Source organism: Silurus aristotelis (genome assembly GCF_946808225.1).
Source record: "Silurus aristotelis genome assembly, chromosome: 13".
In the NCBI taxonomy this organism is placed as follows: Eukaryota; Metazoa; Chordata; class Actinopteri; order Siluriformes; family Siluridae; genus Silurus; species Silurus aristotelis.
The window spans coordinates 18096688-18240310 of record NC_139586.1 but is presented as its reverse complement, the minus strand read 5'-3'; the positions used below and the strand labels follow the sequence as shown (position 1 = coordinate 18240310).

General features: G+C 37.8%; 9 protein-coding genes and 1 pseudogene across 20 annotated transcripts; 7 read left to right on the top strand and 3 right to left on the bottom strand.

The window, feature by feature from the left end:
* The first annotated feature begins 2013 nt into the window (after positions 1–2013).
* Positions 2014–5422, top strand: LOC310735221 (myeloid-associated differentiation marker-like protein 2 pseudogene; annotated as a pseudogene). The gene is made up of 2 exons (XR_014538192.1): positions 2014–2075; positions 2655–5422. The product of XR_014538192.1 is annotated as a myeloid-associated differentiation marker-like protein 2 pseudogene (transcript).
* A 7709-nt stretch (positions 5423–13131) lies between these two features.
* Positions 13132–20861, top strand: pycr1b (pyrroline-5-carboxylate reductase 1b). The gene is made up of 8 exons (XM_083558057.1): positions 13132–13287; positions 14462–14547; positions 14782–14852; positions 15134–15313; positions 17604–17825; positions 18031–18123; positions 19777–19940; positions 20046–20861. Exons 2-8 carry the CDS (start codon positions 14481–14483, stop codon positions 20209–20211), a joined length of 963 nt encoding a protein of 320 aa, XP_083414183.1. The 5' UTR covers positions 13132–13287; positions 14462–14480; the 3' UTR covers positions 20212–20861.
* Positions 20862–27592: 6731 nt separating this feature from the next.
* mafgb (v-maf avian musculoaponeurotic fibrosarcoma oncogene homolog Gb) lies at positions 27593–51461 on the top strand. Of its 2 annotated transcripts, none has more exons than XM_083557904.1 (3): positions 27593–28415; positions 45051–45117; positions 45203–51461. In XM_083557904.1, exons 1-3 carry the CDS (start codon positions 28246–28248, stop codon positions 45674–45676), a joined length of 711 nt encoding a protein of 236 aa, XP_083414030.1. In that variant the 5' UTR covers positions 27593–28245; the 3' UTR covers positions 45677–51461. The 2 variants fall into 2 exon arrangements, with proteins under 2 accessions (XP_083414030.1, XP_083414031.1); XM_083557905.1 differs by lacking the exon at positions 27593–28415 and adding an exon at positions 28602–28882.
* Positions 51462–52793: 1332 nt separating this feature from the next.
* Positions 52794–64809, top strand: cp110 (centriolar coiled-coil protein 110). Its single transcript, XM_083559718.1, has 10 exons — positions 52794–53803; positions 55379–55504; positions 55598–57665; positions 58588–58688; positions 60495–60689; positions 60851–60961; positions 61742–61840; positions 62759–62872; positions 63850–63938; positions 64343–64809. Exons 1-10 carry the CDS (start codon positions 53651–53653, stop codon positions 64458–64460), a joined length of 3174 nt encoding a protein of 1057 aa, XP_083415844.1. The 5' UTR covers positions 52794–53650; the 3' UTR covers positions 64461–64809.
* Positions 64810–66785: 1976 nt separating this feature from the next.
* On the bottom strand, positions 66786–85657 carry trappc10 (trafficking protein particle complex subunit 10). Its single transcript, XM_083559717.1, has 23 exons — positions 85426–85657; positions 83568–83649; positions 80986–81121; positions 79799–79995; positions 78428–78623; positions 78057–78168; positions 77708–77955; positions 77246–77392; positions 76429–76543; positions 74856–74932; positions 74558–74649; positions 72835–72975; positions 72178–72290; positions 71549–72084; positions 70505–70646; positions 69849–70007; positions 69501–69730; positions 69320–69420; positions 69076–69202; positions 68818–68982; positions 68376–68556; positions 67983–68177; positions 66786–67536 (listed from the first exon to the last, which is right to left on the bottom strand). The coding sequence occupies exons 1-23, from the start codon at positions 85484–85486 to the stop codon at positions 67289–67291; spliced, it is 3801 nt and encodes a 1266-aa protein (XP_083415843.1). The 5' UTR covers positions 85487–85657; the 3' UTR covers positions 66786–67288.
* A 2091-nt stretch (positions 85658–87748) lies between these two features.
* mfn1b (mitofusin 1b) lies at positions 87749–98487 on the top strand. Of its 4 annotated transcripts, none has more exons than XM_083558894.1 (20): positions 87756–87943; positions 88400–88448; positions 89192–89226; positions 89310–89432; positions 89530–89665; positions 89773–89935; positions 90268–90392; positions 90549–90657; positions 91597–91704; positions 91790–91943; positions 92553–92620; positions 94008–94129; positions 94384–94510; positions 94601–94705; positions 95375–95477; positions 96476–96702; positions 96838–97026; positions 97152–97348; positions 97534–97668; positions 97893–98487. In XM_083558894.1, the coding sequence occupies exons 4-20, from the start codon at positions 89318–89320 to the stop codon at positions 97960–97962; spliced, it is 2253 nt and encodes a 750-aa protein (XP_083415020.1). In that variant the 5' UTR covers positions 87756–87943; positions 88400–88448; positions 89192–89226; positions 89310–89317; the 3' UTR covers positions 97963–98487. The 4 variants fall into 4 exon arrangements, with proteins under 4 accessions (XP_083415022.1, XP_083415020.1, XP_083415019.1 ...); XM_083558895.1 differs by having other exon boundaries at positions 87806–87943; positions 88400–88454; XM_083558896.1 differs by lacking the exon at positions 88400–88448 and having other exon boundaries at positions 87749–87773.
* Positions 98488–98539: 52 nt separating this feature from the next.
* Positions 98540–106572, bottom strand: LOC310735802 (guanine nucleotide-binding protein subunit beta-4-like). 2 transcript variants are annotated; one of them, XM_083558897.1, is made up of 10 exons: positions 106333–106572; positions 104114–104216; positions 103965–104003; positions 103678–103784; positions 103255–103318; positions 102635–102797; positions 102115–102181; positions 101744–101945; positions 101442–101658; positions 98540–100784 (listed from the first exon to the last, which is right to left on the bottom strand). In XM_083558897.1, the coding sequence occupies exons 2-10, from the start codon at positions 104168–104170 to the stop codon at positions 100678–100680; spliced, it is 1023 nt and encodes a 340-aa protein (XP_083415023.1). In that variant the 5' UTR covers positions 104171–104216; positions 106333–106572; the 3' UTR covers positions 98540–100677. The 2 variants fall into 2 exon arrangements, with proteins under 2 accessions (XP_083415023.1, XP_083415024.1); XM_083558898.1 differs by having other exon boundaries at positions 104114–104855; positions 104949–106537.
* A 2763-nt stretch (positions 106573–109335) lies between these two features.
* Positions 109336–130050, top strand: shroom2b (shroom family member 2b). Of its 5 annotated transcripts, none has more exons than XM_083558876.1 (9): positions 109336–109975; positions 111573–111721; positions 121943–122050; positions 122168–124487; positions 126348–126430; positions 126901–127383; positions 128177–128342; positions 128639–128911; positions 129034–130050. In XM_083558876.1, the coding sequence occupies exons 1-9, from the start codon at positions 109757–109759 to the stop codon at positions 129304–129306; spliced, it is 4074 nt and encodes a 1357-aa protein (XP_083415002.1). In that variant the 5' UTR covers positions 109336–109756; the 3' UTR covers positions 129307–130050. The 5 variants fall into 5 exon arrangements, with proteins under 5 accessions (XP_083415002.1, XP_083415004.1, XP_083415003.1 ...); XM_083558878.1 differs by lacking the exons at positions 109336–109975; positions 111573–111721 and adding exons at positions 116943–117007; positions 121617–121634; XM_083558879.1 differs by lacking the exons at positions 109336–109975; positions 111573–111721 and adding exons at positions 120011–120356; positions 121617–121634.
* A 1212-nt stretch (positions 130051–131262) lies between these two features.
* Positions 131263–133963, top strand: LOC310735799 (claudin-34-like). 2 transcript variants are annotated; one of them, XM_083558891.1, is made up of 2 exons: positions 131263–131469; positions 132313–133963. In XM_083558891.1, the coding sequence occupies exon 2, from the start codon at positions 132430–132432 to the stop codon at positions 133210–133212; it is 783 nt and encodes a 260-aa protein (XP_083415017.1). In that variant the 5' UTR covers positions 131263–131469; positions 132313–132429; the 3' UTR covers positions 133213–133963. The 2 variants fall into 2 exon arrangements, with proteins under 2 accessions (XP_083415017.1, XP_083415016.1); XM_083558890.1 differs by having other exon boundaries at positions 131264–131529.
* A 2574-nt stretch (positions 133964–136537) lies between these two features.
* LOC310735798 (putative claudin-24) lies at positions 136538–138863 on the bottom strand. Its single transcript, XM_083558889.1, has one exon. The coding sequence runs from the start codon at positions 138818–138820 to the stop codon at positions 138002–138004; it is 819 nt and encodes a 272-aa protein (XP_083415015.1). The 5' UTR covers positions 138821–138863; the 3' UTR covers positions 136538–138001.
* Positions 138864–143623: the final 4760 nt, after the last annotated feature.

Genomic DNA, 143623 nt, shown 5'->3' with positions numbered 1-143623 from the left:
TATATAATTCCACATGTGTTAATTCATAGTTTTGATGCCTTCATTGTGAATCTACAATTTTCATTTTTACAATGAAAATAAAGAAAACTCTTTGAATGAGAAGGTGTGTCCAAACTTTTGGTCTGTACTGTGTATATATATATATATATATATATAATGTAAACCATTTAATATATGTACCTTCTGTCAGGATTTTAGTTACATTTCATTAACTTGATAGTAGCTAAAATTGTCACTCATTTGCTGGACTTTTTTCCCTTTGCTCTTTCTTGGAGTTAACAAAACACAAAAGTCATTTGTTCTGAGAATTTTCCTGCTTCCCAAAAATGTATTAACACTAAATTCTGACACTAAAGATATCCTATAAAAATGAAAGTAATACAAATAAATGTCTCAACACAATGCTTCACCTTGTAAATTATGTTTAGGCTGTAAAATTAATAAATTTTTAATGGTTGTAACAGTGCACTCTTGATGCATCGTCAGTGTAGATAATGATCCCCCAGTTTGGAAAAGGACAAGCATAAAGATCAACATGGGGAATTTGGGTAAAGGTTAATCTGAACAGCAGTAGGGAATACCATCTTTTTAAATCGAAAGGGAAGAAGGTTGGCAGGGTTCAGCGAGTGATTGAAATGCCTTCAGACATGAGCATCCTTTCCCAGTGAGTCATTCTGGAGGAAGTAATTAGCTGGGTTCTCTGTTCAGCAATCAGACTCTCAACATCTGCAGGGGGAACACGGCTTCCAGCGAGAAATTCTCAGTAAACTCCTATATAGAAAGACAGGCAGAGAGTGAACTGCTTTTGGGTATAATTTACTTCACTAGTAAAGGTTAGAATTTCCATTGTTGCAAGTGAGACCTTGAGTAGCACCTTAGATAGCTAAAGGAAGCAAGGATTTTCTGAGGCGGGAGTAGGATTGTTGAGTGAGTGTAACGCTCTAGAGGTGCAAGGAGGACAAGGAAGGAGGAAATCCACTGCTCATAAAATCCTGTCATGCATAGGTATGCTCTCATTTGTAGCTGTCTGATAGGAACAGAGGCCTTTTGGATGGCAGCCAGGCGTTCAGCTAGAGCAAGAGAAGAGAGAAGGTGGCCTAAATAAGTAACAGACTGTAAAACTACATGAAGTTTCTTATGCAGGGCTTGTGGTTCACATCAGGATGAGTAAAATAGAGGTGCTCTCCTAACAGAAATGGCCTGTCTTATGAGAACTGGTATTATCATAAAGCACAGGGGAATTCACCTACATAAACCATACCTGAATTGTGACAAGACAATCTGAAGTGGGTTTTTTCCCCAATTGCACTTCATGATACTACATTTACTTGTGAATGTTTACTTGTGTGTTAAATGTGAACCCAGTAAAACAAACTCTGTCTATTTATCCTTAAACATTCTTCTTGATCTGCAGTTTTTTTTTTTAAGAATTTATTTTGGCTCGATAAATAAGCCAGGGAGAGGTATATAAAATCAAAAATCTATGGAGTCCAAATGTGGATGGACTGATAGGTGGATGGCCCAAGCAGCTACATAATTTAGATTAAAATGCATGATCCTAGAATCTGCTACAGAAACCATGTTAACCAAGTTGGTTAATATTTCGAAAACTAGACATTTTTTTTTTTTACCAGATTCCTGGCACAATTCTTGTTGAATATTTAAACTCAATGAATCAAAGTTTTGGGTAATTATAAAATGGATTCCTTTGAAACCTGGATATGCCAGAGAGATTTCTGATTCTTTATGTGAGCCAAATATGCTGTCTGACCACCACCACAAAACTCAAACCTACTTCAAGACGTGAACAGATGACTGATTATGCAACACTGAGAGTGAGTATTCTTTTTAATTCTTTCATTTCTTTTTTGGTGATTATTTACTGTGTCATGGAAAAAAAAACATGATCATATCTGAAAAAGTAAGTTTATGAGAATTGTCTGAACACTGAATTTTTATATTTAAATATTTGGCCACTTTGTATGCTACAGGTGTTAGACGTCGTGATCTGTTGCGTCTATGGCAAAGAATGAGTTTGTCCACGAGATGGCAGCAGACTCCAAAATGTATATTAAGTAAAAATAAATCCTTGAGATGAACTTTTCAGCATCTGCACTCAGAGTAACGAATTAACCTTCACTGACTTGGATATTAGTATTTATAATTAATCTATGAAACTCAGCATTGATTTTCTTTTTTTAGTAGAAACTACTTTTATTAGCATGTTGGTCTATTTTCTCTTTGAGAAATCCTACATAAAAAAATGCCTTCTAATTACATACTGCTAGTGGGATTTAGCCTTTGCCTAATCTCTACTAAAAGAAAGCAATGCAGCAGTAGTTTGAGCTTAAATCTGTATTTGTGCTGATGGTATCATCGCCATCGCCACTCTGTTGCTTTACCTCGAATAAAGCCGATTAATATATATATATATATATATATATATATATATATATATATATATATATATATATATATATATATATATATATATATCGATAAAAAAAGATTTCCTTATGGATGTGTATGAAGAAAATCGCATACATTATGAAATTGTTTATCCATTCAGAAATGTTCACAGAAAAAAAATAATGCAGAATTATATCCAAAAAGATGGAATATCTTACTGTACACTATTTTTGTCTTATCAACAGCCACCTGTCTGGACTCTAGTCTACTCAGACAGTTGCGTCAAAGAATTAGAGTACAACTGCATAACTTCCCATATCTTTACATCCTTCCCTGATCATTAGTGGAGACTACCACTGCTATTTATAGGTGAACTCTGGTCATCCCCCCCGCCAACAATGTCGGGGTCAGGTGCCTGTTGCCCTCATCCTGCTGTCCAGACACACATACCGACCCTCAGGCATCCACACCCTGCCGCACCCCAGCTTAAATAACTTTCTCCTGCCTTCTACGTATCTTCAGTTTCGGTGCTGTCCAGCACATGGCCACTCGGGTACTGAGATAGAAGACCTAGCATGACTCGTTCCGTTTCTTTTGTACTGTTTTCGGACAAAGATACATATCCAGATTTGTAAATTTACATGGGATCATTAATTTCTTTATGGTGATTTGCTGGAGATCACAGAAGAGCAGAGATCACAGGAACCCACTCCCTACAGACCTTGGACTTTTCAGAAGGAATTTGTGTGGTAAATATTCCATATGCTTCCTAATGATTTGAACTGAGACAGTCAAAGTAGTAGATTGTAATGTCGTGAACTCTGAGGTTTGAATCAGCTACGATTAAAGGCACACCGTTCAGGCGTTTGAAGGGTTTTGTTTGTGACAGTTTGTGAGTCACGTACTCCAAAATAGAGACGGAAATACTTTACATGCCCACGAGGAAGAGCTAGCACCCCGAGCATCTAAAGGGTGCAAGTTTTACAGAAACTCCCACTGACAGCAACGGACAACAGAAAGCCAGAGGTCACCATCACTGGAAGTGCCCACCATCACCTGGACAACCTGACATACCTTATATATAACAGTCTACTATAATCAAAGACACAACACAAGTTTGAAATACCCAGAATCCAGGTGGCAGAATAACTCCAGTATGAATCCCCAGGGTGGCCATTATTTAAACAAGACAGCAGTACTGTCCCCTCTGGGTGCTGTCCGTTTGGCCGAGCTTGCTCTTGGGTGTACCGTGATCTCTTTAGTGGTTCACGGTGCAGGATACAGTGCCGTCTATGGGATCTTCTGCATGGCAGCGTGGAGCATTTGCTTCGGTCTCTCGGTAGCCATCTTTGCTCTGGACGTCACACGTCTCCACTCATGTCTTCCTGTGTCTTGGGAGAATCTGACTGTGACCCTGGCAGCACTGTCTGCTCTGCTTTATCTCACAGCTTCCATTGTGTACCCAGTTTACTTTGTGCGCAATGAGTGTCCATATAATAACTGCGAGGTCAGAAATTTCCGGATAGCTGTAACCGTATGTTCCTGGGCAGCGTTCGTGGCGTACATCGCTGAAGTGTCCTTGTCCCGGGCCAAATCAACAAGAGCGGCCGGCTATATGTCCACTCCATCTGGCCTTCTGAAGGTGTTGCAGGCTTACATCGGCTGTGCGATTTTTATCACTCTTGCTAACGGGAGTGAGTTCTGGCGTCACGCAGCAACCGTGTACTGTGTTGCAGTGTTTGTGCTGTGTTTTGCTGTGACAGTGTTGGTGGTGGCAATGAATGTGCTTGGACGCACCACCTTCCTGAATCTGCCGCTCGACCGTTTTGTAGTGCTCTACACGTTTGCAGCAGTGCTGCTGTACATGAGCGCCGCTGTGACCTGGCCCGTGTTATGCTTCGACAGGAAGTATGGCACACCGCTCAGACCTCAGGGCTGTCCTGGGGGAAAGTGCGCATGGGACAGCCAGCTTGTTGTGACCGTGTTCTGCTTTCTCAACCTGGCGTTTTACGTCGCAGATCTCTGCTTCTCCCAGAGAGCACGGTTTGTGACACGGCAGCCACGTGTATAACTCCTACATTGTACTTGTGTTCTCTGCCCACCTATTTATCATTGGATCATTAGACTGTGCCTTAGATCACATGCTTATATATCAGTCTACTGTTCACACTGCAACATGAGCAAACTTACAGTTGAAAGGACCACGGTGGACACTTTAAACAACATTAAACATTAAAGTGAAAAACTCAATTTAATTATGGAGGTCCATATTTAAGCTACATCTCATCTTTTTTTTTTTTTTTTATAGTATTCAAAGTGATCTAAGTAACAGAATTAGAAATAGAAGATGAACTAGAGAACTTGATTGTCACATATTATGTGTTTGTCTAAGATTTTTGCATAACAATACTGCACCAGTTGAAAGTTTATTAGGTTATAATAAGTCAGGAAAAATTTTAATATATTTTCATTTAATTATTTATTGCTACTTATGGTTAATGTAATAGGCTGGTTTACATGCATGATCTATGAAGCATAGCCAGGGAGTCTGTTTTTTTTATTTATTGTGGTGGAAAATCACAGTAGATTAATACTAAAAAAAATTTTATAGGTAATATTTATTTATTATAGTTATGTTTTTAGCTTTTTTGACTTTCACTTGAATTGGGATAAATCCAAACCTCAACAACTCAAAAACAAGTAGACCTCTCAATAATCTCAAGTCTAATAACAATTTTAATAAAAGCGTATTTTCTGTGTGATAAGTGCAGTAATAATAATAATAATGATAAATAAAAAAATACCTGTAACAACAATAAATAGCCAAGAAATTGTACACATACATACATTCAAAAATCTGACATAAAATAGTATATAGTTAGTTCATAATATGAACTATGAACTGTTGGGACAGTGTGCTTTGTGTGTTTTATATTTTTGTTTGGTTTGTTGTTATTTTGCTTGTTTTGTTTTCTTTTTATTTATTGTTTGTTTTAGTTGGTGTTTTCCTGTTCAGTTGGTTTAATACGTTTTACGAAAAAATTTTTCATTACATGCATTTTTTTGTTGTGTTATTGGAAAACTTTTAAAGAATAATTTTTTTAGATTTTTCTTTTCTTGAAATGCTTTTCTAACAATCTAAGAGCAATAAATACTGTGTGTGTGTGTGTGTGTGTGTGTGTGTGTGTGTGTGTGTGTGTGTGTGTGTGTGTGTGTGTGTGTGTGTGTATATATATATATATGTGTGTGTGTGTGTGTGTGTGTGTGTGTGTGTGTGTGTGTGTGTGTGTGTGTGTGTGTGTGTGAATGGATTTAATTTGTTTTTTGGGATTATATTATTATTATTAAAGACTCATCTTATAATTTACAAAAACTATTAGACATGACTCAGTACTGCCATTGTGCTGCTCTCTCCCTTTTATTATGACCCAAAATAAAGTGTTAATTTGATGTAATTACAACATGATCCCCACACACACACACACACTCCATCACACACATACACTTAAGAATCTTAAATCCTGTTTGAAAGCCAACTGTAGCACGACCACTATAACCATTATAATTCTCCTTGTAATTCCTCTTCCTCAGGCAGCTCCTGAGGGTCTTCTCCTCCCTCAGCCAGCTGGTTACGCTCTCTCTCTCTCCTCTCTCTCTCTCTCTCTCTCTCTCTCTCTCTCTCTCTCTCTCTCTCTCTCTCTCTCTCTCTCTCTCTCTTTCTCTCTCTCTCTCTGTCAGCATGTTCTGCTCTCCTGGAGGACACGGTGACCAATCCAGCCAGCTCAGCATCACGTCATTAGGATCGGCAGATTTTTCACTCAACTTTTCATTTTCTCCAGCCAGTGCTTTAGCGTTCTCTATCAATCACGCTCTTTCTTATATCTCATATTGCTGATCTGTTCATCCATGGCTGCTTTTCTTCCCTTTTGTCATCCGGACATGGCTATTTGTTATCCTTTCTCTTCTTTCCCTTTTTCTTCTCTTTTATGTTGCTTTTTTTTCTCTTTCCTTCTTCTTACAGATAGCTGTAGAAGAGAGTCCACAGCGAGCACATGCATTTTCCACAGGCATTTTTTCACCTCATCTCTATCTATTGCATCATATGAGCAATTACCTTGGAGCAAAATTTGAAATAGGAGAGAGGAGAAGAAATTCAAAACTCAGTATTAATGGAAAATTCCTAAACATATAAGATCAATTTCAAAACTTCAAAACGTATCTCCTTAGAATGAGATAGAAATGACAGAAAGCCTTACCATTTTTTTGCCACTTTATTTGTTCATCATTGAATAGCTACAAAATTTTTTCCTATTTTGAAAAAGTAGTACCTTCTCTCTAAGAACAAATTATACTGGATTAATTCACACATATTTCACAAACAATTCATTTAATTCATGGTTAAATTAATTAAACTAAGATTCCTTTCCTAATAAAAAAAAAAAACAATCTTCTAAAAACAAATGTACAAATGTTCTTATAGGTACATTTTATAGTATGATTAACTTAATAATATAATTATATAATTATTGCTGTTTGTATTTTATGTGTTTTTAAACATCACAATCATGTTGGGGTTTTTATATACTAGAAAATGCAAATGTTGAAGTTATGCTGCTGTAAAATAAAATGGCAATAAAGTAACAGCAAACACCCCCCGGAGTGTGTTTTGGGAATGACTGTACGCTTGAGTATGTGTGTGTGTGTGTGTGTGTGTGTGTGTGTGCAGTATGTGTGTGTGTGTGTGTGTGTGTGTGTGTGTGTGTGTACCCGAGCAGCAGCACATCCCCTTCAAAAGGTGCTTACTGATAACACAAGCGGAGGATAAGAGTGCTGACTTGCTGATGTAGATAATCGCTCTCATTTTTTTTTTAGGCTGTCGCTGATGTTTCTGCTTTGCTTTGCTTTCTCTCCTATCTCTGTCTCTCTCTCTCACTTTTTTCTCTCTTTTCTTTATGAAACCCCCCACCACCAGAATTAAGGGGTTCAGGGATACAGCAATAGACAGATGGTAGAGAGCATAGGTTGGAAGTAGAGATGGACCTGTTTGTGTGTGTGTGTGTGTGTGTGTGTGTGGCCCCCTCAGGTGGCAGTCCACACAGATCAGTTCAATCCTTCCTCGCTGAGCCAGCGCATGCCACAATGCCTTGCCGATTTCCCATCACCCCCCAGGGCTGCCCAAGGGCTGTGACAACTCCTAATCATTTGTTCGGTTTAACAACGATATCAGCAGTCTGGCAGGTCTCTCTCATCAGTGTGTATGTGTGTGGCTCAGGCACCAACTGGAGGCTTTTGGGGCTCTTCAGAATCAGTGGAGTGAAGTGCCGGTGGCGTCTCTTTCTCTGAATCTCTGGCCTCTGTTTGTGATCTCAGTATGCTCCATGCCCACATCTCAGCAGCGGGGTAACTGCGCTGTCTGAGCGAGATCATCCCAGACAGCTGTCCATCAGCAGCCAGAGACCTCCGCCGCTCAGGGCTTCTGGGTAGGAGCATGAATAGCCACCGTCTGTCACAGCGCATCACTCATACAATGCCACATGTGCTGGTCATAATGTCTGTGCGCTGAATATAGTGTAACTAAGTCTGCTCTCGTTGGAGCGAGAGATCCAGCTCAGCAGGGCCCTTGCTGTGTTGCTCGCATGTCAATCAAGGTGAATAAATCAACATTAATTAAAAGTAATTAGACGCCTGCCTTTAATAAATCAGCCGCATTGTTTGGTGTCGACTATGCAAATGTGGGTGGACTTTTAATGATGAACCCATGGAGCGATCCTAAGCGCAAACTCATTTGTATGCACCGAAGGCTTCTCGCACCTGACTGAGTGCACCACGGCTGCTGGCGTTATGAGAGATTTACCAGCACTCTTCGACCTGACGGTTTATTACCATGAAGGCTAAAACATCAAAGAGCCCCTCACACTGAGAAATAAACCCACCTGGGGGGAAAGCAAAGGCCGTCTGAAAGGAGACATTTTCACACCTCCTCTGGCCTCATCCGCCTTTTTGTGTGTGTGTTATGGTATTAATCCAGTGGGCAGTGTGGTAATTTCAGAAATATGACCCAAGAATAGAAATTGAGTTCAACACCTTGTTTGAGTCTTTCTCTTTATCTCTCCTGTCTCTTTAACTCACCCTCTGGTCGCTCTCTCTGCTATTTTTTTTTTAATTTTTTTTTTTTGGATCAAAATGAGCCCCTTAAGAAAAACTGTCAGTTTGTGGATTTGGATTTGTGCGTCTCCTTCTACATGCCAACTTCGCCTAATCACAGTGACATAAAATTGTCATCCGTGTTTCGCCTGAATTCCCTTTTAGACTGAGCAGATTCTGTATTTTTTAATAAATCTGAAGGGATTTGAGGGTGGCATCGAATGAGTGTCGGCACGCTCCGCCGGCCACGGAGAGGCATATTGTGCCCACGCGGGGAGGATTTAATTGAGTTTTTCACAAATTCTATAAGGCCTCCCATGGCAAAGTTGGTCTTTCCTAACTTTTGTTAGGGAATAAAAGAAAAACCTCATTTTAACGTGTTCTTACATGAAATAGCAACAACAGGTCTGTGGAAGCTCAGCAGTCAAGGACCTGTGCTCAACATCATTGGATTCAAGTCTCAGCAATGCCAGGGGTGATAGAAGTGATGGGGCTGCAGCTACAGGGATACTAAACCCATAACGGAAAACAGCTGCTGTGTACTTCTGTTGCATAAGAAGAAATGTTGTGAAATATTCATACAATAACCAGAATGATTGCAATCAGCACCTTTATTTTAAAATGAGAATTATATTAATTGGGAGTGACGAGGATAGACAGGTTTAGAAACAAGTTTATTAGAAGGATCGCGCATGTAGGACATTTTGGAGACAAGGTAAGGGAGTTGTGATTGAGATGGTTTGGATATGTGCAGAGGAGGGACATGGGGTATATAAGTAAAAGAATGCTGAGGATGGAGCTGCCAGGAAGGAGGAAAAGAGGAAGACCAAGGAGGAGGTTTGTGGATGTGGTGAGGGAAGACATGCAGGTAGTTGATGTAAAAGAAGCAGATGTAGAGAACAGAGAAGTATGAAGACAGATCAAGACAATCAAGTTTTAGGCCAAAACAACTATTTCTTTGCAATAAATTTTAACAAAAGCTCATAAATCACCTGAACTGTAAGCATCAGTGATCAACGACTATGTTTTACAGAAGGACAGGAGTCTTGTCCTTGTTTCTAAACCTGGTTTGTGGCTTATTTTCATATTAAACAGATTATTTTTGGCATCTGGTTGTTCTAGAGGAGATGCAGTGCTACATTTGTCCCTAATTTTAATGCAATGTGGATTTGTTGTCTGGGAGCTGAGAGCAATTTAACGATGGCAGTTTATTTGCATCTATTTTCGATTTTCTTAATAGAAACCATCCACAATCATTTACAGGAGTGCTTTTTCAATTTAATATAGCATCTTCTTGTAATTTTCCCTCTTTATTTAACACACTAATAAACATTTTAGCAGCTAATCAGGGACTCTTTAATGTGTTAAAATTTTAAATGTGAGAAATGTGAAAAGCCTTTAATGGACAGAAATAAATGCAGAATGTAAAAAAAAAAGTCCATATTGAATTTTAAGACCAGAAATAAGTGCAACTTGGTAGAAACCTTACTGTTGAAAAAAGCTGCATCAAGCCATCAGTTTCTATAGAAAACTAGCAGACAAAGTGCTTAGATCTGCAGTGTGAATCCAGTAATCATTACACTGCACAGGTTTTGTTAAAACCACATGACCTGGATATCATGCATGCGTAAATTTGAATTGCTGCTGGGCCTTGACCGTGGCTCTAATGCTTCCCAGCTGACAGCATGAAACAGCTGCTACGCTCTGAAACCTATCTTTACCTTCTGCTGTATACATAGCGGAAAGGCATGACTGCTATTCCACAGACGGCATACCTCTCCACACTGTTTGTTACATTTGCACAGGGTTTTGGAAACAACCTGGCTGTGTCACGATGATGGCTGTCTAGAATTCCATGCAATTCATTGTCTTATAATTTGCAAACAATGAATCTGTTTTCACTTTATTTGTAATTAAGACTGATTTGGATTTGCTGGTGGTGAATTGCGAGAAACCTTTAGATCTTTGATGTGTAAAAAATGTAAAGCATTGAAATCATGATGCCAGACTAGAGATGGGCATTGTTAGAATTCCTGTCTTAGCCATCTAAAGTTGATGCATGTAGGAAGGGTGCACATGAGTGCTCCCATACTGCTGAGAGTCAGGACAATGTGGCTTGGAGTAGAAAGCTTATTTTTGTCTATACACTCATACACTGAACAGGCATTACATTATGACATTATAACAATATGACCAGTGAAATGACTAACACTGATTATCTCTTCATCCTGGCACTTGTTAGTGGGTGGGATATATTAGCAGCAAGTAAACATTTTGTTTGCATTACATTGCATTACTCTCTACAGTTGATGCATTAGAAGCAGGAAAAATATGCAAGTGTAAGGATTCGAGCGAGTTTGATGAGGGCCAAATTGTTATGGCTAGACGACTGGGTCAGAGCATCTCCAAAATGTTCCCAGTCTGCAGTGATCAGTATCTATCAAAAGTGGTCCAAGGAAGGAACAGTGGTGAACCGGCAACATGGTCATGGGGGGCCAAGGCTTATTGATTTACGTGGGGACCGAAGGATGCCCCATGTGGTCCAATCCAACAGACGAACTACTGTAGCTCAAATTACTGAAGTAGTTAATGGCAGCAAAAGGGGCACCAACACAATATTAAGCAGGTGGTCATAATTTTATGCCTGATCAGTGTATAAAGGGGTTTAAAATATTACTGATAAATAAGAATTAAGTTAAAATATAAACTATACTATATATTGTGTCAAAATCTTACTTAATAAAATAAAGAATGCTTGAAAGTGTGCTTTGTCATTGCCATGTTAAAGGATCGATTGTCACCAGTTTGTGTGCACAGAATCCTATCTGTAATCAGTAAAGGGATCCTGAATACTTTCTGAATCTCCTGTATATGTCAATGTACTGTTGCCTCCTTTTGAAAGACCAATTAGTTATTCACACTGCAAATAAAATATATCATATCAACTAGAAATATACAGCCATGTAAAATGGCTGTATAAGATTATACAAAATGTCTTTATTAAACAGTTTTTATACAAAGAAAAAGAATAGAACCTATTTCTAGATATTGTTACTTGTTTCAAACTTTAAATGAATAGTTTTATTCTAGTGTAATCGCAGACTTCTTGAAAGAAGCAAAGGTATTAAATAACATAAGACATTTTTAAACATCCAGTTAGTTATGTAGTCATCCATTGTTAGAATGTTCAGGAGTTCATAGTCTTATATTTGTTTTGCAAAGAAATCTCATAATAAAGATTTCTTGTATTCAACATAACCTAACTTGCTTCTATATCGTTTTTTGGGGTGTGTTTAATTTAATTTAGAGTACAAAATTACAGAAAGTTTTTGTACTATATGTTAACGCAAATTAGCAAAAGAATGTAAACAGCCTCATATGGGAATTTGATCCAGAAGAATAAGGTGTCATGAGCAGACAGTTGACTATGCACAACATTTCAACTTTGCACAGCAATTATGTTATTTTACCTGCATAACAAATGGTGTTAGTGTCAGCTTTCAAAAGCACTTTACACTATAATAGATGCAGATGTCTGAATGCATCACATTTGTTCAATATGAGAAATGACATTATAAATGTGCAAGCATGCAACACAATTTCACTAGTAAGTATAACAAATAAGAACCGTACAAATGTTTCTTCTTATTTTAATTTAAATATGAGGTTTAATTATGAATCACTTGCTTTAAAACTTTAATCATTTTTATTGTCATAGCCACCTCGTGTGTTCACAAGTTACTAAACAATTTAATAATTTTGCTGTAATTTTACAGTAGATGTAATGAGAGGTATTTTGGAATTTGTATGGGTTTTTGTGCTAAAAATAATTGACAAATGTGCTATAAAACCGCTTATAATTTTAAAGCAACTAGTCATCCTTTTGGGGAATTAAAAAAATAAATCATATTCATGGAAAAATGCAAATATTATTTTACTATTTCAGTGAATGTTTACATTTTAATGTAAGCTTTAAAAGCTCAGTTTAGCATGTTAAATCATCAAAGTCAAATTATTTTTGAGTAATTATTATTAAATATTATTATTATTATTATTATTATTATTATTATTATTATTATTATTATTATTACAACTAATAAATAGATTTTTTCTTTTCTAACATATACCTCCAATGGAAATCTCTAAATGCTTTTTTTGAAAAGCAATCTGCTCTATTAAGTTCATTTTTTCACATTTTCATTTATTATAATCATGTTTTTAAGTAGAAACTGTTATTTGTTTATAATTGTTTGCAGTGTGATATATAATTTGACAAATGCAAAAATAAAAAAAGGACCACTAAAGTCGTAAAATTTTTATGTCAAGCTTATATCATGTTGCCCATTTTTTATATAAATAAAAAAAAAATAAAATAATAAAAGTAGTCAGGATGACTGTAATAGTTTATCCCTGTTGCACAGTTCCGCTTATCCACGTCACATGACTGTGAACTTGACCTGTGTTATTATCCAAGCTCCAAACGTGGTGCAGGAAATGATGCAACTGGATTGTAGTACCCGAAGCTCCGCCCACACCAACACACTTAGCGCTGATTGGTTACAAGATCTAAGACTCACTTTTCTGATTGGTCGCTTCTCTCCGACTCTCTCTTTGGCGCGCTGTGTACAGGAGGAAGCCACGTTGACACAAAAACGGTGATTATATTCCGCGACATTAATAGCGACGCTTTGAAACCAACAGAATTTGCTGTCAACGCTTGAGAGAGGTGTGAAGGTAGGCATTTACCCTGATATACAGTAATTCCATACGAGGAAACGGTTAGTGACCCTTTCATTCACAGGGCTAATGATGCTACTAAGTTAATGTAAGTCTGTGTTCATTAGCAGAGGTCAAGATGTTGGTTATGGATGAATCTGTGACACATGTATAGTGTCATGCTAAAGCCTTGGTTGATACACTTTTTCATGTCTTTATTGTTTGTGGAGTGCTTCATTGTTGTTCTTGTAATAACCTCTATAGATTGCTGGGATTACAGACTGTTAAAGCTTCCTGTTGTAAAAATGTTGAAAGTTTGAACCATCCTATAAAAATAAATTAATCCAAAAACCATTCTCAGTTTTTACTTGGTGAGAATCTGGTCTAAATATTGTAGCATGCACCAGAACTATTCGATATTATGTTTGTTTGTTTTTTCTCTCATTATGATCAAGCACAGCCTTGGAGAATTAAATGACTGCAAATCACTGAAAAACGACCTGTAAAATATTAGAAGTTTTCTGATCCTGGTAATAAAACCTTGAGTATGGGTTGATCTGGCATTCCTACTAAATAAGTCAATTCTCACAAGAGGACCAACTAATTTAAATATGCTACAGAAATCCACATTCGATTTTATCCAATTTCATTTGGATACTTATTTTAAAGCAGATATTGTCATGAAGCAATTAGACAAGAATCTCTGATTAGCAAACCAAAAGCAATCGTAGCTAGAATAATAACCTGTCATAGAGGCGAAGGTGGAAAACCAGTTTTTTCAAACAAAATTATGAAGCTTGTTAGAGTCACACCCAATAGTGCTATTTCAAAGAACTGGTCTTTGGCAAATTGATAGTATAAAGCCAGACACTACTGATTGTAATTAAAGAATGTACAGTGTGAGCGTCATTATACGAGTCTCTGGTATCCAGCTGATATTTGTTTGAACAGGCTTGCTCTTGCTGAGATGAATCCTAGAGATCAGACTACAAAATCTGTTCAAAGGGATCATTTCCATATTACTGGCTTCTTCATTATTAGTAACATGGAATTCAATATTGCAATGATTAGCAAATCATTTATACATTGTGCAACCCTAATCTGAATAATAATTTATTGTGCCATATTCTATAAATCCTGCATAATGCTTTTTAGTCAATGAATAACTGAGTCTGTATTTGTTAATCTTCAGGTCTATCGAGGTAAACAGAATGAGTGTAGGCTTTATTGGAGCGGGTCAGCTGACCCAAGCCTTGGTCAAGGGCTTTACTGCAGCAGGTAAGATCTTCCTGATCCTGGTGACTATCATCTGGATATTTGATTTAGTACCCAGAGAGCTTCATTTGCTTGTTTTATTCTTGATTTTAAACACCAGGAGAGATTTGAGTTCTGTGGTTGTTATAATTAGTGTTTTGGATGCCAGCTCTGCTCTGCTTTCTCACACACCACACATTTACAGGCTCTCTTGTTCTTCTCTTTGTTCCTGTTGTTGCTCCTGGCTTTCTCTCTCAGGTGTAATTGCAGCTCACAGGGTCACAGCCAGTTCTCCGGATACAGATCTGCCGACAGTGGCCGGGCTCAGGGTCAGTGTGTTCTGGATTCAGAGGCCTGTGTGTGTGTGTGTGTGTGTGTGTGTGTGTGTGTGTGTGTGTGTGTGTGTGTGTGTGTGTGTGTGTGTGTGTTCTGGATTTAGAGGCCTGTGTGTGTGTTCTGGATTCAGGTGTGTGTGTGTGTGTGTGTGTGTGTGTGTGAGTGTGAGAGAGAGTTTGCGTAGTTGAAGACAATATGTAGTGGCTTTCATACAGACAGTGATTGTGCTGTTTCTATGTGAGGTGTAACATCACATTTCTTTAAAACACTTAAGAAAATGGGCGTAAACTTCACAACCAGCAACAAGGAAACGGCGCACAAGAGTGATGTCCTCTTTTTGGCCGTCAAGCCTCATATCATTCCTTTCGTTCTGGATGAAATCGGACCTGATATTGAAGACCGGCATCTCATCGTGTCCTGTGCTGCAGGAGTCACCATTAGCTCTATTGAGAAGGTGTGTGATAAGAGAAATGCATAAACACTATTCACATGATTTCATATAATACCCTTTCCATCCATGCAGCCACATAAGGAAATCATGTCACAGCAGGGTTTTCAAATGATGGTGGTGCTGATTTTCATCGACATTTTAGGCTATTTAATGTTTAATATTTATTTCATGTTATTTATTTACATTGTTAATTGAAATCAAAAGCACCCTCACCCACATAAAATTATTTTTGATTTTATACATTTGAACCTTTGCTCTGGCACATGGCCTGCAGTTGGAACATGACCAGATCACACACTAATGCATGCAGTTCTACCTCCCCTCTTTGTGGGGGGGAAATGTGTGTGTGTGTGTGTGGGGGGGAAATGTGTGTGTGTGTGTGTGTGTGTGTATATGTGTATATGTATATATGTGTGTGTATATGTGTGTGTATATGTGTGTGTATATGTGTGTGTATATGTGTGTGTATATGTGTGTATATGTATGTATGTATGTATGTATGTATATATGTATATATGTATATATATATATATATATATATATATATATATATATATATATATATATATATATATATATATATATACACACACACACACAAACACACACACCGTAATTTCCGGACTATTATGCGCACCCAAATATAAGCTGCACCACTGAGATTTTTATTTTGAACATAAATAAGTTGCACCTGTCTATAAGCTGCAGGTTCATATATTGAAACTAATGAACTTTACACAGGCTTTAATGAAAGACAGTGTCTGTTACACGGCTTGTATCTAAACAGTAGCCTACCAAGAAAGTCATTGTTCACTGTCTTCCTCCTTCCTTCCACAACTATTTCTCTCGAGTTTTTCTTTTTGCATCGTCATGCATTTAAAAATCACCATCGGTGAAGCTTTTCTCCCGATGCCGTGCAGCTCAGAACACAGGTGAAGTGCGTTTTTTTATGCCCAGTTGTTTTCAGCGTGACGAATGATTTGCATTTCTTGTTGCCAGTCCGAGTGAGCGGCAGGTTAAACGTCCGAGGAACCGCATCCATATTTATGATGTGGTGCGGCCTGATTCAGTGGGAGTGCATTTAATATAAAGAGTTTCATTGGTTCACCTGAACCCGTTCGTCAATTTCATTGGTTTAATGTTATGGGGCTCAGTTTTTTGGCTTGAAGCTTGTGAAACCGGGAAAAACCCAGGAAAAATCCATAAATTAGCCGCTTCACTGTTTAAGCCGCGGGGGATCCAAGCGTGGTGACAAAGTATCGGCTTATAGTTCGGAAAATACGGTACAGTTCTTTTTTCCTACCATCCTTCCTGTTTTCACTATGTGCACACGTTACATTTCTGTTTCTGAAATTTAAGCTTGATTTTCAAAAAAGACCGGGCTCAACTCAAAATCTACTCAGAGATTGACTTAGGGCTTGATTTGGAACATGGCTCAGTGTTTAACAGGGGGCTGGACTCTAACCAAACTGGAGCTCTACTGAAAGCTTGACTTGGAGCCTGATTTGGAGCTCAACACCGGGCTTTAGTCAGGGTTCAACTAAAAGCTCTGCTGGGAATTCTACTCATGACTCGACTCTGATCTTTACTGGGATCTTGCCTAGGGGCTTGACTCAGTGCCTCATGTAGGACTTGACTCAGTGTTCTACTCTATACTTGGCTTGTTTGTGTTTGTAGTCTTTTATCGTGATCAGTCTTTTTATTTTTATTTATTTATTGATTTTAAAAAAAAAAAAGCTTTTTGCAGGTGAACAGTTTGAGGCACATTTTCCTTCAGACTGATTCTGAATACTTTTATATTATTATGTACCGTGTTGCAATAAAAGTTTAAAACCTTTGATCAAGGTGATTGTATCTGCGCTATGTATTTATACTTCACGCACGCGACTCTCTGCAGGCATGAACTGCTATCATTTATGTACATTACTTTTAACAATTGATTTTTTTTTTCCATTAGATGTATAATTCATAATGGGTATGTAGATGCAGAAATCAGACTGAGTACTGTTTTCTGTGTATGAAATCTACTCAGATTTTTTTATTGTCCTGCAATGGTTTAAACAGTAATACGTATCTTAATAACCCTAAAACCCCTCTCTCTCTCTCTCTCTCTCTCTCTCTCTCTCTCTCTCTCTCTCTCTCTCTCTCTCTCTCTCTCTCTCTCTCTCTCTCTCTCTCTCTCTCTCTCTCTCTCTCTCTCTCTCTCTCTCTCTCTCTCTCTCTCTCTCTCTCTCTCTCTCTCTCTCTCTCTCTCTCTCTCTCTCTCTCTCTCTCTGTGTGTGTGTGTGTACAGAAACTGCTTCAGTATCGTCCTGACCCTAAGGTGATTCGCTGCATGACTAACACCCCAGTGGTTGTGCGTGAGGGGGCTACGGTATACGCCACCGGCACGCACGCTGAGGTGGAGGACGGGAAGCTTCTGGAGCAGCTAATGGCCAGTGTGGGCTTCTGCACGGAGGTGGAGGAGGATCTGATTGACGCTGTTACAGGACTCAGCGGCAGTGGGCCAGCTTATGTGAGTGGTTTTTGGGTTCATGAAAATGTTGAGGCTTGCTGTTTGGGTGCTGATTAAGCATATTCTTTATATTCAGAAGGCGTGCTATTTGCTGAATTATTTAGTCCAGTTAACCTGTGATGAGGAGATTTTAATGTTGCACGGTTTCGAAATGAAGAGTCAGCAATTGCCAAGGTGTTCATTGCTTATGTTTGTGCGTGTTCAGGCTTTCACAGCTCTCGATGCTCTGGCTGATGGTGGTGTGAAGATGGGACTGCCCAGGAGGCTGGCTGTGAGACTGGGAGCACAGGCGCTGCTTGTATGTAGTGCTTTTATACACATTATCACATCAGACATCAATATGATCTTGTGCCATTGTTTTCCTGTTAACATAATTGTATGTAATAAATTGACACAGTATGCTGTTTATTTTTATGCCTTCTGTAAAAGGTTCTTATTTTGCTCATTTAGCTGAATAGTAGATGTAGTTAAGCCGAGATTAAGGCTATTTTGCAAGGAAGCGCCCCTGATTGTAGTTCATAACCTTCTGTTCATTCGCTTAAAGCCTCAGCCACTAAACCACCACTTAAACCCAATACAGTGCTCCCACTACTGCCACTTCTGGAATGTGTCCTGGAAGTCTTCTTTTTAAGCGTGTCAAGCACCTTCTGCGATTCGCGCTGGATTTCTGCAATAGTGTAAAAATGACAGCTTTGAGCTGGATCTCCATCTTCGGGAAGTCCGCAGGAGCCAAATCTGGCAAGCAGGGTGGGTGTGGAAGTGAGATTATGTTGATCATGTCTTCGCGTATGAGTAAAGCTCGGTGACAGGGTGCGCACGTGGTCTGAATAGCAGACCTGGTAATGTGTCCACAGCACGATGTCTTTCGGCACACTGACTTATGAAGGTCGGTGCTCCCTGTGACTGCGGGATGCCATCTGTTGGTCTGTTACTAAACTACTCTTGAAACTTTTTGATATCACTATCTTTGATTTTTCCTCTAGTTCTGTCTCTAATCCTTTTTAAAGGCCAATCATTAGATAACTTTTTATGACAATGCAATAGAGTGACACAGATCATGAAAATGTATATGTCTCACGGGGAGATATAAAGACTTGCTCAATCTGCACTCTGGCTCTAATGACTCTCCTCTTAACTATTCAGGAGGCTGCAGTTGAGATCATTAGCTTAAATCATTACTTACTGTGATGCTCAGCATTAATCATGAGAACTTGCTAATGTTAACTATCCACAAAATTACATTTTTATATTCTCTTACCAACCATTTTTTTGAAAAATTGTGCCCCTGTTAATTCATGCAAATGTTTACATCAGAGTAGGGGGGATGCAGTGTCAGTGACCCACTTGGTTGGCTAGTTTAAGTTTTTCAGTACAGGTAGTCGTTGATTTACGACCACAATTTGGACCGAAAAATTCGGTCATAACACGATTTGGTCGTAAGTAGAGTAGGCTATATGTGCAGTACTGCGAAATGATGCCGGAAGCTGGTACGCACAGCTGGCTAGCGACTGTGGTCATAAGGTTGATGACTACCTGTATTTTTAAATGGAGAAGTTTGTACAGGTTAGTGCTAAAAAAATGCACTGTTAAGAGGTCAGAGTAAAATTGTGAGACCAGTTTGAGCTGACTGGAAAGGTTACTACAACCACTTTTGATAACAGTGACGAACTGAAAAGCAACCTTGAAGCAGATTACATCTGTTCCCACTCTTACCAGCCAAGAACAAGAATCTGAGTTTACAGTAGGACAAGTTTTAAACGGATTAGACAAATATCACCTAGTTACATTCCTATATGCAGGAAAATTAAGTAATTATTTTAAATAAGTAAATTAGTTAAGCAAAATATTGTTGATAGTTGTAAATGTTTCACAAACAGTATACCAGTAATGATTAGCGTAAGAGCTGTAATATATATCTGACCAGCATGCCCTGTATTCTTTCTAATTTCAGGGCGCTGCTAAAATGCTCCTTGATTCAGAGCAGCACCCAGGCCAGTTAAAGGACAATGTGTGCTCACCAGGGGGCGCTACCATCCACGCCCTGCACTTCCTTGAAAGCGGCGGCTTCCGGAGCCTTCTCATCAATGCTGTGGAGGCTTCTTGTATCAGAACCAAGTAATTTTTCTCCTGCTTTTTTTTGTCTTCTGCATGATTCTGTCCTGTTTTTGGAGAGATATATCAGAGCTTTTGTTAAATTGTGGACTTTTTTCTTCTTTCAAGGGAACTGCAGTTTCTCGCTGATCAGGAGGAAATCTCTCCTGCCGCTATTAAGAAGACAACGCTGGACAAGGTGTTGCAGCAGCCTGGAATCTCTGCTAATACAATGGCAACCAGAAACCGAGTCAATTTATTCAACAAGAGTGGATTTAAGAAAACTGGTCTCTAAACTGAAATGAACAGAAGTGCATTTCCAGCATGCTGTCTATCGCCTCGTGCCTCCCTGCAGCAGCAGACAGTTTGTTCGCTCTCTTGGGAGTAGCATCAGGAGTTACAGGCAGCAGATGCTACGTGATTTTTATTTTTTTCCAAAAGTACCTCCAGTCCTTTAAAAAGAAGTCAACAGCAATATAAAATTTTGTTTTGTCATCTAATTTTTGTCATTCACTGTTAATATTTGGGCCCAAAATAATTATTATTTTAACTTAAACACATAATTATAAATATACATATTTATTTGCACTGCCCAGTGAATTCCTGTAGTGAGTCCCCACACCTACCCTTTACATTGTAAAGACCTTTTGAAGTTTCTTCATCTGTAGAAGAAAGTGAAGGTGCAAAAAGTCAACATGTGGTCATTTTTGTTCTTGTCTGCTCTCTTGTCTATGTTAAAGCCCTTTATAAAGATATGAATAAAAACAAAAAAGAAGCAAATTTAGAACTTGGAGACTTTGTCACTGAACGTTTGTTGTTTTGAAAGAAAAGAAGAAACCTGGTCATGTTTTAAATCACCAGGAGTTCCAGTATGTTGTAATGAACAAAACTGTTTCTACTTCCTACAGGCTTGAATAAAAAATAGAGCTGATTGTAATAAAGAAACTCTTTATTATTTATTTATTTATTTTTTGCTGACCAAAGAGAAAAAAAATCATTTTGACTTGAGAGGACATCACAGACCAAATGAGTTTCAGATAAGGAAGAATTTCCATTTATTTGTTCCCTGTGTGTAATTATAGCAAGAGGATAGTATGCATAATTAATGGTTTAGTAATTGAATTAACTGGAAACCTTTTCCCCGAAGTCCATTAGTCAACCTTACAGGACCCTTTTAATAACCTGTGTGCTCTATCATTTATTTGCAGAGCAAAGCACAAATCTTATTGCCTGTAAGATCTAAAACTATTCAAACTACAGTTTGCTGTTTTTGACTCTGTACTACAATCACCATGCGTTTCCACCTCTGGAGCTCGCTAGTTCAGATTCTATCGGTTCACCTGTTTCCCTGTTAAGAAACAATACCACAGTGTGGATATTTAGATAACCTAAAAACATTAGGTTGTTAACAGATGTTTTGAACTTGAGACTTTTTTAAAATATGCCCCATAAGCTTAATTTAATAAATGAATCAATGGTGAGTTTAAATGGCAAATTGCAACGCAACTTTCTTCAGGTGTAACAGATGAAATATTCGCTAAAAATTGCAAGTACATTTTCCTAGTGCTCATCCTCATTTCTGCTATGGGCTTTTACTTACTTCGCCAGTCTAAAAATCCGTTTTTGTAAATGTAAGCACTTTTATAAAATTTTCCAGTAGTGTCTATTCAGTTCTTCAAAAGCTCCTACAGGTGGAAGTGTTATAAGAAGTTCCTAGACAAGGCTGCTTTTTTTTTTTTTTTTACTCCCAAAAGCATTATACAAGTGAATTATAAAGCTGAGTTAAGGGTTTTGTTTAGGGGTCTGGGATTTAAAATAACTTTCCTGTAGCTAGTTCAAAAGCCTTAATCACAGAGTTACCTTATCAATAGAAATTTCCCCACTGTGGGACGAATAAAGGTATATCTTATCTAACAACAAACTGTAACTATCATTTTTCATTGTCTTTCACATGACTTTGTGTTTGAGGCTCAATGACCCAGTTATATTTGTTTATACTGCATACTGTAATGCACAATTATATTTTGTAATGCAAAAAAAAAAAAAAAGATTTTGATCTGCGCTGTGCACTATTATGTAACAATTCATTCATTTTGAGTAACGGCTTTATACTGATCCAGGTTGTGCAGATCAGAGTGTATCCTAGGAACACCAGATGTGAGGCCAGGAATACACTCTGGATGGGACACTTATTCACACTCACTCATTTCTATCATATCCAAAATTGGAAGGAAACTGGAGGGCACTCGTATGCTTGTTACGAAGCTGTAACACTTTCTATTTCACTCCCAATATTATACCTAGATGTGCTTAATGTAGACACATTGATGTTTTAGTGAAAAGTTATAATATTTCATCACAATCAGTCATTTTACATTAGTCATTTTACTGTTAGAATTGGGTCAGTCGCAGAACTTGATCCCTTTAATTTCATTTCTAACTTTGGGACATTTAGACCATGATATGGGGTAATTTTCTGCGGGGCATACCATCAATCAACCTTGTTAAATCTGCATTGTATGCAAGGATCAGATCTTTTTTTGGAATCAATAATTCAGCACACCCAGACCTTTCATATGGTCTGTTCCATGTTCCAACATTCACAAGAGTCATAACTGCCTATTTCACACCGTATACAGAGATGAGATCGTAAACCCCTGATAGCCATCTGGTGCCCCCATGCGCTAGACAGCACCCTTGCCAACCATAATGAAGGAATGTGTGTTGCAATACAGTTTATAATGTTTTTTGTTCTAAATGAAATTCTATGTTTAAATTTCCTGTTTGGGTTAGCAAATGTCTGAACATATTTAGCTACACTATTAAAACAGTTCTTCAGGGGTTCTTTTAATATTTAAGTGTTCTGAGCTTCCTAAAAGTGTTCTGTGTAAAGTCCTTACAACAGTCTATTGTAAGATTCTAGAAAAGCAGAGAAATATCGTCTGTTACTAACACATCATTGCATTGAGCAAGGAAGTAAGTAGCACAGACCCAAACCTTTAAAAAGATGGTATGAATGCTTGTAAAACAGGTATTGTAGGAAAAAAGTTGTGTGCATATGAAAAAAAGAAAGTTGTGCAACAAAGCCACAAGCCTCGTTTTTCCTTCCTTGTTGCATTTTACAGTAAATTACCAACCTAGAGGATTGCTTAATAGTTAATTTGATACTTGCATCAAATTTGCTTTATTTTTGTGTTTACTTTGTTTACTTTCACAGACACTGGTCTTTAAACTATATATATATATATATATATATATATATATATTTTTTTTTTTTTTTTTTTTTTAATAAATAAATAAATAAATAAATAAATTTATTTTTATATATATATATATATATATATATATATATATATATATATATATATATATATATATATATATGTATTTATTTTTTATTTTTTAGTACAAATAATGTGTGACTTTACACATACAGTATAACTTATCAGATAATGTTTAGAAAGTGGTGGACAAAAAGTGTATGTACAAAAACAATGGAATAAACACTTTGGTGTTTTTTTATTATAGTAATTTTATTACTATTTTATTTATTTATTTACTTATTACACATGCAATTTATCTAAAAACCAGAAAATTACCAAAATGTTTCTCCCTGTATTATCTTCAGAAACAAGTCTTGTGTTTCCTTCCATGTTGCATTTCTCTGTCAGACAAAACCACACTGGATTGCATAATAGAACCATATTGCATCGACTTTCATACATTTCCTCTTAAACATCAGAGATATTAGTCATTTATCAAAATTGAATTTATTTTGCACTTTATTTTGTACAGATATATCACCTCACTGAGTGCCTGTATTCTGTGTGTGTGTATGTTGCTAGAGTATGAAATTTCTTCTGTGGTAAAGGTGTGCTGCCAACTCCGCTGGTACTGGTAGTACCCGAGACAGGCAGAAGTCTCGACTATTTATAGAACAGAATTTTGTATAGATTTTTTTCCTGGCCGTCTGACATGGGGAGAAGGCACGATTCGCTGCCTGGAGAGACAAGCTGCCTGTTTTAGAACTCCACTGTCAGCGTCATTTGCAACGGGACACCTTGGGGATGACCCACATGTCAGACTGCACACTTAAGAAGCCATGAACCTACAGCACAAATTCGGAAAGAAGCGGCACTCTGATACATCAGTAGAAGTGAACAACGACACCACTGAAGTATGTCAGTCCTCACAGGCACAGTATCACAGTTCTCTAGTATACAATCATTTTAAGTTTCTTTTCTCCACAAGCCAGACAAGGTCACTGGAATTCTTCCTGGAACTCTATTAGGCCAATTTATGTTTTTGCACCTGTGATAAATCCAGTTTATTTCCAAACAATTCCACATGCAGTTTGCTGGTAAATGTGCAGAACCGATTAACCCTCCTCACTATAGAAAAGTGAGATAATGAGAAACATGGAAAGTGCCTGTCTCTTCTTGAGGGAGATGTTTTCATATCCCTCAAGTATGCTGAATGACAAGCGGCAGCAGGATTAGTTCCAGTGTCACCGTGGCGATTAGAAATGCTGGCCTTGTGTAGAGTTTTTTTTTCTTCATCCGAAGGCCACTGTTTATTTGCGTGCATGATGGGAAGTCAAGTATGCACTAAAGTGTGTAGCTAATCCCTCTTTTATTCCTGAGGTTACACCGCGTCTGCCTCATCAGTCTAAAACACTGATAACTCCTCACTCAAATAACTTCTATTAAGATACTATTTCCTTAAAACATGGGCGCCCTTTTCCATTCTGGCTTATTACAAAAAAAAGGAGCTGTAACTGCCGTCATTGGCTTTAATCATTCTTCACAGCCATCTTGCTCAAGAAACAGTACCATTTGTTAAAGAACGCTTTCTCCTTTCTAGGTACCTTTATCACCCTGCCCACCCTTCGTGTCTCTGCAAAAACCACATCAGCATCAATGTACACAGAAAGAAGGTACCAGGAAGGTGGGAGGTGAAAAAAGAGAAATGGGTCTCTGAAGTAAAATTTTATCATTGCTGTACAGCTGGTGGCTAGGAGAGGAAAAAAGGAAACGAAGGGCAGGTCTGACACTGGGTAAGACTGCTTGCTTGCAGCCACAGTGAATCATCACTTTGGCTTCCTTTCCTGGAGCTGGCTGCTCTAGCCGAGCTGAGCACTGAGCTCACACACAGAGAGCAAACAGAGCTCTGCTCAGATATAATTAGGCAGGAAGATGTCAGTGCTTTGAGTAAATCCAGCATTCATTCTATATCACTCACAAAAGACCTCTTGAACAAACCCTGCCATGGATATGTGTCCACACACAGAGGCTGAAACCTTGCAATTCCACAAACTCTTAAAAAGGTGTGTTTGCTAAACAGAGACTGCCTTTTGTGTATTGTAAGCTTCTGTCCTTTATTTTGCTAAAGAACTAACCAGCACAATCTTAAACAACCAATTAGTATGACGCTAAGCAATGAACTGTATAAAGAGAATAATATTATTTGTTTTTCCGCCTAATTGTTGTTTCCCTTTTTTTTCTCAGCTCCAAACATTGCTCTGGATTCCGTTCTTCTATTCCTCAATCTTTTTACTTAAAAACCCCTAATTCAATTAATCCGATCCATTATATCCATACAGCAAAGTAGTTACCAAACAGTCCTACAAAACTGGAATTCGGAAAGTATTTTGAAATTCTCAATGGCTTGGGAACTGGAGATACTGGAAAGGGGGATTGTCTAAAGCAGTGGAAAGCAAAGCCAGGGTATCTGTGATATTTATCCTGCATTCCTGTCAGACTACAATTAGCATAAGATCACCTAAAGTAGACAACTGGAGATGGGGAAAACATCACCTGGTCTTTTTCCCAATCAGCTGTCCAGTTTTTGTAAACCTGTGCCCAATGTAGCCTCTAATTCCTATTTTTGTCCTTGGTCAGATGTGGTCTTCTGCAACCTATCTGCCAAGTTCTGACATGTTTGTTCTGTGATGCTTTTCTGCTCACCATTGGTGTGTTTGAGTTACTGTAGGTTTCCTGGCAGAAAACCTGTCTGAGCCTTCTTCTCTGACCTCTCTCAACAACAAGACTTCTGGCAGGCACAGGACTTTTTATTTTATTTTATTTTTTATGTATAATTCTGTGTGAACTCCTGAGAGAGTTGTGCATGAAATTGCAGAAGATCAGCAGTTTCTTTAATACTAAAACCAGCCTGTCTGGCACCAACAACCATGCCACAGTTTACATCACTGAGATTACATTTTCAAACCTTCGGATGTTTGAACATTACTTGTTCTTGGTGGAAAGTAAAAAGATTACAAATAATGTATGTCTGTAACCTCAATGTTTAAAAAAAATGCCAAAATATGATTTTAAATAATAAAATAATGAGTCTAATATTTATATATAATCAAATGAAGCAGTGGTCTGAGCACCCAAGGACAAGGTTGGGTGTGAGGCAATCACTACTATTGTGTACTAAGAGAAATAGTGCATGAATCTTACCTTATTTATGAACTATTGTATTCTTGAGCAGTAGTTCTGGGAATATGGTTGTTTGCACAATAGGTTTGATGACCTCACTGACTCCCTAAATAGCTGCTGTTCTTTCAATATTCTGCAAAGCCAGGAAATGACATAACACAAATTTATGAAAGTTATACTAAAGTGCAAGCAGTAACAAAAGAAGCTGACACGAACGTAAAATATATTTCTTTTTGGGCTTTGCAAACCAGGTAATGTATAAAGATGCACCTACTGTAGAAAGTAATATTTGCACAGAGTAGATGTGTAACTATTCATTTTGAAGAAATACAAATAAAAATAAGGAGCATATATTAATTATTTATTAACTGGTCAATATATCAGTGAAGAATAAAACTTTTATTTGGATATGCATCAGTACCCGTGACAAATCATATGTTTCATATGTCACATATGTCACAGTAACACACTATTGATATAAGCTGCAGTGCATTACTTCTATCTCCATTTATTGGTATTAATGTCTAAGGTATTAAGTTTAGTTTCATACGCCTAGTTTCAAACTTGAACTGTTGTACTTTTTTGTTTTATTAATCTGAGCATTGTTGGATTAAAATGGACAATATGTGTCCATTTCAACATTCTGATAGAATTATCAGAGACATATCATTAACATAAACATACTGTACACTGTTGTTTTTGCTGCTGTTTAAAGTAAAACACAAACACTTTTCTTTGGATTGATTGCAATAAAAGTGTACTTTTCACATTGACATAAGAGTGCCAACAAAGTCAACAAAAATATATCCTTATAAAAAAGAAGTGGATATGCATCTTAATAATAAAAAAAAAAAAAAAAAAAAAAAAAAATAATAATAATAATAATAATAAGAAGAAGAAGAAGAAGAAGAAGAAGAAAAAAGAAAGAAGAAAAAGAAGAGTTAATTTTCCTCTCTATAGCCTGCTCTGGTTAGCTTTTTGATTACATGACAATTAAACAAAAATGTTAAAAGACTATTTAATTAAAATAGTTTAATTTAAATTTACATTTCATTTAAAATTATTTTTTTATTTAAACATTATTTAACATAACATTTTGGTATTTGGGGATGCCAATTTAATCCGACCAGTGTAACCTAATAGAAATGATTACCAAATTGTAACTAAATTCTTGCATCTTTATATAAGGGGGTGGGGTGTAATCAGCATTAAACAAGAATTTGAGCCCAAAAATCTTAGGGTAGGAAAAATTACATACTTTGTTTTATTATTTTATTATTATTATTATTTTTTTTTTACAGTTGTAATAAACTTGTAATAACTAATGTGTTACAATTGTTCATGACTCATAAACAAAAGATGTACTATTGAACCATAAAAGGATAAAGTAAATTATAATTATGTATCCATTGCTTTATATGCTTTTTTTGCGATATTTATGATATGTAATCTTGATATAAAAATGTGACATTTCGTGTGTTCATACAAGTATAATATGTTGATGATGAAGAAAAGTTGTTATCGAAACAAACATAGGCATTTGTATGCCTTTATTTGTCACATAAACAATAAACATAAATTCTTCACACATCTCAGCAGCTCTCGGAACAGGGCCTTGCTCAAGGGCAGAGTGGTGGTGCTGGGGCTTGAACCACTGACCTTCTGATCAGTAACCGAGAGTCTGGATTACCACGACTCAGTTATATATATAGCAGAGACTTTTTGGACATGATGGAAATGAAAAAGAAAAGAAAGCACCTGAATGCACTTCACATTGTACCTAAGCAAACAGGTGGCGTTTTCATTTCAGTGCACCTGTTCCTTTAAGACTTCCTCTCCAAGTTGCGTAGATCCTTCATGAATGAAACCACGTGACCAAACATCATATGACGTCTGGCCTCCTCGGCACAAGAGAAAGCGGATCAACAAGGAGAAGGTGGGAGTGTTACAACAATTTCCGAAGCGGCGTCGGCAAAAAAAAACTTCACCTTCGCCGACTCGAACTTGTACTTCTGAACCGGTGCCAGAGACTGAGACGCGTCCCGGGTCCCATTCGGTGAGTGAAGGCGCCGTTTGTTTCGTTCGGCTTTCAATTTCGGAGCGAGGTGAAAGGACCTGAGTTAGCTGACACTCACACACAGGCGCGCGCGTCGTGTCAGACTCGCTGGCTTGCGGATCTGTTTTGCTGAGTGCGCACGCTTTGGCGTTTCGTCTCTCTCTCCCTTCTCTCTCCCTCTCTCTCTCTCTCCCTCTCTCTCTCTCTCTCTCTCTCTCTCTCTCTCTCGCGCTCTCTCTCCCTCTCCCTCTGTTATTGTGTGTGTCAGTGTGTGTCAGTGTCAGTGTGTTACGAAAGCGACAGGCGAATGGCTTCGATTATTTAAAGGCGCTCTAAGCCGTGCTGATTCATCACGATCTTCATCACGGGGTCAAACCGAGCCGCGCCGTGCTTGTCTCGGCTGGACAGCCAGTCCTCCAACCGCTACACAAAGGGGATTTCACAGGGGACAGGGGACATTTACTGGAGTAAGTCGGAGCTTGTTTTCCGGAACAATTAGTCCAGGTGTTTGCAGATGTGATTGTTTGGATGTCTGTAGGGAAGAATGTAATACGATCGTTTTTGAGGCCACACACCTACACACACACAAACAATATATATATATATATGTGTGTGTGCATGTGTACGTATGATTGCATACGTAGCAAGAACGTGACAAATACAGAAGTGTGTGTGTGTGTGTGTGTGTATATTTATTTATTTATTTATTTATTTATCATATATCATATATTCATTAATGCATTTACACAGATACATCCATACATTGATCTATCTGTTCATGTAATATTAAACGTTGATTCTATTCCATGGTTAAAATCTGGTTTAAAAATAAACAAAACAAAAAAGAATCTCTCTCATCTTATCTCATCTCATCTCATCTCATCTCATCTCATCTCATCTCATCTTATCTCATCTTATCTCATCTCATCTTATCTCATCTCATCTCGCATCCTCAACTCACTTGAGTCCCATTGCTCCGAGACCGGAGGAAACATTAAGACAGGAGATATCATGGAGCAGGTTTCAGAGTTAGCTAGCTTGTTATTTCCCACCAGGAACTGAAAATGACAGGCAGGATCCCACCCTGTTTGCCAACGTAGTAGTAACTAGGTAGCTAATAATAGCACGATGATGTGAAGCGTACTATTTCTAGAAGGTTGTAGCCCGTGGTCATGATGTCTGTTGTTTTTGTGTGAGGTCGCTTGTTATAGCAGCAGCAGGGATATAAATTCACACTTCACCCATGAGGTTTTTTTATTTTTAAATTTTTTTTTCCATTTGCCTGTGTAGCAGCTATTTTGTGCAAAATGCCAAACAGACTGAAGGCATGTGATCAAAAAACATTACTCTCCTGATTTCTTGATTGTTGTTTATGGATTTATTTTCGTCTCTCATTTAGATTTGATGGGTCTGTAGTCGTTATGGCATCGGGGGGTTAAGACGCTGATTTATCAGTCACCGAGTCTGAGGTTTGGGACTGAAGTGTGGGTATGAGGAGTCTCTGTGTGTTGAGGACACGTAGGCACTCGGGTGCCTCTGTGTTCATTTCTTTAACTTTTGGAGAAGGATGTTGTAAATGCCTAAGAATTTTTAATTTACCAGCTTAAGTTCTGTATGTATATGTGACATGACTGGAAACAATAAAACACAAATCCATTGTTAGCATTGTTTTGGATTGTTGTATTTTCTAGAAAGTCTATCTCATTGTTATAAAATCTCAATAAAGGATAAACGAGTGTCAGTGTCTGTCATGATTCACAGACAGCCACACTCCTAATGATAGAAAGACGAAAGGCCCAGAGACTTGCAACTAATTGCCACAATGTTTAGTTTTTTTTGTTTTGTGTGTTGTTTTTTTTTTCTTTTCTTTCTACAAATCAATTAGTGGATTGATTTACAGTAGTAACATGTAAAGAGAGTTTGCAAGAGAGACATCCTCCCTTTTAAGAGCCACATCCAGCATATTATCCCCAAATCGTCTGATAAAATTTGAATTGTAATTTGTGGCGGTGCTGCAATTAGCAGCACAAATGGTCCGGTTGAGAGGCAGAGGAACAAGTGTAATTTGATCAGCCGAGTACTTAGGCTGCACTTTAGGCAGCGCAATTTTTGCTCCACATTCACTTTCTCTGGCTTAATTGAGCACTGACCGATGCTGATGGGCAGAATGTGCTGATGGCTGAACAGAAAAGCCAACAGTGAGAGAGAGAGAGAGAGAGAGAGAGAGAGATAAGATTAAGAATGTGCGATGGGGCCGGCTTGAGACGAAGGAGAACAAGAACGGTTTTGTCTTCAAGGCATTCTCTCTCTCGTTCTCTCTCTCTCTCTCTCTCTCTCTCTCTCTCTCTCTCTCTCTCTCTCTCTCTCTCTCTCTCACTCTCTCACTCACTCGATCCCTCTCTTTTTCACTCCCTCAAGAAAAAAAATTGCTGAAGCAACCAAAATGCTTCCTCACTTGACAGATGGCATTTTCACTTGTTACTTAGCTAGCTATTTTATGAGTTTGATTAGACTGAAGTGTTAAACGTATGCAGCAGGATTTTGGAGCATGTGTGTAAGAGTGTTTCAAAGTGTTGATATATGCTCCAAACCATGCATGCACGTTTTAGTTCCTTCTCTCTTTTCATTCAGAAAAATTCTTTTTTGACTTTTGTGTTCACTCTGTTTTGTGTAGAACTCGTTCGAGGTCGAGTTCTTCTCGAAAAGATTTCCAGGCCGAAAAGCTACAAGTATTTAATGCAAAAAAATAAATAAAATAAACCTGGTTCCTCTGTGATACTGCAGCATTTCATCCAGATGTTCGAATGTGTGTTCACTTAGTGTTTTTTTATTTTTTTATTTATTGCTTACTTCCCAGTGCTGAATGCTGTACATGCAACTTTCGGAGGAAAAAATGCGACTCTTGCATCATCGTTGCACAAAAAAAAAAAAAAAAAAAAAAAGAAATATGATGGTTTGCATTTACAGTACGAGTTTTGCAACAGATGGCAGTTTTTATGCTTCCTCTTTCTGCTAACAGGTAGTTTAACCTCTTTTTTTTTTTTTTTTTTTTTAACACTACTCCTCTTCTGCTTTTTCACTTCCAGAGCAAAGATGATGACAATGACTAAAATGACCGTCACTGCTGATTTATGTTAAGTTACATTCTCTAGAGCTCCTGGGTCATAGTCATGTCGGCTTGTGTTATTGTAACAGAAAGAAGCAATGAAGCATTGTTCCTTAATTTCTCTTCACACCAGGTGTAGTAAGAGGGAGGCAGGCAGATTTGGAAATTGGCGAGGCACTGAAAAATGTGTCATCTGTCTTTTTTTGGAAGAGCAACCTTAATTTATTAATGAGGTTCAGCGGCACATTTTCTTTTTTGCCGTAAAGTTCTCGGGAGTGAGTGATGCGCCAACCTCCTTTCTTTTCTCCTCCCGTCTCGGCGCTGCTTTCTGTCTGTCCTCGTCCCGTTTAATAAATATATGCTTAGTGGCTGCAGTTATGAGGACGAATGAATGGCGCACGTCGTTAGGAACCTCAGATTTATCACCATTTGTGAAGGAATTGCCAGAGCTCTCTGCCTCATCACGCCTTGTTTACACACACACACACACACACACACACACATGCACGCACACACATGCACGCACACACATGCACGCACATAGTTGCACCCCAACACACTTCTGTGTCAGAAGTTGTTTTATGCTTATGTGTGTAGCACCCGTCATGTAACCTAGACTTTCACACCCACACACTATCAGGAAGTTTAATGAGCTACATCTTTATAGGCTTTCTTCTGCTATTTGTCAGGGTGGCATAGAGTAAATACGTGCTCAAGGTGATCATTAACTTATGTGTGTTTAACCTGTGCACGTTTTCCCGCCATGGCAACAGTGTCCAACGTGAGCATTCTTTCCTGCACCCGGCCCATTCTAATTAACTGTGACTGGTTTTTGAATCGACCAATAACAATATTTACACATCCAACCCATCGCTGTTGAGTTTTCTATCGCCGAGAGTGTGGAGCTCCATGGCCGACTGTGTGTAGGCACGCGCCAGGGATCCGGAGGGACAAGTTTGAAAGCTTCCACAAGATAAAGGGACCGAAGGTCTCGAGAGAGGGAACGACAGACAAAGGAGGGAGGGAGGGAAGAGGACTTTGGGGTGGCAGTGAGGAAGGAGGTGGGGGGGATCAGGAGAGTCTATTTTTTCCACTCTGTCTCTCTCACTCTTGCTCTGGCACGCTCTCAGTAATGATGAAATAGGTTGTAAGAAGATGAAATAGGTTGTAAGACGCGTAATCTCTCCTCTGCAGTAGAATATCTATCGCATTTCTCTCTCCTGTTTCATAAAGGAAAGAGAAGAGAGAGCTGTGCGCGATTTAACGGTGATTTCAGTGGGGAATCTTGCATATTTCACAACACTCATTTGTCACAAACTGCTGTTTGAGGAATTTCTTGCTGTGGTGTGTTTGAGTTGCACAATAAAGGTCATTTGGAGGAAAACAAATCAGGGGTTTAATAATAGTTTGTGTTAAAAGCTCTGCTTAAAGCTATTCTCCTTAATTAATCTCGGAAATATACTTTAATTGTGTGTTTAAAGGTCCTCTTTCCCACCTGTAAAAAAGGATAAAATCAGATTTAGAATTTCTTTTCAGAGAGAAAGGCATGAATGAATCACTCTTGGAAAGCTTTGCATCACTATCTTTTACTCGGCACATATTAATAGCTGTTCACAAGCAGAAAAGTTTTAAAGAATACTAGCTACTTTCTGCTCATTGTATATTGCAGAGAGAATTTTAGTCACGACATCTTATTTGACCCAGTTGGGTTGCACAGTGAAATGTGGATATTCATAAGGTCTTGTTTTTTTCGTGGCATTGAAGGCTTTCTTGGACTGCCGGGCTGGGCTGAATGTCTCCGAGTTGCATCATCTCACCAGCAATATGCCGCAGTTTTTACCCGCAGTGGCACGCTGCTCCTGCCATGCTCCAGCTGCGAAACACTGCGAAAAAGAGAAAACAGGGCGGCCGAAACTCTTTCGAAAACACACAGATGGAGAACGAGGGAGAGAGAAGGGCCATGTTTGTTTGTGGTTATAAGTCCTGTCAAGGACAAGCAGGTGTCTGAAAGTTTTAAATGGACACGCATCTGAATAGAAGAGGTTATAATTATAAAAAAAACAAAAAACTTTGTGCTCAGATGAGGTAAGTTCTATGATGCCTTTAAAGAAGTTTCTGGGAAAGAATGGAGGAAGAAAGGGAGCTTGAATATGAACGGAGAAATTAAGATCATCGTAAAGAAGCGTAAGGAAAAGATGGAGTTGTGAAAAGATGGATAGAAGAGAGCAGAGTGGGTGATGGTAGTAATGGTGGGATGCAGGTTCATGGTGCTATTTAAATGCTGGAAATAGTCAATGCTAGTCATGTTATGAGAAGGACTTTGAGCAACACTGTCTATCATGATCACATTCGCTCCCAGACTGAACATTCATCTGTGGGCGCAATCAAATAGACTCCACAGGCTATCCTGTAAAACTGTTACGTATCGCTGTCCGTAACTGAGCTCCTGCTGACTCATGCTGACTTTTAGTGTCATGGTCTGGATACTAGGTTGAAATGTGAAAACAGTGAAGTTCACGGAAATGAGGATTTCTAGGCAGCTTGTTTGTAGGTGTGTAAAACTTCGCCTGAGTGATAATACAAGATTCAGTGTCTTCATTTTAATGTCTGTGCACTTTTATTTCCATGTCAAACAAATGAATTCAGAGAAAAAAAACTCTGGTATCTGTGGTGCTCTGGGTTTTAAATCAGAAGAACAAGAAATAACACAAACTACCATCATCCAATCAATCAGGAAAAAAAGGGGTTTATATTTTACCCCCTGCATTGGCATTCAGGCTTCCTAACCTAGGCAGAGTGTGGATGTTTTGTGGGCGTGGCTTTGATGGGAAATGTTGGATTGTGTTTATAAATTTAGGTTTGATAATTTAATAGTCAATTTAACAACCAAAACCATTAACTATAGATTAAAGTTGATGATAACAAAAAACAATAAAAACCACAAAAAAAATACAAATAAGAAAAGACATTTATTCCTTTGTTTTACAGTTTTACAAAGTGTACAATTCACTCTTTAAACTGTTTTATGAGCAACTTCTGGAGTCTTGCAGTTGTAATGTAACTCTCTGACAAGCCTGTCAAGACTTTGGATCAGGTCTGGAGACGTACAGGGCTAAGGCAAAACTTTGTTTCAGACTTGTTTGCCTTGTGTTTTAGAATGTTGTCATGTTGTAGGGCATTCCCTATAGTGTGTTTTTATAGCCTTGCAATTTGTAAAATAATAAAAAAATAAAAAAAAAATCTTTTTTTTTTCTTTTTGAAGAAACCACAGGGAGTATAAATAAATACCTCTGCACTTCACTGTACTCAGATCCCCAGTAGTAGATGATGTTGGGAAATCGGAAATCATAAATAAATCATATAAATCATTTAAAATGCAGAATGGTAGCAATTTTAAGGTATCTGAACACTGAAATCCTGCACCACTACTGTAAATCTCACTGTTTTAAAGAGTTCGAGATGGTTCTACCACAACGATGTTGAATTCAGAAATCCGAGTGGTCAGAACCTGTGGGTTAGGACAGGGACATATGGTGGATGCTCTGCAAAATGTAATAATATATATATATATATATATATAGAGAGAGAGAGAGGTAACATTCTTTGCAAACAGAGACTTTGGAAAAAGACTTTTTGAAGGATTCCCAAGTGTCAGTGCTTTTTACATTTTCCACCATGAAGAACGTGTTGTTTGTTAGTAAATTACAAAACTGTAACCGTTGGGCAAATAATTCTGGATAAGGCTTTTATTAAAAAACAATCCTCATCAGGCTGGTAACAGTAACTGGCCGAGCATCTAAGCTGCATTATAAGTCAAGTTTATTTCTATAGCCCTTTCACAACAGACATTGTCTCAAAGCAGCTTTACAGAAATCAACAGTTAAGGTGAATGGTGTTCATTTATCCCTGATAAGCAGCCGTGGTGACTGTGGCAAGGAAAAACTCCCTTAGATGTAATGAGGAAGGAACCTTGAGAGGAACCAGACTCAAAAGGGGAACCCATCCTCATTTGGGTGACATCAAGAGTTTGATCATAAATCTTTCAACAATACAGAACACTGGAGAGTGAGAACTAACGAGTATTGGAGTATAAGATTATAAGTAATGTTCTTTCTACAGTCTTCTACAGTCTTTATGGTTATAAAACTAGTTGCTACTGAGCTCAACATTATACCACTCTGTCTTTGATTATTTTCCTATAGCAGCATACTCCCAAGTGTTTTATTCCTTGCTTATCTTTCTGTACTTATCAGCCCAGCTCCTGTGTTTGGTGTGAAGATTAACACAGTACTTCTCAGACAAATCTAAGAAACTGCACGGAGCTTAACTTGCGCTTTCTCTCTCTCTCTCTCTTTTTCTCTCTCTCTCTCTCTCCCTCTCTCTCTCTCACACTCACACTCACACACACACACACACACAATCCATCTTCAGGCTTGTTTATTTCTTTCATCCGTTGCTGCTTTTTGTGCTGACCTGGAGGATCAGAGGAAAAAATAAGATTTAGTTAACTTTATCTCAGTGTGCCTATAAAGAGGTGGGTGGGGGAGCAAATTAACCTACGAGCTTCACTACTGGAAAAAACCCTTACTAAATAAAAAAAATGCACACAGCCGCTTCCTGACATTGCACTTTTTTGTGCTTGTGTTAGGAAATTTTTGCCATCACACACTTATACCTGAGATGAGAAAGTGTGTAGATAGAAAGGCTTTCCTTCTCCATCCAACCTTAAACCCTACCCACTTTTTTTTTTTTTTTTTTTTTTTTTTTTTTTTTTTTTTTTTTTTTTACATTTTTTAATATAACTTGTTTTGTCTTGGTGTCGTTTTCTTGGTTTTTTTTTTCTACTTGCCTTTATATTTCCGTGTCCTGCATTATCCAGGTGGTCTTCTATTCTCTTTTTCTGTTTTTCTGTTTCGCTCGTTCTTCAATTATTCACTTCACACTTGAGCAGAGAGGCTGTCTCTAATCGATATATCCAGACTGCATTCAGAAATGTGGGTGAGAGGGAAGACCACTAAAAAGTAGCTTCTGTCACTCAGCACTCTTCTAAGAAATGGCGGCTCACAGATGTGCTTTTGTCTGAAGATCAGGAGTTGAGCTGCATTCAGGGGATACACAAGCACCTGAGTTTTATGATGTTTATTACACCCTGTCAGGCCTTACAGTTCAGTCCTATGATTCATTTGTTATAATAGGAACGATACGGCTGCGGCTCTCCAGCGAACCAAATCCCTTTTCTCTCTGTGTGTGTGTGTGTGTGTGTGTGTGTGTGTGTGTGTGTGTGTGTGCGTGCTGAACTGGTGCATTATAGAGCTATGCTTACCAGGAACTTGCCAATGACATGTGCACTTCATAGGAGAGCATCAGACAGGATTAATAAGGCTAAACATGGCCCATATAAGGAACCAAACACACCCACACAGCCAGAATTAGAGTATTTCTTGTGCTTTTGCCTGAATTATAGGGATGTGTTGTGGCACTGGTAACAATCATTAAACATTAATACAAGTATTATTAAAATGAATGCTGTATCTGTGTACATTATGTGACATAAGATTTTTTTGTATACATTTTTGTTAAATCTTTTCTTAAATTAGTTCTCATTTCCAGTCTAGCAGGGTGAAGGATTACGCATACTTCTTCCAAGATACCTGAAGCCTCATATTCTCATAACTGCTCCTCATACAACAGTAGGTGCCCCGGATAGAGTTGCAGTCTCGCCTCTCTACAGGCTTCCCGGTTCAATCTTGAGCTTGCGTTATTGACTGTGTGGAGTTTCATGTTTTTTCATTGGGTCTATGTGGGTTTGCTTTAGGCTCCCTGGTTTCCTCCCATTTACCAAAAAAGCATGCAAATCGTAGATTGTTCTAGATAGCCTTCTAAATTACCCAATAATGTGACTTTCAGTGTCATAAATTCTGTATGAAGAAGACTGCTATATCCTGCTTAAATGATCTAACAGGTAAACAGCTAGTGCTATTCCTGTTAAATGGATATATAGGTAAGCTTTTTTTCCCCCACCCAGGTTTAAAGGCCAAGTATACTTTTTAGAATTCCAGCCACACATAGTGGTCACATCATAAAGAATTTTTACTCCTGATCCTCCTGATGATTTTTGCTACACCGAGTGGGCAAGACTGAGAGGCACCAACTAGCCCCAGTCCATCAATACACTCAGTACTTAATTTAAAACCAGAAATCTATCAGTGAACTCAGAATACAACATTTGCATAGAGCTCCATCTCTCTTTTATTTTCTATTCCTAATCCATATTTCAGCAATACCTCCTGTGCTGGAATTGGTTAGTTATGTTGCAACCAGTCCAGCTGATTGGACAATCTCGGCTTGTATAAATTGAAAAGCAGCTCTTCAGGAGGATGCAAATTAGGGAGAAAAGCAACACTTCTCATATGCTTCTCAAGCAGCAATAATTCTCGTATGTCCACATGTAAGACTTTGGTGTACCTAAACACAGCTTGTTAAATAGAAACACGAACGAAGCGTTTTCGGATAGTAGATGCATTTTCAAGTTTATGCAGATTATGTAGCTTTACAGGGGGAGTGTAATACACTCGGTGGAAAGCACTATCCTGTCCAGTTCTGCAAACACCACCTCAAAAAATGCCACAATTGGCTAATGAGACTGTGACTGACCGGGAGAGAAAGTATGCCATCCCTCCGAACCAGACTGTATGGGCAGTGTTTGCTCTCTTGCTCTCCTGTCTATGGATAGCTGTCCCATTCCCAGACATAAGACAATGACAATTTCTATTGCCCCACTTGCTGAAACTGCTGGTGGCTTAAATTAAAACGTTTATTTTTTACTTTAAACAACATTATTATGCCACTTCCATCTTCTGTTCGTGTACCCACTCTGTCTGGCTTTGTCAGTTACATAGTCAGCGTTGATTCCACAGCTTAGAAGAAGAATTTGTGCTCACTGACCCAAATGTAGTGGAGTCACTCGGGACATCCTAGGATGCAGCGTGTTTAACACACCTTTTTAAATGGAGACGCACCCTCTGTGAGGCAGATCATGGTGAAGTGCATGAACAGGGACTGGTAGTGGAAACCACTACTTTAGACATCCTACTCCAGAGGCCAAACTTCTGTTTAATTAATTACACACTTGTACTCCAAACAAACGCAGACTATCACACGCCTCCATTATTCCCCATCTCCGGTGAACTCTCCTCCTCCGTCTGTTCCACCATCCCTCTTTTGTTGAATCCCCCCACCTGGCCCTTACTGGCCTCGTTTGGTTGTCTCAGCAATAGCCGAGTGGCGTGTTGACAGCTTTGCAGTTTTGTAACGGAGGATCAGCGCAGGAACTTTTTCTAATTGGCGGTTTTAGTTGCGTTGGTTGCTGAGTTCAGGGCTTTTCTCCCCTCGGCGCGACCCCAATCCTCCTCCCCGGCCTCTAAGCTCCCACAAATGTGTTGATGATGCAGTTTTGGTCAGGCTCTTTTCCTCCAACCCCCTTCCAACACACACACACACGGGTTCTTGTGTGCTCTATCTCTCACTCTCTCTCTATAGCTCCTGGCTTTAACTTTTCTTTTGTCTTCCTCCTTTTGTCTCTTTCGGTCTTTTCGTGGGCTTCTATAGACCTGTTTTTTGTTCCGTGAGTGAGAGACTTCCCTCTAGAGATGTCTGCAGTGTGAGGGGTGATGGAGAAGAATTTAGCATATGCCTGCAAAAGACCACTATGACCACCTCAGCACACTCTTCCTCATCTTCATCTTTCTCAGAAATGTTTGATTTCTTCTAAGATACACGCACGTGCGCACACACACACACAAACACACACACACACACACACACACACACACACACACACACACACACACACACACACACACACCCCCACACCCCACTACGGCTGGATAACTATATATGTATATATGTAAATACTATTTATTTATGTTAATTAATAGATTCCAAAAACAAATAAACATTAAATCCAATGCTGTTCATTTAAACAGAAATTGCTTAACTCTGTGAGTCTTTGTATTTATTCATATTTTCTTGTTTGTTTTTTTTAGTTCATACTGCATGTGTGCTTTTTCAGTTATTTTAAACAGCAACATGAAAATAAAAGCTGCTTTTTTTTCTATTGCAATTGATCAGGCAAAATCGTGACTTCAGTGTTCATTCCAGTCGTTATCATGAACTAATGGAAAGAATAATTCCATTACAGCACGTGTGCTGCTGAAACACACACCCTCACAGGAGTGTAAGTCCTTTATCAGAGGTAATGAGGTGTGTTGGTGCAGTGGGAAGATGTCTGTTTCTTGTCTGTGACCTCTCCTCACAGAGGAATATTAAACAGAATCGCCATAAGTGGTGTGTGGGGGGGGGTGTGTTTTGTGTTTGTGGGTGAGTGGGTGGGTAAATGTGTGTGTGTGTGTGTGTGTGTGTGTGTGTGTGTGTGTGTGTGTGTGTGTGTGTGTGTGTGTGTGTGTAGGTGGTTGGATTAAAGCAAGGAGTTACAATGTTGCCCTTCTGTCCTTCTTGTGTGATCTCTCATACATTTTCAAAGTCAATTCCCACTATATATTTTTTGAGTGTGTGTGTGTGTGTGTGTGTGTGTGTGTGTGTGTGTTACTCTACAGTTCTCTCTGCTACTGTCTCTTTATTATCTCCTCTTTGAGCCTCTTGCTGAAGACACCAGTCTGATCTGGCACAGAACAGCTGCTCAAACGTAGCGACCAATCGCTGCATGCTGCACTATTTAGTCCACGTGGGTTGAAATTGAAATTTAGGCTAGACGCTGCCCGCTGCGTGCACCATATGGACGTGTCCCTTTTTTTTATTTTTTCCCTCGTTCGTCTACACATGTTGTCCTAAATCATCCTAACCTTTTTGGTGTTCTCAATGGACTCGCTGGTGGAGTAAGGAGCGTGTGTGTGTGTGTGTGTGTGTGGCAGGCTGGTGCATGGTACAGGGGGGTGGGTCGTTGGCTGGCGGCACTAACAGAGCAGTGGCTGATGGGGGATGGGAGTCGGGCACTAGGGAAATAAAACGAGGCCCGATAAAGATGAAGCCCCTCCCCCCCAGGTTGGTGCGTGTTAATCCGGTCTATTGTGTAGCGATGCTTTTGCTCAAAAACAGTGGAGTGAAAGAATGCAGGAGGGGAACTGTCTTTATGTTTGTTTGCTAGTTGCTCTGGTATTGCAATCTGATTAGATTTGGGTTATTTTTACTCCGTGCCACTTCGCATAAATCTGTTGCACAGACTATGAAATCTGCCATTTTTTCCACTTTTCTGGCTGCTTTACAAGCCGGTTGACCAAACAAAAAATATTACATAATTCCTTACAGTTATTTTGTTTCGTTTGTTATGCACATTAATCTGATGACACGAACAGTTGTCATGCATACACCAGTTTATTAGATAAACACCTGTGCACCTGCGCAATCATGCAATTATTTAGCCACTGAACGTGGACTGTTGAAGATGCAAAAAATGTCAGCTAGTCTTTATCCAGTTCTCAGCTATCTACATTCTGCTTGCTACAGCTATATAGGTTGTTTAAGTTATTTTCACCTTGCTTTGAGCTATGAACAAATCTGGCCATTCTCCTCTGACCTCTCTCACCAACAAAGCATTTCTACTCACATTACTGCCCCTAACTGAATGTTTTTGGTTTTTGTGCCTATACTTTGTGCTGTTGTGTGTGAAAATCCCAGGATATCAGCATGTTTCTGAAATACTCAGACCAGCTTGTTTAGCACCAACAATCATGCCACGGTTAAAGTCACCGAGACCACATTTATTTATCCACATTATCCTGATGTTTGATTTGGACATAAACTAAAGCTGCTGACCAGCATCTGCATGATTGAATGCATTGTGCTGCTGCCACGTGATTGACTGATTATATTAATGCACAAATTTGCACGACAGGGATACAGTTATATTGAAATTTCCGATAAGCTGCTTTGTGGAAAAAATACAGAATAGCGCTAACACTGAATAGATTGGATTTGGATGAGTGAGCCAGGTGAAAAGGTTGTTCCTATTAAATTGGCCAGAAAGTGTATACCGTATTTTTCGGACTATAAGTCGCTACTTTTTCCCCATGTTTTGAACCCCGCGGCTTAAACAACAAAGCGGCTAATTTATGGATTTTTCCTGGGTTCACAAACTTTAAGCCAAAAAACTGAACCCTATAACATTAGACCAATGAAATTTCCGAACAGAAACGAAAAAACGCACCTCAACTGTGTTCTGAGCTGCATGGCATCGGGAGAAAAAAATATATTTTTTAAACGCACGATGATGCCAAAAAAATAAACGAGAGAGAAATAGTTGTGAAAGAAAGGAGGAAGATCGTGAACAATGACTTACTTGGTCGGCTACTGTTTAGATACAAGCCGTTGTAACACGTTGAGTCTGGGTCATGGGAGAGCTCCCTAACTCCAGTTGCAACAGAAATCATATAAGCACAGACAGGTTTCCAAAACTCGTGCTTTTTTATTTTACTTGGCAACAGCGTTATGGGTAAGTCAAAGAAACTTAGAAATGAGCATTAGAAAATAATAAGAACATATTTCTCGGTCTTGCACACATGCAGTAATAGCAGAAAAATACGGCGCCAGGCTATTCCCAAAATGCCGCTCTGCTCTTAAATGAGCCACAACATATTTCACCCGTTACACCGTGTAATAGACACTGTCTTTCTTTAACGCCTGTGTAAAGTTCATTAGTTTCAGTGTAGACAATTATAGCGGCTTATAGACAGGTGCGGCTTATTTATGTCCAAAATAAAAATCTTTGTCAAATTCAGTGGGTGTGGCTTATATATGGGTGCGCTTTATAGTCCGGAAATTACGGTAATTGTGATACTCGTTTTTCTTTTCTTTTTTTTTTTTTTAAGAATGGGCAATGAATAACCAAACAAAAGGGCTATTTTATTTATTTTTTCTGCAAAACTGTTAAACGTAACAAAATGGATCCATTCTTGCCATGCTGTGTCACTGTTTGTTGCGTTTGCAGGCTGAGATGATGACGGACAGGTTAATCAGCCTAATTCTGAGCCTGTGGCCCAGTGCACTGCTTCATACGGAGGGATTTCAGCTGGCCTGTGCAGGATAAAACACACACTTGTCTATCTCTCTTGCTCACACTCTTGTATAGGACCTTCTGGGATTAGTAGGTTCTCATTACTCGGAGCTGTAGGTGTCCCCCTGTGATCCGGTGCTGGAAATGGGTGTAGTTGGTGGCAGGACTTATGCAGACGCATCTTGAGAGCTTCTGCCAGGAAATGACTCCTTCCAACACACACACACAGACACACACACACACACAGGCCCTTAATCTCTTAATATGCACTGGGTGTGTTTACTACTGAGACGAAGGTCAACGGCGTCTGACTTCGCTCGTGTCCTCCCAATGAATGACGGCTTTAAATAAATGAAAAGCCCTCTTTGAAAAGCCCTTTCTGTGTGAAATGCAAATTCCAGGCTTTTAAAATCTGATGTTGAGAAACCAGTACTGTGGAGTGATGGGGAAAAGTAGCCTCGCTTATTTAATAATGGAGTACAGTGGTCTTTAATCATATGCTGTACAATACTAGATGGTTTTTGGAAATGTACTGTAAGTATGTACACACACTGTCCACTTTAATAAGAACACCTGCATGCTGTATGTATTGCTCCAGTCGGCTAAACACCCAACAGCAGTGCAGTGCAGATACAATTCAGAAGCTTCAGTTAATGTTCACATCAAACACCAGAATGAGGGGGAATGATCATGGTGACACCGACTGTGGTTGTTCAGAAATTGATGAGCTCCTTGGATTTTCACACATATAATCTGTAGTTTTCTCTCCTCCCGGATTAAAACTATTTGGCTAGCATCTTTATTTTCTCTTGAAATGTTTACCTTGGCGCCTTTTTTAGCTCCGTTTCTACATACCTGTGTTTCTGATTATGAAAAAATCTTGTCTGTCATCTGTGCATGATAATTATTTCACACAGTAAAAATAGTTTCACCATCAACCACAGTTCAGCACCTCAGCTGAACTGTGTGGAATGTGGGATTCGGAAGAGTATGACGTAGATACTGTATGAAACATGCTTACCAAATGAAACGTTTGCTTTAAGAGAATTTCTGTTCAATGGTTGTTGAATCTGCTTGCCTGCCTGACTCGTTTATTATTCACTTATTACAGTGAAACTAGTAGGAAAGAATGTTACAAGGATGAGGAAGCCAAGTCTGCAATCAATCTGCCTTTGAGTTTAATGGGGTTGTAATAAGTATGGATTGTTCTACTAATTAGTACACAGTGCATACCTAAAGGTATTATGGCATGGTCTGTAAGTTGAGCGCCAGCTCATGTTTTGGGGTCAAAGCAGCTTCTTCTTTATTCCTTCTGTTTGCTCTGGGGTTTGTGTGATTTGTGGCTGTTAGAAGTGTTGCACGCTGCTGTTTGAGGCGTGGTGCAGGCTAAGGGATGTGAAGGAATGTGCAGAATCATCCTCGCTCGATCCCATGATGGCAGCTGGAACAATGGCTGCTCTTCATGGGAGCACCCCGGTGCTGTAGGGGTGTCATCCCTGAACCCACTTCAATGAAGCCCATTGTAGTGTGTGCACGCTCGCGTGAGCATTTACCTCGTTTACATTTTACATGTTGCTTTCCGTTTCTTTGTTTCATGTAATAGGTGTCTGCTTCCTCTAATTCAATTTAAAAAGAAGAACTAAGAGACCGGCTTTAGGTTTTTCTAGCTGTCACTTTAATGAAAACGGCTGAGCAGTTTGAAGTGTTCAGTCAGCTGTCACAGCTCAGCTGGATTATATTGAGCAGTAGTCTTGTGTACGTGTTTGGCAAATGGAAAAAGGCTGTTCTGAAGTATATATTTTGTAACAGATACAACTATTTATTATTAGTTTATTTATTTATTTAAATTAGAACTTTGTTTCTGTCTAAAACTGTAAGCTCAAAAAGAAAAAAGTAAATTTTGAATGTTGCTAAATTTTGGGTTATGCCTTAACAATGGTTGAAATATTAAAATGAAAAGCCCCTCCTGCTCCCCTTTACAAATGAGTGAGCTGAGTCTAATTAGCTTATTACTGTCTGGTAATCCCCTGGCCTGCTGCCTGTGCCACCACTTCCTTCTATACTGTTCGGCTCCTCCCCTGCTTGGCTCTTCATCAGCCTATCAGCGTGGAGCAGAACTCTCATCAAAAAAGGTGTTCTCAAACTTGAGTAAAGGTTTCCAACCACTAGAACCACACAGGAAGTTGGAGACAGGAAGCTGGTGGTTTCATGCTGCCACTTTCACTATTCCAGGTTTCTTTTTTAGAGAAAGGTAACTAGTCCATGGTACACGTGGCTGGAGAATACTTTAGTGTGCAGTTTATTTTAAAATCATATCAGTTGCAGCTAAATATAAAAATGATTTAATCTAAGACTCATCTATTGGGGGTGGGGGGTCGCAATGAGTTTGTAAAACCAGTACTGATTTATAGAACTGGTGGATTAAAAACTGTTTGAAACGTATCTGTTTCCTGTCTCGCAGATCTGTGTGGTTTACAAGCGGCTCTCGTGGCATGACGACCACTAACAAGGGAAACAAAGCCTTGAAGGTGTGTCCCTTTTCCTTCTGAACTGTTTTAAAAGATTTTCTACGATTTTCTCCATCATCACTCACTTTCTGCCCTTGGGTTGTAGGTGAAGCGGGAGCCAGGCGAGAATGGCACTAGCCTCACAGACGACGAGCTGGTGTCGATGTCGGTGCGCGAACTCAACCAACACCTGCGCGGCCTCTCCAAGGAGGAGATTGTACAGTTGAAGCAGCGGCGGCGCACGCTCAAAAACCGTGGCTATGCTGCCAGCTGCCGAGTCAAGCGTGTCACGCAGAAGGAGGAGCTCGAGCGTCAAAAAGCCGAGCTCCAGCAGGAGGTGGAGAAGCTTGCTTCAGAGAACGCCAGCATGAAGGTGGAGCTCGATGCCCTGCGCTCCAAATATGAGGCGCTGCAGAGCTTCGCTAGGACTGTCGCTCGCGCACCTGCGGTGCCTATCAGCAACGCTCCCGTTTCCGCCCGAGGGTCCCTGGCCTCCGTCATTGGGCCACTCGTACCGGGGAAGGTGGGCGCCACCAGCGTCATCACGATAGTCAAGTCCAAAACAGATGCTAGGTCTTAGTACAGGCCAGTAGGGAGAGAGAGAGAGAGAGAGAGAGAGGAGGAGGGGAGAGGGAGAAAGAGAGAGAGAAATGGGCTTGGTCAGTGCATCACGATTTAGGCACGGGACAGAATCAATAAGAGGTCAAATTGGTGCAAATTGTTCCAGATTTCTGTGAGATGGAGCCTGACGTGGAGGACAGGTACCTAAGAAGGCCATGTCCTTAACATATGCTGATACTTCCTCTTGAATTGGTCAATACAGAATATTTCTGTACACACGCTTCCGAAACCATCAAAACCACCATCATGGACAATTAGGACGACTGGGCTTCCAGAAAAATCTCCACATTTGAATGAAATTACAAGTATTTAAAAAAAAAAGAAACAGCAAAACTGTTTTGTCCCACATGACTGCAATGATTGCTGGATTTATAGTCTTTATACTTAGTTTTTTGTATGATATTGTTGGACTTTAGGGCCCAAGTGTATTATTTTTGTCAGGTTTTTATGCAATATTTGAACTTCATTGTTTTGCTGTGTTTTGTACTTCCATCTTTTTCCTGTGTCAGAGAACTCGGTCACAAAACAGACATACACTCTGTACACTTTTAATCTCCACCTTATGTTTATAAACACAAGGACGTGGAATAAAGACGTTTTTTTTGTTGTTGTTTTTTTACAACGAATCCTATAAAGCCGGGTTAGTTAGCCGGGAAAGAGAGCTTGTCCAGGACACACACGTCTGACGTATTGTGGAGTATTAGTGTTCTTCCTGTGTTTATACTGACCCTGCACTGGTGTATCTCCTACTCCGAGATGCTTCCAGTCCTGAACACGCTCTACTCTTCACGCTTTTGCGTCCATTTACCGTTGCCTAATGTCGTGCACTGACCAGCCGCTGCTGAAGCGAGACGAGAAAAAACGAGAGGAATCAGCTGATGATATTCGTATGGTAGCTATCAGGATAACTGAGACCAGTTTATGTGATTGGATAGTCCTTTTTTTTCCACAAGTCAACTTTAAAAGGATTCATTTCTTTTTATAACAAAAGCTTATTGGCAAAGGCAATAAGACCTTTATGTTGTGGAAAGTCAAACTGCTAATTTCTTTGTGGAGCTCATGAAATTTTTGTCATGTGTTTTTATGCTGGCAAAACTCTTATTTTGTTTATATGTCTTTGTTGATCACGAAGTATGACCCTGTTGTTGTTATTAGTGTGTTTTCCCTTGTCTTATGCTTCCCAATAACTCCAGAGAGACTCATTTTGTTCATTATTTGTCCCCATTATTAATACTGACAAAATCATAAAAGATTGCTCTTAAATAATAATAAAAAATAAATAAATAGACATTTGAAAAGGGGACTATCCGGTTGCATAAATCGGCAATCTCTCACAAGCTTTACCATAAAATCTGTCGCTGTGACGTTGCGTAACGTATTCTAAGATTCTTTGTCTTTATGGTGGAGTCTTGAATTTTATATAAAAAAATCACACATAGAGTATCTTACATTATTTATAAAACATTTAAAAAAAGAACTATAAAGTTGTTTGATATCTCTCTTTTTTGCAATTGTACCAAAAGTGGCTTAACTATTGAAGTCGATAGCTTTTTCTAGTGACTAGGCGCGTAAAACTGTGGACTAGCGCGTGTGGTGTGACGTGTAAGTGATAAGGTGATGGTACTGTTCACTATTTTTGGATGTGATGCTATTCTGTTTTTTTTTTTTTTTTTTTTTTCTTTTCTTTTTCTTATCCAAACCCAGGTGATGGACACACGTTACCCACAATCCTTCAGCTTTTTCCTCCATAGTGCAGCTGATTTGACACAGCCTGTACTGAGTTAAAATGTCAGAGATCTTTTATGAAGTTTTTATAAAATTGTTTAGACTTTTGACAGTTGGCTTCTCCTGGCGGGAACTGCGTGAGCGTTCAGCTTGTATGTGGTGTGTGAAAGCGGTCTCGGGCGGTTTAAAGTGTAGCAGCAGCGTCGAGTGCTTTGGCACTCGAATGCCGAAGGGACCGGACACGGTTTCCTTGACATCAGCAACACTGGGTCTTTGTGCCCCATTTAGTAACAACTATTCTCACTCTTTGTATTTGTCCAAAAAAAAAAGTACAGTGAGTTTAAGAAGAAAAGAAATCTCAGGAAAGTGGATCTACAGCATGGGTTTGTGGGATGCGTGTTAAAGATCCTGTGGTCTCATCACCTTCGTTTGATAAAGTCCCTTTTTTTGTGACGTGTGTCTTTTTTTTTTTATATTTTTGGTGTAAACTGTTTCTATGGTAGATTCTATTTAAAGTAATCTGTTTTTTTATTATTATTATTATTAATTGTCATTTTCTTTTTAAATGCCAGGGAAGTGACACTGCACTGATTTTTCAATGAGCAAAATGAAACAGAAGTAGTAATATGCTCTCTCTGTATTAGTTTTTTTTTTTTTTTTTTTTTCTACTGGAGAAAAGCCTTTTGTTCATGTGTTGAGCTGTAGGTTGAGGCAGCACTAGTTAAATGTAAGAAATACAAATGTAAACCATTAAGTGAAGGGTCACACCTTTCGCATTATGCTGAGAAGATATTCTACAAGCACTGTATGCAGTAATGGTACTGAAATTTTTTTGTTTTTGTTTTTTTTATTCATATTCCTTTTAAGTTTCTTTTTCATAACAAATGTTAGTAGGTTCAATGCAAAAAAAGCTCAATTAGGCCTTAAAAACTTTACACCAGCCAAACTTTTTAATTATTTCTTCCGTTTTTCCAGCCCTGACTTTGTGCATGCCTACACTGTACACTGTCTCTAGAGATCAGGGTTGGGGATTCTGAGTTCCATCACACCTGATTCGTCTCAGAAAGGGCTTAATGTTCAGCACATGAACGTGTGTTCGTAAGCCTGAGCACTGTTATGGCTCTCCAGTGTTTTAGGAACCCTGGTTAAAGCAGAGTTGAGTGACAATCCACAGATCCAGATAGCACGTGACTGCTCCCATCCCGTCCCGTTTAAATCCACTATCAGTAGGCTGCATCTTCAAATAAAGAAATAAATAAATGGCACATCCACTGAGCAGTACCGCCATAATCCTACTATTAAATGAATCTTTTCAGTGAAAGATGAAATGTCAATTCAGTATGAGAATCTATTACTAAATGCGCGTAGTTCTGCAGTACAAATCCACAGGAATGCTCGTTTGATGCTTGGCTGCATCATATCATGTTATCAAAGTGTCTCTGTTGATTATTCTCAGTCCACTTCAGGTTTGCTGTTAGTTATGATGGGGCTTTAAACATATTGAGCTCTTCTTAAGCTGCACTTATCTGGCATTTAGGTCCAAATAAATATTGTAGGTCTATTTATTATACTTCTTTTTTTTTTTATTAGAAATCAGTGTAAATGAAGAAAATGAAACTTTCTCTGACTGGTTAATCTGTGAATTTGTTCTGTAATGGAGTCTTTGGTCCATTTTTGGCGTTGCTTTTGTAACCAGTGGTGGCGTTTCTCCTATCGGCTGTGGCAGTTCTGTGCGATGTTAGTGTGTGTGTGTGTGTGTGTGTGTGAGAAGGAAAGCGAGAGAGTGTGTTTATTTTTTTTAATGGGTTAACCTAATGCTACTAGCTTACTAGTGAAACAATGTCGTGCTCCTCATGGAAGTGCTTGTGCTCCAGGTAGCGCCACTGCCTAATACTTTTAGACTTGCACCCCTCCTTTTCCTGTCATTCGACCAGGAGGACGGGGTGGTTCGGCTTGTTCACAAACGTCATTGTTGTTGTCGTCGTGGTGACTTGGTGTAGAAGTGAACATATGAATTATATGCAAATGTGGGCGGTAGGGAAGATAGGGTTTCTGTATTTTTTTTTTTCCCCCCCCGTAACCACAAACAGTACGATGTTTCCATTTTTCCATTTGTTTAAATGCTACAGCTTGTCCAATTTTTTGTCTAATTTTTTTAAAGCCTTTTTATTTGCATGTATGAATATCGCATTCCTGCTGAAAAATCCGGTGACCAGATGCCAAAACACAGGCCGAGCTGCACAAGCTGGTAGATTGTCTTTGCCAGCTGGTAGACGGAAATCGTTTCTGAATTCCTGCCACTAATGCTACGTCGTAGACAATTTATTTTTACGAAAATCAACAGTGAGGCTTTTTACATCATCTCAAATATTTATTAATCAACATTGTCAAGTAATAAAGAAAGATGGGAAATAAATTACCATCTGGCAATCAAAGTCTACAAGCTCGATCGGTTCAGTTTGTGTTTTTGTAACTGGTCAGACCAAGCTCGAGTTTCATTTCGGCTGCGATTTTGATCGACTTAGCTAATGCAACAATCAACATTAAACAATGCAACGATTAACAATAACCTCAAGACTGTTTCTGGAACATCCTCTGATACATCAATACAGCTTCTGTTGGGTGTTTTTAATCGAAAATACACTTGCAATTCGTTTTGCCCCTTCAAGAATAGCGCTACCTCCCAGGAGCAGAACACTGTGGATATTAAAAGCAAACTGAGACAATCCTGGAAACAGCTTCCAGAATTGGCTCAAACACTCGCTTGAGATGACCTTGCTGAGAACAATGTGTATGTAACCACCAACTCGCACCCGTTTGACCCCGAGCCACAACCGGCTCTTTTGACAGATCAGTAGGAAGCAGCAGGCTGACTGAGAGCTCGCTCTGGTCTCAGGTGTCCGCTTCTGTTGCTGTGCAAAAATGCAATACTTTGTCCTACTTCTCCTCCTGTGGAGTGTAAGTGTTGTGCGTTAACTACGCCAAGCTGCGTTAACACATCATACCCGATGACTTCTATTCGTACTTGCCTGCTCTGTTGCGTTCCCAGTTGCCTTTCACTTCAGGCCTCGTGGGAGCAGCATTGAAAGGTTTCATTTCTTCTCAAAGACAAATGAGTCTCAAATTCTTCACATCTCTCGTCCCTTGTTAAGGTTTAACCAAGAAACCCAGATTTCCCCCTGCATTTGGCCGCCGTGGGCAGTTTAAATCATTAACCTCTTATCGCACTGCTATTGTAATAGTTAACATCATTGCCATTGGTGTTTGTGACATGCTTATCACACCGCGTGACTTCTCTTCCAGATTCCTGACTCCTAAATCAATAAAACGAGGATCCCCTAAACACTGTCAGACATTTTATACATTTGTATTAATGGCACTTTGCTGTGCTTCTTTTAGCTTTTGGTGCTTGACTTTCTCACTCCTCTGTGTGAAGCAAAAAGAAATGTATCATTTAATGCAAAATCAATTTGTATGCAGCACTTCCGAGAGTTCGTTTTTCTTTGTCCCCTTTTATAGACCAATTTGTTTTCTTTATCATTTTTTTCTCATTTGTCTTTTTTTTTTTCCTGATTGTCTCCCTTGTTTTTCTCTCCATCACTCAAACTGCTATGTCCACGACAGACCTCATCATAGGAGCAATGTTTTTTCTTTTTTTTTTTTTTTTACTCCAAAGTACTCAAGCTATAAATCGAGAGGTAATGATCATAGAAAGTATCATCATCTTTATTTTTTTGTCTGTTTTTCTGTAATGGGGTGTAATGAATTCTGTCACAGTACTTTTATGGGAATTATACAAACAGTAAAAGTCCATTTAATTGTAAGTATTTATCAACTAAGTTATTGTACTTTTTGGAATTTGTAGATAAATAATATAATGTATTGGTATATTAATGCTGAAATTAACTGTATCAGTCAGTCCGGGGCGTCTTTTAATTTATTGATGTATATACTGTATGTTTGTTGATATACAACTTACTTTATTTTGTATATGACCAATAAACACATTTTAAAAAACACTGTTGCCTTTATGTGCATGTGTGTATGGATGAATGGATGGATGAATGCATGGATAGATTTGTGCTTATTTGGTTCATTTGATCTGAATGCATGACCTAATATATCTATATTAAGCATCTCCTCAGCACTCCACATGTTTAGGTTTGATCTTTTTCATTAACAGCTCTGCCACATTTCATATTTTTTTTTTTTTCAAGGAGATTTTGAAATGAATGTAGCAGAGAGTGACCCAGTTGGAACAACCTCCTCTCGGCGGACATATTTTTGGCTTGACATCTGTTTAAAACACACACACACACACACACACACACACACACACACACACACACACAAACCGGTCATGATGGATCCGCGTGAACGCACCATGCCGCTTCACGTGGGCGCGCAGGTGTCTCGGCGCGTTCCAGGGCGCGCGTGTCCGCCACTCTCATCAGCACGAACAGCTGATCAGGTCTGAAGACCGGAAAATGACAAATCACGTGTCTGTCCTGATCGTGGCTGTGAGTTATAATAAGGGACTGTGCTTGCTGATGTTTATCTGACTTTCCCGACTTTTTTATTCATAGGGTTTTTTGTTAGGAGTTATAAACGAAATAATATCTAAAATAATGGCGTTTCAACCTTAATGCATTTGTCTGAGATTCTTAAGTGACACGAAAGTGGATATTAATATGCTAGAACCTTCTGTATGTTTAGATTATTATTATGGTTAAGGTGAATTGACTGGGGTCCGTATTAAAATGTTGTCAATTACACGAACGTGTTTATGTAAAGAAAAAAAAAAAGAAAAAAAAAATTGTCTTATTTGCTCATTTTAAAGTCAGTTCCGATTTATTCAGTCGCACTGGTTAAGGTTTACGGTCTGTGGGTAGAAAGTTCAGTAGTTCAAAAGCTCGTGGCTCACTTAATAAATATTTGTCTGTAATTAAGACCCAACTGATGCATAACCCTTTTTGTACTGCACCCAGGAAATTATGTCAGGGTTATTCCTTGCCACAGCAATAAGACTTTATAATGAGTATCATGCACTGCAGATGCAGGATTGCACTGATGTTTCACTATACACTGCTGCTATCTGCACTGTTACCTCCTGATGCAACCCCGCGCTCCCGGCGCTTTGTCCTTATCTATCTGTCTGTCTGTCTGTCTGTCTGTCTGTCTGTCTGTCAGATAGATAGATAGATAGATAGATAGATAGATAGATAGATGCATGTGTAAAAACTTTGAGAAACGTGTATTTGTATACACTGTATACGACACTCTTCCCACTCAGTCTTTTGTTCTCTTGAGCACCTCGGAGCTCCTCCACGTCTGTAGGTGGCGACGTGGCCGCAATACAGCGGGTAATAACACAAACAAACGCGCGGCAAAACCTGTTTACTTTGGTAAAGCTGGTTAAAAACAGTAGGCTTATAAATATACCGTTATAACCTCGCTTTTTTTTCTTACGGACACGAAATATAAGCGACTTTACACTTTCAGTGCGCCTCGAAACACATCTATCTTTAGTCCTAAATACGCCGAGTCACTCAGGATCACGGTTGGGATTTTTTTTGTGCACCTGTATTCCGACAGATACCCGCTTTCTAGCGTTTTGTACTCTCGCGCTGTTTGCTGATTAGACAGTTTGTCTACCCGCGCAAGAGGCGGAAGCGCATTGGCTTATCATAAATCGGTAGGCGGGGCTTGTCAGAATGCAGCTAAGAAACGACTAAAACGTAAACACTTGGCCGGTCGCTAACGGTAGCTAAGCTAGCACAAACGCCTGCTCTTTTTTACATCTGTATTGTTAATTTATTATTAATTAAAAGTGGCGGAAAATAAACATACATAAGATTTTAAAGCAATTACAAAGAAAGACTTTGTTTTTAATGTTTTAGCTACAATTCGATGTTTAAAGCATAGCTCTTACTGCTGGGATAAATTAGCTTGCTGGTTGCTACATCCGTCAAGCGTGCTTTGGGTAACTCTTTATGTTAAGAAGATTTCCAGACGTTTTTGTTCTTTCAGATTAGGATCGATTTAATTGTTATGAGCTTGTTCCAAGTTACAGAGTCAGGTAAAGCGCTAACTAAGGGGAATAAACATGAGCCAGTCACCATTGCTGCTCGTTTTCTTTTGATGTTGAATCAGGTCGGTTCGGAGACTTTTGTTGCACAAAAGGCAAATTTTGATGTAATTGCAGTATATGAGCGCACTATATACAATGGAAAACTATGAGGATTTTATCCAGAGACAGGCCAGCCGCATGCGCAGTAATGTCCCTGAAAAGTTTGAAGCAGAATGCAGCCATCCATCATCGATGATCAGGTTTCACGGCTTGTCCATTCTGCCTCCTCTGGTAAGAGTTCTGTCAGTTTACATTACCCTCAGTTATTGGAAATACAATTTGGACTTTAAAAAAACTCTACATGAATGTTAACACCTGTTGAATTAATGCAAAACAGGTATGAAACTAAGAAAAAAAAATATATATATAATAAAAAAAAAAAAAAAAATATATATATATATATATATATATATATATATATATATATATATAATTATTCCCTAAACACAACTTTAGCAGCCATTAAATATCATGTTCACTGGCTTACATATAAGGAATTATGCACCTTTTGTCTAAAGTCGGTATGTCTGGTCCAGTCTCTCCTGTCTAGTCAAGTCAAGTCAAGTCAAGTTTATTTGTATAGCGCTTTTCACAACAGACATTGTCTCAAAGCAGCTTTACAGAAAACAACAGTGAAGGTGAATGGTGTGTGTTTGTCCCTGATGAGCAGCCGTGGCGACAGTGGCAAGGAAAAACTCCCTTAGATGATATGAGGAAGAAACCTTGAGAGGAACCAGACTCAAAGGGGAACCCATCCTCATATGGGTGACATCAAGAGTTTGGTCATAAATCTTTCAACAATACAGAACAATTTGTGATCATCATAGATCCAGCATCAGCTTCTCCATGCCAGGGCCTTTAAACACTCGGCATCTACTTCTCCATGATCATCCATAGGTCCATAATCTTCACGAGGTGGGACGTGACTGGAGCTGGCCAAACCTCAGGATGCCTCGGGATGGGGAGAGAAAAAGAAGCAGTGGAGAGGAATTAGCGTAGCTGCTGTTCATGATATTAACAGCACAAGTTGATAATGTGCATGTAATCATATATACTGTCTACCATACAGTGTTTTCCTGCTCTAACACACTGAAAGTTGAGTCAGATGTGTGAGGAGCAGAGAAAACATTTATAACAGATTTTTTTTTTCTTCTTCAGTGATGTCTGGTACAGATAGAGTAATGTTGCAATTGTGTGATCAGATACAGACCACATTTAAATGAAGTTTGGTTATTTGACTCTCATCAGGGTAGCTGCAGAAACCGGGCTGTCTACACTGAATGTTTTTAGACCATTGCAGGCAAAGAAATAGTCCTGACCTCATTGTTAAAGTGAAGACCAAGTAAAAAAAGAGGCTAAAAGCGCATTTTTTTAGATTTACATGCTGGGATGTAAACATAGATATGGGTCACAGTATTGGAATTGTGCATGAAGGTTTACAATGGAAATGTGTTTTAAAAAAAAAAAGGTACTAGAATGAATAAGGCAGCTAACCAGCGAACAACTAACAATAGCGGTGCAGATTAGCAAATGAATACATTACGTAAGAGATACCATTTAATGACTATAGTGTACTTAGTCAATGTAACTATCAATTACTTCTGTCAATTGCACCCAAAGAATGGTTAAATGCAAAATAAACGTATCAAATCTGTTTTTAGTCTCGTACATAGTCTTGATTTGTCTGCAGCTTTTAGTAAATGGTTGATCTGTGATTGCAACCATTCTGACAACACAAGAAGGCAACATTTTTTGTGCAGTTTGTCAGCTGTGAACTGAACATGACTTAAAGTATTTGTTTTTCAGCTGAACAAAGATCAGAAAGAAGAAATGCGAAGCTTAAGAAAAGCTACCTCTAATCAGACCAATAAGAGGAAAACATCTTCACCCTCTCGGATGTCTTATGTACAGGCCATACTAGAGAGTGTTCAGGTAATACAGAAAGCAGTGTCACAGATATCAGCTTGTTACATTTCCAAGAATTGACAGTCTTTTTTTTATGCATTTTTTCTTGCATGGATTTAGCTGCGAAAGGTTCCAACCATTAAAGAGTTTCAGGATGAGACAGGCCTAGAAAATCCTTTAAACACTAAATACCAAAGTACCACTTGCATCCCTGGAGGTAAAAACGAGTATAACACAGCTACAGAAGGATTTATCCATTGGAATTCATCCTCCTTAACTCCCAATCAACAAATGTGTTTACGTCAACAAAGTGAGAAAATGGCAGTGATAGAAAGTACACCTATGACATCTACAGCTTTTGACGGTCATACAGCTTCAAGCCTTAGGTCGTTCGAAGGAGAAGATTCTTTAGAGAGCAGCCACACAACTGTTCTGTTTGGAGGACTACCCGTGTTTGGTCCCAGGCTGGAGCAAGCTGTTGAGATGAACACAGATTACGAAAGTCACTTTTCCTCAGAATCCTTTTCAGAGAAGCATTCTTATCTAGATTTTAGCCACCAAGGGCTGTCATCTGGATACGTGACCAATGAAACCTGCGACATCACCCCTAGCTGGACAAGCAGAACAGAAAATGTCAGAAAAGATCCAGAGGACAGGCATACGCATGGCTGTGAAGTTGTGTTAAATTCCTCAAACATGACTAATAGGACTGGTGACATCATTAGCCACACTCCAGTAGATGGAGAGGCCCTGGAGGAGGAGTATGTAGTGTTGAGCAATGCAAAGATCGATGAGGTTACAAAGCCAGTAAATTTAGCAGTGGAGCCAGAGCCAGCCGAAAGACCTTACCGCATGAGTCTGCAGAACCTTTTGAAGAAATCTCAAGAGTATCGACGGCGTCAGCGCCTCCTGCGTAACCAGGCAAAGCCTTTGAAAACCAGCGAAGCTGGACGTGCCAATGAACACAGCCTCTCTGATAAAGAAAATGAGGGATGGCAGCCAGAGGAAACTGGGAAAATGGAGGTAAAGAGAACTATTGAGATCCAGAGGGAGGATCAGTTAACAGATCCACATCCCCAGATACACAAACAAAGTGGAGGGAGAGAGAGTATAGAGCCTTGTGATGTCATGAACCAACACACAGCTTGCCTTAATCTCACTTCAGCCTCAAACAGCACGGGGTGCTCAAACGGAAAAGCATCAGCGTTCTCAAACCATCCAAATATAGCTGTCAGTCCCACTCAATCCAGTTCAGCAAAATCTCTTTATCAGTCCAAGGGCAAGAAAATAGGCAGCATGCTTCCAAGACCTTGCCTCACAGGAAATAAAAAAATTAAGAATGTCCCAACTCCCAAGTTTTGCTTAAGCCCAGTACGTGGTAAAAAAGGCAGTGTCACAGTCAAAAAGCCCCTGGTCAAAACGCCTGTCTGTGTGGATGATGAAGCAAGGCCAAATCCTTGTGGGCAAAGCAAAAACAGAGCTGCGAGTCTCCTGCCAGGGACTGAGGGAGGTGCGCCTCTGTGCAAGACCATGGATCAGGCCAAACAGATCGCTCAGCTGGAGCTTAACCTGTCAAGCCTTAAAGTTCTAATCTCAGATCTGGAGTGTACACTTGCAAAGTCGCAGGAACATACTCCCAGAGAGGGAGCCGGCAACCCCCAACAAACCCTGCATTTGGAACATGAAAACATCTGTCTGCCTGCTAGTGAAGAAAAGTCTCCGTGTGTGGTTACCTTTAGTGAGACTGTGCAGCAGAAAGTCCTAACTAAGGATCATGGGATACAGCCAGGGAATAAACAGCATGAGCCATCACAAAGTGTGACCCCCCTGGTGCATAAAATGCGAGTGCCGGAGGCGTTCTGCACTATCAATGGTTCAAAGCAACACTCTGAGCGGTCCGCTGTCCTTACAAATGCCAACAATCAGCTTGAAGAAAGGAAGAATGCCTCGGGCAACAAAAAGAAAGGAAAAATGGAAGACTCCCCACAAGGCATGTCTCTCAATCAGTCATATGATGTGGACACACCCTCGAGACTGTGGTCCCAGTCAGGAAAGCAGCTGACCCCAGAGCTGGGTGGGCAAGATGGTGTATCACGTGCCAAACGCAGACTGCAGATGAACGCTGTGGACGGAAACACATCAGGCCAACAGAATGATGAGGAACAAGCTCAGTCCAGTACACCTAAAGGTGAGAGAAACTAGCTTGAAAACTTGTTAAATATATAACTTATCAACCATTTTTGAAGACTTTGTGCCACAAAATATATTTCTATAGCTGATGGTTGCACTAATTAATAGGTGAACTCATTATTTCTATAGTTTTCACTTGTATACTCTTCAGTTTTATTTGTTGCACTGGTGGTGTTTAAAGCTACAGTGTGTAGGATTTATTTTGGTTAGAAACAGTGGGAAAAATGTGAGTCATTGGTGGACTGTTTATAAAAAAAAATAAAAAAATAAAATTGTGGGAGGAAAATAAAAAAAGGTAAAACATGATGCTCTTGAGCTGCTCTGAGTCACGATGGCAGTCCTGTAATTCAGTCAGAGATGTCTGGTTCGAATTGTTTTTTAAATGCGCACGTCATAAACCAGCTCAAATGTTTTTTACGTCATCGCTGAAACAAGTTAGCCCGAAACTTTATATCCCCAGATCTTATACCCAGCACCTTAAATGTAAAATAAAACCTAGGAACTTTGACATGTATAAATAAATTGTAATAAGCTTCTAGCATAATGGTTTAACTCGGGTTGATTTTTAACTGCAGGAAAGATTCTGTCTTTAAAACCATGATGTTTTTTTTAGTTAATGCAATTCTTTTGTTTAAATCTCATCGTTAAGTCAAATGGGGCATATTTTGTCGGACTGGCTTTATGATCCTTTTAAGAGGATAATTTTTGATATAGCCCTTTGTTATAATGATGATTGTGAGATAATAATCTTGTCTCACTTGCGATGCCTGTTAAGTACCCTGTGAAAAGTTGTGCTCTTGTGCAGTATAATGATTTTTGGCTTTAAGTGCTGCTTCGGTGATTAGTTGATCTGTCTTGATTAGAATGAACCATTATTAAAGAAATGATTTATACTGAGAGCTTAAGCTTTATGTTATCAGCGATGCAGAGGGCAGTGCCGGAGCTACAGAGGGATGAGCATGATTTGCAGGGCAAAGCTCTGATCGAGGAACAGCAAATACAACAGCGTGAGCTGCTGCAGGTGAGATATGCAACATATTATACTAGACAATTCAGTCTGTCCTGCATTACCACAAAATGCAGTGCAACAGGTTGCAGCACTGAACTAAATAAAATAAGATTAAAATGGTCTAATAAGTATATACTCTTTTTGTGATGTGACCAATCCAGTGTACAAAAAGTGTAAATTTAAGTTTCCACTGTTGTGAGGTTAAGGTTGGCTCTGTGCAGGCCACATTTGTTTTCTTCCACTCCAAAACTGGCAAACCGTGTCATAAAGAAGTGTACTTTATTCTCAGGGACATCATACTAGAGCAGGTGTGAGCCCTTTTATTTCAAGTGAAGGAAAATCATAATGCTACATGCTCACATAGGGGTGTAATAGTCAGTTGTCCACATACTTTTGGCCATATAGTGTATCGAAAGTTTTACAGTGTTTTTGCCTTCATATTAAATCCACAGTAAAATGAATAATACTGATTATCCTGCTATGTTGGCACTTGTCACATGATGGGATATTTTAGGCAGGAACTGAAGTCAGTTGTTCAGTCAGTTCTCAAAGTGTGTTAAAAGGTGGAAAATGCATGTGTAAGGATCTGAGTGTTTGTGACAAAGACTATGTTGTGATGGGTTGATGACTGGTCAGAGCATCTCTAAAACAACGACAGGTCTTTTGTATCTTGTGGTCTGACTTTTTCTTTTATAGTTTGTGTACGTCACTTACATGGGGAAGAGATTGGACCAGGATTCATTCTGGGAATATGGCAATCTGACTATAAGAATAATTTCTTATGGCAATTTTCTGCTAAGATATCTTTTATTATTTTGGCAATGTTTTCTTTAGATATCTTTCATCGGTGCAGATTAAGTACCCCCCTTCATGGCAACAGAATTCCCTAATGTCACCCCACAAGAATTGTTCAGGAATGGTTTGAGGAACACGACAAAGGTTTCAACGTGCTGCCTTGTCCCCCGGTTTTCTCAGATCTCAATCCAATCCAAGAATCTGAGGGAGGTGCTAGATAAAAAGGTCTAATCTGGGAAGGTCTCACCTTGTGACTTACAGGATTTAAAGGATGGTAACATCGTTGTGCTAGATACCACAGCACACATTTAGAGGTCTTGTGGAATCTGTGCCTCAACAGGTCAGTTATTTTGGGGGCACAAGGGGGAGCTAGACAGCATTAGGCAGGTCGTTTTAATTTTATGGCTGTAAAGGGTGTATAGCAGTACAACGGTATTAAAAGCCATAAAAATACAGAATCTGTGTTCCTCTTATTCAAGGTCTCTCAATTTGGCTTCTGTTTCTCCTTCAATGTGCTCTGTAGGCTGTGTCCTTGTACATTAATTACATGCAGTAATTTATGCATCTAACAGGCCTGTAATGAACTTGGGCGGTTTTTGTAATGAATCTTGGCCTCTCTCGCTCTCTCTCTCTCTCGCTCTCGCTCTATTGCTCTCTCTCTCACTCTCTCTCGCTGTGGGTGTGTCAGGTCAGAGAGGAGAAACCCAGCCCCCCAGCCTTGTTGTGGGAATTGACCAGATCATTTTGAAAATGAGACGATCATTTTGTTTAATTGATGATCGTCTGAGCTTAAGTGCTGATGCCTCAGTGCCCTGTTGCTCATGTCTTCAGTAGGGTGTCTTATGATGCCCCCTCTGTTCCCTATTAATATTTTTGTTACTGTCCTTCATTTACCCCATTTCATCTCAATCCGTTCCCTTATTTTCTCCCTTTGGACATCCATTATTTCTCATAGCCTCTTTTAGCCTTTTGTCTGTCTATTCATCCAGTCCCCCCCCCCCCCCCCCTCTTTCTCTTTTTCAGTCTCTGGCGATGAGGTACCAGTTTCTTTGGAGCGTGTCCTTCCCATGTCCCAGCTCAGGATCACGTCTGGAGGACATGACAACCTCCTGTCTTTCCTCCTCCCCTGTTTCTGTGGGGCTGGGCTCTTCTTCCCATGCACACGAGCTCGCTCCATCTGAACTGAGTGCTCTGTCAGACTCACTGCACATTTCACAGGTGCCTTCCCACTGCACTGACAATTATGTATAAATTAATTCACAACAAAGGTTAACACTAGTAATGTTGATTAGGATAAATTGTTGTTGTGTTGCTGTTACATTTATTTGTCATTCTTTTTTTGTTTTAATGGCTTGTGTTATGTTTCTGTGTTCTATTAGTACCTTCTTCCTCTGTGCCATCGCCCCCTGGTGGCAGCAGCTGTGAAAGGCTACCTGACTCGCAGGCTTCTTCGTACAGAGAGAGTAGCTCAACTCATCAGAACCATCAAGGTGATTCATATTCATCTTTTCATATCCTCTCTTATAATATTTCTTTCTTTGACCACTTTTTTATTTTAATGGCATTTTTTCCCCCTAAAATTATTTGCACAAATGTCCAAGAATGTCTTTTTGTAATAGGCCATCAAATCCTGATAATAAATAGACACTTAAACCAGCCTGAACGGCATCTTCTCAGTGGAACTGTGCTAAAAAATAGTCTCACAGATTTAACACATACTGAGCCTGTATTTGTCCACCCTCTCAGAATTACATGAGCTGTACAAAGTGTTCTGACTAAAATTGCTCACAGAATAAAACATGATACTGACATTATCAGATCACATAAAATTATTTCAACATTTTTACAAGTATCATGCTTGCGGTGTTCTCCGTTTAGCACTGTTTATTGAGTATTAATAAACATTTATACTCAATGTATATTAATGTAATCATGTTATTGTTAATGATATGCATGAATGATTAAAGAAACATAAATAGTTATTAGTTTGGAGATGGATGATCGGCCTAATTGGAGCAGCCGAAAGATGATGATAACTAGTTGTTTGTTGTCTTTAAGTTTTTGCAAGGAAAATACAGGATAAATAAAAAAAAAAAAAAACCAGATATTTTAGTTCTATTAAGAAAAAGTGAAAGATACAGGGATTGTGTGACTGTGAAAGAGAGAATTTTGTGCTATCACACTTATTATCTTTACAATCTTTTTGAGTCACATACACTGCTCACTAAACTCTTATGTAATTATTTTCTGGGGGTAATTCTCACACACAGGACACTCAGCTGTTCCTCCAGGGCTTTCAGCCTCCCACACCAGGCCGAGAACACAGCAGCAAACAGGACCGAGTCCTACAAGAGAGAGTCACACTACAGGTATATATTATACACACTACAGATATATATATATATATATACACAAAATCTTTTAAAATGTGTGTACATTATATGTAACCTAATATTAACATTAACAACAAGTAACAAGCAGCAGCACTTAATGTTACTACAATTACAAGAAGCTTGTCTGATTGTCTCATTAAAATGAAGTCAAAATGGGAGAAAAATGAATGTGTCAAAAGTAAGGTTACAAAATTCCAGGAAATTTTAAGGCTGGAAACTTTCCATGAAAATGTATTGGAATAAACTGGGAATTTATAAAACATTGCAGGTTAGCTTTTAACAGGAAAAAAAATCTTGGATGAAAATGAATGAATGAATGAATGAATGAATGAATGAATTTTAGTTAAATTTCTATCCTGCACATTCATCAATCACATGCACACAGCACACTGCAGGACTACTGAGGCCACATGCCCTGTATATTCCTCCATAACATCATAAATCAATGTTTGAATTATATACACACAAAATAATGCCAAAAAATGTCCACCATGGTGATTATTCACGTAAATTATGTAAAAATTAACATTGTTTACAACTATCTTGTGCTGAGTGTAAGCTATTGTGCAACCAAAATATACTAACAATTAAATTACAGTAAAAAGTCATTTTTTTTTCAATTTATATGCATGTCGGCTTATAACCAAACACAATGTTTATATTTATGCTTGTATATGAGTTTATATTTTATTTTCCCAAAATGCCTAATTAAATTCCTAATTTCTCTTTGGTAATTTTCCAACCTGCAATATTTCCAAAATTCCTCAGATGAAGTTCTCATGGAAAGTTTCATAACATTTACTTTTCTATTGTCGGCCAACAGTTTTAAAGAAAATTTGGTTTGAAATTTGTCATTTTTTAAATATATATATCTCTTCTCTCTGTCTGTTACAGTTGCGGTCGGCTCGTTACGAGCTGTACGACCTCTTCACCATGTGTCCTGCAGAGCGCATGCAGATGATCAGCTGGGACCGACAGCGTATCAGAGAAAGAGAGTTCAGATCTAAGGTAATAATGTAATCATGATCTTTGCTTCATTTAGTCATGTGTAAGAACTGTTTTCAAACAGTGCAGTTTATATTACAATCTCTCCATCAGATGGCTTTGAGTCTGAACAACAGAATAAGTCTAAAAGACATCCATTTTAAATCACTCAATCAGTCTGATCACTGGCTTTGCTCCTGTGTATTTTGCCATATTGATCGTGGAAGTGCGGGATGCCAATACCATCTGAAAGTGTCAAGCTGACAGCAACCCTCAGGGCTTTTGCAGCTATTGAATGTAAGCCTGCTGGCATTTTATGAGGTTTTGATTTAGCTTTGTGTTTTTATACATAAAATGTAATGATCATAGTAAATAATTTAATGCTCGTGTCATAGTCACTGTTATCATTTTGTGAGATTGGTCAGAGAGTTGACATCCAGTATGACATTACCAAGGCAAATTGGTACTATAATCTCCCAGCACAGTGTAGGTATCAAACATCAGAATCAAACATTCATTTACAGTGTGTAATGTGTGGTAGAATGTGTGTGTGTGTATATATATCACACATTTTTTTTCTCTTATAAAATAATTTATAATTGGTACTAATTTTCCACAATATTAACTGTACCTATTAACAGCTTGAAAATAAAATAAATGGTTGATTCTGGTTGATGCCAAAGATAAAAAGATGCCAGAAATCTATCAGTGAGCAGAGTTCTTACCAATGCCCCCCGATAAACTAATATCATCTACATTTTTAGAACTTACAATACAAATCTCTTTGGGGAAGTGCTAATATTATAAACACAATGTGAGGTTGCAAACATGCTTGTAAAGCCCAGTATAGGTAAAAGGTATTATCAGGATCAGTCTTAGTCACACTGATGGCTAGAAACTCAGCACACTCAGTCTCTCTGATTCATTTAAAGAAAAGTGAACGCTAAAGAAGTTTATGTAAAGACTGAACGTTACACTGTGTAAATGCGTTTCCTTTCCAGGAGATTACAGAGCTGCAGGGCAAATTAAAAGGAAAGGGTTCTCTGTCTGCTGCTACGAGAAAAGCCCTGGAGAGAAAGAGGACAATAATGTGAGTGCTTTTACTGTAGACTTACTGTTTTTTTATCATGTTTCAGCCATATAACTGAAAATGAAGGTAATTAGCGTTTAAGTGTCCGATAGACGATCACTAGAATCTAGCGTTCACACATGGACTGTAATTTCTTTAACCGTATTTTCAAGCTTTGCTTAAATATCCAGAATCCTGGTGGTGGAGAAACTCTGATCTAAGCGGTTTTGATCTCACAAAACAAATTGTTTTTAGGAAATCTGTGAAAGGACAGCACAGGGGACACTGGGCAAGAATCCGGTTTCAGCACTCAATAGACCAAATATAACAAGTTCTCATAAGTCTCCTTAGTTTTTCCAGGCCCTCAGGCCAATTTCTCCTGAGGAAATCTGATGTAACTTCTCTGCTGGTGTTGCTGTTGTCAGGTTACAGAAGAAAGCGGCAGAAAGGACAAAGCCGGCAGTGGGTGCAGAGGAAAGATGGACGTTTGTGCCAAACCCACGCAGAGTTCCAAAGAAGACTACTCCGTTACGGCGCAGGTGAAAAGCTTACACTTCTGCTGCACACCCAGACACCAACACAGCATGGGGCCTTGCTAGAATATCACCATGTCATGTTTAATGACATGATTCCTTTATTTATTTATTCTTTTTTTTTTTTTAGTTGGATGTCAAATTTTGGAAAAGTTTCCTATTTATTCATCTTGCCAAGTTTATTGTGAAATGTGGGAAAATACGGGAAAATACACTTGCAAATTGACAGGCTGTTGTTAGGTAATGTTTTTTTTTTTTTTTTTTTTTTTTTTTTTTACTGTCAGCTGTATGTAGACTTGCTTCTTAACTTATTTTGTATTTGCATCTGTCCACTTTCTAATAAACGACTGTTCTAACAAGTCCCTGTGCGGTTCTTGAAAATTAACATTTATTTCTACAACCAATGACTGTACAAGAAAATAAAAATGTCGTCAAAAAACAAACCACCACCACACCGAATATTTTTAAAACATATATTTTTTTTATAATTGTATAATGCGTACATACTCTTCATTTAAATAATTAATCTAAATACAATCTGTGGTGCTCAACTGATGGAATAATTTACAAACAGCTTGTGAAAATTTGACATTGTTGGCTGACCCACTGATTCACATGATGTAATCCCACGGCCCATCTGTTGAAGTGGGAGACCAACAGGCTCCCATGTGTATGAAGTGTGCAAGAGTAATGGTGCTCAGATCAGCTTCCAGACCCTTCTGATCATTATGATGGGTGAAAGGAAGACTGATCAGTCACTCTTACAGTTTAACACGTGACCCCTGGTTTAATTCAATTCATCCGAGACAGAGGAAAAGATTTATTCACAGAATAAATACTGTGCTAGCAATGAAAAATCGGAGGATCTGCAATGACGCACACATACATGTACGAGCAAAGACATGACAAGTCTGCTTCTTTTTTTTTTTTAATTCGTCCTAAACATTTGCTTACAGCAACAATACTTCACTCAGAAAGCACACAGCACAAACACAACCCCATTCAGCTGCTCATACACCCCCTCCTCCCACAATCACTAGCTGGTGATAATTATGTGACCTAGTCCGTGTTAGTACGCAATAAAATGTGTCCATCTTTTACTACGGCCTCAGGCCTACAGCCGTCACAGGCCTTTCATTACCATTAATTCACAAAACCCCAACAAGCAGCGTTCTAATAATCAGCTCCCTGCTCTGTCATCCTGTCAGAGATCCAAACAGTTATACAGAACGTGACCAATTTTACTTTTATCCTCATTTCTCTTTTAACATTGATTTACCAACTTCCTGTGCAGAGAAATCTGAAATTCTAAATACTGGTTCTAATTGCTCAAGCCATTACAGGAGTGTTTCTCACACACAAACTATTGGAATGTCGTGTAAACAAAAGCTTAAAATGGCCATTGTGTCATCAGGAACCATGTTCTAAAGTCTAGCATCGGGGGGAAACTCACTCCTGAATGGATTAAACATGGTGTGTAATACACCAGTGATGAAAAACGTTTCAAGCTGTAGCTTGATTGTGCAAATAATTATATTGGATTGGCAAAGCGACAAACTGATTGATGCAAAACAAAGCTTTAGTACTATGTGCAAATCATCAATGATGAATGTCTTTTGGTTGTAAAAACAGGAGGGCGTCCTGAAAAATACAAACATGCTAGCAAGCGAAAAGTCACTATTGTTCCTTCAGGTTTCTCTATTCCATCTGTTTTAAGAGTAGTGACAGGGGGCATCAGAGCAAATTTACTGGGTAATTTATTTCAGCTTGCTGCTCCACACTGCATCCTAGCTAACTTGCTGTCTGTTGTGTTTTTCCCCGACTTTCAAACATGAATGCAGTGTAAAGAAAATAGTCTTGTTTCCTCGGAGGTGTCATGCTAATCCCTCCAAGGTAAGCAATGTTCATTTTTTTTATCTGGCGAACAGGGTTTAAAAACAAAACGGTACGGTGTTAGTGACTCGTGCTGGCATGGTCAGTTTCTTCTCTGAGCAGATCTGCTGCAGTGATCCATCTCACAGTAATACGGATATCTAACAGTACATAGAGGGCAAGGGGACTGCATTTCTATTTAACAGGGCACGCGAGCGCGCACACACACACACACACACACACACACACACACACACACACACACACACACAAACATTGAACATCAAGCTTGATGAAGCAGCCTAAACAAGCAGAGAGATCTGAAGCAGTAAATCAGCAGGACTTGTCGCATCCCTTTCTCATCTCCTCTGTCTGATGGCGTAATCATGTTTCTGAGCAAATACATGCATGTGAGCTCAGGGTCAGACACTGTAAACAGCAACAAAAATAATCAAATAAAATCTTGCAATGCAGTCACGTGTATTTCCATTTTAATAACCGCAATACCTGCCAACCCTTCACAGAGGTCACTGTGTGTGTGTGTGTGTGTGTGTGTGTGTGTGTCTTTCTCAGCTAGTGTGACTCTTGTCACGGTAGTATTAAAGACTGCCCCAGCAGGAAGTTGAACTGGGAAGGCAGAAATGGATGATACTTAATCCATGGCTGCCCTCGGAGTAGGAGAGAAAATGACAGGAGATTCTTCCCAGTTTTGCACATCTCTTTATAGATGAAAAAGCAATAAAGAAATGAGACAGAAACCATTAGACAGTAGATGGATTCTCAGGCTCCAGCCTTTTGTTAGTGTATCTGTATTCAGGCCAGGCCAACGGCCATCGCCCGCCAACCGAGTCTAGAGATCGGGATGTGCCACTGCCCCACTTGTCCTCCCTTGTCCCCTGTCTCTTGTCCACTGAGATCACAGAAAGCAGGGTCCAGGACTAGGCGGGGCCAGGCCTTACTTTGGTGTCATGTGACATTGACCTCAAGCACATGGTCATCGGTGCTGGGGAGCACGAGAACCTGTTGCGTCTGGCTAGAGTTGAACACTTGTCCCGGGCTGAAGGGTTCGAGCCGGGGCATAGGAAGAGCCCTCTGTTGCTGCTCGTTACTGCCCACAGAGTGAATGCTTCCCCGGCTGCGCAGACTGGCCGTGTCTGCCTGCTCCTCCAGACCCTTATCGAGAAGTGAGAGGTTGTCGTTCTCTAGGCACGAGTCTGGAAGGAAAGAAAAGTAACGAATAATAAAATCCATACAGCACAATGGACCCTACTATTTAGGCATACTACGTGGCGTACATTAAACGATTTGGGACACTGCCTGAACTCTCTCTGACTGTGTAACAAAGGACAAACACATTTGGCAAAAGTTTTTGCAAACGGATGCAATATCACGGTTCTTGCAGAGGGGGCAATATTCCAAAATCGTACATTCTGGAGTGTTTAAGTAAGAAATAAATCATGATGGGGCACGCTGTTAGAAGGCAAATAATATATTTTCTTAAAACAGTGGTTTTATTCATCTTGCACCTCGGTGATTCATCAACTACGTTCTGCTTATTGCGCCTCCTTATAAAAAGTGTACAGTGAGGCTGAAAGAGTGTCTTCTAGACAGACCGAGAGTTAAAGAAAGACCTAGAAGAGAAACAGTGCAAGTGTGTTACCTGTGTCAGGCTGGCTTATAGGTTGTGCGCTGTGGGGCAGGTACTTGAACACTCTGATGCTGGGGAAGGGCAGCTTGCCTGCAAATAGAGGCATGACCTCCATCTGTACTTTGTGTGTTGCCATGGCAGCTACAGGCATGGACACTAACCCTGAACTCTTCCCACAGACAGCCCAGTTACTGCTGTTGTCCACCACTAAACCACACACACACACACACACACACACACACACACACACACACACACACACACACACACACACACACACACACACACACACACACACACACACACACACACACACACACACACACACACACACACAATCAGCATTATATTATACCTCAAATAAAAAGACTTCATTTACATTTCCTGTATTCATTGATGTCTTACCCTCATACATGAGCTTGGTTGTGCGGAGGCCTTCGTTTTCCGTTAACTCCTCATCCTCTCCCTCAGTGTCACTCGGCTCTATGAGACGGGTGACTGATACTTCAAGCCGACAGAGGGTGCCGGCGCGACAGTGCTCCTCTCCCAAAGCAGGTTGGATGTCTGCCTTCACACTATACAGTGTCTGCAGTGTGAGAAGAGAAATACTTAAGCACAGCTGTTAAACCCAGAATGTAAAAAAAAAGAAATTGAGTTTCGATGGCCATTTAGTGACAATTAGAGCACAAGCAACGTTATTTACCCAACCACTAACAATAGTCAAATATACACAGAATAAATAGCCCTACAATCTACATGGTAAAATGTGTTCGTCAGAAAAATCCAAAGTACACCTTCCGAAATACTCCTTTATTTTGTGTGAATATTTGTGCGTGTGTGTCCTCACCGAGACTCTTTCCAGCTGGAACTCATAGCTGTAGGGTTTGAGTGCTGTGTCTGGAGCGTTGGCAGGAGAAAAGCTGGCAGAAAATACACACTGCAGACATGGCAGCGGCTCTGTTGTCCACTTCACCTCCCACAGACTATATAAGCTCTGCTTACTGTACACCACCTTCACACACAGGAAATGAGATCAGTCCAATTTTAATGACTCACCCAGAACAAAAGAGATACGATGTGAGTAAGTGTGAAACTGTTGACTCACCTGGTGTGTTTTAGCATTGAGAGAGAGGAGCTCCAGTGAAGGTGTATGCTGACGGTCTGACAGAGTCTGATTGGCTAGACGAAAGTTTGTGTTTGATACATTTTCAAGGCACACCTGGATGTACTTTCTGTGGGATCAAAAGATGATTTAAACACTAAACAATGCCATTACAAAAATAAATAAATAAATAAATAATCATTAAGAAATTGCTACATTTCACAGTTGAGCTTTTCCCTCCACAAACCTTTTCCCTGCTGACAGTATCGAGTGTTTGGCTCTGAAGGGGGTATAGAAGGTGAGAGAAATAAGGATGGAATATATAGACCAGGGGCAGTCAATGGACACCTGTGGAAAAAAATGTACATTATATGCAAAATCTAAATCCCCTATGTATTTAATTTATTGCAGTTGCTGAGTCATCAGACCTTCTGGTCAATGCAGGTCATGCCACTGTTGAAGCGTGTACGACTTCTTGGCCGGTGACGGATCTCGCCGTTGGTGAGGCGCTCGCTTTCGACCCGAGCCGGCGATAGTGGGATATGGCACAGCACCTCGAGCTGAAACTCCAGTGTGTGGTAGGGTGGAGTTAGAGGCAGAGAGAGGCTTGTAACCTTCTCTGAAGCCTGGATGGACAGAGCAGCCTCACCTACCAGCTCTGCAAAAAATAAACAATAAGGGATAAATTAATGACAGAAAGTCACAGGAAACAACCAGCATGCACAATCGTTTAAATCTGAGATCATGTGATTTCTGTGTGAGCTTTTCCCGCTCACCTCCAGTGGCAGAAAGAATGCGGGCAGAGCAGGAGGAGGAGTGCAGGATAGGCATAGAGTCTGTGTTACTCAACTGCAGCGCATCACCCTTTTTAATTTGGTAGTGGCCTGTTAGAATGGTAAACTTCACCCTCTGAGGAAGCCCAGCCAGCAGGCTCTCTACAAAAGAAACACACCAAACAAATACAGTAAGGTAATGGGGGAACTCAGCATTGCATAATTCCCCAGTCAAAGAACAAACGGGGACAGTTACTCTAGAAGCAAATAAGCTTCAAAACAGAATAACTGAATCTGGGTGGTGTGATTCAGCCCAAAACAAGGTGGAGTTACTGTTATCACATTTCTCTTGTCCCACAGTAATCTGATGTATGATTGGGAAGAGCTAGCTAGCGGTAGGAACTGGTAAAATACACAAAAAAACAAAACAGGTTTAACAAAAAACAATCCTATCGATCTGCGCACAACGTGATATGCGATATAAGGCCCTTATTATCCCCAGATAGTATCTTTCAGATCAGCAATAGATCAAATAACCCTAATTTAAATATTTTTTAGTCTGTAAAGGGTTTGGTAAGTATTTGATGGTTAAGGAAATAAATTCAAAGACAACAAAACTTGATATACAATCTACAACAGACTGAAGAAAGCGGCCTGACCTGTGAGGGGCTCGATGGTCAACTGTGGCTCCTGGGAATATACCTCGTATTTCACAATTGGGTAAATGTGAGGCAAAATAAACTGTACGCGACCCAATGTGGCACACAACTGTCGCAGATTGTAGCTGCCTGGCTTTGTGCTCTGAGTGACAAAGAGAGAATGTTAAAGATTGTTTAATAAGTGCATGTGACAAAATCCAAAAACACAAAACAAAATTCCAACACAACAATGATAATTCATATATAAGTCTTAAAACACAGAGCTGTTGCATAAATTAATATTCAGATAAATTCACAAGACTGCTTTATTAAACAAAGTGTTACTATTTGTTTTGGACTGCAAACTAATGATAAACATGTATTATTGCTATACAAGCTAAACAACGTTTATTTAGGCTGAACGAGAGTGGGAACAATTTCTGTTATGTTTAAATGCGAGACTCACTGCAAAGTTTCAAGCGCACTGATGCGCATGTAAAAGTGCCACTGTTAATCAGGATGGTTTTTAAACTAACCATGTGAAAAGCAATCATGAACACATTAAACTTTAAAAAATGTATTTAGTTTTCATGCTTCTCTGCATTCAAGTCATGCACAGAATCAATAATGATAAAAAAAAAAAAAAAAAAAAAAAACCTTAGTTCCTTAAGTCACTTAGTCATAAATGACCTTATGAGATTTAGTTGGGGAACGTATATTTTTAAGACAAATCTCAGTGGCCTTTGTAGTTTTTCTCCACAGTGCTGAGAAGACAATGGGGAAATATTTCTGTTGGGGTTTCATTAATTTGTTGTGTTGCTCGGTTAAGATTTTGCCTTGACCCATTTTGTTGTGGGTTTTTTTTTTTGTTTGTTTGTTTTTTGCGATGTGATAAAGTTTTAATGTTATAGTATGTGTGGTAAAGTTGATAGATTTTGTTTTGTGGTCTTTATTGTGGAAACTCTAGTAGTGCAGTGTTAACTGTTTTTGTTATAATGCTGTTAATTTCTCAGCAGCTGCTATTGTTACCCATGTTTTCACACAAGCATGCACAACGTCCCTCACCAGTGCAGTGAAGATAATGCTGTTGTTTCCTGGCAACAAAGTCACGTTGTGGGTCTTTAGCACCTGTGTTCCGTCCTCCATAGTAAAGGTGGAGCCTAAAGTGCTATGCACATCCAAAGGGGAGGAGCCATCATTGGCACGCAGCAGCATGTGTGCATTCTTGCAGATAACACTAGTGGAGTTAAGAGTGTTGTCGGAGGGACTGCGGTCCTGAATTTCATGAAGCTCCAGAGCAGGCATGCCTGTTCCTGGCAGCGCACCACCAGAGGAACTCACAGCAGGGAAGGATATAGTGCCGTCTGGACTAAGACCGGGGCGCCGCTGGGTGCCTGCAGAGCCAGAACGTGTGCTTGGTTGCTCCCCTAGAAAGTGGACGCTGGCTGCCAGCTGTTCTAGCTGCACAGGAACAGGCATTAGGCTGCACAGACGCAGCTCTAACTGCAAGGATGCACCAACATGCACTGTGGCAGATGCTGGCAGAAATTGCAGCTCTCGCAGCTGAGCAAACGCAGTCATGCTCAGGACCACTCGTTGATCTAAATAGAAACAGTTAAGCAGACCATTAAGGAGAGAACAAAAGAAAGCATCTATTGTGAACTACAAGATTTGCATTATACCAAACGCCTGACCTTTGCCCTCTGGAGCCTTGTTAGCAAAGTTGAGGATCTCCTGGCAGAAGTGCTTTCTCTCCTCATCTGTCAGGTTTGTATCACTGGCCAGTAGAGCACTTGTCTGCAAGTAGCTGGTACAGAGAGTAAAGGAGTCCAAACAATCCAGCAGTCTATACAGTCTATCATGCTATACGAGATGCTATGCGAGAGACCAGGAAAATTATCAAATTTCAAAATTAATAAAATTAAAAAATAATAAAAAAACACCCAAAACATTTTTTTTTTTTTTATAAGTTTTATGATTTTGTATTGTTTTATGTTTTAATTTATGGCTTTCATTGTCTTAAAAATGTAATTAATCAAATTTATCAAAACTTATTTACAATTCCTATATTTCTTTAAATGCGAAAAATGTAAAATGTTTTTTTATTTAATCTTTTAGAAATTATTTTACAAATGTTAATGCCTTAATAATGTCATTATTATTCTAAAACAGTAAAAAATAACAAAAACAAAGTAAACAGGTGTGTCCATTAATGTCACAGATAAAACAGGCAGACTTAAAAAAAATGCCACACTTTGAGCATAACTGTTACTAACGGCTGATAGTAACAAAAGAGATTAGAGGTGAGATCAGGTAGCAATAACAGGGGTTTGGGGTTCAGTAAAGGATACTCCTCGGTCTGCTGCAGCTGTTTCTGACACTCAGCGGTTTGCTTGCGCGTGTGTGTAAGTGGCAGGCTCCAGCCTTCGGTCGTGTAGGACTTCAAAGAGTCCTTAAGGAAAGTTTTTGCTGTCTGGGCATCACCTTTCCTCCTATGCACACAGAGACACACACAGGCTTTCAGTAGGCTTCTTATAAGATTTTGGTATCGATCATTAAATAAGGCTGTTATACACAGTGGTGGACAGAGTACATAAAGCATGTACCTGAGTAAAAGTTGAGATACAGTAGGTAAAATAATATTACCTAAAAAAGTATAATATACTTCTATACTATAAAAGTATAAAGTATAAGTGTCTTTAAATTTACTTAAGTATCCAAGTACTATAATCTATTATGGCTAAAATGTCATGTCATTTTTATCACAAGACTCTTTGCTTAATCAACTCAGTTTATGTGAAAAGACTAATGTTACTCTAAGCACACCAATCGATTAATAAAACGATATTAATAAGTCAATCACTGATTAATAACTATTAAAATTATCATAATGATTATCATCATTTATTCCTCTCAAAATGTTCTACTTGATGTTGAACTGAAGGTGAACTGTATGCTCTTGTTAAGTAGATACCACCAACCGGTAATGGCAGTTCTAGCTTGAATGACGCCCTGGATGAACCACACCATGACCCAACGTCTCCCCATTGTTTAGTTTCAGCTTTGAAAAGCTTCTCTTTAATGAGTAAGACATATTCTCAGAGCAGTCCACAATACATTTCTGAGAGCTCCCGTCCATGTATAAATATCATTCAATGCATTTATTGCACAATTTATCAAACTCTCAGAACCAAGAACCACACTAACTATTCGGCTAATTGTAGCCCTAAGATGCATGCAACATCTATATTCTTATAAAATATGTCTTTTAAATGAACCTCTTTTAAGCTGCACTGGAGATTTCCTTTACTGAACTCAGTTCAGGACCTATTCAGTACAATCACAGAAAACCTTTTATGACATCACCTCAATTAAAAGGTAATCAAATCAATAAGTGCTGTTTAACTACAATCTGATTAGACTAGTTAGGCTGTAATTGTTTTGCTGCTACACACATTATAATAAACTACATACTATAATAATTATAATGTTAACATTACAATTATACTATTATAATGTTATGCAGGCTAAAATAAATATTGCTGCTCTATGTGTAAAAGCATAGCAGGCAAAACAGCATAACCTAAGTGCTATACAGTTATTAGTCTATTTTATCAAATGCATTTTTTTTACACTATCCTCATAACAAGAGTGTACACACCTTTATCTTTTGCACCCCCCCTTACTTTTTGCATGTCGCCTAAATCCGCCACTGCCGAAGGGCAAAATCAAAACAAGTTTAAAACAGAACGTGTTTGACAAGTACATTTTTTATACACTCAAAAAAAAAAAAAAAAAGGAAAGTCTGATTTCACAAAATGTAGTCAAGTAAAAAGTAAGATATTTGAAATGTAGTGAAGTAAAAGTAAACGTATCCCCAAATGGAAATACTTAAGTAAAGTACAGATATGTGAAAAAACTACTTAAGTACAGTAAAAAATTACATTTACTTCGCTACTGTCCACCACTGGTCATACACTCTCAATTAGCAGATTAACCTACCTGTTTGAATTTGTGCCTGAATAAGTGAAACTAAGAATTTGTGGTTAAAAGTAACAATGTAAAAACTCTCACATGTAGAACTCAGCCAGACTCTTTCCCACCAGTCGTGCTGAACGCAGCCTCCCAATGGCTCTGTACATCTCCAGAGCAGCGTGGGACAACTCCTACCAAGGAAGATACAAAGAGTGTATAAATAAGGTGTCCAAAGAGGGTGGATAAAGTCAGACATTGTTTTCATAAGTTTATAAAGGCTAGGCAGAAAGAAAATATTAGTTTTAAATGTATCACATTCTGTTTTAGCATTTTCATAAGGCCAACATAATTATTGAAATGTAAAAAACATTACAATTAACAGTTAGACACTACTTACCAGGTAGTGTCTTTCAAAAGCTTCTACTGATGATAATGCTTCTTTAAGTTTTTTATATGGGCTCTGAAGACTGTTGGCTAAAAGATCATGATAACCAAGAGTCAGATCATCTAAAAAACACTATTATACACTTCTGATATCAACAGCAACAGTTAAAGCAAAAATGGAATTTACACAAATTTCTGCTTTATATAGATGTATAGTGCTGCAGTTATTTATTGCTCATGAGGTCCATTTTTCAAGATGTCTTTAGCCATCACTGCTGTGTTGGGTGGAAACAATTCCTCGAGATATTTAAATACAAAAAACACATTCATTTAGTCCATTTAACTACACACGGAGGACTGTGGTTTCCCACGAACCATTATTACTGACGCATCAACCGCTAAACTCTGGACCGCTCTGGAGTCTTATTTCTAAACGTGGCGACACTTTCCACGCTAAGATTGTGCGCGCTATCTGTGTCGCCAATTCCCCTTCTCGCCTTCTGTGTTTCCACATTATGCAAACCCCTGGACAGGTAAACACAGAAGATGCTGTGGAATAAAAAAATGGAGAAACGGAGAAAAAAACAGCAAGGATTCAGAAGATTCAGGCCAAAGAACACAACAGGAAGTTTCCAAAGTTTGGGATCATTTTAACTAAAAGGCTTATTTTCGCTTGTATATTTAGTATTGCTCTTAAATAAAGAAAAAAAATACTTTTTATCCGATTACTCGATGGACTAATCAGTAGGATACTCGATTACTAAAATAATCGAAAGCTGCAGCCCTACTGCTGTGTAAAAGAGATTTAATGCAATCAATTTAGCATCATGTAACTGCGTATATAAATCGTTTTTACTATTACATTCTGGCTCAGTGCCTATTGTGTATGAACAGTTTATTTGTATAAAAAAAAAAAAAAAAAAAAAAAAAAAAAAGTGTGTAATTGCATCACAATTAAACAGTTGCCAAAAAACATTCATGTTTTTCCCACTAATTTCACATGAAGCTAATTAACAAAGGCCAGTTTTTAGTTTGTACAAATCAACATTTAAACGTTGGTGCATACCTTCTGAGTCTGACAAGTTTTATTATTTAAGCTATGCGACTTTTGTACATTTATATAGAGAACAATATCAATCATACAGCGTCAGAAACCATATAAGCTTGTTTGTTTTATATACTGAACAACTTGACATAATGAGAGTCAGAAGTCATGCAGTAAATCATGAAAGTCATAAAGTCAGCAAGTTTTTTTATAATAGCAAACAAGTACGTGAAAGCTTCTCTTACATTATGCCTCTAGCAAAACAAAAACATAGGAACGAGACAGCAACCTGGTCTTGGTTGATTGACTTTGTGTGGGATAATTGGAAATTGTGAAACTTTTGAGAGAATTCGTGTGGGATAATTGGAAATTGTGAAACTTTTGAGAGAATTCGTGTGGGATAATTGGAAATTGTGAAACTTTTGAGAGAATTGTTCATTAATACAGAAATGCATATTTCTATAATGAAATATGGGCAATAATGTCAATATAAACTCTCTAATATAAATCAAGTCAATATAAACTCTTCTATATGACAGACCTGTTTCTGGTCTCTCTGTTCCAAGCCCTGCAAGCAGATCAACAGTGTGGTTCAGCTCCTCCGAGTTGGGCCCATTCTCTGACACCAAACCACACAAACAGCCTAAAGACTTCAGCTGAAACAGCCCAAACAAAAGCATGGCATAGTCAAGTCAAACTGCCACTTCCTTTACATGGCACACATTTCTTAAACATAAAAGAAATTTTAATCATTGAATAAGTGTCTTTTTTTTCCCTGTGTGTTTTTTGTTGTTGATCTAATGCTCTTGTTAATGTTTTTATTGTGTGTTGTTCCAATGGTCTTGTTGATGTGAACACCTTGAATCCAACACAAATTTTCTCTTTTAGGGACAATAATGTATTACATTGAATTAAATATATAAATTAGCTTAATTCAGAGGTTATTGTATCAAAGTGTCTAATGTAAAGCTGAACACCTTTATACTAAAGCCGAGTAGCTAACGAATGCACATTAAAGCTAACATGATAAACTGATATATACTTTTGTCATCATTTAAAACTGGGGTCATCCACTGCATGGATTGTGCAGTAAAAAAAAAAAACTAACAACAAAAAAAAAAAAGAAAATACAAAAATAAATACTGCTTGCATGTACTTTCACATAAATAAGTAGCCTTAGTTTCTGGTATGCAAATTTTTACTCCTTTTAAATGTGTATTTGTAGTTGTTGAGTTCTAGACAGCCAACCAATCTGTGCCACAATATTTTTTCATAGATTTTCTCAAGAAAGTTAGAAAAACTATTGCACAATATGTTTGTGCATCGTAGCATGAAACAGTACAAGTGGGACATGATACCTTCTCAGTAGCATAAGTCCAGAGGCCCACAGTGTGGGAGAAGTTGGCCTCCAGCTGCGTGCGATCACAACAGCCCTCAATTCTGTGCAACACCTCCAGACAGCTAAGGAATACCCAGCAGTCCAGAGCTCCCTGGGGAACCGACACCTGTTTAACAACAGTAGCAACAGCAATCAGAGCTGTACCTAAATGCAAAATTTACACAGGTTTCTTTATTTGAAAAAAGTTTTACCTTACTTAAGTTTTACTGTTGTGTCAGTAATACACGTATCCTTGACGGAAGAGGACCACCAATAAATTACAGCTGATCAGATTTCTGTAGTATTTCTGTGGTAGCTCGTTCTCAGCTAATTTTATATTATGTTTGACACTTCTCCCAACATATCCCTGATCAACTTAATAATATTTAGGTAGCGGTCAATCAATAGCGAGGAGTCAACTGACACACACAGACACACCAACCTCAAGCAGACGAAGTTCCTGGACACAGTTGTGAAGCAGCTCCAGAGCTCTCTGTGTGACCTCCCAGGGCCTCTGCAGGAAAATAAGCAGTGTGCACTGGCGAGAAAACAGGTAGCTACGCAGATCTAGCAGACTAGCCTCGCCGCGCTGGATTAGTTCCCTTTTCTCCATATCTATCGGTCTGCGCAGGAGCAGCCCGTTCCAGTTCCGCACTGGCTGGCAAAATGAGCCTAGCCAGTTGGCTCCATCTGAACACCATACAATAAAGTAACACTTAATTTTTAGCATATGAACTGAAACTCACTGAAATACTGAACAAATATATACAAAAGGGCCAAAGAGACTGTACCTCCAGCACCAAAGTTAAGCACATACTGGGTGAACAGGGCATCCAACTCGTCATACTGGACCAGCGCATCTTCAAACTGCTGTAGCATCTCAAACACAAATGCCAGCTCTTCCTACGCATAGAAAAAGCCAAAGGCATAAGACATGACTCATACTTATATATATGTATAATGTGTAAGTGGTGAAAAAATTACCCTGTACCAGCATTTGTATTCTCTGAAGTAAGATATAAGTAGGAGTTTGGAAGATTAATTTGCAGTTATTTTTTAGCTTAAAAATGATGTGAAATACATTTGAATATTGCATAATTTTGCTCATTTTAATTCAAAAGTGATTGTAAAAAAAAAAAAAACAGCCGTAGTGAGGATGTACCTGGACCATGAAGTAGTCACAGAAGCTCCAGCCTGGCTCGGTGCGTTTCTCCCGCAGCGTGCGCATGTCATCCTCAAAGCGACCCAGGTTCTTGGTGAAGGACATGAGAAGCAGAGTGCGCAGCTTTGTCAAGAATGAGTTCCATGACTCCTGAGAGCGAGATGACTCCTTTAGGGGGTCTGACAGAGAAACACACCTGAAAGAGAGAGACTAAGAAATGTAACATTTTTAAAAGTAGCTCTATTGTGCCCTCATAATTCGATAACTTATAATTAATTTTCAAGCAATACAACATATACGACTCCAGTTATGCCGCTGAATCGTGTTAGTTTACAAAACAACGTATAACATGCTCGCTCTCATCATGGTTAAAAGACACGGTACACTAATTTGCACCTTTTTATATTTTCTCTATTGTATAAAAAGAACGTTTATCATATTTACAATATACTTTCATATAAAATAGCGTGCCATGCCCGTTTTAATGAACTGTTTTAAATAATAGGATGAACTGGAAGTAACAGAGTAAAATTCCACTTCTCTGGTGAAAAACACTGAGGCAAGCACTTAGTATGATGGTAAAACTGCTGAGAGCATCACATCTGTAAGACTTTGCAGTACCATGGGTTATCGCATAAACCCCTCATGCTCTCAAAAAAAAAAAAAAACCTCACTAGACTAAATGATATTGTAAATATGCTAACTATTTTATGCCTACTGAAGGCTATACTTTGGTTATATTAAATGCTACTAACAAATAACAAGGCTCATTAAAAAATAACTTAAAGAACATGAACATTAAAGTAGGATCATTTGTGCTGATTTAAACCCCTTCGAGGTACATCACAGTTAATGACAAATAGCCTAATCATGTTACACCAAGTAGCTCAACTTCATATTCAGCAATCCTAATTGAAGGGAAAGAGAAAAAATAATGATCCTCATAAGGGCAACTCAGTAATAAACGAGCAAAACCGGTCTTCATATGAGAAAATGGTTGTACATGACACATAGTTCTAATACAAGACATTGTGTAATTTATGTCTTTTATAAAAGACATTCTTATGCAGTAGTCCACACTTTTCATAACTTTTAACAAACACACTCGTCAAATACAAAGTATACGAGTCATGTCTTTATCTAGCTTTATAGAGAAGCTCTGCTGTAGAGTCACAGGCCAGAAATAGGGCCTGCCAGCAAAGCCTTTCTAAATTAGCACATTACAAGACACATAATCAACAGTGCTGAGTATCAGATAGCACAAACAAAATCCAACAGAGACCCACTCATTTACACCTGTCTAAAAAATGATCCAGCTTTGAGGGAACAGGGTTTGAGACTGGGCTGCAGCTGCTGCTGAGCTGTTCTCACCTGTCGCTCTGCTTGTTGCAGAAGTCATTGCGGATCTTGTCCATGATGGAGGTTCTTGGTAGGATGTTAGTTTTGTTCTTTTTCTTGCCGTCGTTTTCCACAACCACGATGAGCCAGTCGGTTGAGCCGTGTAGCTTAAGCACGCTCTGCCACCGCTGCATGTCCTCCTTCACTGAGGTCTTGTATGTCTCCGTGTCCTGGAGCATGGACAAGATAGGGACAAATAAGAAAAAATGTATGCACATATTTTGATAATTAGCTTAAAATGTTGTGACAACCAGATATCCATTTTTGGTAATATATTAAATTCTTATGAATAAAATGTAATTGAAGCAGTTCCCAATTTTAATTCTTTTTTTTTTTTTAGTTACCCAAGTGCTTAAAAACCTCTTACAGAATCACCCATGACTTCATGTTTTACTTAAATTTAAATATGCACTGATGCAAAGGCCAAACTTTCCACTTTTCATCAACATGAGAGAGTTAACAATAAAGTATTAAGAAAAGAATACTGTAGTTAGAGGAAAAGGTTACGATAATTATAGCGCTAACTGAAGAACTTATAAAAAAGTACTAATAATAAAATACGGAATTGATTCATAATCACATAATTAGTTAACCATTTTGCCATATAATACTAACACAAATGCTGAGATACAACAAAACAATAAATTGTCTTTATAACTAAAAAAAATTATAATAAACAATAAGGTTAACCATATAAATAGACATATATTCAGACATACATTAAACATCTCATTCAACTTTGTGATTACAAGGGCATAAACTTTCATCACACTTCCATCAGTTCATTATGTCCTTATGTCAGAAGTATCAGATTTTTGAAGGTGATTTTTAAGGTCAGCTTCATTTTTGAGATTTCCCACTGGACATATACTGCCTTAAATACATTTTCATTTATGTTTTCGTTATAATTTATTTAAATACATTTCTCTTCAGAATTATCAATCCTTCTCCCTCAAAGAGCACACACAATCACACATTGGGAAAAGGGTTCTAATGAACCTCCTGAACATCTTTTCAGGAGATCAGAGAAAATTTGATAACCAGCAAAAAAACATTGGGATGGGGACAATATGTGAAATCTATAAATCAGGATTAAAAACATGTAATGCTTTTTCCCTGTTCCCAAATGATTCTACTGTTTGGCTGAAACTAAGACTCACACAGCAGTCAGTCCAGTAGATGTGCAGGAAAGGAAACGTGAGAAGAGCCTTGTTTCCCTCTTTAGGAAGCAGCTCTTCTTTAAACTGAACAAAGTTGGCTTCTAGGTGGATCATCTTCGGCGCTCGCCCATACGACCTTGAGGGAAATAGAACACACCGATAAGTCAGAATTCCAGCACCAATATCTGTTTATCCATTACTTGTCTACACTTATGCATGAATCTAATGCACTTGAGTGACCTTTCCTTTGAGGTTTCCAGTGTTACAGTAGCTACTGTAAGCAACTATTCTTTCTCAGAAGCCTAAATGGCATGTAGCTGAGAAATGCAAAGTGTTCATCCAGTTCATGCCACACAGCTTAACAGAGTCTTGATCAGCAGTAACTTGCCTTTGAGTCAAAACAGGAAGGTTACAAAAGAAGGATAGAGTTTACGAATGTTAGACATATTTAGAATTCAAAAGGAAGGGGCATGCTGCATATGAAGCACTGTACATTTAGAGTTTACTCTCGAAATGCTCATTTCTGATGTTCATTATATTTTTTTTTATACATGAAAAAAAAAAAAACACTTTAAAACATTAAAACAAGAGCAGAAATGTTCAGTGTGTATCAGCACATTGTGTTAACAGCTTGGATGAGTGAGTTTAGATTATGAGCAGGCACCTCTCTGAGCCAGATGTGTCCTTGACTAAGCATTAAATATCAAGCTTTATTTGTGCCAAGAAATACACTCTGAAAGAATAACACTAAACAACACTTGCTTTAATGCTTTCTAATTACTTTCTTCTTAGAGGAAATGCAAGGTCACTGCTTGTGTATATTTCAAGGAAGCACATTGCAAGAAAAACAACACTGAATCTTGAGAAACACCATCTACCACTCAATATAATATTCTGGGGTTGTCGCATGATACAGAACTAATTTCATTAAAATAGTCACTCTTTAAAAAGCATTGGTTTTGTGTTCTTTATTCTGATTAGTCTGATTCAATTGATAAACATTTTAACAGCAGCTCTGACAATAGTGCTTGTAATTTTACATTAATGCATGTATCGATGAATTATATATATATATATATATATATATATATATATATATATATATATATATATATATATATATATATATATATATATATATTAATAGAAACACACTGTAACGGTAATTTGACAACTAAAATATCAACATCAACAAAAAAAACAATGACATTACATTTTCTGTGAAGAGACTTAACAATCAGTGGTAAAGCTGTTACATTAAATATTTTAGTCTTCAGGACAGATAGTTTTGTGTTGTTGTGATGACACCCTGCTATTTTTGCCTTTCTTCTAGCAAAAGAGGGGGGAGAGAGAGAGAGAGAGAGAGAGAGAGAGAGAGAGAGAGGGAGAGAGAGAGAGAGAGAGAGAGGCTGAAGTTAAAAATACTGTCTACAGCAATAATGCAAGTGATAACAGGAACTAACTTGTTTCAGACATTCTCAACATGAAATGAAAACTGTAAGCTGATCAAATGTACTATTTATTCAATTCAATACGCATTCAATAACATTAAAGGCCTAATTTGAAAATATGGTATCAGAGAAATAAATCATTATGGTGCCTGCTGTTAAAGGAAAATAATAAACTACATAGCATCAGGCCACTTACATCAATTCATTGTTTATACACCTATAACAGCATACTCCGGCATCACTCCATTTCCCAAAGTTAATTTCAGAAAATCTATTAGCAAACCAAAATGTTGTGTTACACCATCTATCATAAATATCTCAGATAGCAAGATGTTATTTATAGTATTGAAAACCTTCAGACATAATAACTTGTAATGTTACATTGTCTCATAAGAAGTGCACAGAGCAAGCACAGAAAAATGACATGTTTACATAATTTTACTGATACTGACTCCTTTCTAACTACTATTTTAGAAAAACAAAAAAGGTACTCAAAGATCAGCTCTGTCTAGCCAACTAGATAAGTTTGTGGGCAGATTCAGCAAACTGTTGCCACAATGTTAAAAGCACACAATTGTACAAAATGTATTATTATTATTTAACATTAGGGTTTCACTTGATGTTAAGCACCTTTTTCATCATGCCAGTGCCTTCGTGCATAAAGTATGCTCCATGGTTTAACATTGTTTGTCTCACTCAAGTGTACCAAACAGAGCCATGACTTCAACACCATACAACACATTTTGGATGAACTGGAACACCAACCAAGTGCCTGACTTTCTAAAATCCCTGTAGCCACACTCCAAAATATAGTGGAAACCTTCTCTGAAGAGTGTTTATTATATTAACAAATCGAAACAAGTAAAAAAAGAAATAAAATGAATGATAAGTTTAAAAAGCATGAATGTCCATAAGATTTTGGCCATACAAAATACTTTTCACATGCAGTGTTGAAACTAAGAGTCAGCAAAACAACAGTACTGCCTAATGTATAAATACATATAGGAACTAATAAGGGAAAATTTACACACTTTGAGGCAAACTTTTATCTCTCAAGAATACAAGCCTAAATGTCCGATAATGATGATGCTATTATACTATTCTCGAAAGATGAACAATGGACAGACTTGCCTTCTCCATTCCATAGGTTCCCGGGGAAGCTGCTGTGCCAGCAGGCTATAAAGAGCAGTTAAGAGGTTTTGGTCCCCAGCACCTATACATTATAAAAGAACACACATAATTCATTACGCTGCACATTAAAAGTGGTTGTGTTTTTACATTAGTATCTTTGCATACTAATGCTGAAACACATATTAACATTAAATAGACATTAAATAGACATCTCATTTGCTCACTTGCTCTCTTTGTTACTCTTTCACACACACACACTGCCCTTTCACACCTGCACTTAGTGCAACAGCTACAGGAACCAATGTTTCTGCATGGTTGTATAAATTTCTCAGCTCACCCTTTTCGTATTAAAGAAACGCAACACAATTCTTTTTAATAAATAGTCGAAGGGGGAAATAGAACTGTAGTAACTTGTTTGGGATTTGTCATGCCGTGAAACCACTCATTCCAGCATAATGAGTTAAAACCACACCTTTAGTAAACAAGCACTGATGATTGGATTTTACAATACAAAAAATTTATATACCTGATGTTTAGAAATATGATGAGAAATCTAATGCAAAAAAAATTATTAGCATCGCTACTACCTTGCATTCCATTCAGAAGATGGTTGCTTATGTAGGCCATATTTTTTGGCAAGGTTTCCGTTCATTAGATAAAATCTGTCCCATTAGGGAGGCAGCATAAGGACAGCTGCCACTTAAGATGTCTTATTTTAGACAGCCTTGTGATTGGAAGTAAAGCAATTCTCCAATTCTGTTCGCTAGATCCAATTTTGAAACACTTGGCACATTACATGCAAATAGTTAATGTGATATAGCATTTAATCAACATTTGCATAAGGATACAGCGTATCAACCAATTCATCCATTAATAACATTTCTGTCCAGTATTTTTACACTTACACAAATCTTGACCAATTTCTGATTCCTGTGTAAAACGGACGAATGAGTCTGTTGTTTTTACCAGGTTTAATTTAGTATTCAGACAGTGATTTTGCGTTAAGATTTTGAACCTCAATGACATCCTCATGGACAGCCTGGGGTCTGTAAAATGAACGTGAAGAATATGGAATATGACCAGTAAAAAAAAGTCATACCTATGTAACAGTATCAGACAGGAGTCAGCAATAGACTGCAAATGTAAATCCTACGAAAGACATCTGTAGTGACAACAATGTCAGCACACAATGTGAACCAGGCCCTGGTGTACTGTTTCAATCCCAGCTTGGAGCTTTAAAATCCAAATATAAGATGTGATTTCCCTGTGTCCTTGCCACATTAACATGTTCAGCACGTTTAATCAGGGCTGGATTGATTATTCAGCCAACACATATGTTGTGCAACAGTGCAGCGCATTCGGCTCGCCAGGCAATATGGCAATTCCATACATGCAATTATCCATTTTTCGGCGTCTGCACTAATCATGTAGGGGTTTAGATGAGAACTATAGTACAGCTAACACATCAAAGATCGTTACAGTCTTAGTGTAATCTCCACCCTCTGCCATTCCTGAGAGTAGCTGTTGAAAAAAAAGTGAAATGTTTTTTTTTCCTAATCAGAATGTACAGTAATGTGAGCTCCATGGTAACATGTCATTTCGCCAATGTGTACCGTGTGACACATATTACATTTTATTTTTGCATTTATATTTGACAATACTGCTTGTACATGTAAAAGGGTGTCATTTAGCAGCCGTACGTAATAATCCGCGGTAATAAAGTTGTTCAAGCGGGAATGGCTGAGCGGAATCACGGCTACTTCTGCTCTGCAGTGGACACCGCAACGCTCGCGCACAGCCGCCCGGGCTAACTGGCCAAGCTAATCTGCTAACAACAAGCAAGAAAGCCGCCACTCACATGTCACTATGGGTTTGTTCTCCATCGTGTAAATGATGGGCTTCTCCTCATGGGACTCCATGGCTTGTGGAAACGATCATTTAGTCCACCTTGAAAACGTCCATTCGGCAATACAGACCAGTCGAGCGCTAATAACTGCAGTATGCTAAGGATTCACTGAGGCCCCTTTTCCTCTCCATTTCCCTATTTGCTGACGCGATGACGACTTCCGGTCCTCGTCGACGTGAAAAGCGGAAGTTGGACTCTGGTTAGACCGGAAAATATAAAACCCGTTGGTAAGGATGAGTGCAAAAAATTTGCATACGCCAGTGGAGAAGGAACCAATTCATAAAAGATATTCCAAGGGGTAGAATACGTACAGACACTGTACTTCAAAGATTCAGTGCAGCCTTATATTAAGATAAATTGTCATCAGAATATATAATATAAGAGAAGAGGAATGAAAGTCAGTAGGAGTAAGACAGAGTGCATGTGTGTGAATGAGAGGGAGGGCAGTGGAGGGGTGCATGTGTGTGAATGAGAGGGAGGGCAGTGGAGGGGTGCGGTTGCAGGGAGAAGAGGTGGAGAAGGTGGAGGAGTTCAGGTACCTGGGGGTCAACAGTGCAAAGTAATGAAGAGTGTGTTAGAGAAGTGAAGTGAGTGATCGCAGGAGTGATGAAGTGAGAAATAATCAGGAAGCTACTTTGCATGCAATTTTTTATAAAAAAAATAAATAAATAAAAAAAATACAATAATTCTTAAAGGGGAGAGGGGGAACAATTTATTAAAAATAATATTAGGCTATTTAATAAACACAAAGTTAAATCAATGAACAGAAATAGACAAAAAGTGAATGCAAAAATTTTTGTTTTTTATATTTATGAATTCTTTTCAGCTACGTTTATTATATTGGAATATCTTCAGATAATAAAGAATGCAGACGTCAGTTATACTATTTGTCATTTGTGCTAAGCTTCTTACTGAAGTTGATGTTTCTAGAGATGACCAGAAGATGGCGTCAGTGGGTAGTTGTATAATTATAAGTACAAACAGAAGACGCAATATTTAATATTTTATTATGATAATATGTATATTTAACGTTTACGAAAGGAGTCTCTAGAGACAGCACTCAGGTTTCCTGCTACAGGAAACCATAAATTGTAAAAAACAAAAAACAAAAAAATAACATAAATTAAACAATACTTGCTGCGGTATAAGAGGAATAAAACAGTTTAGGATGAGTGCCTGTTTCACTACACAACCCTCTCTTTAATTATTTTTCAAACAGAACACATTCCTAAGTATTTTTTTTTTTTAATCTCAGAAATGTCAGCTAGTGTGAAAATAACTAATAATACCAGTTTAGGTATGGCACAACAAGGTATTATTGCATCCTCACAACTTTACAGCTTCAAACCTGAGCTCTGGCTACTGACTGGACAAGTTTTACATTTCTCACAAATCTCTCATCTCTGAGACATTTTCGCCATGTCCCTTCTCTGGGTTCTTCAGTTTCCTCCAACCTCCCAAAAAGCATATGGAAGATTGATGTAAAATGTATGTCTGCAAAGTGTCCTGTGCTGAAAATTTCCTGTCTCTGTCTGGGTCATGGTGTATTCTAGACTTATGTCTCAATTCAATTCAATTCAATTTGTATAGCAATTTTAACAATGTTTATTCTCCCAAAGCAGCTTTACAGAAATAAAAAGGTTTTACAATTTGAATTTATACTTAGTGCATATAGGTTTTTCTCTAATAAGTGAGCCAGTAGCAAAAGTGGCAGTAATACTCCCTGAGATGTTTATGAGGAAGAAACCTTGAGAGGAACCAAACTCAAACGGGAACCCATCTTTATTTGGGTGGCTCCTAATGACCATTTATTATTGATCCATCATTATTGAGGTGTGCTGTTTACTGACGTGTCTTAATGCAGAGCTGTTCGTTCAAATTGCAGTCATAGGTCATTTTTACAGTCTGGATCCACCATGACACCAACCATGATGAAACCACAGTTACTCAAGATGAATTAATGACATACATGATTGTATAAAAATGTAGTGATGTGTCTGGTAAATGTAATGGGTTGAGAGAGATGAAAGTAAATGGAAGTCAGTAGCATTATTTTCTGGGTAGTTCACTCTGTTAATCAACTATTCACGTGAAAATAAAGAGTCTCAGGCTCGCCTATTCTTCTGTGCTCTTCTTTTACTTCACGTGACCCTATATAAAATATTGTAACAAACATGAGGTGGAATAAAAACTCAAATAAAACCAGACTATAACAGCCTGAAGCAGAGTAAGTGGGTTATTGAATGTCTTCATGTCCTTGTGTGAGACAGGGTGATTGTTTTAGTGTGATGGTGGTGCTGGTAAGTCAGTGGTTTGTTTTCAGTAAAGAGATTCAGGCTTTTACTTTGGAGTCAGAAGCTCCACTGGTTTACACTCTGCATGTCGTCTGAATGTGTGTGTGTCAAATATTTTTCTTTAGCCACCGTTAGCATGTCAAGTCCAAATAGGATTTAATCAGTCTCTGAATCAGGTAAACAATCTATAAAGTCGCTATAGTTCTAAGTATTATTTATTGTGTCCTGTCTGTCATTAAGCTGTAATATCGAGTTTGGGGGAAAAATTGACATTGAACAGTTAGCCTGTTAGCAGCCTGCATTACCGGTGCATACCTTCAGTCGACTGAGTTATCCTAGACGACCCTGGCTCTTTAGTTTAGGGGTCTAAAAGCAAATAATACTTATGCATTACTGAAATTTATTCATCCGAAAGCACCAGTGTATTTTTGTTTATATGTAGCACGCGCTAGCCTGTATAGCTAGTCAGCTAGCTAAAGTATAGGTTGGATAATGAAACAAACCGAGGAAACAGAATCGAATCGTACCGTCATCTTGAGTTATATTTTCATGAACTAATATCAGTGGAGATTAAAAAAGTGCAAAATATACATTAATAACTTTTTCCTCTATGTATTGAATATCCTTTCCAGGTTTAGGTTGTTTATCATTAAGGCATACAAGAGGACATACACATTACTGGTAAATGTCAGAGCATACACCGTTGTTATTTCTAATGAGTCTTTCAATAAAAAGAATTAATACAAATATAAACTTTTTAGACCTCGTTGTTGTTTGATGTATGAATATATTAGAGCAAACGGCACCTTTCTTTTGGTTTCTGTTTGGTCGCCGATATGGCAAAAAAGATCAAATCACGATTCTTTTTAACGATATTTTATATTTACTGTGCATCACGATATTCAGTTTGTCAAAGGTTTGCTTATCAGGTTCCCCCCAAAAATCAAAAAATGTATATAGTTTTAAGTATTTAACGTATTCTGGAGGTGGTATCTCAGTGGTTAAGACTTTGAACTTATGATCAGAAGGTTGAGTTTAAATCTCAGCTTCACTGAACTACCACTGCTGGACCACTGAGCATGGCAACTAACCCTCAACTGCTCTGGATAAGGGCATCTGCCAAATGCCATAAATATAAATCTGAAATATTGAGATGGTTACTTGTATACAAGTTAAATACCCCAAACAATAGATTTTTTGCAGTCTAATAAGAAAAGAATATTCAATGTTTTTATAGTTTATTATTATTTCTTTTTCTAATCAGACCTGTGATTATGAATTTGCAATATGGACACTCAATCTAAAATAGGATTTAGTAAATAAATCTATATGAATTTATCAGTGAAATCACGTATTTAAATATAGTGGAAAATTGACCTGTATATTTATTTTTCTTTTTTTTTTTTTTATTTTTTTTTTTGCAGCTTTTGCATATCTACCTTGTTTGGAGACTTTGAAGGTATGACACAAGGAAAGTAATGTCCTGCCATAGGAAACATGATGGTAGTGAAATTTGAGCTTTGAATGTTGTCCTACTTACAGGCAAAAACATGGACCAAGAGGATCGCTCTCCTCTCAAACACTTTGTACTGGCCAAAAAGAAGATCAGCGATGTTTTCAAGCTGCTGCTTAATTATGTTGAGGAAGGTTCACAGTTTGTTAAAGGTGAAATGAAATTAACATTTGTAATTTTTTTGTGCTAAAGAAAGAATTTTTGTTCGGTATGATCTAAATAATTTTTTTTTATCTGTTTGTCTATCAGATACGTGTTATAATGAATCGTTAGAACACATTGCTAATAGAGATCAATTAGAGGAGATAGAGACGTACACCAGCAAACTAGCAGTTATAAAAGAGGTTTTGGCTCGCAGACATATGAAGGTGGCCTTTTTTGGAAGGTGAGTTTTATGGTACTTCCTTCTGATAATAAAATGATTTGTTAACTTGTAACCTAAGGCTGGATTTCTATAAAGGATGTGAATAGATTTTTATAATATTTCTCCAGAACAAGCAATGGGAAGAGCACTGTTATCAATGCCATGCTCCGTGACCGGGTGATGCCCAGCGGCATTGGTCACACAACAAACTGCTTTTTGAGCGTTGAAGGCACTGATGAAGATCGGGCTTATCTGAAGACTGAGGGATCAGAAGAAGAGAAGAGCATCAAGGTACGAACCCCCTTCACAAGATTTATTAACATTCTAACAACCAAAGGTGACATTATGGAATTGCAAATATCAGTAGCAGGGTTTTGTAATGTGACCAGATTTGGAGTTATGTTACCGCCTTAAAGCTGATAAATATTTTTTATAGCATCTCGGCCTGCATTGTTTCTCCTGTATGCCACAACAGCATGTACTTCTTATGTGCATAGCTACATTTACAAGTTGTAAAAATGGTTTGATGTTTGTTGTTTTGATTCTGTTATAACAGTTTTGTGTGCTTATTGGACGAGGAGCATTTAAACATCGTTGTAAGTGTGTATGTGTTTTTTTTGTAGACCGTCAATCAGTTGGCTCATGCACTGCACATGGATGAAAGTCTTGACGCAGGCTGTCTGGTTAAGGTCTTCTGGCCCAAAACAAAGTGTGCTCTTCTTAGGGATGACCTAGTACTCATGGACAGGTACATATTTATGGCAAATTGTCTTTGTTAAATGTACATTGTTGTGGTTTTGTTTATAGATGTGGACATGTCTTTTTCATGAGTATCACAATTAAGGTAAATAATTAGTTCAGGGGAAAACAGTAGGGTGACATTGATCGTGTTTTGTATCCACAGTCCTGGAACTGATGTCACCACACAGTTGGACAGCTGGATCGACAAGTTCTGTCTGGACGCTGATGTGTTTGTGCTGGTGGCCAACTCAGAGTCCACACTAATGAACACAGTGAGAAGTTGCTGCAGCACATCTTCCTGACAGCATTTCACAATTTTGTTATTCATAGCCTAGTTAAATTCAAAAATAGTAATTCCAACAGTAAGGGATTTAAACATTTTTATACTATGTATTGTGAGTGACTTCTAATTGACAGTAAGTCTTTTTACTGTCAAATGATCTGATGTGTGGAGTTGCAAGTTTGCCTAAGAGTGACTAGAGACCCAGAGTGGGGGAGTGGCACATTGTCGAGTGTTGTGATTGGTTGTATATTTGAGAGCAGTTGCTCATTCCCAGCTCTGTTTAGATCAGCTGAAGTATGAGAGGAATGCCGAGGCCTTTAAGGTCTTATATGAGCTTGCCGCAGAGCTGCAGCGTCGGGTTGTTTTTTTTTTGCAGCTGCAATATAATGTAATATACATGTAAACTGATTTAGGTTTAATCTTCTAAAAGCCTGTAAAAATATTGGTGAGCAAATTCAATGCCTGCTTTAACAGTCAATATTTAATATACCCTGCATACATTTAATTTATACAGCACATGAATTTACCGAACATTCAGCAGCTCATAAAAACAGTTAGAACCAGTCAGAAAAATAATATAATGCACAATGTCTACCTATGGTAGGGAGACAACCAGAAGTTAAAATCACTAACAATTAAATTTGGCCAGATTTCTAACTAGAGGATCAATTTTGTATGGGAAATGTGAGATGTTTTGTCGAGAAAACTTGAATAGATCAAAACAAACCCATGCCTAAACCACTTTAATGATGATACAGGGTAAAATGATTAATGTATAATATCTAAGTAACTGTTTAATTTGCCTTTAATTGTTTAGTCATGGAACACTTCTGCTCAGATAACACAGGCTGCACAGGCAAACTTAGGGTTTTTTCTAAGCTGAGATGCTTCCATGTTAACAAATTCCTTTTTGTTGCCGTCCTTAAAGGAGAAACACTTCTTCCACAAAGTAAACGAACGCCTTTCAAAGCCTAACATTTTCATCCTGAATAATCGCTGGGATGCTTCTGCCTCTGAACCCGAATACATGGAGGATGTAAGTGCCTTATAGTTTCTCATCACAAATTATATATACACATTAAATATGAACTGACTGATTTTACAACTACCTTTCACTTTAGGTGCGTAAGCAGCACATGGACCGGTGTGTGAACTTCCTGGTGGAGGAGCTCAAGGTGGTGGATCGCGAACAGGCTCACAATCACATCTTTTTTGTGTCTGCCAAGGAGGTGTTAAACTCCAGAATGCAGCGGGCGCAGGGTATGCCAGAGTCTGGTAAGCAGGAGGTCACTATCAGGGTACATGTCATTTTAACTGCCCCATCTCGCATGCTGTCCCTCAAGGGTAGTCTGAGGGAAGTCATAGTGTGACTCTGCCATCAAAAAGAGGGTCAAATATTATGATTGAAAAAACATTATTTATGCATACATTTGAAAAATCAGGCAGAAATAAAGACACGAACATGATGCTAACTTGCACAGACTTCATTAGAGGTAAGAGAGAATGTTATTTACAACAACAAAAAAGAAATGAATGTCAATTGCGATGAATCTGCATTATATTGCATATTCTATTAAAATGAATGAACGAATACATCAATTAATAATTAATAAAACCTTCACCCTGATAAATAACGTTTCTTAGTTATTGAAATACATGTTTCAAGTTTTAAACTCACATGCTCTGTTGCATTTGCTTTATGTTTTGTCTATAAATATGTATTAAATTCTTACAGCACTTTTAGTCATTTAGATTTTTGTGCCAGTGATGGATCAGTGACACCCTAATTGACTATAACTTTTTAAGCCTGCCTTTATCATCTTTCAAAAATCTCAACCCCTTGAGATCAGCTGCAGTGCTGAAGCTGTGAAGCTTTTTTTTCAGGTGGCGCATTAGCAGAAGGCTTCCTAGAGAGACTGAAGGAGTTCCAGAATTTTGAGAGGACGTTTGAGGCAAGTGATTGCTGAGAGAAAAAATCAGGATGAAAAATTATTTTATTTGAAGCAAGTGCATTGGAATATTGAGACCTGAGTATGTATTATTGATAGCAGCAAACTAGAAAAAAAAGCTTTAAAAAAAAAAAAAAAAGAACTCGATAGAAACCTACAAAAAATGTGTTAGTGTCTAACATTAATGTGGTAGTGTTCTGGTTTTTCTAAGATGGGGATAAATATTTACAAAAATTTGGACTCACTGTCACTAACTTGTTTTTTTCTCTTTTTCTGCCTATAGGCATAATTATGTTACAATAAGATTTTTCAGTTCCATCATAAATGTTAAGAAAGGGAGACAGATTTTAGATAGATAGGTAGCTATCATTTCAATATATTTTAGATGCACACACCAATAGTGACAATAGCACAAAAATTATCATGAGTCTTTTTTTCTGCTGCACCGTGCAGCTAAAGTGTAGGTTAAAGTGTAGCTTAATTACTCTGCCAGTTTATTTCCTGCCTAGCCGTTTTCATTTCCTAGGCCCATGTGCTCTTTTTCATCAACCTATGTGTTCATTGCTGAAGTCTAGATTTGCTAAGGCGAGGACACCTTTCTCCTCAGTTCGCCTTTAAACTTATGGTTTCCTATTTCATGTTTCACTGCTTTTGTGGATTGTTTGTGTACTTTATATGGTTTTGAGTTCTGTGTTTTCTAAACAATTTTTAAGCGATTTGAAATTTTTCCTATTTGTTGATTTCACGGATTGATGACAAAAAAAAATAATTATTCGATTATTCAATTATGCGATACATGTAGACAGAAAGGTTTTTATATGTGCAAAATGTAAAACATTTTACAATGTTAAAAATTGGCCAGTTTTTAAATTGACTCCTTATTATTTTATTTTAAATCACAAATAAAAAAAAATTCAGATTTTGGTAGCAGAAAAGTGTTTTGTGACTTATCACTGTAACAGTATTATCATCTGAATTGCTTCAAAAACGGCTGCATAATGATTTAACAGATCTCCAGATACACAAAAAGACCGAATTATTGTTCAGAAAATACAGAATTTGAAAAAAAAAAAAAAAAAAAAAAATTTCCTTTTTTTTTTTTGTTGTTGATATAGTTTTATTTCTGTTGCACATTTGTGTTTATATATTGAGATTTGTGATGTTTGTCTTTTTAATTTTCTCATATTTTGACCTGATTTGAATGTCTTGCATTTTTGCATTTTATTTACTGTAAGTTACTGTGAGATGAAGCATGACGCTGCAGTGGTACAGGCCTGCTGCTGACTGTTCTTATCATCCTATAACTCTGTTCGGGATGAGCCGGAGCAGCAGGTCAGTATCTCGCCCCAATTAAGTCGCTCATTCCAGTAATACGTATATGGCCTCGCAGGAGTGTATCTCGCAGTCAGCAGTGAAAACAAAGTTTGAGCAGCACACAATCAGGGCTAAGCAGATCACTGAAAGGGTTCAAGGCATCATGGATCAAATCCACATCGCAGCCGCTGAAAAGAGGTGGGTCCACTTTTTTATTAGTATCTTTTGAGATTTACTCTGGTACAGCTGGTCCACTCTGTTTTTTACTGACTGGTATATCCACTAAGTTATTTCTACAGGCCAGTGTGACATTCAGGGTACATTCAGCTTTATCAGTTATGAATCATGTCTCTGTTATAAAGAGCCGATTACTGTACTGTTAAGTATATTCATATTTGTAAACAGCAAGAGGTATCTGTGAATCTGTGGTAATAATACTAACGTTTGATCAGGGTGGCCTCTCTGGAGGAGAGAGAGTATCTGATGGATCGTTTGGAGTTTGTCCGAAATCAGCTCAACCTTCTCATTGATGATATTAAAAAGAAAATTAAGACTGTCTCAGAGCAAGTGGCCAACCAGGTAGAGATAGCAGAATGCATTACTGTTCTAGAACGTATGAGTTTTAGACAGTTATTAAGCTGTGTTTATTTCTGTGTCGGCCTCTACCAGGTATCGAATGCCATGGCAGAGGAGATCTGTCGCCTCTCTGTGCTCATAGATGAGTTTCGTGCAGACTTTCACCCTTCTCCTCATGTGCTAAAAATCTACAAATCAGTGAGTTGACTTTCTCTTGGACACCTGTAATTCTGATATTTAACATTTTTAAGTTATTTCAAAGGCTATTTTGCTATGTTATGAAAAGTTTCATGTTAAAAAAAAAAAACCTTAGCCGAATGATGTCTTTAATGGCAAGTTTGTGATGATTTACTTTTTAGCCTTCCTTCATTGGTTGGTTATATTACTCTTCTGGCTCCAGTAGAAAAACATTTTCTGGGGTAATGTTCTAACAAAAGATCTCAAGGTTTAGACTCTCTCCTTTTGAAGGTTCCTTTTTCAAGGGGAATTATACATGTACGGTAAAATCAACACAAATTGTGAATTACTTGTCATAAATGTTTTATTTACTACTTTAAAAGAATAATACAATAATAAAATAGTTTTTCAAACATTGTTTAATTTATTAGTACAAACTCTGTTTTGAAATGTTACTCCGAACTTACAGATTTTTCACAAATTTTTCCAAATGAAAAGTCACGAGTGTTGAGGCCACGGGTATCGATGTTCCACTTTATCACATTTCAGACACTAAATATTTCATGAAAGATTGACTACATTTTTACTAAAGAGAAAGTGTGGGTTATTTTTACAAAATAGTTCTAGTAATGAGAATAATGTATATAATCTTGTCAACAAATGTGTGAAATGTGCAAACCTCTTTCTCAGGAGCTGCTTAACCATGTGGAGAAGGGAATGGGAAAGAACCTGGCTTTCCGCTGCTCTGATGCAGTCAATCTTTCCGTGCAGTCTTCTCAAAAAGAAATGATCGGTATGTGTGGCTGCCGTAATGAAAGTCAGCAAAAATCCCACTTACTTAATGGTGATGTTAAAAATATGCAGAAGTGTATTATGTAAGAAATAAAATGTCATGCAGTGTTATTCAGTGACCGGATGGTGTGATTCTGTCCAACCTGAAGCCGTGTTGGATCAATAAAAGCATTAATTCCCCTAATATCCGACAGCAAATTGTGACACATCCTTATAGTTATGTTTCTAGTAGGGGTGTCCTAGACTAAGGATTTTCATAGCTAAATCAGATGTGTCAAGTCTTGCCTATAGTCGAATTGTAGTCGAACCGTGTGTGCGTGTGCCAGGAGGGGTGGGGGTGGGGGGTAGAGCACGAGTGCGCTCTTAGTACAGCGCAATGTCGATGCACTGAAAAACAAACATTAATTTTCAGAAGTAAATTAGAATATACCTTTACAGAATCTCCCAGACAAATATTTATATCCTGCCTCCAAGATGCTCTTGTGTCAGTCACTGGTCATGTAAAGTGAAACTTAAATCAGTCATGGGGTGGTTGGATTTATTCATGCACGTATAACAATTTATTAAAAGCTACTTTCTTTTCACATTTTTATTTAATCATAATAGGCTGTATATTAACTTATTTGGAGAAAACTAGTAGTTCTAAGTGAAATCAGACATTGAGCACCCCAATAAAACCAAAATGGCATGATCCTTGTTACACAACATCTCTGCGAAGATTGTAAGATTGGTAGTCGAATCCGGATCCTTCTATTGAAGCATCAAATCTTCCGACTATTCAGGGTCACCCCTAGTTTTAAGTGTTGTGAAGCATCCCTGAAAAACAAGCTTATCACTTTTGTTGTAACAGCTATAAACAGCCATTCTTTAACCAGCCTCCTTTTCTCTCTCTTGAAACTACTATGACAAACGTTTTTCTGTTTACCCAGACATTTTTTTATTAAAAACAGTTTAGCACATTGTCCTCTAATATTCTTCTCCTGCTCTCTATGCTGACAGAATGTTTGCAGCCTTTGCTCCCACCTGATGTTCAGAGCCAGATCCACATGCTGATTCCTTCCAAAAAGTTTGACCTCAGCTATGACCTGAACTGTGCGACGCTTTGTGCTGATTTCCAGGAAAATATTGAATTTCAATTCTCTCTTGGTTGGACTGCTCTTGTCAGCCGTTTCCTCGGTCCAGCCAATGCCAAGCGTGCCCTCATGCTGGTCGATCAAAACCTTCAGGTAGCCTCAGATATTAATGGCTCCATCGTGTAAAAATATAATTTCAAATTTAACCTTTTTGATACTTTAAAACACATTTGTTACACATCACAGAGGAACATCTTACAGTATTTTTCTTTCATTTGTCCTTGTCAGCTCACACGTCCTTTGGCCACCACTCCAGTAAGTGTCACCGGACAGGCCCCACCCCCTAGAGTTGCTGCCACTACTCCGAACGAATCCCAGGCTATTATAAGCCAGGAGGAGCTCATGATGTCCATGATCACAAATCTGGCTTCCATCACCTCACGCACGTCCATGAGCGTGCTCATTGTCGGAGGAATGGTGAGTAGCATAAGAATTCAAAAGTGGGGAAAAAAGTTTTCTATAACTCCGTTATTTTTATAATACTGTGATCGTAATCCACGGGCAATAAACATGGTGAAATAATCACCCCATTTCTCTAACAGGTGTGGAGGATGATAGGCTGGAGAGTCATTGCTTTATCCACCAGTCTTTATGGCTTGTTGTACTTATTTGAGAGACTCACATGGACAACCAAGGCTAAAGAGAGAGCCCTTAAGAAGCAGTTTGTAAATTACGCCACTGAGAAACTCCAACTGGTCGTCAGCTTCACCAGTTCAAACTGCAGCCACCAAGTGCAGCAGTAAGTAACTCACTTATGCATTTAACTACACTGCTAATGCATAATCTCTTATAATAGAAGCACTGGGGTTCTTCTGAAATTGATCTTTGCGTGTTAATTTGTTTTACTCCATTTTTTTAAATCTTCAGTAATAAAAATGTTAATTTGGTTGTACACAGTTGTGAGTGATGGTTTGTGCCATGCAGGGAGATCACCAGCACGTTTGCAAGACTATGTCAGCAAGTGGATGTTACGCAGCGGGACCTGAACAGTGAAATTTGCCGCCTGTCAACAAAAATTCAGCAGCTGGAGATGGTCCAGAGCAACTCCAAATCGCTTAGGTCAGCAAACAACTTTTTAGGACATTAATAAATAATTTAACTTAATGAATAATTAAAACCATTTACAATGTGAAACCATTGGAAATTCGTTAAATCTCGGTTCCATTTGATTGTCCAAATGTAACCTGTAAAGCATAGCCTGCATGTCCCCCCCACATTCATTCAAATTACAACCATTATATTTTTTGTCTCTAGATGATTTATTTTTTTTGTTGTATTTGCAGACACAAAGCCACAGAGTTGGAGAGGCAGCTAGAGAGCTTCAAAAGCCAGTACCTCCAGCCACACAACTGAATTCCCTATTCTTACTCAGCACCTTGTCTCAGGCGACATACCATGGGACTTTTCGTTTATTCCACCAGGAAATAAACAGGTTTGATTGCTGTGTTTAACTTAGCTTAAATCTGTTCTGTAATGAAATCAGATTGATCTCTGAAAACACTATGGTATGAACTGTGACAGAAAAAAAACCATAAAAACGAAAATGAAAAGAGATGAATTGTAGAATGACTTCATGGGACTTCTCAGAACACTGTAAAGCAGTTTGTATCTAACAGAACCAGATTTCATTGTTCACATCCATATAACATTAAACTGAGCCCTCTTCTCAATTGTTTTCTAGAAGAGAATGTTCAGAAATTATTTAATATCAGTATTTTGAAGGTATCCTTTTGATCAGTGCCTATATTTCAGTATGTTCCTTAAAAAAACTTTGATTCTAACCCCACGTGAAGGATTTTTGTGCTTTGTAAAATTGCGAAAAATCTGTCTAAAAATTAATAAAAAACTAAATAAAATATTCCCCATGATTGTGTAAAATTGCTTGCCTTTTTTTTTTTTTTTTTATTAAGTAATGTGAGCAACCAACAGATTTGGTTAAAAATTTTATTTAATACAATATCAACTTATAGTAACACCAATATCACCAAGCCACTGTACAAATACTAAAACAAACAAAAAAAAAACTGTTGAGACTATAAAAGATTATTTTTTTTAAATGAGTAGTCCATACGATGGCACTATAAAATATCAAGGAAGAAAAAAAAAAAAAAAGCCTTTTTTTTTTTTTTACTGGCTTAAAAGATTTTTTTAAGGAGCAGGGGCAGGTATCTATTTCTGCTTAGTGGCCCTGCGGTGTTTCACTTTATATAAAAGGCTTAATACAGTGTTAATACAGTTTCTGTCCAACAGAATAAAATCCATACAATTTAAGAAAACCAACACTTCATTCTGCAGTTAAAAACAGCAACGCTGTTAATGCCGTTGGGATTTCACTGAAACACTCGCTACAATACACTCTGCTCTACACATATTTAAGCACCAGGGTTGTACAACATGTGGCTGCATTCTAACAGTGTGTCCACTATGCTCACTTGTTGAAGCAATTTTCTTAATCATTTATGTTCCACAGTCAAGTTGAACAATGGCACACATATTGGCATAAAAAATGTCTTTGAATGTTCTGATGAATGTAGGTAAGACTACACACTAAGGCATTTCAAAAGATCTGGTTTATAATACAAAATAAATAAATGTTGAATGGTCTGGATGCATCAAATCACTGCTTGGAATTGTAATGGACATGGCTGAAAATGCTAAAGCACTGCCAATTTTGTTCCTTTGGTTACTGCTGATACACACTGATAAAAGAATGAAATACTGCAATGTTTAGGGGTAAAGGCAAAACAGGCACACTGCCTTATGCACAATATATCTAGTGTTCTTCATTAGCAGCAGCCTAAATTTAATTTCACAGCTAGAATAGTTAGCATGCTACAGTCTTGACCAAACAAACAAACAGCTCATTCAGGCTATTGTAATGTAGATGGCTTTATAATGAACTACAGACTAATCATTGATCCTACACTGCACATGTCTTGTCTGCGTCTTCAGGTTTTCAACATTGTCTAAGTAGCACTTGGAATGGGTTCAAGTCAGAATGAATTTTCAGGTGGATCCGAATAATCAACAGTGCAGAACAAAAATAACCTTTTACATGTTGTGTACTGCAGTAATAATAATGTGAATTGATATTATGAAACTTATTGTGGCCACTGAGGAGGGGAAAGGAAAAAAAAAGGAAAAAAAGATCATGCTGTGGTGTAAGGTAGAGCAGAGATTGGAGTTTTTGGATGGCAGCAGTATCCTGGTACACTAAAATAACACATCAGTGCAGAATCATCTGGTATCAAGGCAATACAAGAGATATTCAAGCTCTTAGGTTCTCAATTTGGATTAATTCCAAGAATCAGGAATCAAGTCTAAAGTCTATTATACTAGAAAAATAAGGGATTTGGTCTAAAAAATTAATACCCAGCAGCAAACATATTTTGTGGACACGTTTAGGTATGTAGCTGCTGATTGCACACAAAAAGTCCCATAATGCCCTTTAGCTATCTAGTATCCTAAGGTCAAGATAATTTTTTTCACAAAAGGAACCGAGTAGAAATCAATACTGAAGCACAGTTTTATTTTGTTTCTGTTGCTTATGCCGAAAAGTCGCTACCCACCCCCTATTTATTTAATCTGTATATTAAACACCTGTGCTTTACTATCATCATTTAGGAAATTAGCGGTTTCATAAAAAAAATAAAAATGCAAATGACCGCAGGTGCTAAAGGGCACTGGCATAAAGGTATCTGTAAAAAATAACCCAGACTTTAAATATACGGTAAATGACGCCTCTCCAAAACAAATAGCTATAATGGGTTGCAATCAAACTACAAAAATATATACAATAACATTGTGTGAGCATATATATGGCATATACATGGGCATATTGCTTTACATATATACCATATTTATATTCATATACTGTACATTTGTATGTACATAAAGCACAATGATGCCCTCCATCGATTCTCAATAACCACCTGTCTGACCTCTGTCGAGTCAGCTTGGGCCTCTTCACAGGAATGTGTTGTAATAAGTGAAGACAAAAGGCATGTTGTTCTCACAGTTGAGATCTGTAGTGATGTTGCAGTCCTCCAGAAAGTCCAGCTGTAGGGCTTAGTTCCAGATACGGAGGAAGCTATCCCAAGAGCCCGTGGCTACGCCCATGCCATCATCAGTCACTCCTAGACAGCTAACCCTGTTATCATGGCCCGCAAGGACACCTGGGTAAGGATATGAAAAGTTAATGTAACTAACTCGAGTGCTGTAAGAAGCAGAGGAAATAAAACTGTAAATTTGGCTTTGCTTTACTTGAGATTATGTTTGTGCCGTTCAAACCCAGATAAACTAGAATTGCTATATTTCAAAAGTACCATTAATGTCATGATGTGTGAAATGTAATGCTAATTCTGCTGATTCAATGATTTCTGAATGGATCAACAATCTAACAATCAACACTACAATATCTCACAAAAAAGTAATGTAAATGTTATAGCAGTTAACTATAGTAACTCCAGTAGCTACTCATAGGTAACTACACTTTACTCTATCTCTTTACGTTCTTTCACAAAGATGTCCCAAAGCAGAAATTTTTTTGTGTTTGTACATTTGCCAATACTTGAGCTTATCTTGTTCACTCACTACTTCTGGCTTCCAACAATACCATTTAACAACTACAGATGAGATGTCATTAAGTGTTATGCTCCATTAACTATATTTTGCGTGTGAAGGGCCTATAAGATTACAACTTTCTATCGCCAGAAAAGTGTATGAAACACTTTTGAGAAAAGGCATCCCCAGGCCCTTATAAATTCGAACACTGCAAAATAAGTTAGCAATCTTAGAGAATGTACAAGTACGAGAATAAATAATGACGTCACCTGCTCGTTCGCCCTTTAATGTGTCCCAGACGTTGCAGTTGAAATCATCATAGCCAGCGAACAGCAAGCGGCCACTCTTGGAGAAAGCCACAGACGTGATGCCAAAGATGATACTGTCATGCGTGTACATCATGAGCTCCTGATCCGCACGCAGGTCAAAAAGCCTGCAGGTGGCATCATCTGAGCCCGTAGCAAAAGCATTTCCATTCGGGAAAAACTACAATACCAGAGAAGTTACTAAACACAGGGGTGCACTGTTTGATATACAAAGTGCAAGAACATTCCCTTTGATTGACACTTACACAGACAGCATTAATGTCGGAAACATGGCCGATGAAGGTCTGTCTGCACATGCCATCTCGAATGTCCCACAGCTTGGAGGAGGCATCACAGGCACCTGATACGAAGGTCTTAAGATCAGGGCTGAGTGACAGACTCATCACATCACCAGTGTGGCCTGTGAATGTGGTGGACTGCTGGCCTGTTTCAATATCCCACAGTGCACTGGAGAGTAAGAGTTCTCAATCAGCTACGCTTGTGCAAAGATGCAGATTTCATATATACAGTTATAAACCCACAATGCTGCTGGGTACTTTATCAGTTTATTTGCCAATGTTGAACGTTGCCAATAATGTGTATACATAAAACAAAGAGCACAAATTCTACCACTCACCAAGTAGTGTCCCCAGAGCTGGTGACAATCTGGTTATCACTGAAGAACCGGCAACAAGACAAGTATCCTGCAGTGAAAAGCAGACAAACATTAAGAGAATTCCATTCAATTAATTAAGAATTATTCAATGATGGATTGATTATAGGTCACATAACTGTGGGGGAAAATAACCTGGAACAAGCATATGATACGTTTAATAGAATGCAGGAAAACCCTTTTCCCTTGAGAAAGAGTAATGTACCAGAGTTATTTAGAAAACTAGATGGCCTCTAAGAACAATACATTTCTTTAAAACATGTTTGTCAGACCCTGGTCGATATAAAACTTTTTTTTTTTTTTTTTTTTTAATTATGGTCAGATTTTCTACTGTGAATATTGAAGTCTATGAGTTTAAAATAACACTGTACAATCACACAGTTACAATGCAGACAAAAGTGATTTTCATCCATCATATGAAGAGCAATTTGTCGTGCGAGGTAACAACCTGTTGTTTCTGTTTGTATAAGAATGTATGCTTTACCGGTGTGTCCAGGAAGTTCTCTGGTAACCCTGACGTTACCCTCCCGGGTTTTCAGGCTGTAAATGGAACAGATGTTGTCCAGGCCGCCGCAGGCCACATAGTTGCCTGAAGGGGCGTAGGCACACGTCATCACCCAGGATGAGCGCAAAGGAATTGCATGCACCTGAGAGATTAAACCACAAAATACAAGTGTGTTGCGTCATATGCTGGACTACATTTCTCTATAAATTAGAAAAGTGTACATGTATGATGTATCCAAAACAAATAAATGATTCAGTTCTTCTTTTTTCATTTGAATGTTTGCCACGAATGTTCACATGGCATCTGACTAAATTGTGTACATTGAGACAGACAACAAAAAAGTAATGCGAGATTTTTTAACTTTCATGCAGGCACAAACAAGAGGTCAGATGTGAGGCTCATGTGACAAAAACATTCATAGTAATGAATACAGAGTGTTTATTATTATTATTATTATTATTATTATTATTATTATTATTCTTTGTAACTGCTATTTCTAGCACTAAAGTGGTACAGATTCAGCCATATCTACTGGTATACATTGTGATGCTTATACAAAATAAATTACTAGACTATAGCAAATAGCCTTGATGCATTACCTTGTTTGTTGTGTAGCTGTCCCAGATGATTAATTTGCCATCCTGGGACGCGCTGACAAGTAACCTGAACATAAAACATACATATACATTTTTTTATGTCTCATAGACGACAAAGATCACAGATATTTATCAGACCACAGAGGATTGAAGACCGATACTGCAGGAATTATTTTAAATATGAGCTCCACTAATTTAAGAAATGTCTTCTGATGTAATGTTCATCAATGTTTTATAAGTGGTCCCCTGGAAAAATCACAACAGGCGTTCCTTGCTCAAACTCATACACTCTGCATGTCAGTGGTAAACAGGGAAGCAGCTACTATAGATCATAATAAAGTTAAAGTAATGCCAGTAAAGCAACAATGACAATACAAAAGCTGAACAATGTTCAGTTAAAATTAACACACACGCACGCACGCACACCTCGAGTCGCTGCCCCAGTGCATGGCATAGATTTTGGCAAGATGTCCCCTAAGAGTACGCCTGGTCCTCATCTGTATCCTTCCTGCTGAGTCGAGACCAGCAGTGATCTAGAAGGCAAACACAATGATATGATGTGACAGTGCATATTACAGTCACAGTTAAATAAACAAAATGAATAATCCACACATTATGAACAATCAGTAGCGGTTCTAGACAGGTCCTTTATTCCAAATAACAATACAATTTATTAAACTGTGTGTTTAATCCTAACACTTGTGAAAATATACCTCTGAAAGCGTAGAGTCACTACATGCCTTTCTGGCATCCTGTTCAGGAAACAAAGCGCAATGTTAGGAAAAACTGGTTTGACAAAAGGAGTAATCCTAATACAGTGTAGAGCACTTCATAACTTGCTGCGTCTATTAGCCCCTCTTACCCGGATCTGACTGCGAAGTTGCTCAGCCTCTTGGCGTAACTGTTCCAGTTCGCTCATCGTCCCGGTATGATGCAATTTTTAAATCAGAGAGACCAGCTGGTACCTGCACCACAGACAGACACTGTTCAGACGTGGAATAAGGCTTAAGACATATGTGAACTTTGATTCATTTTCTATTCAAAATCTTGTTTCACAATGAGCAACATCTGAAAAACATTGTATATGTGGTTAAAGCTCACTGTATAGACACTAAAAGCTTACAAGGCAGTTACTCTACTATCTGATCCCAAATATTTAAAGCTCTCTGATTTTTCCCACCCATGTTTCTATGATCCAGTCTATAATTTCACATTGTATGCATTGTACAGACTGTAATTATGCATGCACATGGATATAAAAATGGTAAAACATGCCATCATGATAACTATTCCAATACCGATGCAGTGTTAAGCACACACTTAGAACCAGGCAGAGAGAGCACAAATCAATGTACTTGTAATGCACCTTTTAAATGTGTGGAAGTGAAAGACAACTTTTGTCTTTATTTTAAGTTTTTATACAGCGGAGTTAAAACAATAGTTGGAAATAGCATTCTTCTTTGATTTCGTTCTACCAGAAAGGAAATCAGCTTGCTTTTTCACATCCAAGTTGAAAGCACTAGTAGTTGTCATTGACCTGAAACCACACCAGGACCCTTATCACTGCAGCATCTTTACTGAGGAAATGAAAACTCCATTTAGAGCTTCGATAAATGTAAACAGGACAGAGTTTGTTATCATTTTATAATCTAGAAGATTACCCAGCCAATAGGATGGCACCCATAGACAATACTAACAGAAGTGCTGCTAACCAACGACACCCCATCACACTGTGTGGCAGCAAAGCTTGGCACTGAGCAAAGCAAGCATGGTTTCATCATGCCGCTTCAATTCAGTAAATGATGGCAGAACAAATATGAAACAACAAGGTGACAGGAAGCTTTGTACAATTTACCTATTTCATATCCTAACATTGACATGCTGACACAGCATATTTCATTATTACCAGCAGTACAGGCAGATCAATATAATTATAAACACTACAGTAGATTGCACTTAAATTTCTGTATGTTATATTTTCAATATTGCATTCATTCATCTTTAGTATTTTTTCTATACACCTATGAAGTAATTTACAGTCATCACCCACTGCCATGGTTTTGGGAGGTAAAAGGAAACCAGAGAATCCAAAGGAAACCCACAAGTAAACATAAACAGACAGTAACCTGAGCTACGGTTCAAACCAGGGAACCTGAGCTGTGAGGGTGAAAACCTGCAAAATCGTGTCCAAAATTATTTCAGCTGCTTGATTTTTTTGAATTTTACGAATTCCCAAAACCACAGAAATTTCCAGCTGAGGCACCTGAGCTTCATTCATGTATACAGCTGTATGTGTACCGCTGTGTAACTACTGTCTGTCACAAAATTATTGGCCCCCTTTTCCATAGACAAACACAAACTCTTGATTTGTTGTTTAAAAAAAGTTTTCATTATTAGTTTCATTTGAAATAACATGCATTTGGATGATTGCAGTAATGCTGGTATTGTTTGTACAGCTAGAGAAACTGCACATACTTCCCAGTTTACTCATCTAAAACTGAAAGTAAAAGTGTTTAGAATGAAGAAAGGATACTTGCCAGGACTATTACACGTTTGATATTGAAATCATTGTGATTTGTAATCATGTTAAAACTCAAAATAAAATTGAGTGTATTGAATTCACAGGCCTTGGTGTAATCAGTCTTGTGTTGCAACTGCTATGGCAGAATCTCTAAACTTCCGGCCTCTTTACAGATTTTGACATATCAGTAAAATCCCGGAAAAAAACCGAAAAAACAAACCAAAACAAACTAAATCGACCGCTGAGATGAAAACAGTATCGTTTCAACAAACTGCTCCTGTTTCCGATGAGTTTTTTACTCTCACAGGCCGCACACGGAAAAAACAGGTTGTAAACACTCTTTCGTCCAACCTGTTTCACGGGCAAAACTGTTCAATTAGCAATTAGTAGCTATTACTTTAAAATTTAAATAATGCATCCCTGTCCAACATTTCAGCATTTAGTATCACTAAAAAAGAGTTCAACTTGTTGCTCGGAGTGTGTTCGTTTCTAAAAGCAGGAAATCCGGCCGAAATTGAGAGAAAAATCACAGGCGAGTTATTTGCGCTTTATAACGTTACCTGAATCAAGCTCGTCGTTTTGCTCTAACCTAGCTGCTTTCAAAATCCACACATGGTGACTGTTGTACGAAAAATATCATAAAGTAATATTTTAAAAAAAAAGAAGAAACTCAAACAGTAAATAAAGCGCACTCGGTTTTAGTAATTGTAATAGATTTAAAGGGCCATGCACCCTCGGCTCGGCTCAACTCAATTTTCAACAAGCTGTCTCTTCACCACACCCATAGAGAAAACGGGAACATGGCAACAGCACAGGATCAGGGGGGTGCACAAGTTATATATTTCTCATATGTGGTTATACTATGGTAATACTATTGAGCAACTGTTTATATTCTTAGAAAGTCGGATAATCTAACATAATCACTCACACAAGGTTTAAATAGGTTGACAAAAAACTGTCAAAGTGATCACATTAGAAATCGACGTTCCCTCTACAAAAAACTCGGATGGTTTAGTCGGTCGGCTGCCTCAACACAGCAGCGGTATGAGAAACAGGAAGTGTATCCGTTACGTATGTGGGTTCAGGCTGAATCCCAAATGGCTCTCTAATGAACAAAACGTGCACAGTGTAGGGCGGAGATGCCAATTATATCACATCATATGAGTGCACTTATTTGGGGAGTAGAGAGCAATTTGAAATTTGGCAGATTTGTCTGGTTGCTCCTGGGAAAATACCACACTGTTCATACTGTTCAAACTGTTTTCTGTGGAAGTGAGTGTAGCTTTAACGTTCTCCTCATGTCTCCCAGAATGTTCCTATAGGTGCCAACATTCGAGATGAATGTTAACAGTCACAAAAGTACATTAGCTGTAACTAAAATGATTTACAAAAACCCCTCTCCACACACACAAACAAACAAACAAAACAAACAAAACAAACACTTGAAATTGAAACTAAAAAAAGAACACTGACAAACTGATGGGCATAATACATTTTTAAATACTGTATTTATATTTATCCTATAAACTGAGCTCAAGGGCATATTGAGGGTTAGTCTGCTGTAAACTGCTCAATGTCTCTAAAATTGTAATCTAGTCACTTTCATTAAGTATATTTTTCAGACTCGACTGATCTCTGTGTATTTTTTTTTATCTCTTCTATGTATGTCTACTTCAGCCTGGCAGAAAACCGTGTAATATTCACTCCATAATATCTGAGAAAAATAAATGCAAAAAATTTTTTATTGTTTACTTTCACACACTCTTACTTTCTTTTTCTTATTCCTGAATGTCTGTCACCATGTAGCCTGACTTGATGTGATGGGGTTTCATTGATCTTATTTTTAATATGACCTTTATTTATGTTTTTATTTTTAGCATATACTGTATGCTACTGCTATAAAAAAAAAACACTCCAGTACACTATCATCAAAATCCACATATTGCGATTTTTTGCAGCACATTTTGTTAGACACATTTAAAAGAATATGGAAATGTCAAAAGAAAGATAGGACCAGAATAATAGCCCAACGTAAATTATTTTGCTATGAAAGCATTAGCTCGTGCCAGATGATCATACAGTTATCTATAGTTATCTTAATGAATCATGCACTATGCATATGATTTATGTTTTTTTTCTATATTATTACTAGGAAAAGGAAAAAGCTTTTCACGAGGTAATCAAATGAGGTAATACTAATACTAATAAAGGCTAACAGTTATGCTTTAAGATCATAAACTAGCTTCTTCTAAGATTATAAAAATAATTGACAATACAAGTAAATATTAATCCGAGAATATGTATTCTGATTAAATATTTTTAGTACATTGTAAATGGTTTCTGTGCTAAAAATGACTGAACCCCTAAGCGTTATTGAGAGTGAGAGGAGACGTGACTAGAGCACTGAAAAAATTAAGCATCAATGGTACATGTTCTAAAAAAGACACATCAACTATAAATAGCACTGGAAAGAGAATGACCTATACACTATAGTCTCTATCATAGCAAGGCCATCTGTGGTTCATATTGTCTGGACAGAGAAAAAAGTTTGAACAATTGGGACAATACAGAATATCCCCCTGTACTCATGTGTTCATGTGCATATATTTTACAAATGGCAAATGATGTCAAGAAGGTAAGATAAGCAGCATGGAGAGTATATGCTGAAAAAATTGACAAGTCAAAGTGGATTTATTAAAATATGACAAAGCACCTATCCTTAATCACATTAGCTGACACATCATAACATTGTATGTTAAATCTCATTGACATATGAAAATCTCTGAAGCATTGCACTATATAGTAGCTTTAGACACTTGAGACAATGATGCAAAACTGTGCAATATTCACTTAGAATAGTGTCAGAACTAAAGGAATGACTTTCTCAAGATTGGAATGAATTTGACAATTTTTTTTATTTTTATTTTTACATAAAGATGTTATACAATCACACATATTATGCTGTGTACTACTGACAGTACACTGTACAGCTGTGTCTATCTTGGTTTTAAAAATGCACAAGCATTGTGAAGTAAAGTCGTATAGTAATTTTTTTTTAGGTTTGTCCTTATGGCTTTGGATCTTCACTGTTTTTTTAATTTTACAAGACAGAATGACAGAACAACAAAAATATAATGTAATAGGGTGAAATTGAGATGAACAAAGTTTACCATATGCAGTTTTAAGGCAACATGATGATAATAATGATTATTATTATTATTATTATTATTATTATTATTATTATATAAAAACATTTATTTGATGCTAATAATAAATAAATAAATAAATAAATAAATAAATAAATAAATAAATAAATAAATAAATAAATAAATAAATGTATTATTCAATGTCTTACTATTAATAATAAAATGTATTTTTATGCTATGATTTTTTTATCATTAACTTTATTTTTATAAACAAAGGTCTAGCGCTGCAGAGAATGTAATTGACCCACAGGGGGCATCTGAGAGCGCCCGAGAGCGCTATTAGTTCCTTACGGGTTCTTCTCACAACTTCTCACAAGTGTCTTCTACGTATAACTGACTTATACACACCCACAACATCCAACAGTCGTAGTCTAGCAGCAATTCAGCGTTAGTACAGAGGGATATATTTCAGTAGGCTCTAAATCTTTCAACAGTGTGAAATAAGGACTACAAGTAATTTGGATACTTTTTCTTTATGGATTTGTACTTGACGCTCATTCACGCAGGAAAGAGGAGTTTGTATGACCATATGATGGAGCATGACTGAACGGATGCAGAAGTTACAAAATCAACATAACCATGATAATCTTGTGTCTGTTAGGCAGTGTGGGGATGATGCATGGAGCTTCATTTACATTTTTTCGACTGTGCTTTTGAATCAGTTTTAGAGCTGACTGCTGATTGGTAGTTAGTGAAAAGTAAAGACTTATTTACTGTATGAGGGACATATTTAAAAAACTTCATCATCTGCCATAAAACGTCATCATTCCATCTCGCCATGGAAGCTGTAGGTGCATGTCCACCATTTAGAGCTCCATCAGGAGAGCCCAGGTCTAAGACCAGTAAAGACAGGGACACATGGAGAGCCATGGAGAAGCACGCTCCTCCAGATGAGGAGAAATGGATGCTGGTGGATGTTGTTCTCATTGGAGGAGGTCCATGGGGATTTACTCTGAGAGGAGGTCTGGAATACCAAGAACCGCTGATTATTACAAAGGTACATCAGGATATCATAATCATGATATTTGTGTTTAAGTTGACTTTTGCTACATATACTTGGAAACTAACCAATTAATATAAATATAACCTTTAAACAATCCTTAAAATATATCATTAGGGACATTTAGTATTTAGTTTTATTTGGCCTGCTTAATAAACACAAATCAGGACAATATTACACCATTAATGCATACTTGTTTGTTTCTGTGTGAAAGTTCTTAAGGTTCTATGTATAACCTTATTTTATTTAGTTTGCAACTACTTACTGTAACATTAATTCTTGAGGGACCATTACCCAAGTCTTTTTTTTATATAATAATACAGTGTTATTATTAAAATCCCATAAACCCCTGGTTTGTTCTAAGTAAACCATATAAGAGGGCTCATTTGGAGAATAGAGTGTCCTTTTAAAAAAATTATATCTCTAGTAGACTCCCTTAAGTATAAGTCTTAAACACCTTGTATTTTGTCCTTAAAGTTTACAACAAAGGGTAGTATTAAAGTTCTAAAAATACTTTTCCTTTTCTCCAAAACCTTTATTTTGTACTTTTTAAGTGTATACAGTATATAAGTGCTCTTCTTCCTTTGACAAAAACTCAAGGATCTCGTTTTCCAGAGGAATGCTAAACAGAGGTTTTGAAAAGGAGCAAATCATATTTACAGAACACTAAAATGTCTATTTGAACGTTTTTTTTAATAGAAAAAATGTTTAAATGTTTTTGCATAAAAGCTTGCAGAATTACAAAATGAAAAATAAGTAATATTTGTGAGGACCTATAGGTTTAAAAAATGTCAAAATTAACAATAAGGGCTAAACAACACTTTCGTTCTTCAAAACCACTTTATAATACACGTTGCCAATCTACCTCCAGTCTTATTTGCAATGTATAGTTGTATGTACAGTATATCAGGCAGATCTCTCACCACAAAAACACAGGAGGCCATGCCCTGTAAAACTTGGGTTCCTGCAAAGGGTAGGGTTGCAATGTGGTGAATTTTTAACCATTACACTCAGGTTGCATTTCAGTCTGTCTCCGGGAAGGAGAGTGATATACTGTTTACTTTTGTGCTATTAGAAAATTAAGGAGTTGTGAATTTGTCATAGCCTGTTGCTCACTTAATTGTCTGATGATACAGCAATTCTAGCCTGGCACCCACATTGATGTCATGTGCTAATCTGTGTCTGTGGTTTATCTTCCCTGTCAGATAACTAGGACAACTATGTTAAATGAACAAAAATTATCACTGTGGTTCAGAGTGGAACTGTATCAGCAATGACCAGAGTTTCCACCAAGCATCAGTCAGCTAAAGCTCTGTTTTGTCCAGTGAAAATAACGTATGTCAGAAGAAAATATTTAGTTCTTTGGTTTTGTTATTTTCTGTCATAAACATATAAACGCTAACATAATTTATTTTGTCAGATCACTTAGTTCACTTTGTTACTAGTTACAGCTAGGGTTAGTTTTTACAATGCATTTGGTTGCCATGTCAGCTGTATTACCAAACCATGTGTGTGTGTGTGTGTGTGTGTGTGTGTGTGTGTGTGTGTGTGTGTGTGTGTGTGTGTGTGCGTGTCTGTGTGTGTGTGTGTGCAGGTTGAGGAGGAAAGCCGAGCAGCATTGGCCCAGCTCCAGGTCGGTGATGAGATTGTCAGTATTAATGCAATTCCTCTGAGCGGCTACAGAAAGGAGGCTATCTGCCTGGTTAAGAGCTCCTTCAGAACTCTGGCATTGGGGTTAAAGCGGTAGGCCCTGAGCCTTAAACACTGTGACACTATGCCCCTGGGTCTCATACACATTCATACACTTTATTGTTATGATATGGATTAAATTAGAAATAAGGATGTGAAGTGGTTCTATATTTTCTTATGGCTGCCAAAAGTTCTTGTTGTTAGTTAATGTTTTATAACAGCAGTTCTGACAGTAATACAAATTGTACGTTTAGGTTAATGTGCATTTTCTGTAGTACACTTAGACAAGGATTTTTATGGTGTTCTCTATAGAATTTTGTGGATAAACATTTTTAAATATATAATTTGTTTTTGATATGCCAATGTAAGGACATACAGTATATGTTTAGTACTTTTGGAAAACTCTCCAGTGACTGCTCACTCTAATAGTCAGAGTTGAAGCTGTTTCTTAATGCTTCTTTTCCCAACATGGCAAAGTATTAAGAATAGAAAGTTTTGGGCAACCAACTTGCTTCATGGGCTTTCCTCATGGGCTTTCCTCATGGGCTTTCCTCATGGGCTTTCCTCGTTAAAAATAACAAATTACAGATAAATGTTTGACCAGTCGCTCTTTAATAAATGCAAGAAATCGTAGAATCGACGAACTGTTGTTTAATAAGTCAAATAAAACACTTTGGGACATGCTATTCTGATACAGTCAGGGCATTACATCATCCGGATTCAGATAACTTTTTTTTTTTACAGAAGTACGCCTTATGTATTATATTTTATAAACACAATGGCAAACCCCATTATAAACCTTTCACTACCTGAAGCCATTTTTTTGTTTAATGCTTTTTTCCCCTTTGATCAAAGTGTAAATCACAACATTAGACAGAACAAAGAGTTCCTCCATTAATTATTTCCATGATTTCAATGTTTTTATTCCAAGCCGCGATGTAAGCTGATGTTAAAAAGTAGGATGTTTTGGTGAAAACTGATCATTAGTGAGCTACAGTGGACCAGCAGATGTTGTGTTTATTCAATACAATAGGGAATTTCTTTAAATAGTATGTGTGTACACCATTATGTGGTACTTCATTGCTATTCTTTCCTAAAATGAAAGAGTTCAACAGGTGGTTTTAAAGAAACATTTATTTAAAAAGAAACTTGTCTTATGCTGAGTCATAAGAATAGCAAACTAGATCCAATGCTTTCAACTACATGAACTACTGATGGAGGTTATATATGAAGTGAATTCATGCTTAATCCAATAGCAATCTAATGAATAGGCTAATATTTTAGATAACCCAATTCAACTTTTTAATGCTTTTTTTTTTTATACTGGAACATTTTCTGCCATATTTCCATACTTAAAAGAATCTAGTCATTACAATGAAATACTCATTTCATTGTGCAGAAGCTTTTAGGAGAAAAAACATTATAGAATGTTTTAATCAAGAAGATGCCATGCATGTTTACCAACTATACTTTATTTCATGTTATAAAATATAATTTAAAATTTTGTCTTAACAGATTTTTTGATGAACTTGTTATATTTAATTAAATATTTAGTACACAGCAAAACCTCATTTACATATTGGTTGCTATAACTACTCTGAATATGACTTGTGAATGAGAAGGCTACACTTACCCTTCCACGTGCTTCAGTCTTTTGCTTATTTTACTGTTATGTTAGACCAGAGTAAATCTTCAGTATTTGAGTTTTAATATAGAATGGGACATATACATTTGGTCTCAGTCGCTTCTTTTCATCACTTGCTTATATATCTTTTCTGCCAATGTATGCCACTGTGGTTGTACACTCAGGCTGTCAGAAACGTCTGGTCAGTGGATTATACTATTATATAGCACAGTTGAACAAAGGGGTCCTCCTTATTCTGTTAGAGTGTATGTCATTTACAAAAGAGGCCTGATAGGCTGCCATTGTCCACCACCACCATGGCTTTGTTTTGCTGGTCATTGTGTGAAGCGTCATGGTCCTAGAGCCAGCGTGAGGCTGAGGGCATCGGAGGCCCTTTAAGAAACCTGGCTTTCATTAGGGACGCCAGCAGTCTAATAAAAAATAAATAATGACTGTATATGTAGCTATATGCCTGAGACAAATCTTATTTTATGTATTAAAAACAACATGGAAACATTTGTAAGAGTAGCAGTCTAATAATATATATTCTTTTTTGCCGTTAGAAGAAGTCAAGAAGCTTTTATTGTCATTTCAACCATATATAGCTGAGATAGTACACAGTAAAATAAGACAACGCTCTTCCAGAACCTTGGTTCTACATAAAACAACATAAAGCTACATAACAGAGCACAGCTCTAAGGACTAAAGTAAGTTCTCCTCACCACATAAAGTGCATCGTGTGCAACTTGGTGCAAGACAAGACAGTGCAGACAACACAAGACAGTGTAGAACAAATACACAAAAGTGCTGAAGATATGGACATGGATGTGTGAAATTAATATTGAGTGTGTGTTTGAGTTCAAATTTGTAGCAGCTCTGTAACACACAGCTGAGTAAGTGTGTGCGTGTGAGTTTCAGTTCCAGTTCAGTTCTGTGTGTTGAGGAGTCTAAAGGCTTAAGGGGAAAAAAACTGTTGCACAGTCTGGATGCTTCGGAACCGCTTCCTTGATGGTAGGAGAGTGAAAAGTGTGTCTGAGGGGTGTGTGCTGTTGGCTTTGTGGATGCAGTTTGTGGTGTAAATGTTTGTGATTGGGGGAGAAAGACTCTGAGGATCTTTTTAGCTGTCCTCACTATCCTTTGTAGGCTCTTATGATCTGAGACGGTGCAGTTCCCAAACCAGACAGTGATGCAGCTGCTCAGGATGCTCTCAATCATCCATCTTTAGAACTTAGTCAGGATGGGGGGAGGGAGATGGGCTTTCCTCAGCCTTCTCAGAAAGTAGATATGTTGCTGGGTTTTTTTTGCTGATGGAGCTGATGTTGAGTGACCAGGTGAATTTCTCAGCCATATGAACACCAAGGAATTGGGTGCTCTTGACAATCTCCATAGAGGGTCCATCGATGATCAGTGGAGAATGGCTGCTCTGTGCTCTCCTAAAGTCAACTATCTCTTTAGTTTCGTTAAAGTTCACAGACAGGTTGTTGGTTCTACACCAGGCTGTTAACTGTTGCAGATCCTCTCTGTAAGCCGACTCATCTTTCTTGCTGATGAGACCCACCACAGTTGTGTCATCAGCAAACATGATGATGTGGTTTGAGCTGTGCATTGCTACACAGTTGTGAGTCAGCAGAGTGAGCAGCAGTGGGCTGAGCACACAGCCCTGAGGGGCCCCAGTGCTCAGTGTGGTGGTGCTGGAGATGCTTTTATCATTCTGGACTAACTGAGGTCTTCCATTCAGGAAGTCCAGTATCCAGTTGCAGAGGGAGGTGTTTAGGCACAGTAGGCTCAACTTCTCAAGCAGGTGCTGAGGGATGATTGTGTTGAATGCTGAATTGAAGTCTATGAACAGCATTCATACGTATGTGTCCTTATTGTCCAGGTTAGCAGAATGACCTTTTTCTACAGTTAATTATTGTAATATTATACAGCACCATTAAAAATGTGTTTGTTCTAAGTGTCTCTTAGTGACCACCATAGCATGTTTACTTCAGCATAATTACTGGTAACTTGATGACTAGTGTTACAGTGCATAGGATACTTGATATACAAGCTTGGAGACAAAGATTCCCATCATGCAAAAGTTCTTTGTTATTGGACAGTTTGGGCCATCTAGTGGTAAAAATACTGAACTCAGCCATAAGAGCATTAGTTAAGTCACGTAATTATATCAGGTGAGGAGGCATCATCTACAGTCAACATTTCAGTTTATCATTAAGATGTTAAGCTGGATTGAGGTCCAAACTTGGTGTAGGCCACTCCAAAGTTGGCAAACCATGTTTTTATGTCGCTGAGTTTATGCTCAGGTGTATTGCCATGCTGGAACATGTTTGGTGATCTTCTCCCAAGGAAAGGAACTTTTAATGCAACAGCATTGAAAAACATCCAAGACATCTGTGTATTTGCTATGCTACTTACTATGTGGCAACAACTTATGAAAGGTTTGTGTATAGGGTGGGATGTCAAGTGTCCACAACTGTTTGTTCATATAGTGCATCACAGTTGATGGTATATGGCATCTTTTTTATGCAAAACATCTAAACACTTACAGTATTTGTGGATCAAGGACCAAGGGCTTAAATGCATGACCCTCTAAACCAGTAGTCTGACAGCTTAACCACTGACTACTTCTTTTTATTGTTTGTGTACAAACAGTACTTGTACTGTTTCTTGTTACTGTTTTGTGTTAATTGTGCCCTACCATGGACTGGTGTCCCATCCAGGGTCAATTTCTTTCTTTCTTCTTGTGGTTCTGGGATAGGCTCAAGATACACTGTAACCCTGAACAGGCTTACTAAATATGAGTTAAATGAAGTATATAGACTTAGGATAGACTCACAATTCATTGTAGGGCATGCATGCAAACATTCAAACCAAGAAGGCAGTTTAGTGTAACCAATGCACCAGACATTTTTTTGAGATAGGAGGAAACCCAGTTAATCCAAGTCAACCCACATGGACACTGAGAGAAAATAGACCCAAACTGTTACACCAATCCAATAGCACATTCAAAAGGTCCATTCAAACACTGCTTCCTCTATTGACTTTGCACATAATATTACTCACTAAGTTATTGTTAAGTAACACATCCACTAACTGCATGAATAGTTGTTCAAATTGCCGAGTCGATCAGATTAAATCACTTATATATAGCATTGACAAGTATTACAATTTTAAAGAACTATCAATAGAAACATATCAATAGATGGTCACATCCTCTTTTACTCATAAATTTGTCCAACTATGAGGCTTTGTAATAAATGATTATACATATTACATAGAGGACTTCAGCTTTAGAAAACTCTCTTGATGCCTTTGCTCAGAATCCAATTACAGTTAGCAAAGCTGGACAAACCTGAGTGTGGGGGAATCAGTGAAATTTCACAACTCAAAGAACAACCTGACACAGTGTATGCATTAAGCATAATGTAATTCAACATATATCCTGTAAAACAAACATGACCAGCATAGTCCGTCAATGCTGCAGGTGTGGTAATCGAATAGGACGGTTATATTTTACCCCCCTGTGCACTAGGGAAATGGTTGGTGCCATTGCCTAGGTGAATACAGTGGGCAACCCGGATTGGCTGTTGTGTGTGAGCCCATTGTTTTGGTGGGGATTTTTTAGAACAGAGAAATCCAGTAAAGGGCACTAACTTTTCTGAGTACATTAAAGCCAACTTGTTTGGAGGAACTAAATGAGCCATTTAACTAAGCAGGTATTTTGTCTGATTTGATTGCATGCCTGATGTAACAGTGATAGTAATGCCTTGGTGGGAAAGTATTATAGGCAAATATAATATATCTGTGATTCACTTTTAAATGTTTAGAATATATTTTTGTGCATGGGTGGAGAAACATTTAATGTTGTTTAATCTATAAGATATGCCATGAGATATTTCAGATTTTAATTAATTATTATCATTGAGGTGATTTGCACCGTGTATTAAACGTAAAATTATATTTAAGGCATATGGACAATGATTGTGTAATTTAAGGACAACCCAATTAACTCTTTCAGCACAAACCAACTGGACACTTTAACTGTAGTATGCACTCAATATTTTTCCACAAATCTTAGCTAAAATTAAAGCTCTTAGATAGTCTATTACATGACATTTAATGAGACATTCTATGCCATCTTTAGATGGTCTGACACCTGTTTTAGTACACACATGCTTCACTTAAGTAGAAGTACAGATACTCATGTTTTAAAAGACTTTGGTAAAAGTTAAAGTACTAACTATCCTTTTTTATTCAAGTTAAAGTAAAGAAGTTTGGGCTCTGACATGTACTTAAGTAAAAAGTAGCCATTAATATTACCTGTTTTAGTGTCACGCTGGTAACTGGACCTCACGTCATATTAATAATAGGGCTGTCAATTAAGCAAATGATTGTCATGAGTTTACTCACAATTATTCGCAACATTATCGCACATTTTAATCTGTTCTAAATGTACCTTAAATTAATACTTTTTTTTTAATACTCTAATCAACATGGGCATGGACAAATATGAGTGCTTTATGCAAATGTATGTTTATTATTAGTGAAACCATACTCAACGTAGAGCATGAAGACAAAATATTCTTGTAAATGTTTTAAAGTAATTATGGTGTTTTAAACTACCTTTGCTGTTTCTGCACGGATGTTTAATCAGGTAATATCGGAGAAACTGTACCTTTTCTAACTTTCATATGGATTACATAATCAGAGAATATTTGTTTTCGATGTGAGGCAAGTATTGACTGAGATTTAAGTTGTTTTTTTGTGTCTGTGAAGAGAGATGACAGAAAGCACACCCTTTCTCTTTTCCTAATTTTACAAAGGCACAGCTTTTTGTTGTTAATCTGAATGTATACAAATAAAAATAGACCCTTACAGATTCAGCAATGGTGTTATGCACTTATCTGTATGATTGAAAAAAGACAGATTAATTTAAGTTCGTTTCAGTGATATAAGGAAGAAATGAGGGTTAATTGTGTGCACAATGGTGGATTTTGGTGCTGATTTGAGACTTGGCGCATCAGTAAAACAAATGTTTACTGTTTAAAAATTCTTTTTCCGTGGAGTTTATTTATTTGTTAAATATCTGAGTAAAGAAAGGACCTTCGTGAATAAACGTTTTGCGCTGAAGGTTTTCATTTTGGCACTTTTATATTTATTTATATCTTTATTAAAAATGGTCAAACACTATTCGCGTGTTAATAACGTAATGCCGCTAAAATACATTTGTGTTAACTCGTCATTACCGCGTTACTTTTCTCAGTCATGTTTACATCATTGACTCCCTCTGTCTCATCCACCTTAACCCAATACTTCTTGTTGCCTTCTGCCCCGCTCATTGTTAGCTGTGTAAACTAGCCTACACTTGCGGTGTATGAAAGCCAGGAAATGATACATCAGTGGTAGATAGAAAGTAAACACGCAAAGACAGGAAATATGTTGATGGGCTGTAAACGGCGTGCAATGAGTAGAAAGAATATTTACATTTTACCAAATAGATTAAAACTAAAGTAACTGAGTGAAAGTAAAAAGTTGTCCGAAAAATAAATAGTTTTATAATAATAATAATAATAATCCTAAAAATACAAAATACAAAGGAGACTGTAAACGATTGTTCTTTCAAACCTCTGTGGCACAAAATCATAGACTGCTTTTATCTTTCTTGTATGTCTGTTGTTTTTGCAGCTCTTTTATCCTCAAATATCCTTCAGGTGATGACTTATATCTTGCATAAAGTCCTTCCTTAATTCTAGAAAAACTTTATAACATGATTCGAAAGTTTGCCAGATTAAATATACCGCCTTTAGCAATTCATAGGTTTCAGTTTAGTTTCTCCAAAATTATTACCTACAACTTCTCCAACACACAGTGAGGGCTGGCAATGATATTAGATGAAAGGGTTCAATATTAATGTGGAAGTAACTACTGCCCACAAAAAACATACACGTTAATTAAAAAGCCAAAGCAATAATGCGAAAGCTGTCATGTGTCCTTTGGTGTGAATTGTATTTTTATCTCAATTTCGATCTAATTTAGGTGGTTTGGAGGCAAAAAAGGGAAAGAAATAGAGTAATTATTTTTACAACATTATTGCATTATTCTTAAAACCATTAGTGATGCTCTTGTGCTTGGTTCCAATAAAAAGTGAAAAAAAAAAACCCAGTTTTTTTCAGACATTTGTTAACATAATGTAGATTCAAAAAATGACATAGCTGTAATAATCATATCAGTCATCCCAGTGAACAGACTCTACATTTTTAGCATGTTTATTAGTTTGTGCTATATTGTATTATTACAAATAAATTATTGTTAGGCTTTTCCCTAGTTAAGATATTCATTTAAAGATCACTTAGAGATACATATTGAAGAAAATATCCGCAACTGGGAAGTAAGTATGTATGTAGTGCTGTAGTGAATGCCAGGATTTTATGTGCTCTTTTGCCATTAAGCTGTGTTGTGATTATGCTAGCATTTTCTGTCTGCTGTCTCTGCAGTTCTATTCAGCAGTTTGTCCAGGCTCATGTTTGCTCTGCATCCCACACACAGGCTGCTGAGGTTACCAAAAAACCTAAATGATGACTTTGTTAACCTGTTAGCCTTCGGCACAAATTTAACCATCCACAAAGACATCTAAAGGGTTTTCCCAAACCGCAACACAATTTTTAAAGATGAGTGTCCCTGTGCATTTGGGTAGGTAGCCTTCCATTTGTGCAGTGACTTTTTTGTCACTTGTAACATTTATAAATCCAACATGTTTATGAGCCAATCAGAGAAGCAGATTATAGCACTTGTTATGACAGGACACCCTCTGTTGCTAGATCTAAATCTCTTGCATAATCCTCGTATTGACCAGGGGACGGCCACACACACACACACACACACACACACACACACACACACACACACACACACACACACACACACACACACACACACACCGTATCAGTCGCCCACCTAAAGTTTATGGATTGCATAGGTTAAAGGTGCTTTTCACTTGTCACATGTACATTACTGCACAGTGAAATTCTTTCACATATCCCAGCAATAGATCTTCGCAAATCCCAGGTAAAGGGGTGTGATCCTCCTATTGTGCAGCATTGTGTTGTTTATTTGTGTGTGTATGTGTGTCTGTGAGTGAGGGCGGGCGGGCGGGAGGAAATAGGGGGTAGGGGTTGATTGTTATGTTGGTCAGCCTACATTTTACTTGACTTATTGTCCTAAGTGTTAGGACTTTTAAATAGTAATGCATTAAGATTTTTAACTCCATATTGATCTGGTATTTATGTGAGTCAGGGTAAAAAATGTTGTTAACTGTGAGTTATGCAGTACACTGCATAATGTACACTTGATTTTCTCCCCAAAACCAGTTATGAAGACAATGGTAGGCAACTTCTTTATCTTTTAATGCTGTTTCTTAGTTTGCTTTTGTAACCAATTGGAGAAGATCATTGTTCTCCAAGGCATCCATGGCAAGTTCTTGTGCAGAAACAACAGGACCTTTTCTTGTATAAGATGAATTTGAGACATTTAGATCTCTATGAGGCATGTAGTTTTTGTGACACTCTCAGTGCAAGCACTCAGACAACACACATTATTTATTTACTGTGCTCTACTACTTTGAATGTCTTTATATATCAGTTCTACCCTGAAACAAGACACAAAGTACAAAGAGCAAATGGCATTTACACCTTATGTGGACAGTGCCATGGTTTGGTGGAGACTGGGTCTTAGGACTGCCCCCAGGCTTTAAAATACCTTTTGCACTTCAGTGTATCAGACATGTGTCTAGAATCTGTCTAGACATCTGTCCAGAAATTCAGTGATGCTTTGAAACTAATTTATATAGTTTCTTGTTCACACACTCAATCACACCTTAATGTTAATGTGGAAAACCCCTTAATTCCTAAGAACATTCAGTTTTATAATGTAAATAAGATCTTCAAGGATGTGGAAATGTTGAAATGTATACATGCTTGAGCAGTTCTCTTCCTCTATGTTGTACAGGAACATTATAATTCAAACAATGCCTGCAGAAAGTGACATTCACGTGGCCAAAAGTTTCTAATCAAGATTGTGCAAAGTTTAATTAGGTATTTTGTAATAATTGGCCCCCTGTCTAATTCTTCTATAAATCCCACATAAATCCCCAATGAGAGTCACATGAAGATGTACTGTGTAGTGTAGTGTCCCTTATACTCCATGTGTAAACAACAGATTACGCTGATTCCCGAGATTTACTGGCTTCTTTGAAACTAATACAAATCTTTGCAGTGGCATAATCCAATAATGTGTTGTTTTGTCTTCCGTATTTTGAATGCTTCTCAGGAAAAAACAGGTCAAAGGGTAGGTGTGTTGCATGTGTTTGAAGGATTTGTCTTGTGCGTTTAGGATATTGTTTCAAATATATACTTATATATCACTTATGTAATGCTGCATATAAAACTACATATTGATTGGAATTCATTGCCAGAGCATTTTGAGTTTGAGCTGAGTTCAAAGTTTGCATTCTATTTGATTGGATAAAAAAGTGCATAAAAAAACAAAAAAACAAAAAAAAATTTATCTACAAAACATAATTCAATGTTTATGTAATGCGTTATGGGTAACATCTTATAACATTATAACAGTTAAAATGTCTGTTTAACCTTTAGGAAGAATGAACCTTTATGCAGACCTCACTCATGGCATTCTTCCAAAGCCTCTGAGAATTCCTCAGAGGTTCAAGATACTGGTGTGCACATGTCAAAGTGTGATGCAAGGTAAGGTTACAGAAATTTCTATCAAAACCCTATTGTGTTGTGCTTCACTGTGGCCTTTTGAATGTAAAATATGTTCAATTGTTCCTCATAAAGCACCATTTCTGCTAATTCTTTCAGTTCATCCTCAAATGACTTCATCAGTTATTGGGACCAGCCAAATCTACAGCATAAGTCATGCCAGTCCAGCTCATTAGGCAACATGGAACTTCTAGAGTGCTCCTCCAACACACATCACATTGGGGCAGAAAAGCATGGAACAACTAGAGGTGGTGATAAACATGACTCTGGATATAGAGCATTTTCCTCTTGTACACCTGAGCAGCATTTGGCAGAAAGAGCCTCCGCATCAGAGTTTATGTTTTATCAGGGCAGCCAAAGTCAACATGGCAGTTATCTACATATTCCTGTGAATAACGAAAGCTGTATTAGCCCCAAGGCTGAGGACCAGGCTTGCTCCAGATTCTTTTCTTCAGAAAGTTTTAATATTAACCCTGTGTGGAATGTTCCAGAGAAGTTTTCAGCAGCTTACTCACCACCCCCACCAGGTCCACCTTTACAAATTGACAGTTTTACAGCAACTAAAGTTCATGAAAAGGGTTTAGGCATCCCATACTTGCATGTACCTCCTGCACATTCCCATCAGAAATCCCTTAGTAAAGTTATATGCAAGCAGGATGATGACAACCACTTTACTGAACAAGGACTCCAATCACAGCATAGTTACAACCCACCACCTAAGAAAGGTTTTCTCCAAGTGCACCTATCATCTGAGAACTTCTTACCAAATGAGCTGAATAGCACAAAACCTTATTCCTTATCTAGTAATGATGTAAGGCAAGGCCAGACTTGCTTTTCCTGTCAGCCTCAGCATCAACGACAGTGCAGTGATGACAGCCCCTTTTATCTGTATTCCAATAACACGTTTACACCCAAGATGCAGAGTTCTGCCATTTACTACCGCAGCCTACAGAATCTTCCCACTGATGTAGGTTTCCAGAAACAAACTGGAAATGCCACAGGCTCTTTGTCTAGCACAAGTCATGACAACAGCTCTGATGGAATGGCTAATTATTGTTACTATTGCATCACTTCTGAAAAGCCCACACAAGAGATTTCAGAAGGAGTTGGAATGCATAAATGGAGACCAGAATCAGATTATATCCATGCTAGCAGTGACAGAAACTCAGCAAAATATAAAAAATCAATACAAATAAAGTACTTTTTAACTTCCCAGCAGGCATCTGAGAACAGAAACTACAAATATACAGTCACTTGTCCAAAAATAGAAGCTTCAAGTCCAGCCTTTGTAAAGTCTGGGAAAAAAGAGAAGGACAATCCATGGAGGAAGGATAGTGGAATTTCTAAAAACCAACACAGCAAAAACACATTGAACCAACTGGCAGAACAGAGATATATTTTTACCAAACAGCATAATGATACCCAAAATGGCACTTTGATCTCCAAGAATGGACATAAAGTCTGCCCTCAGAAAACCCCATTGTTACATTCTTTAGCTCAGGAAAACAGGATTCTGGCTGAGAGTACCATGTTCACAACAAAAGGATGCACAGTACAGGAAAAACCTGATCCCATAAGTAGCAAGCAAGGGAGACGAAGTGACCGTTATGCCACTACTTTGCTTAATGAGATACAAGAAAAGAGAGCCCAGCTTCAAAAGAGCCGGAGTGCTGCTATCTTAAATTGTCCTGGAGAATTTGAGGAGGATTTAGGGGTCTGGAAATCCACAGAGACCTCTACATCCTCTTCGGATGGATCTTTTACAAGCACCTACAAGGACCACCTGAAAGAGGCACAAGCCAGAGTTCTACAGGCCACATCATTTAAAAGGAGAGATCTGGAGCTTCATGGGAGTGAAACTTTTCAGTTTGGCACAAAATCAGCTTCTACCAATGGCCATGTCACCCGCATTGGGAGTCGAAAACGTTTCCCCTTGGACAAAAGGGTCCATTCTTTTTCAGAACCTGACAAGATAAATGAATTGGGTGTAGACGAACAAGCCACACAACAAGCAACTCTTGGCTCCTTTGTGGACAGATTTAAATTCTTCGAAGGAGCTTCTAAACCAACATTCTCCAAACCCATTCCAAAGAAATCCCAATTCAACTCTATTGAAAGCACTGGCAGAGGAAGAAACAGGTTTACTTTGCTTGTAGGTGACAAAGATAGAGAGCTTGCATCAAAACTGCAGTTTAATAATCACAAAAGTAACACCACAGCTAATGAGGGGCAACGACTGGGCACTTTTGCAGAGTATGAGGCAGCATGGAACTTGCAGAGCAAGTCAATAGTAGAAAGAAAATCTAGCAGATGTCACTCTGCAGAGAACATTTTGGATTCAGGCATAGAAGGAGGCAGCAACACGGTGTGCATCCATGAAAGGTCCAGATCCTCTCCTTCAGCAGATTTTCATGGAGAAGTAAGTTATTTTATTTTAGTCTTCTTTGTATATAAACTAGTCATCTTATCTACATCTATATGAAAAACATCACCTAAATCCTTGTTCCATTATGCTTATTGTAGACAACTTTATTTATATATATGTGTGTGTGTGTGTGTGTGTGTGTGTGTGTGTGTGTGTGTGTGTGTGTGTGTGTGTGTGTGTGTGTGTGTGTGTGTGTGAATGTATATACACTGGCAATCAAAATTAGAGAACAATTTATAAACAAATGACCAATTCTGAAATAATGTCATCTTCACTGCTCAACAGTTGAAGGAGTTTTTGTCCTGTCTGTACCATGCTACCAGAAAACTTTTTTCACAAAATAACTAAGGCATTTAAAAAAAATAATCATTATTTTGCAGAAAACACACTGATCAAAATTAGAGAACAACAATGACTGTAGCATGGAAAAAGATTACAACAAAACTTTCTGAAGGTTACAACAGTCAGCAATTAGTAGGAAGTGTACAGGCCTCTGCTCTGAATGACTTCAGCACATCTGAGGCCACAGGACAGCACTAGTCTCTTACACTGCTCTGGTGTGATTTTGGTCCACTCTTCTGCCAGTCTCCTCCACAGTTCGGTGACTGTAGTGGGTTTCTTGGCCATAACTTTGTCGGCAAGGATTTTCCAGAGGTTCTCTATTGGGTTGAGATCAGGACTCTGGGCAGGTCATGTCATTATTTTAATGTTTTCAGTTTCAAGGAACTGCTTTACCCGTTTTGCTGTGTGACATGGAGCGTTGTCCTGCATTAACACTGCGGGCTGATTGGGTGATGAACGCAGGGAAGGAACCATATGTTGTTGAAGAAGGTTCTGATAAACATTTGCATTCACTCTGCCATGTAGCTGTATAAGAGGCCCAACTCCTGCTGCAGAAAACATGCCCCAAACCATGACACTTCCTCCTCCACTTTTCACTGACTTCTTTACACACTTTGGGTTCAGTCTTTCTCCAGTTTGTCACCGAACATAATGTTTCCCATCGGACCTAAACAAATTAAACTTGCTTTCATCACTGAAGTGAACTTTGGACATTCTCCTCAGCAAAGCTTAGTCTAGCCTTTTGATTCTTTCTGCTAATGAGTACAGTCCGAGGGAGATTGACAGTCATGTTTAGCTTCTTCCATTTTCTAATGATTGCTCCAACAGTGGACCTTTTTTCACCAAGCTGCTTGGCAATTTCTTGTGGAGGTGTACAATTTTGTCTCTAGTGTCTTTGGACAGCTCTTTGGTCTTGGCCATGTTAGTGGTTGGATTCTTACTGATTGTATGGGGTGGACAGGTGTCTTTATGCAGCTAACGACCTCAAACAGGTGCATCCAATTTAGGATAATAAATGTAGTGGAGGTGGACATTTTAAAGGCAGACTAACAGGTCTTTGAGGGTCAGAATTCTAGCTGATAGACAGGTGTTCAAATACTTATTTCCAGCTGTATCATACAAATAAATAGTTTAAAAATCATATATTGTGATTTCTGGATTTTTTTAATTTTTTTTATTATGTCTCTCACAGTGGACATACACCTACAATGACAATTTCAGACCCCTCCATGATTTCTGCATGAACTTGCAAAGTAGCAGGGTGTTCAAATACTTATTTTCCTCACTGTATATATATATATATATATATATATATATATATATATATATATATATATATATATATATATATATATATATATATATATAGTGCAATTTTTCATTCTTGACATTCTTGAATTTAAAAAACATTCACTGGCATTAAGGTAGCTTTCCTTTCCTATAGATTTTGCTTGTTGTTAATTTGTTTATTTCTTTGCTGTACATGTAATGTCTACATTTTTCTCTCCCCAGAAAGTTTGTTTGTTAGCAGAGAAGCCTGGTGTAGAGTCATATTCAGAACATGCAGGAGATCCAGAGAAAAGTCATAGTGACAGGTAAGAGCCTTTCTTATTCTTTCTGATTCAATATACCAAATAAGTTGTAACAATGCATGGATTTTAGACTTTCTTGCTAATGTACCTCATTTTAGATTACCACAGCTCTGGAGATGCACAAATTTACATAAGGTTTATTTTAAATGTTTACCTCAGCAAATTCTTAATTTATAGGCTATTTGGATTTTTAAAGATATTCATATTCTTGGAATCCTCTCTGAAAGACAAACCTTGTGGGGTTAATTTTTTCATGCATTAATAAACAACACTGTTCATAGTTACATTGAATTATGTGTGTCTGTGAAACAAGTTTCTGTTATCACTTACATTGCCATTGAATTACTGTACCCTACTGGAAAATCTATTAACACATTCAGATAAGATTTTAGAGCAGCCCAGTGGTATAATATTATATGATATGTATGATGTGTTGCTGTTTCATTCAACAAATTAACTGCTTCCCACTGTAGTAACCTGATTGAGAACACAACAGAATCCAGCGCAGCCAGGAAAAACATTCCCATGAAGACTGTCCATGCAGAAGGCAACTCTGATACAGAAGCAAAACATTATCTGGTTCCTAATGAGTCACCTGGAGGCACTGAAAAAGGGTTTACACACCAGCTAACTTTACTGTGCTCCTCAGAGCAGCCTCCTTCTGTTTTCAATGCCATGCAGTTCAGTTCTTCAGAGGTCCAGAAGGTGGACAGCACAGAGACAGCGAGGCTGAGTTCAGCCCCTGCTGGCCCATCTGAGGAGGATGAGAAGAGAGAGGAACTAGCCAGAGATATAATGGGAATGGATAAGAGTCTGGTAGATATTTTGGATCAGAGTAAGATGAAGACCACAATGGACCTGATGGAAGGGATCTACCCTCAAGGAGAGCAGCTTCTCAAGGGTCTGCAGCAAAAGAGAAAATCAGCTTGGAAACAATCTCCCAAAACCACACAGAAGTGAGTACCTGCTGCATTTGTGTGTGAAAGGGGCCGATAAGTGATGTACAGTATGTCTTAGATCAGGGGTCACCAAGCTTTTTAAAACTGAGAGCTACTTCTTGGGTACTGATTAATGTGAAGGGCTACCAGTTTGATACGCACAGTTTTCAGTTTTATCTGAAATAACAAATTCGCTCAATTTACCTTTTATTATATGTAATTATTAATAATTTATATTAATCTATGTGAAGACACTGATCATGTTAATGATTTCTCATAATAATTATCATCAACAATGATTTAACAAAGTAGGAAACAGCTATTTTTAGAAAAGGCCTGTAGGCTACTCATGTGCGGGCACGCAGGCACCATGTTGGTGACCCCTGTCTTAGATAAATAACCTCAGTAAGTTTGAATGACTAGGGCTAATTCAGCAGGGCAGTAGTGTACTAAATACAAGTCTGTGGATTTAGATTTGCCAACTTTTACAACACTGTCCTCTACTGGAAAAAACTGCACATACATATGAAGTACTTACACTAATGCTTATATTTTAATTCAAAGTAAATATAAGGCTTTTGATTTGTAAAAGTTTTTTTTGCAATACTTATAATAAAATACTTATATAAAATCCTGTCATTAAAAATTTATAATTAATCATTTTAATTAATAATAGAAAAGTTTAATGTATTTAAAAATGCCAGAGCTTTGTTGTTTATCTCAATAAATTTTTTTTACCTGTTTTTGCAATTTGATCATTATTTTTTCCCCACACATATCGGTAATTACCCATTATCTGTTTGATTTGCAGAGCTGATGACAAAATGGCTCCCTCAGCCTCCCTAGTGACAAACTCTTCATACTACAGCACTTCAGCTCCCAAAGCAGAGCTCCTGATTAGGATGAAGGACATGCAAGAACAGATGAAGGAACAGGGCTCTGAAGATGAACTTGAATATGATCTTTCCAGTAAGAAGGTACAGCAAATTTCCTAGCATTTACAAATGTGTGCAAATCTTTACCCATATAGTTAATAAGACAAGACATAATTGGCTTTGTAACTGTTTTCTGTTTTAATGATTTTGCATTTTTGCATCATATACAATTTTTTTTCCCTTTTGTTAAATGAATTTAAAGCTGTACTTAAAAAATAAATTATATATATATGTCCACTGTAATTAAATAGACATTTTAACTGCACGACTCTTCCAAAAATAGCTCTCACAAATATGAAATATGGATGAACTCATGTAACTTTTGTATGTCCATGCAGCAGGAGCTAATTGACAGTCTAAGCAGGAAACTGCAGGTACTCCGTGAGGCCAGAGAAAGTCTTCAGGAAGACATGCAGGACAACAACACACTGGGTGAAGAGGTGAAGGCCACCGTGCAGGCCATTTGCAAACCCAATGAGCTAGACAAGTTCCGCATGTTTGTCGGAGACCTGGACAAAGTGGTCAGCCTGCTGCTCTCACTGTCAGGGAGACTGGCACGTGTGGAAAATGCACTTAATAACCTGGAGGAGGGTGTTTCAGCTGAAGAGAAGGTACAGCATATATAACCAAATGCTTTTTATTTCTGTTGCTAATAAAATGGTATTAGAGGGCAGACTTAAAATACTTAATCTAATCGTAGTTTATTGTTTTGCCTGAATGTTCCTGTATGTAGCACACGCTAATAGAAAAACGGAATCTGCTGATTGGCCAGCATGAAGACGCGAAGGAGCTGAAGGAGAATCTAGACCGAAGGGAACGCCTGGTCTACGAAATCCTGGGCAGCAATCTGAGTGAGGACCACCTTGCAGACTACCAGCACTTTGTGAAGATGAAGTCGGCTCTCATCATTGAGCAGAGAAAACTTGAGGATCGGATTAAGCTGGGAGAGGAGCAGCTCAAGTGTCTGAAAGAGAGCTTGCCTCTGGAGCAGAGACTAAACTACTGACTATCATTTTATTTCATTTAAACTTAGAGGTGACAGACTGGCATCTTCAGCACTATGGCACCTTGACCTTTCTGCTATTACACAAGTAATCTGTAAGGAAGTTACAGTGAATAGATATTCTATAAAATCAATTCAATCTGGCAAATTAAGCTGAATAGTTTTTTTTCATTTTTTTATTAACTAAATATAAATGTGAATTTATTTTAGGTGCTGAATGCATGATAAATTATTGCTCTGGATTTCTCAGTTCATTTGTGTGGTTTTGTTCTTTTTTAAAGGAAAAAGCAGTTTTAAAGCTTATATACTTTTACTGCTTTAAGGTGTGTGATCACCACAGGTAATACTTAAAATTTTCATGTACTAAGAATAGAAAAACACTTATTATGACCACCTAGAATTCAATAATATATAACTGTATTATAAATTCTAAACTAAAACTTTGACACCAGGTTTTATTAAAACTGCTTCTTCCAACAATGTAATTAATTAATGTAGATAGTTTATGTTCTATGCTTCTCAAAAATACAAGTTTATTATAAATGTTCATTGACCCAGTAACTGTAAAATATTTTATTTGTTGATGTATATTTTAATTAGTTTCAGAAGGTTTTTTTATTCATACTGCATGTGCTAAAACTGTTGTACAGTTGTAGTTGATTAGAGTTCAGGTTGCAAAAATGTTGTAAAGTTGACCTAAACGGGATTAATCTATTTTGCTGAATTAAACTAAAACTATGAACTGAAGTGAATTGAACTAAACTTATGTTGTTACTGAATTGGACTACTGATTTGAACTAAAATTATGCTTCTTTTTTGCAGGACACTCTTCCTTCTAGACTTATTCTACCTTAGCTGGTGCACTTATGGGCTATTCATTCTTTTGTTTTTTTCTTCTTGTTGTTATTATGGAAGATGAACAAACTACTGAATTAATTAAAGTTGTGTAATGTGCATTGGGAATATAATAATCCCTCCTCACAGGCAATTTCTTTTTTTAAAATGAAGTATTATATAAGAGCACATAAACAATATGAACGTGTTATACACCACCTGTCTGCTTTAATTGGAACACTAGTATAACTCCTCGTTTGTGCAATTATCCTGTGGCGGAAGCATAATGCATAAAATTAGGCAGCGACAGGTCAATATCGCTAGTTTATTTTTACATAAGAGTTCATAATAGGAAAAAATCTCAGGGATTTAATGACAGACAAACTATTTTTTAGAATATTTTAGAACCTGCTGATATCCTGAGATGTTTACACATACCGTAGGAGGAAAAACATTTTGTGAGTTAAACAACCATGCCACATCGCTGTCACTAAGATCAGATTATTTTCTTATTCTGATTTTTCATGTGAAAATAAATTATATCTCTTGACATATCTACATGAATTTATGTATAGGACTCCTGCTAAATGGCTGCTGATTATATAAACCCATGAATAATTACGGGTACAAATACTGGCCACTGTTATATTGTCCAGAAGGTATATATGTTATGTCATCAATATATAGGGTAAATAATCTTTAAAAAACCTACATATTGCACAAAGAAGTAAAGATAACAAAACACAGATCATAAGTATGATGCAACCTTGGTTTCCCCTTACAGTTGATTCCAAAAGTTTCCTCATAGATTCCTGGCACTATGGACATGACAACAAACATTTATTTTAAATCCTACAGCCCAGATGATGTACAATAACATTAAACCACAATTATAAACACACATAGCATAAACTGAGGTGTTTAAAGTTCCAGGATTAAATGGGTGAAGTATCATTTCAGCTTGTCTTTGCATTCTTCTTTGCTTTACAGAACGAAAGTTAGGGCATGTAGACTTCCTAAAATACCAAATGATATATATATATATATATATATATATATATATATAATTTCATTCATTGCACCATTATGGTATATTGCATTGATGGTAGAAGTGTAATAATGCTTATCCCATGTACAAGGATTTTATTGTACCTCACAAATCTTTACAAAGTCTGAACTTTACAACATCTTTGGTTTAGGTTTTATTGAGGATGTCATGCCCCACCATCTGGGAGGAGTGTGATTGTACAGTTAATTATTGACACGTATAATTATTTTTATATTTACTCTGAAAGGCTGCTAGGAGGAAGTGAAGCTTTAACTGGATTTTAGGTACAGTGTTAAGTGTCCTAATCACAATTCATACACTGACATTGGACTGCTTACAGTGAGGTGAGCTTTAAAAAGTAATTTACCTCTGATTTATTTTTTTGTTAAGTAGTGTTAAATTTGAGGCAGAATGAAAAATATCTTTCTGATTTGATAGTTTTGGGTAACAGTGATTTTTTAAATGTAAAAATAGCCAATTTATACTTAATTCTTAAAAGTATGTTGTTTAGGTTTGGTAAATTCGCTAGATACATTTGGCAATTTGGCTACTTAAATTAGCTAGGTATATTTGTGTTTGTAAATGTACTTGATATATTAGCGAGCTGGTGACATTTTATAATTGACATGTTAACATGTTCTCTTTTGCCTTAATAATTTCTTTACTTTTAATTGAGCAAGAATTTCTATATCTGCCTATAATTTGTGATATGTTTATTTCTTGATAAGTCCTGAATATATTTTCTTATTATGGAAAACTCTCCACTGATTATACATAATTTTCTAACTTAATACCATCTTACCTTTTATAATTTTTATATAATAAAATATATATTAATAAAGTACATTTAAAAGCATTGTAAGGCTTTTATGTCTACAATGACAAATGTTTATGCAAAATGTCATAGTAATGATATGCTGTTATGACGTATAATCAACTGATATGGGTGAAGTACAATACCGAGACTGTTGCTTAGCACAATTTCAGTTCTGTTCAGTTCAGTTCAGTTTTTGTTGATGTATTTTGTTTACTTCCCTAAACAACCTTAGTTTGTTCCTGTTAATTTAACTGCCTATGATCATCCGCCTACCCCCTCCCTCTTATTTCTCTTTCTCCCTCTCTCTAAGGGATGTAGCTGGTGTGTTTGTCACGTTTCTTGGAAACAGGACAAAAGGGAACGGCTAAAAGCGAAGACATGTACAGAGATAAAATGGTGTACACTGCAGAGTAAAAGGTAGGGTATAATGCCATACCTGGCCCACACTGCCCATGCCCAGTTAGCGGGGTTTTGTGTGGGTGCAGTTGGCTGGATTCTCATAATTGTAGACATCGGCTTGGTGGAGTGGAGAGTGTGGGTGGTATCCGACCTGTCCGTCATCACCTCTGGTCTGGCTTGGGTGGGCATCTGGAGGGTGTGCTTTTTCACCACCGTGCTTGTCACCTCTGAAAACCAGATTATGTACTGCCAGCGAATGCAATTTACGGACCCTTATACTCCTAATGAGATTGCTGCTGCTCAGGCGCTCATGCTGCTTGCCATTATCTTGGGATGTTTTGGTAATACCAGTGTCATTTATGGACTCAGAAACATCTACTTTGGAGTTGATGAGCTCAGATCGATTACATTGGCTTTTTCCATTGGTGGAGGACTTTTGTTTCTTGCTGGTGTGACCTCGTTCATTCCTCTTTTCTGGAATTTAAATGCTATTGTGACTAACCAGACCATTGACTTCCCATCTAACTTCAACATGCCCCCAGCTCCTGATGATCAGTATGTTGGTCCGGGTATCGCTGTTGGAATTTTTGCATCCATCTTGGTGGTGTTGAGTGGAATAGTGTTTCTATCTTACAAGCTGCCAGCTGGACTGAGCTCCAAAATCAAACCATCTAGGACAAAGGAGAATCACTGTGAACTGAGTGAAACCTGTATGGCAGTACATGTAAAATCCGGACAAATGACTGGGCAAGGCAGAAAAAGCTGCGTTGGTATTGACAACTTGGCCTTTCAGTCCCAAAAGGATGGATGAATGTAATTTTAAATTTTTAAATGATAAACTCAAATAATAAATGTTTTGTAGTATGAGAATGCATTGACATGCTAGTATTTTTAAAGGGTCAAAATGTTTACAAGAAAAACAATATTAGAACATTAAAGTGTGTTGCCTTTGAGGTAGGATGATAATCAGGAAGTTATTCATAAACATTCAAGTCTCTTGGGATTTTACTGTTGATGCCATATACACAATCTAAGATAATAATGTCTAATGAAACCAATGTTCTTAAATGTATTCTAGCACATTGATAATAAATGCGTATTGGGACTTGTATATTTTCATATGTGGATAAAAGATATGGAGATTAAAGAAACCCATGACTTCTGTGTAGGTTTTTATGTATAATTCTGTACAAAGTTATACCACATTTGTTTCGAATATTTGATTCTGATTGTTTAGAAGATGTAAATTTTTCATAGCAGCACAGATCGTTCCAGTCTAACAGTCAATGATAAATCTATAACTTCAATATATACTGGAGCTGATATAGGACAGTATTCGGGATGGAGAGCTTTACACATTGTAGATTCTTTGTAAGCTGGCAAATTGCTTTTTTTTTTCTTGTTAAAAAGAAAAATCATAGGATGGTGAGGGAATGATTGCTTATAATTGCTACAATGTAAGTGATCTTTTTTGAATGAACTACAATTCACCTAACTAACTACATTCTTTAATAGATGAAAATGACAACACTTATTCGATATAACAGAAATAAATGCTTAAAACCATGCATTATTTTTTGCTTTGCTAAATTAGTTTGTTCAGAGACATTGCCCTGGGACTAACTGATGTAACCAGATCCAGTATTTTCAGTAGGGAGAAGAGATAAAATCCTTCTGAGTCATGCTCAAAGTCTAATGTTGGATTGTTTTCTTTATCTCTTTATAACAATGTTCCACATAACCTGCTTAATCCCTAGACAATTCCCTTGTAACTCATAGTAATTACTACCACATAAATACACATGCTGAAATAAAATGCTTCAGAATGAATAAGGAAATATATAAAGGGTTAAAAATGGTATAAGAATTATATCTTATATTATACATTATCTTTACTAAATATTATCTGTTGACAAGCATGTTGGGCAGGTGAATGGTTTGTGGTTCTTTTATGTGTTTTAGAGCCATCACTAAATAAATTGGCTTACAATATGACACTAGCAAAAAAGGTGGAAAGAAAGTGGATTACTGGCATGGATACATATATAATACATAAACAGTATGTCAAGAACAATTGGACCCTGTTTGTGGTTTTAGTACAATAATCAATTAAAAGTTACTATAACTTAATAATAATAAAATACTAATAATAAAAGCTTCATAAAATAAGATTTCCTGCCCCTGAATCCTATGCTATAAGTGTGAGCTTTGAAGTTCACTCCATGACCCCTCTGGTCTCCCTGCTCATTTAAACCACAGTGGAGGATGGCAGCGGCAGGGCACGTGAGCACGTCTTCACCCTTCTCATAGCGCCTCTAATTGTTAGCCTGGAAGGGCAGCATGTGCCAACCCAACTGTGTGTGTGCTCAGCACTGCGAACAGGCTGATGCTGGCAAAACAAAAGGCCTTTCTCAGCAGCCTGACTGGCTCCAAGGCAGGGGCAAGAATCAAGGCCTGTGATTTCACAAGCCAACTCATTTTGATGAGATGTGAGAAATGACAAGTACTGTATGTATTTAAATTATACACAGTACAAACACCAGATTCAGATACATCACAGTTATGAGAGGATACATTTTACCTTTTGAAGACTGTAAAAACTTTCTGCTGGGAAATCATACCTTATGACATTTCAATCATTCTTTTATTTGTTTAAGCAGTCAACAATTTACATTTATGGCATTTTGCAGACAGTCTTACTCAGAGCAACTTACAGAAGTGCCTTGTCATCTTTATCAAAGCACATCTTTATGGCAGTTCGCTAGGGCACACACTAAAAATAGCATTTGTAAATCTAACAACTATGCCTGGGAGAATTGTACAGTATGAGAATTTCTTTTTTTTTTATACATATTTCTTTTTTTATAAAAGGCTAATTTAAGTGCTTAAATGTGGTATCATGCAGCAGCAGCATATAAATGGTCACATATATGTCAAGACTGTGATTAGCAGAAAAGCGTCTCAGAATACACAACACATAACACATTAAGGCTACAACAGCAGTAGACTGTACAGAGTTCCACTTCAGGAATTGGAAGCTTAGACAGTTTATAAATGAGAAAAACACCCCAAATATATTTTTTTTACAGAGCCTGTGCCCACTGTTGTTAGATGAAAGAGGTGGAAACCAATGTAGTCTTATGCTGTTGTAGCTATCTAACCTAAGGTTGAATGTGTTTTGCATCATCGGGCACTTACCTGTTTACCAGAATTTTAAAAATTAAATGTTATTTAAGGTAGAATCAGAATAAGAATACTTTATTAATACCATAGGGAAATTGTTACCGTAGCCTTCTTGTCATTTTCGGAAAAATCTGACCAGCTTGAACCAATTATCTCACCTCTCTGTTCAACAAGGCATTTGAACATCATTCTGTTTAAACACTTGAGACTGTTGCATGTGAAAATCCCGGGTTTCCAAAATACTCAATTCGGCTCATCTAACACCGACAACCCACATCATAGTTAATGATCACATTTTCCCTATTCTGTTTTATATGAACATTATAAATGTCTTGGACTGTATCTAAAGCTCAAATCTATCCACAGTTAAAGTGACAGAGGGATTTCCTTTCTCTCCCTTTTGCTTTTGGAGATATTTTTCTCTCTTTTGCTTTTCTGTGTGGTTTATTTGCACAAAGGAAGTGGGTAGGAAATGGGCAGCTAGTGAAAGGACCATGTGCTTGTTGTGGTGCTGAAGAAACCTTTGTATGTCTAAAGATGTTGAGATTAGCATGCAAAGATAAAGAAGTCCATTGTGGAAGGACAACAAAGAGAGCTTTGCACACACACACACACACACACACACACACACACACACACACACACACACACACACACACACACACACAAAATCAGCTGTGAGACACTTCAAAGGCAGATGTTAAATCCCTGGCTAAAGAACAGTTTTGGGAATTGCAAAGAAAATTTCAATGATGTCTTGAGCAAGCTTGTGTAACTGTATCATTATTAAAGTGGTCATTAACTGTAGCTTAGTTTAGCAGTGCAGACAGGAGGATCAGGGAAGATTACACTTAACTGCTGCTTCCAAAATCTTGCTTTGCCAGGTTTCTTTAAAAGAAACAAATCTTTCAAATCAGTGCACAGAGAATAAATCCATTAAATGTACATCAATGTTTATATACTATATATTTATTTTATTGGTTTAACCTAGTGATCACGATATACATCACCCAATCATCTGTAACAGACCCAAGAACTGTTTTACTTTTATTTGAACCAAAGAAAAATCAACAAAATTATAAATAAAACTGTAGACATAATAAAATGATATAACCACACACTCTCTATACATTTTGTTTGATAAGATATAGACATTTGCATAAAAAAAATCAAACAAGCTTGAACAATGTGATGGATGCAGTTATAAAGTACCTAAAAGTAACTAGTAAAAATAAAATACTTTATCTTCCATCCCTTTATTTTAAAAATGGATCTAAAACATTAATAATGGTCCTTACAGTAAATGATCAATTGCTCAATTTGTTCTTGCAAAGATGCTACAATGTTTTGGAATCTTAGCTTTCTGTCTTTTATTCCACACATTTCATTATCAGCCTTAATCATTGATCTTTTATAATAAACAACAAGTCATGCAAACTTTGAAATGTCATCGCATCCAAAAGTCTTTGGATCACATGCTGTATATTACATTGTCTGTTTCTTTACACATTGCACATAGTACAGTAGCAATGAAAAAACTTTCTCATGTTTGTTCCTTATAATAATTGATTACATGTTTGGGAATTAATGCTGAAGCACAAATATTCAAACGGAAGCAGACTATACTGTACATGTAATGTACATTAACATTACTGTACTGTACATTAACAGTCACAGCTGACAGAATCATTGACAGGGGCTTACAAAATAAGGTTAGATGCAAAGCACTCGTTGAACTCTCTTGCACGCACAGCAGCACACTGTAGTTATCTTTTGACTAAACATGCAGACAAAAAATAAAGATGCCAGCCAGACCTAAATACCATGCTGTGCAAGATCATACAAACAGCTAATGGCATAGTAAAAACACTGGCTAATGATCTGCTGATTTTGTGTTGATGGTGCAGACACAATGCTCTACATTTGCGACACAATGCTCTACATTTGCTTCACTTAGTCTGTATTCATCCACTTAGCTAGCAAACTAGCTATGTTAGTATACAGCATTCTTTCTAACCATTTCTGGAACACTAAACCATGGGTCTAGGCAGCACATTAGAGCATTTACTTGTGTTCTGGGCTAGCCAATAATATTCAGCCCTACACATATACCAATGGCATAACTTAAAATATCCAAGCATGAAGAGCTACTAAAATCCCATAAATACTATGTTTATACACTTTATATTGCTTGAAATGATTTGTAACAGTGTTCTGTCTGGTGCATAAAATAAATTCTAATAAATATAAAATAAGTTACCTTAAAAAAAATGGTGAAAGAGCAGCATCCTGTAATTTTGCAGATTATGTCCAGTACAGTTGTTCCAACTCACCAGAGTACTACTTCTACGGTGAAGTGGAATGTGATTATTGGAAACAGATATTTTATTTTGGAAAAAATCATCCCCTAGCATTTACTACACATATTCAGTCCTCCTTCCTGGAGAAAGTTCAGGCTTGGCATGTCCTCCTTGTAATGGTACAGACTCTGGCAACGGGCATGGCACATCTTGCAGCCAGATGCAGGAGGTAATGAGCAGAGATCCAGCGACAATGTACAGAAATGCTGCAATCCAGCCCCAGAAGAGAGCTTGACCAAACTCCCAACGTGGAACCACTTCGGGAACAGACTCATCAAAGAATCTCAGAACTGTCAGATGGGCTATATAGGACACAGGAACCAGACCCATAACTCCGGCAACAAAGCACAACACTCCCCCCATCATCTTCAGTGTCCTCTTTTCTCTGAGGGTCTCAGTACCTTTGCAGCTGTTGACCAGATAAATGCCTGGGATTGTAAAAGATATTCCTATGAACCCGGCAGCCAATGTGGCACACATAAGGATGCGAGCCAAGCGGATATCAGGAGGGAGTCCGAGAAGACTGTTGTACGGCCGGCACTCTAGGACACCCAGCTCCTGTATTACACAAGTCTCCCACAAGCCCAGCTCGTAGCTCTCAGCAGGAAGGAGATCAGTGGACAGTGTGAGCCACTGGGACATCAGAGTGGTAGTCAGTGAGAAGAGCCAGGCGCTCAGAGCAAAAAACACACCAAGAAGCTCCAGAACACATACTCCAGGTTCCATGACAGTACACCAGGAGAAGTTTATAGCAGAGATTATAGCAGAGACACCACTGTGCTGCCTGCTTACTAAAGCATTAATAACAATTCCTTCTTCTCCAGTGAGTTTCCTTTGAAGGAGTGTATTTAACAGGCACAGCCAGGAGGATGGCATCGTTCTGACATGTTGCCCTCCTCTCGCTAAAGTTGCGTCTGAACTGCACGGATCAGCGGCAAGGGAAATTTGCAGGAAAACAACAGCGTTATTCACACATGCAGATCATTTCCACACAGTCAATCTCAAAGCATGTGGGAAGAATAATGTCAGGCTGGTTTAGAAATGCAGATTCAACAGTGTGAAAGTTTACATGGTGGAGGTACTCCTTCTTCAAATTCAGTTTTATAGTCTTTGTAGCAAAAAAAATACAACTTGGCTAAGGCACTCTACAATTGTTGACTGCAACATGTAGTAAGGAGAAAATAAAAAAATCTTTATGTTCTGGAAAAAAACTAAAATGTTAAGCCTTTGTTCACATTGACTCAGGTGAAGTCAGTGACCATTTAATGTACACCTCTGAATCTCAAAGTTTTAAATGTGCAAGCATCTTTTTTTTTAACCAGGTCACAAATTAATACATTCAAACCACAAGTATCGTTTCTTAAGATTTTGTGGTTATGAAGTACTTAACTTGTAGCTATTGTATTTAAAAATGAGTAAGACACAGACAAAACAACTGAGACCAGGGAACTTAATTATAGAGGTGATTTATTACACTGTATTTCAGTCTTGGAATGATGCATAAAGACATGTTTAAGTCACTGGCACTGGCACATGGATGCACTTAGCAATTAGATTAAGAACATTTTAAAAGTAAAAATCTTCACTTGTTTTTTTCTTCACAATTGACATCACTTATGACTTTCCAGCATATGAAGTCATGAACTTCAGGGAGAAAATAAGTGGACTTATAAAAATAACAACAAAATCACCAAAGCAAAATAATTTTTTATAGAAAGAAATATATAATATAATACAAGCACCCACTAATGCTCTCATGTTTACCTTTGGACTTTGAAGCATTAGTTGAATGAAAAGGTTTTCAACCCTCATGTATCTGGAATTAAAACATGAAAAAATCTAGCTTATGTAATAATAATAATAATAATAATAATAATAATAATAATAACAATAATAACAATGATAATAATAATAATAATAATAATAATAATAATAATAATAATAATAATAATAAAAATAATAATAATAATTATTATTATTATTATGGTCAAACGTTTAACATTTCTTTTAGATAACATTAAAGACAACTGCCTTAGTGTTTACAGGTTGTTTGACCATAATAATAATAATAATAATAAAAGTAATAATAATAATAATAATAATAATAATAATAATAATAATGATCATTATTATTATTATTATTATTATTAATAATAAAAACAACCTGTAACCACTAAGTCAGCAGTTATCTTTATTAGTAAAGTTAAATATTCAATTCAATTCAATTCAATTCACTTTTATTTGTAGAACGCTTTTAACAATGGGCATTGTCTCAAAGCAGCTTTACACAGACAATGTGGTAAGAAAGAATGAATAAGATTGTAAATCTTTAAGACTTTATAAGTGTAAGTTTGTAATGAGCAAGCCGGTGGTGACTGTGGCAAGAAAAACTCCCTGAGATGGCATAAGGAAGAAACCTTGAGAGGAACCAGACTCAAGAGGGAACCCATCCTCATCTGGGTGGCAACGAATGTCCATTTATTACAGATAAACGATGTTGAGGTGTGCATCGAAGGTGATCAGATGCAAACTGAAGTCCTGAGTCAGTGTAGCAGACTGTTGACATTAACTACAGTCCAAATCCAAATCCTAAAAGAGCCTGTTTTTACTCTGTAATTTCATGGATTCCCAGGGCGTTGATAAGAAACATCCCCAGCTGCACAGAGTGGCCTCCAATCGAAGAAAACACCATCCAGAGGCAGGCTGGGATGAAGTGGGCAGGTCCAAGGAGAGGGGCAGGAACAGTAGTCACTGGAACCTCAAGAGCATGTTTAACTTAAATGAGAGAGAGGGAGAGAAAGAGAGAAAGAGAGAGAGAGATAGAGAGAGAGAGAGAGAGAGAGAGAGAGAGAGAGAGAGAGAGAGAGAGAGAGAGAGAGGGAAAGAGAGAGGGGAGAGAATGATATGCATTATTAAGTATCCTTATTGTTGTATAAAAGTTAAGGACACTGTGCAGTTGGGGATATGCCAAGGCTTGGCATATCCCCATATATATATATATATATATATATATATATATATATATATATATATATATATATATATATATATATATATATATATATGGGGATATGCTTGGTGAAAAAAATATATTTTTTGTGAAAAAAAGTTTTTGTGAAATAAAAGCACAAAAATACCTTGTTTGGAGTTTTCATCTGTTTCATTTCATTTTTTGGAATGTATTTAGATTATTAAAATATTATAATGCTAATAAGAATAATAAGAATATTTTCCTTTTTTTACTTTCAAAATATATAATAATAACAGCTCACAATTCTTATTGTTACGTCTCACCACAGAGGGGCGCCAGAACACAACATTAAATATTTTATATGCTATAGTATATATTTGTATAATAGCATATAGTACAGTTTATAGTATGTCTGTAGCCTACTCTAGGACAAACGTTTAAAACCAGCATTGCCTGTGTTTAATCTTGATCTATTTTTTTTCTCCAAAATATTAACACAAAAATGGTTTTATCTTGAATCGCTTACGCATAAGCGCCAGTCTTTGAAACGTTTTCTCCCTTTCTGCAGTTTATGCGCACCACTGGTTGCTGTGTTGACGTTTACAAACGCGCCTGATACCTTTTAATTAAGTCAGATTCTGCGTCTCAAAACGAGAATAATCGGCCTCACTACCTGATATCAAAAACCTGACTGACCTGATTAAGGACTAAGGGTGTGCCCTTAACGCTAGCATTAGAGATCATAGTAGAATTGATTTTACATAGGAGTCCTATATATTAAGTACATAACATAAATGACTTTATAGAAAAACTAAATATGCTTAAAATTTAGGGATTGGGACATATTGAGTGTAATAGCAATTCTTCTGGTAACTCACATAGTCCACCATAAGCATGAGGTGGAACCATATGCATGCAATATTAACTTAATTAATCTATTCATCCTTAGTAAGCACTTTACTCTGGTCAGGTTCACCTTAGAGCAGGGGTGGGATAGAAAACCTGTTCATGGTTCAGGAATACACTTGGTATATGCAGGACACTATGGACCTACTCATTAAACACCTAGGGGCAATTTAATGTAGATAAGCCATTACCATGCTTTTTGAGATGTTAGCCAGTGTGTAGTATAATCACATGGTTTGTCAAGATTGGACTGGAAGAACTTGAATGACCTGCATCAATTCCTGACCTTAAACCTACAGAGCTTCTTTTAGATGAATGATTTGGAATGCCGACTGCACCCCAGGCTGATCTCACTATTGCTGTAGTTAAAGTGCACATCCCTACAACCATACTCCAAAATTTAGCGAAGAATACCACTTGATCTCCTGAACACACAACATATCTACCTTTCTCCTCTCCATCATATCAGCTATCTCTCTCCCTTTACCAGTCATAGGACCCACATTTAAAGTACCAACCCGAACCTCCACTCTCCTCCACTTCTCCTTTCCCTGCGTCTCTGCAGACATCTTCCTCCACTCCTTCTCCTAATTTGGCCAACAGAAGCCCAACAGGTACCCTGATGCTAACAACACCCGTGGTGGTCATTGGTAACCCGGGCCTTGACCGATCCACTATGAAAGTCTGATGCGTGATCTGCATATTTGATTTGGCACATGTTTACACTGGATGCCCTTCATAACATAATCCTCCCCATTTATCTGGACTTGGGATCTGCATGTTTAATGACAATGTCCAAACTTTTGTCCATGTAATGTGTAAACATTGATGCACCAATATGATTGCCATACAAGATCTGGTAAATATTGCATTGTGTATCATATTGTATCGTGCCGTATCATAGTAGATTCAGTGCTGTCATTATTAACTGAAATATCGTATGGTTACTTGTCTACAAGATACCAGCCTGCCAAAGCCAAGGCCAAGCTGGTAGACTATCTAAGGCAGCTGGCAGCAATAAATAATGGCAACAGGAACAGGAAAAATGCTTTTTGAGGCAAATTACGAAAAAGGCCATTCAAATAGCTTAAACCAGGGGTCCCAAAACTATGGCGCACAAGCTGAATATGATCGGCCCCCACATTTGGAACGTCCCTTTGAACAGTTCCAGAGACATATTTTGAAATTTTCATTTTAAATATGTTTTACTCATATTATATCTGTATTTAATAATAAAGGTTAGCTTTCAAACAAAAATTTTAATTATTTATTAACAGAGGTCAAGGCACCAATAGAACTATCGGCTATTGGGGAAAAATCCATACGGATATTTTTTTGTGGCTTCCGGTCTGCTGCTATTACAAGAGCGGCCTGTAGGGGTAAATCACTGACACCAGGTGCTGTTTGTTTGTACACGTGAGACTGCACACTGCATGGAACACGTTCTATTATATTGATTATTTATAATGTATTATTTATAGAATTAGATTCATTAATAAAAATATTAATATTTATTTACTTTAGCACATTTTTATAATTCAGTACTGTTATTATTCTCTTTCTCTTTGTAATACTATATTACATTATTATATTACATGAAGTGTTTGTTTTTTAAAATCCAATATCCAATTTAAAAACCATCAGTTGATTAATCGATTATCGGCAAGTATGATCCAAGCTAGCTATCGGTATCTGTAAGTAAATGTTTTAGTTTTAATAGCAATGAATATGAATAAATACATCTGAATCATAATAAAATCTCAAATTTTTTTAGACTGATTAAAGAAATGAAAAATTATGTG

Bases quoted from the DNA above. Each gene is read 5' to 3' on its own strand.
- pycr1b (XM_083558057.1), top strand. From the start codon at position 14,481: ATGAGTGTAGGCTTTATTGGAGCGGGTCAGCTGACCCAAGCCTTGGTC. The intron at 14,548-14,781 runs GTAAGATCTTCC...TTTCTCTCTCAG, and splicing joins CAAGGGCTTTACTGCAGCAG to GTGTAATTGCAGCTCACAGG. The intron at 15,314-17,603 runs GTGTGTGATAAG...GTGTGTGTACAG, and splicing joins CCATTAGCTCTATTGAGAAG to AAACTGCTTCAGTATCGTCC.
- mafgb (XM_083557904.1), top strand. From the start codon at position 28,246: ATGACGTCTGGCCTCCTCGGCACAAGAGAAAGCGGATCAACAAGGAGA. The intron at 28,416-45,050 runs GTGAGTGAAGGC...CCTGTCTCGCAG, and splicing joins CGCGTCCCGGGTCCCATTCG to ATCTGTGTGGTTTACAAGCG. The intron at 45,118-45,202 runs GTGTGTCCCTTT...CTTGGGTTGTAG, and splicing joins AGGGAAACAAAGCCTTGAAG to GTGAAGCGGGAGCCAGGCGA.
- cp110 (XM_083559718.1), top strand. From the start codon at position 53,651: ATGAGCGCACTATATACAATGGAAAACTATGAGGATTTTATCCAGAGA. The intron at 53,804-55,378 runs GTAAGAGTTCTG...TTTGTTTTTCAG, and splicing joins TGTCCATTCTGCCTCCTCTG to CTGAACAAAGATCAGAAAGA. The intron at 62,873-63,849 runs GTAATAATGTAA...TTTCCTTTCCAG, and splicing joins AAAGAGAGTTCAGATCTAAG to GAGATTACAGAGCTGCAGGG.
- trappc10 (XM_083559717.1), bottom strand. From the start codon at position 85,486: ATGGAGTCCCATGAGGAGAAGCCCATCATTTACACGATGGAGAACAAA. The intron at 72,085-72,177 runs GTCAGGCGTTTG...GTTTCTATTTAG, and splicing joins CAAGGCTCCAGAGGGCAAAG to ATCAACGAGTGGTCCTGAGC. The intron at 67,537-67,982 runs GTAACACACTTG...CTTTCCTTCCAG, and splicing joins TATAAGCCAGCCTGACACAG to ACTCGTGCCTAGAGAACGAC.
- mfn1b (XM_083558896.1), top strand. From the start codon at position 89,318: ATGGACCAAGAGGATCGCTCTCCTCTCAAACACTTTGTACTGGCCAAA. The intron at 91,944-92,552 runs GTAAGCAGGAGG...CTTTTTTTTCAG, and splicing joins GCAGGGTATGCCAGAGTCTG to GTGGCGCATTAGCAGAAGGC. The intron at 94,511-94,600 runs GTAGAGATAGCA...GGCCTCTACCAG, and splicing joins CAGAGCAAGTGGCCAACCAG to GTATCGAATGCCATGGCAGA.
- LOC310735802 (XM_083558897.1), bottom strand. From the start codon at position 104,170: ATGAGCGAACTGGAACAGTTACGCCAAGAGGCTGAGCAACTTCGCAGT. The intron at 104,004-104,113 runs GTAAGAGGGGCT...TTTCCTGAACAG, and splicing joins AACTTCGCAGTCAGATCCGG to GATGCCAGAAAGGCATGTAG. The intron at 103,319-103,677 runs GTGTGCGTGCGT...TTTTATGTTCAG, and splicing joins CACTGGGGCAGCGACTCGAG to GTTACTTGTCAGCGCGTCCC.
- shroom2b (XM_083558876.1), top strand. From the start codon at position 109,757: ATGGAAGCTGTAGGTGCATGTCCACCATTTAGAGCTCCATCAGGAGAG. The intron at 109,976-111,572 runs GTACATCAGGAT...GTGTGTGTGCAG, and splicing joins AACCGCTGATTATTACAAAG to GTTGAGGAGGAAAGCCGAGC. The intron at 111,722-121,942 runs GTAGGCCCTGAG...TTTAACCTTTAG, and splicing joins CTGGCATTGGGGTTAAAGCG to GAAGAATGAACCTTTATGCA.
- LOC310735799 (XM_083558891.1), top strand. From the start codon at position 132,430: ATGCCATACCTGGCCCACACTGCCCATGCCCAGTTAGCGGGGTTTTGT.
- LOC310735798 (XM_083558889.1), bottom strand. From the start codon at position 138,820: ATGCCATCCTCCTGGCTGTGCCTGTTAAATACACTCCTTCAAAGGAAA.